Source organism: Ixodes scapularis, unplaced genomic scaffold (assembly GCF_016920785.2).
Source record: "Ixodes scapularis isolate PalLabHiFi unplaced genomic scaffold, ASM1692078v2 ptg002371l_1__unscaffolded, whole genome shotgun sequence".
NCBI classification, from domain to species: Eukaryota; Metazoa; Arthropoda; class Arachnida; order Ixodida; family Ixodidae; genus Ixodes; species Ixodes scapularis.
In genome coordinates, this window is record NW_024610243.1 from 112073 (window position 1) to 228832 (window position 116760).

The window sequence follows — 116760 nt, forward strand, 5'->3', positions numbered from 1 at the left end:
TCAAAGACCCCCATTCGCGGTTAAGATGACAGTGAAATGTATGGGCTTCGGGCCAAAGGAGAATAAAGATAAGTTTTTCATCTACACAGTGGTGTCTGGTGTAAAAGGTAATGGATTAATTGGTCTAACAAGCACGTAGCATTCACTTGCAGAGATGAAAAACCTGTCTTCATTCTCCTTTGGCCCGAAGCCCACGCATTTAACTGCCCTCTTAAGCGCGAATGGAGATCTTTGACGTCATTTTCGTTGCGTGTGCTCGCGCACACCGGCGGCTGCTGGCTCGTGGAAAGAACGTGCGCCACTTATTATGGACTCTAAATTCTTTGGTTCAGTATCCCTTTATTAAGGCCGTGAGAAAAAATGAAAGCCGTTTACAAATCCCTGTAGCGCCGAATTGGAGCGCAGCTCTTGAGGAGGAGTAGGGAAGGGTACTGAGGGGGGTCACGTCACCTGCGGGTAGTCACGTGACCCCGGGGAGGTCACGTGACCTCGGGGGGTCACGTGATCTCGGGGGGGGGGGGGGGGGTCACGTGACCTTGGGGGGGTCACGTGACCCCCCCCCCCCCCCGGTTACACCAACGGCGACGCCGACGCCGACGCCGCTCAGGCTGGAAACGGGCCCCTAAGCGCTGCGCTCTAAAAACGAAAGCCGTTTACAACTCCCTGTAACGCCGAATTAGAGCGCAGCTTTTGAGGAGGAGGAAGGAAGGGTACTGGGGGGGGGGGGTGGGTCAAGTGACCTCGGGTGCGGGGGTCACGTGACCTTGGGGGGTGTCACATGACCTTGTGGGAGTCACGTGACCTTGGGGTGTCGCGTAACGTGGGGGGGATCACGTGACATGGGGGGTCACGCGACAATGCCGATGACGTCATCAGTGATGACGTCACTGGTCACTGATGACGTCATCAGTGACGATGATGATGCGGATACCGATGACGTCATCAGTGACGTCACTGATGACGTCATCAGTGATGATGATGGGGATGCCGGTAACGTCATTGATGACGTTATCACTGATGATGACCACGACGATGCGGATGCCGGTGACGTCATTAGTAACGTCACTGATGACGTCATCAGTGGCGATGACGTCAACGGGGGTCACGTGACCTCGGGGGGGTATCCGCAGGTCACGTGACCCCGGGGGGTCACGTGACCTGGATAACCATCGTGACCCTCGGGAGGGTAACCCTAGTAACCCTTGTGAGGGTAACTCTCGTGAGGGTAACTCTCGTGACCCTCGTGAGGGTAACTCTCATAACCCTCGTGAGCGTCACCCTTTTGAGGGTAACTAACCCTCGTAGCCCTCGTGAAAGTGACCCTCGTGAGAGTAACCCTCGTAACCTTCGTAACCCTCAAGAGGGTTACGAGGGTTACTCGCGGTTACGCCGACGGCGACGGCGACGGCGACGGCGACGCCGCTCAAGCCGGGAACGGGCGCCTAAGAGCTGCGCTCTAAAATGAAAGCCGTTTACAACTCCCTGTAACGCCGAATTAGAGCGCAGCTCTTGAGGAGGAGGTTTGAAGGTTACTGAGGGTCACAAGTTCTCGGGGGGGGGGGGGGGGGGAATCACGTGACCTCGGGGGCGGTCACGTGACCTCACGGTTACGCCGACGGCCACGGCGACGCCGCTCAAGCCGGAAACGGGCGCCTAAGAGCTGCGCTCTAAAATTGTGGATGTACGGGACGATGAGTGGTCTTGTCCTGTCGTTGTGTGTTTGTTTGGCGCAGCTCCCTTGCTTCGCTTCTTTAAGGATAGTTTCAACCACTGACACCAGTAAGAAAACAGGGTACCCTGCGGACTTCAGTCTTGCAATTTGCCCGTCTAAGCTCTTTTGTAATAAATGTGAGCATTATTATTATTTTTTTTTATTGAGCTCTTAAGAAATAACCGCACTATGCCTCTCGTGACGAGTTTTGAGTGCGCGGAGTGGAAGGGGAGAAGTGGTTTCTCCCCCTTGGGTTCATAAACCAGCAGACGTGGTGGGGTGGCTCCACCAGTCGGAGATCCAAGACTCTTAACGATCCTTCAACCGGCAACTCGTGGGTGATATCTAAGGAACTCATACAATGTTTGATTATGAAAAGGACGTCGTCCACCATGTTTGCAAAATTGTTTTCATCGGTGGCTAGGAAAATTTAAAAATTGTCCACGCACCTAAACATTCGCACTACTTTTGTGGCATCTAACCTGTGTTGTAAAAGGGTCCTTCCATGTGAAACGTCCCAGATGTTGCGCTCGACCACCGCCGATTTCCAAAAAAAAAAAGAAAAACATCATGGTCTTTTGCCGCAATGTCTGTAGCCATGCCCTAAAATATTTTTGACGAAAAAAAAATTTTGACGGCGTGAGCGCGGTTTTAGTTTTTAAAAATAGCGTGAAACTAGGTATCGCTCAATAATTGATGAAAAATCAGCTTTTCTATGAAACACCCAACAATATTTTTTTCCTAAATCTGCACGGCTCTCGACTTGCAATGTGCTTGGGCTTGTGCAGTCTTGTTTAATTTGATCGCTCAATCCGGTTTACTGTTGTGGTTGATGTCACCATTTTTATGAATGCCTTGCTCTTTATTGTCCTGTAGAATATAGGCAAGATATCGCATAAACTAACAAAATATAGCGAAACGGGTAAACATAAATGTAGTTTTATTTTTTTGGCACCAAGCAATCTCTATGATAAGTGTATCAGTTCCCCTTCCGTTTCTTTGTATGGCAAAGAATTACACTACTTGGCGAAGTAGTTAATGTGATGAGCGCAGATTTCGAGGCGGTTTTCAAGCGATAGTGTTAAGCGTGTTTCACATGCAGTGATTTTGGCCCTAATGCAGCGCGATTTCTGCCGTCGCGGTGCTCGTGCCGTTCAACCGCTGGTGCTGGCCAGAGCGCCGCGACGGCAGAAATCGCACCGCTCTAGGGCCAAAATCGCTGTATGTGAAACACGCTTTAAGGAGCTCGTGTCGCAGAATATCCGGCGTCGGTGGCGTGACGGGAAAAATCCTGATTGGTCGATAGGGTCATGACGTCACAGCCGCATGACCTCGCGCGAAAATTTAGAACAACGTACAACGCTCACGTAAAACGTGTCGTCGCGCGTGGAAAGAAAGTTATTAAAAAAACGCAATGTAGTGCGACTGAAAGGTAGCCGCATGTCTCAAATGATTTCACTTTATCAAGTAGCTAATGTGCCTTACAAGAACACTTGAAGACTTTCAGGCGGGATTCGATCCCACGACCCGTCGGTTGCGAGCCAGACACGCTACTGGCTAGGCACACAAGGCACGCTTGCACAGCGATTGAGAAGGCGATGCGAGCGGGGCCCAATAACGCTGTCGTGTTCCTCTTTTTTTTTTTTTTCGTTTCCTTTGTGCCATGGTCCTGCTTCTTACAGTGAACTAGGAGAAGGAACGTGAGTTTGAAGCCAGAGCTGTGTTTGTCCTTCTATGTGTCCTCTCCTTTTGTCCATATTAACTCTGATGCTGCTAATACCGTTTATCTCCCTAACACCGTCGCCAACAGATCGAAGACAAAATGAAACCCATCTGACACTATCATTGTATCAGTGTGCTGGGATGTGACGACTGTGCCTATGAAAGTGGAGCTCATTATTGCAAGTGCGCGTTCAGTTAACTGACAAGAAACTGAATTTTAAGAAGATTCGGCGCTTCGCTCGCGCGCGAAAAAGGGTTGCAACGGGAATCAAGATTATTCTCGGTTGCATGGAGCACGACACAGAAACTCTGACCGTAAGCACTAAATTAACTAACTGCGCGTTCTTTTCTTTTTTTTTTCTTTTTTTTTTTTTACGACAAACGGTTGCACACGGCGCACGATCTCGTTACTGGTTCCATCTTTTTACTTTTACTTTTTATCATATAGGCGCCGCTCCTGCGCGGCGTGCGTTCTTTCCCCTTTCGGTTCTGCGTCTGTTTTAGAGCGCAGCTCTTAGGGGCCCGTTCCGGGCTTGAGCGGCGTCGCCGTCGCCGTCGGCGTAACCAAGGTCATCCCAAGGTCACGTGACCCCCAAGGTCACGTGACCCCTCCAGGTCACGTGACCCTCCCAAGGTCATCTCAAGGTCACGTGACCCCACGTGACTCCCAAGGTCACGTGACCCCTCGAGGTCACGTGACCCCTCTCAAGGTCATCTCAAGGTCACGTGACCCCAAGACCCCACGTGACCCTTTGAAGGTCACGTGACCCCCAAGTCACGTGACCCCTCTGAGGTCACGTGACCCCCGAGGTCACGTGGTCTCCTCCCCAAGGTCACGTGACCCCTCCCAAGGTCATCTCAAGGTCACGTGACCCCAAGGTGACCCCCACGTGACCCCCAGGTCACGTGACCCCTCTGAGGTCACGTGACCCCTCCGAGGTCACGTGACCCCCCCCTCCCCGAAGTCACGTGACCCCCCCCCCCCCGAGGTCACGTGACCGCCCCCCCGGAGCATATTAAAGAATGAGGGGAGGAGGAGGGGTCTACCCTCCCCTCAGTACCCTTCACTCCTGCTCCTCAAGAGCTGCGCTCCAATTCGGCGTTACAGGGATTTGTAAACGGCTTTCACTTTTTTATCCCTCTTTTATTATTATTTTTTTTAATTTTCTTGTAGACTCAAACGTTGGGCCGTCAGGACTTTCATTTATTATTATGTGGTTGCTTTGTCGTTTTTTTTTTTAAATTATGTTTGAAACTTGTTTTTTTGTTTTGTTGCTTCCGTGTTTTTGAACACTATTGCAATGCGCCGAGAAAGTGAGGGAGAGGAGGAGACGAGAGGGGACGACAGAACGCCGAGCTCTGATTGGAAGGATTAGGGGGTAGACCTGAAGCTAACTGCCTTTGTTGCACGTTTTTGACGAACGTGACCTTATAGACGCCTAGATTTTAACGAAGTACCGCGTAAAAATAATTGCTTATTGATCTTTAATAAAACTACCGCCGAAATAAGTTGTGTTTCGTTTGTTTTCAGTCTAAAATGTGCTTTTACGACACAACTAGGGAAGCTTCGCAATGTCTCCTCTAAATGCCGTCAGCCGCGGTGCTGTATTTTGGGTTTTTATCGGAGGACACTGATCAGTGTTGACAAAATAGTTTACCGTGTTTTTTTACAGGGATCGCAATACAAATCGTGTCTCGGTTTTGCGTAGAAGTCTCAGGATTTGGTACGGTCACGTGACTAGTGATCAATATTGTACAACATGGCGGCAGCCAAGTGGGGGTCACTTTCGCCTTGTGGTCGGGGTACCAGTTTATCGCGCTAAGCCCCTCTACCTCGTTGTCAAAGTCAGACGGTAAGAACGAAAAAGCGGTTGCCTGGCAAACCCCTGGCGGTTGTGACAAGGCCTGGTGCACGCTCGGGCCTGAGATTATATTAAAGTTTTCCCCGAGTGAAGCCGAGCGAAGCGAGGGGTCTCCGCGCCTAGCGCATACGTTTTGGCAGCCTATAGCTTGGAGCCCACATTCTAAAAAAAAAAAAAAAAGGGGGCGTACACGTTACACCCCTTGTCACATACACGACACCCCAAAACTTCAGTTGGATGCACAGCAGACTGACGTTGTACCGACGCTGCCAAATATCACGAGCGGCTTCACAGCCGAGTTGCACAACTCATTAAAATAGTTAATGTAAGTATGACTGACTGCAAAAAGTTTCGGGGTTTTCTAGGCTCAACTGCAAAACCTGTGTCTTTTTTTTTTTTGTAGACTTTGATACGTACTTTAGCTGTTTAATACGTTACATCGCCCCGTCCTCAACCCTCTCGCAAAAGTTGGGGCAGGCAGTTCGACGTCAGCGCGCTGTATGTCGAACTTAAGTTTTTGGGTGTCGTATATGTGACAAGGGCTGTAACGTCTACATCCCCCTTTTTCTAGAGTGCAAGCTAGTTTTGCTGCGTTGGTAGCTAACGTTTTTGGCAGCAGATGCCATTCAGAAGACGGCGCGGTTGCAGCTGACTTCAGATGCTGCGTTCGCGAGCAGGTCGATTGACTTACGGGGATCATAGCAGACGGACTTTATTGTGCGGAATGAGACTGTGGTCTATCGAGATCAGGTGCGTACTTAGGCTCTTTCGCTGTGTGCCTGAATGGGCGGAACGTGAACAAAGAGAGTTCGAAATAAGGATTTAGCTCAGATGGCTGATTTTCTACAGCGCCTAATATTTTGACGAGCCTTACACAAAAATCATATCGTTTTGGCCAACCGACGCTGTCCTTCCCCTCCCTCCCCCCCCCCCCCCCACACACACACACCAAAAACAAACATGGAGCTAATGTATCAAACTGCTCGTTCTTCTTGTGATATGATTGTAATACACACCACGCGCACAAAATCGTGCGAACGAAACTGTGTAATAAATATTTCTGAAAAGGAAAGTAACATTTTTTTTTTCGGAAATAACTTTTTGGGCACGTATACTCAGGACACTTTAAAGCTATTTTGGATTACCATAATCATAGGATTAGAAAAGCGAGAACATATGCTCAAGGGCATTGGCACGTGCGTGAAGCAAAGATTAGCGTTAATTCGCTTTTTGGGTGTCGCTGTCACCGATGGTAGTCCCATAAACAACGTGGAACACAGAATGCCTCAAGAAGGACCTTCTTGAGGTACTCTGCGCTGTGCAATAAACACCAGCACGACACCACGATCTCCTGGCAATGTGTTACCACAATTTTCTCTCAAGGAAATGTCACTGCATCAATCGATGCGCCGGTGAACACCGTTTTTGACAAGAGCTACGCATTAAAAAAATAGAAAAAATAAAAACGATCGATTGCAACAGGCGAGGTCCAAACCAAGTGAAATTCTCACAAAATTCGGATTATGCAAAACTTGCTGCTCGTACTTTTTTTTTTTTTTTTTTTATCAGAGGGTTACGCAAACTACAAATATGATTTCGTAAAAAAACATATTTGCGATATCTATACGATAAATTCTGTCATATGACTCCTTTTATTAAAAATCAGAAAAACAAAACGATGCGGTACTTTTCTAGTCTGTTTCAAATTCTATGCAATTTTCTGTTGCTTTTCTTTTTTTCCGCAAGCGTTTCAACCTGTATTTGTGGTAACAGCGTCCCGCTGCCAGGCTAAAGACTTGAGTGTAAATGATAAAGTTTGAGTGGGTAGCGTGATGAGTTGAACGGCGTCCGGTTTTCGGGGGCCCTGGTTTCCTTTCCCCCTGCAGAGAGATGTTCAGCTTCGTCGTACAGATGCAGATTCACGAGGCACTCTGCACGTCCGCCTCCGGGCCACTGCACCGGTGCGACATTTCGGATTCCAAAGACGCGGGGAGGCGCCTCATGTAAGCCAAAACTTCAACGAGCTCTCGAAAGAAGAAAAAAATGGCTGTCTCTTAGGCATTTTGCTTAAAGGCATTCTAAATGCGCCACCGAAGGGCACACATTGCGAAGGTTTTGTGCATAGAGGGAGCCGTTAGTGCCGCGTGACGTGAGCTTGCGTCATGGGGCCACACATCACGTCACGTAATTTCAAGTTGTCACGTGACCTGGTGGCGTCACGTGACGTGTAGAGGCCGTGTATTGGAGTCTCCTGACGTGACGTGACCACGTCACGTCGCCGCGTCACGTGTAGACACCGCGTAACCTGACGTCACCTTGCCGGATGACGTCACTGCGTCACCTGACGTTAGGATGGGTCACGTGACACGTTAGGATGTGGGTCATTCTACGCCAAACGATCCAGCCCCTACATCGAAAATCACGGATTTGGTTTTAAAAAAGTTGTAGGCACTTAGGGCCATTGTGAAAGTGCCCTTCCCAATATATTTTTGCAGTAAATTGTTTTTTTTTTTCCTTTGACGACCCTTTGATCATCGCGAACAACTGGCTTCAAGGGCTATCGGCGGCATTTTTTTCCTGGCAGTTTTCAAACCAGGCTGTAAAATAACACTTTTTTTAGTAACTAAATAGGTCCTTCTAAATGGCCAAAAAGATACTTGCATGTTATTTCAACCTCTTCTTGCAATTCTGTGGCCCTAAAAATCGCCTAAAATGCTGAAATTTACATTTTTTTTTCATCGGAAAAGGGCAAAATTATCAGCCATTAATTTTACTTGTATTAATAACACTTGGATTAAAGTTAATTATAAAAAAAAATATTTTTCGTATAATACTTGTTGCGGTGTTTCGTGGAAAAAATAAAAACTCTCGAAAATAGCGCAAAAGGAGCATCTTTCACAATAACGGTATGAGGTGGTCGGTCTAAAAATATACTGACAAAGGAAATACGTAATTTAAAACCTAGACATCAAATAGGCAGTTCGAGAAAAAAGTGTTATTTCTTAAACGCGAAAAATTAATTTTTGAAGTTGGGGCCAACCCTGCTCGTCGGCCCCAAGGCGGGCACTCAAGCTGATGATGGGTAGGGAGTCCTCGGAATACTTGCTCTATCTAATCTTCTCAGACGCAATCAATTTGAGGACATTCCGCTGTTGTGACGTTAACTGTTCTTGAAAGAGAAGTAAAGCCGACGTTCATTTCGGTCAGTGAGGTTGGCTCGAAGTCATGAAGTCCTTTTGTCCCGCAGATAGGTAGAACGACATTGAACCGGGATAATAACATCTCTCGCCGCACCTGAATATCACTTTCCGGCACCCTGGTCACTTGAATTTGTGTCAGGTTGTCGTGTGCCCAGTTGAAGAGATTTAGTGGTGTTAAAATTTTTCCACTGAATGGTCTTTGTAGGCTTGACTTCGCAGCCAGTCTCTTCACTGTTCCGCCCACTCCATCGCAGGCACTTTTTCCGTGCGATCTGGCAAAAAAGTTCCATGTTGCACTGAGGTTGTAGTCTTCGACGTAATGACAGAGGTTTACAAAGTTTTTTTTTTTTTTGTTTTAGTATTGAGACGGTTGCACCGTCTGAGAAGTAATGAATGTGTTCTACGTTAGGCAGTTCGGCTTTCAAGTCATCCAGCAACATTTTCTGGAAAGTCGACACCGTTGCAGTGGTACGGTCCAAACAGTCAGATATCATTGCGTGTGATATGATATGGAGCTCGTCAGGACGATCTGGTGGACCAAAATAGACGACGACGGGATGAACTGTAGCTTGAGTATTGTCCCAATGATATAATTGTGGAACGCCCTGAACAAGAAAGCTGTAGTTTTCAGCAAAATCGAGCAGCACTATATTGCTTCTGTTGGCGTAAGATGCATTTTTAAGTCGCGTAGATGAGGCGCCTGAACCCTGCTCACAAATTGATGCGTTTTTAGTTCTTTCAGAATCTCTAGCAACCGCTCGGAGAATTCTTTTGGCGTGAGAACCATTGTCTCGAGTTTGCACCGTGCTCCATTGACAGACGGAAACGTTGCTGACTAAGTCGGGGTCAAGGGCTGCGGAGTTCGTAAGCAAAGGTGCGACGTGCGTAATGCCTGGGCATTGCTTACACCTGCCAAGCATGCAGTCTTCATTGCTTAAGTCACACACTGTCATTCCAACAAAGGAGTCAACTGTGTGTTCCAGACCCGATGAGTGAAGAAGCAACTTCAGGCTCTGGTGACAAATGCAAATGCAAACTGAGTGCGTTCCTGAAGCTCCAGCAAGCAGACAGTGCTTGGGCCGTAAAGCAGCGAACATTGAAAATCCGCATTTCACTCCGTTGTTGCTCTTCTTTCATTCTTCAGTTGCTTCCTTCAGGTTCATTAAAAGAAATCTTTTTTGGCTTCCACGAACGACGTCTTTTTTGCCTGAAAGGCAAATGGAAACAAGCTCGTCTTCATTAAACTTTCCGACAGAGCTTTTGATTGATTCGTCTAGTTGTCTCTTCAGCCTCTGCGTTGAGCAACTCAAGATGCCCTTCTCTTGTTTCACTGACATGGCAAGACGGACTCGTCTTTCACGGAGGCTTATTGCGGAAAAGGCGCCATGTAACCGAGCTTTCGGTTGCACGTCAAAAGATCCCCAGTCCTCCGCTGGGGCGTGCCAGATTCCCGTCGTAGGTTTGGCACGTAAAACCCCCAAATTTGATTGATTTGACTCGTCTTTCAGATGCACCAAAATACTGCGCGATCCGTTTTCGCGACCAAGAGCTCGGGGCCAGGGTCAAAAACGACATCTTTTTTTATCTGTCTTTTTCTTCGTCAAAGCGCTTTTTGACGTCTTCCATGAGCTATCTGTAGTCGTCTGTCAGGAACTCACAACTAGGTGTTTGTCTATAGGTGTCGACGAGACTTTGACGTCTGCAGTGTTGGTCAGGTTACTGACATTCCGGCTTAGACTTTACAGCGTCGTTTGCATATCCGTATTTGTTTGTCCGTACTTCCGCCCCATCGAAAGGGAAATTTCTCCAACTGCTGAAAAGTTGAAACTCAACGATGCGGGGAATGCTTCTTCCTGGTCGCTAATGTTGGAGGAGGTCATCTCTTCAGTAAGCGTGTCAGTAGTCTGCTTGAACCTAGCGTCCACTTGGAAGCAGCGAACTTTGCACCCGAGGCACAACATTTCTCCAGGAACAAGCTTCAATGACGGCAGAGCTATTGCAAGCTCTAGTAATATAACTGATGTCCCACGCCGGCTTTTGGTGTGTTCAAGGAACGGGTCCATACAGAACTTGGAAGCCAGAAGTGTGGTATACTTCTTTACGTAAGTATGATAATGATGAGCGTATATTGTGTTGAGTGCGTCTTCGTCTTTGCACGCCGAGCCAAAAGGCGTTGCTCTCTTCCTGTCACATTTGAAATTGAAACGAGAAGCTTCCTGTTGACTTGCGTCGTTTTACGGCACCCTTTTGGCCCCAATGAACACGGCACAAGATGGTCTTCTGAAAAAAGATGTATTGTTTGCTCCATGCACTCAAAGAACCGAATTTCACTTGCGTTTTTGGAATTCCTGTAGCAAGTACAAGGCTAAAACCTCGGTTTTAGAAAGCAATAACTAGTAAAAAATATTGCTTTAAACCTACCTTGAGATTCCCTGGCACGATCCGTGGAAGCCAGATGACCTGCATTATTCGGTTCCACGGGAAAAAGTTTGCTCACTTTCCACCCATTACGTGTGAACTCACGCCGCTGTGCGATTAGGAGACGATGTCACAACCGTTTTTTAGATTCTGTCATTTGCTTTGCACTGCTATTTAGCGAACCCCTCTGCTTTGTTGCCCCACGGTGTCGTCGCTGCAGTACACCGATGTTCGACGTCTCTAAACATAGACGCGAAGGTGCGGCGACCGAAATTCGAAAATTAATTTTTTGCGTTTAAAAAAATAACATTTTTTTTTTTAACATTGCCTATTTGATGTCTGGGTTTTAAATTACGTATTGCCGTTGACAATATAGTTTTAGACCGACCACCTCACACCGTTATTCTGAAGTGAAAGTTGCTCTTTTTGCGCTATTTTCAATATTGGCGATTTTTCCGAAGAAATACCGCAACAAATATTATACGAAAAATATTTTTATAATGAACTTCCATCCAGGTGCTAATATTAGAAATAAACATTATGCTTGATAATTTTGCCATTTTTCCAGGAAAAAAAGGTGAAGTATCGGCGTTTTAGGCGATTTTTAGTGCCACTGAATTGCAAGAAAAGTTTGAAATTACATGAGAGTAACTATTTGCGCATTTGGAGGGACCTACTTAGTTACTGAAAACAGTGTTATTTTACAGCCCAGTTTCAAAACTGCCAGGAAAACAAAATGCCGTATATAGTCCTTCAAGCCAGTTGTTCGTGGTCGTGGTAATCAAAGAGTCACCAAAGGAGCAAAATATTTTTACCGCAAAAATATATTGGGAAGGCCCCTTCTGCGTCGATTTAAGTGCCTACAATATTTTAAAACCAAATCCGTGATGGTTGTTTTAGGGGCTGGATCGTTTGGCGTGAAATGACCCATGTGTCACGTGACACGTCAGGATGTGTCACAGTGTCACGTGACGTCACGGTTTCACGTCGTGACGTCAAAAAAATAACTCCGAGGAACAGTGGGAAACTTAATTTGAACGCGTGTAAAATAAACTATATATTTGAAAAATATTTTTCCTCTATGGTACGTGCGTTCAAGTTTAGTTTATCTTTGACGCTGGCAGCTATAGTTTTTCCCCGGAATATATGAAGTTTCCCACGATTCGGCAATGCACATTGGCAGCGAGTTTGCAGGACTACGTTCGCCTTTATTCTTTATTGTAAATTTGCATTATATAATGATAGCAAACCCAGAGTTTCGATTGTCTGCAAGATTCGTTCTCCATCTGGGAAGCAGGAATGGCAAGCTCGCCGCGCTGAGCGGAGTAGACGCAGGGCAGCAGCGGAGAGAACAGCAAAGGGCGACGGACACCACGATCACGCACATGTTACCTTTCGCACGTCTCCTATATACACCCTTTAGAACTATCCTACTAAAAGCGAAGCGTTAAAGCACATCTTTCAACAACCCAACAGCTTCCGGTTTCAATCGCGCCACCCTTTGTGGGGTCGTTTTTAGAATTTTGCCTACCTCCAGAAATGGCGGCGCTGTGAATTCTTTATGTATAGACGCATGTTTAAAGTATACACAAAGAATACAGAAATAACAGAGAATATACGGGCGAGCTGGCGCACTTTTAACATCTTGGAAACCCGAGACTAGGGTTGAAAAGAGGGGCGACGCACGCGTCGTCTCTCTTTTTGTCCCTGTTCTGGGGTTTCCAAAATGAGGACCGAGAATATATGTTCAATTTGGTAAACCGCCGCCGTCTTGATTTCTTTCTTTTTTTAATTGCGACATGAAACGTTTGGTAGGCGCATATATATATACTGATGTGGGCACGATTTCCCTTTCTGTGTCCGCGTCTCACGAAGGCTTCGAAGGGTTTTGTGGTAGCTTCCCTACCGAAAAATCCGGTATAACTCTCCCTATCCGGAATATGGAACCGGAAATTTGTTACTGGAAACCCGAAATCCAGATTAAGAACAAAGGAATAATTTCTGAAAACCTAAATTCCAGATAGAGTCCAGATAGAATCCAGATATATTTCCGGTTCCATAATCCGGATAGCAAAAAGTTATACCGGAATTTTTGGTAGGGTTTGAACAGAAATTAGCCGCTAAATTTCACAAAAAAAGAAGGCGGACCGCTCGCAAACGCACTTGATCAAAATTACAACTTGCTACACAAAGGCCCAGACCTTTCTTATTATTCATTTTACAACGGGTTAGGTATTGAATATGCTACAAATGCACAACGCCAAAAAGGCTGAGATTTGTTTTCTTTTCGGCAGGCATATGAAAGCGTCGTGACTCGTAAACGAAGAACGCTGTGTGTACAATTTATTTGGAAAACGGTAGAGTTCTTTGTTTGTTTGTTTTTTACGGGAAGAAAAATTTAAAAGATGGGAACATATGCGTAAGGGTTGTTGTATCCCTGGGATTAAACTAAACGCCATAGTGGAAGCTAGAAAAAAAGCAAAACAGGCTAATTATTTATCTAATTAACTCAATAGTTTCTATCGACTTTTTAGTTTTCATTTTTTGGAGGCAAGGCGTTTGAGACCTTGCAAGCTTTCTGCATCAGATAGCACTTCATCGGACGCTCAGCCAAAGCCCGGCAGGAGGGGACGAATGTATGCTGAAGAAGGAGTTTCTGCAGAATTTTTAGTCTTTTACCGAATATAGCCGAGACGGGAAATATCGACTAATAAATTGCAAGTGACCGCTCAAGGTGTGCCGCGATTGAGAGCGGAAGCTGTTGCGTTGTCGAAAGATGAGCTTCAGGATATTTACTTTAAAAGCCTCGCTTTTAGCAGAACAGTTGCACGGGTGCATGCTTCAGATGTGCGATGTTGTGCCATGCTTTTCCGAGATAAGGTCTTCCTCGCGAACACGAAGGTCTTGACGTCGTCGGCGCTTACGCGCTGCCTCTCACGCGTGATAATGGCCGTGGGGATCCATCCCTTTGCCCTTCTCGTGCCGGTGAGGCCCTGACGACAACAATCCTTGCGCCCACTCGCCTTCCTCGCCAGAATGTCTACAACTATAACCACCGAAATCGCGACCTCCGACAGCGTGACACACCGGCTCCTGTGTCGCCATTGGTTGTTGCCACTTGGAGACAACTTTCGATGCACGGGCGAGATGGGACGCGCTAAACACACCCGTCCAAGACGCGCTCCAGGCACTGCAGCCGCTGCAGAGGTATATACTTTCGGTGGACGGTGCACGCGTTTCACGTCTCAGGCGCTTTAATCTACGTTTCTGAATTATCTAAAAGCTCGCCTGGCTTTCGAAAACTGTTTGCTCAACAGGAAACCAACGTAAGGTATGCATCCTTGGTTATATAGAGCGAGGGAGACACTTTACGACCCGAAGGGATGTCCGCATATTTCCGGTTAGAGAAAACACGAAGCGCTGAAATTGCTGCTCTGCGAGCTCTTATTTGTGTGCTAATGCTATTCTAATCCTTATGAAACTGAACACAATACCATGTAACATCTGTGACGTTCTTGCTGAAACTTGGCGGGCAATTAGTGAAATCTTGGCGTCATCGCTGAATCTGTGTCAAAAAGCTAAGGAAACAGAGCCGGTATTTCTGCTTGTACGGTCCATTACCGAGTGTTCTAAATTCCGTGTTATCTTAAAGACCGACCAACGAAACCATTTTCCGCAAGGTAGGAAAATGGCCCTCGCGCCCTCCTCTTTTCACCCTCTCCCAAAAATCACGTGACGGCAGGGGCTCGTTTTGTGTCGGCTTTTTCTGTAGGGATAATCCTCAAAAACCGCGAAATGAGCGGCTAGCTGCGAGCGCAACAACGACCTTGAGACGTCCAGGTGTCTTCCCTCGTTGACGCGGGCACGCTCAATCCGCGAGATTTAGGAAGCCAGCGCGACCAAACGCTTTTTCCCATGAGCTGCAGGTCCGAGGCCGCTCGGTCGGTGGAGATCGAGGGGTCGTGGTATGCTGGGTTCGTTCCAGCAGCCGCTTTCTGGCATCGCGCGGCTGCCGGAACCATTCCCGTCGCTGCCCAAGGATTGGCTTGCGCAATAAAGGGTTCAGGTCGTTGATAATACTTTTATTTTCTAAACTTATAAATCAAGTGGCTTTCCCTAATTTCTTCATTACTGTTTAAAACACATCTCCTCTCATAGGTTGTTCAGCCCATTTTGGACTCTTTTGCGTATTTATTCGTCCTTACCTCTGCTTGATGACTGTGTGATAACTTGATAAAGACCTTTAAATATTAGCGCGGGATTGCGCGATCAACGCTGTCCCGGATTAACCCGAAATTGGAAAGATTGGCGTCAGGAGGAGTTGAAGAAGCAAACCGAAAATCTTGCTTCTAATGAAGATGGCACAATCGTATGATCGGTTTATGCTTCACTTGCCTCCACAGCGCCCCATCATTTGCACTATCGCAACTTCTCAGTAACATAGCTGTATACCACATTTTACTCATGGTTACTATAGATGTGGCCCCATAGGCTTTCCCGTTATGAGCGAGTCGACTTTTTAACGACCGGCGACTCTCCTGAGTGAGAATAAATATTATCGCCTTCCCACAACATCCACCCCTTTCTCCCCCCTCGCTTTCTCGAGTTGGGGAGATATCAGGCCACTTCAGGGAAGCAGCCTGCAGTCTGCGCTTTTCGGCTACTCATTTTCAGCACATTCGAACGTGGAAGTAAACACATCGCATGAACGACGCCCAGTTCATTTGCAACCTAAATAATGCGGCTCTATACTGTTGGGACCCAATCAATTTCATCATCAATCATTATTCGTGACGATTTCATGGTGAAAGTGTGTTCGTCGTGATGCCACAAAAGTGATCGGTTCAAAGTTTTGCTGAAATACATGCTCCTGTGACGCACTAGTGCGTAAGGTCAAAGCACACGAGGCAGTGCGTAATACTTTTCAACTGTCGTTGACGATAAAACACTTGTGGGAAGTGCGTAAAATTGTTTACGCACTTCCCACAAAATTGTTAAAATCAGCTTGCGAAAATCGTTGCTTCCCCCTCTCTCTCTCTTTCTTTTTTTTTTTTTTCGCGCCTTACAAAAAATGGCGGCCGAACAACGAAATTCTATCAAAACCTCGCTTCTTAGAGAAAGGACACCAGGCTATAGGGTAGTGAATCTGCCAGGGAGTTTGTAGAAATAAAGGGCGACCATTGAATCTAGCCTTCTGCACATCATGCCCGGGATATTTCCATTTTCCTTCCACGCGATTAGAAGGCAAGACGCTGGGAGAATTTATGTGCACTAACATGCTGCTTCTAAAAGAAAGTACCAGATTTTTTGTGCATGTCAATCTACATGTAAATAGTTTAATCAGTGTGCACAAACATTCGCGGCCTGGAGGATGACATGGAAGCATGGCGGAAAGCAGCTTGCTGGAAATATAAGTCTCTATTGCATTGCACTGGTGTGAAAAATTATTACGTATTTTTGTTTTATTTCTGTGCGAAAATAAAAACAGCGTTTAGAAACCGAACACTGTGTGTTTCGAGGTGCGCCGAAAGGACATAAAGAACCGGTGACAACCTGCACAATACGAGGCGCCTTGCGTCACTCAGCTTTTCCTGGTTTCTTGTTTTTCCGGAGCCTTTCAAAAGGGGATGAAAAATTATGAACCAATTGACCCGACTTGCCACATTAGAGCAGTTCATTTTCATTACGACAGGTTCTCTTAGAGCGTCCTGCATAGTTCAGCTTGTACTGGTCCGTCTTTATTTTCGGTTCTTTTCAAAAAGTGAGCTCTAAGCTACTGGACCAACCACAACATTCAAAATTTACGGAAGCGGAGAAGTTTTGGGAGGGCCAAGCGGGCAAGGGTTGCACGCCTCTCGAACCACCGTCCGTTACCTTTGCTTAGCGGCTAGGCTTTGCGAGCAGAATGCGAGCTTGCTCGAGTAACTTGGATCCGTTCAGAAGATAATCCCCTCTAAACAACCATCTCCGCCGCTTCGGAAGAACGTAAGTGGGCGAACGAGACGCCTCGGGGTTTTGCGTCACGCCTGTATTTAAAGGGTCAGACTTACTGGTTCCCGACACCAGCACGATTGACGGCACCGCCCGCGTCTTTGATTGTATATTGATACGGGGAAGGAGAAGAGCGCGACGGCCCGCGGCCGTAGTGCGTTAATTCTGGCTCGCAGTCTGGCGGGCAATCAGATTAAAAAACTACCGCTGAGAACCACCCCGTGTACATACTCGAAAACATGATAAGCATCAAATAGGAGTGAACGTAGACGTATTATGATCCGATACAAAGTTTCGCTTGATTCCTAAACGAATAATGCCATAGCCAAGTACTCCTTCACATCAAATTGTTAGACAGAATTGAAAAGAAGATTGTGTGTTTCTTGAAAGAGATTTCGGCCGCCTTCTATCCGGTCCGCTTTTCTATAGGCCCCAAATAACGTGGGCGAATCTTTCCGTTGCATTTCCACTTCTCCGCTTCCGCAGTTAATGAATGTGGTAGTTTGGTCCAGTGGCTTAGAGCCCACGTTTTGAAAAGAATCGAAAATAAAAACGGATCAGTACAAGCTGGACTATGCAAGACGCTTGAAGACAGCCTGTCGCAATGGAAATGAACTGCTCTAATGTGGTAAGTCGGGTCAGTTCATAATTTTCATCCCCTTTTGAAAGGCTCCGAACAAACAAGGAACCAGGACAAGCTCTGATTGTCCCGGTTTTTTATGTCCTTTCGGCGCTCCTCAAACGCACAGGGTTCGGTTTCTAAACGTTGTTTTTATTTTGGCACGGAACTAAGACAAACATACGTAATAATTCTTCACACCAGTGCAATGCAACAGAGACTTCTATTTTCAGCAAGCTGCTTTCCGCCATGCTTCCATGTCATTCTCCAGGCCGCGAATGTTTGTGCACAGTGATTAAACTATTTACATCTAAATTGACATGCACTATAAATCTGGTAATTTCTTTTAGAAGCAGCATGTTAGCGCACATAAATTCTCCCAGCGTCTTGGCTTCGAATCGCGTGGAAGCAAATTGGAAATATCCCGGGCATGATTTGTGCAGAAGGCTAGGTTCAATGGTCGCCTATCATTTCTACAAACACCCTGGCAGATTCACTACCATATAGCCTACTGTCCTTTCTCCAAGAAGCGAAGTATTGATAGAATTTTGTTGCTCGGCCGCTATCTTTTGTAGTGGCGCGAAAAAAAAAAGAGAGAAAGAGAGAGGAAAGCAACGGTTTTCGCAAGCTGATTTTTTTATTATTTTTTTTTAGCCATTGCGATATTTTGTTGTCTTTCGGTATGCTTTTGTGGTGTAAACAATTTTACGCACTTCCCACAAATATTTCATCGTCAACGACAGTTTTAAAGTATTACGCACTGCCGCGGGTGCGTTGACCTTGCGCACTAGAGCGTCACAGGAGCGCGTATTTCGCAAAATAAATACGAGGACCTATTTCTCCCTTTAAATCGACCACTTTTGTGGCATCACGACGAACACACTTTCACCATGAAGTCGTGACAAAAAATGATTGATGAATAAATTGATTGGACCCCAACAGTAGAGCCACATTATTTAGGTTGCAAATAAACTGGGCGTCGTTCATGCAATGTGTTTACTTCCACGTTCGAATATGTTGAGAACGAGTAGCCGAAAAGCGCAGTCTGCAGGCTGCTTCCTGGAGTGGCCTGATATTTCCCCAACTCGGGAAAGGGAGGGGAGGGGGGGGGGGGGGGAGAGAAAGGTGTGGATGTTGTGGGAAGGTGATAATATTTATTCTCACTCAGGAGAGTCGCCGGTCATTAAAAAGTCAACTCGCAGATACCGGGAAAGCCTGTGGGGCCACATCTATAGTAACCATGAGTAAAATGTGGTATACAGCTATGTCACTGAGAAGTTGCGAAAGTGCAAACGATGGGGCGCTGTGGAGGCAAGTGAAGCATAGACCGATCATACGATTGTGCCATCTACATTAGAAGCAAGAATTACGGTTTGCTTCTTCAACTCCTCCTGACGCCAATCTTTCCAATTTTGAATAAATCCGGGACAGCGTTGATCGCGCAAGCCCGCGCCAATATTTAAAAACAGTCATCAAGTAGAGGTAAGGACGAATAAATACGTAAAAGAGTCCAAAATGGGATGAACAACCTATGAGAGGAGATGTTTCAAACAGTAATGAAGAGATTAGGGAAAGCCACTTGATTTATAAGTTTCGGAAATAAATGTATTATCGACACCTGAACCCTTTATTGCGCAAGCCAATCCTTGGGCAGCGACGGGAATGGTTCCGGCAGCCGCGCGATGCCAGAAAGCGGCTGCTGGAACGAACCCAGCATACCACGACCCCTCGATCTCCACCGACCGAGCGGCCTCGGACCTGCAGCTCATGGGAAAAAGCGTTTGGTCGCGCTGGCTTCCTCAATCTCGCGGATTGAGCGTGCCCGCGTCAACGAGGGAAGACACCTGGACGTCTCAAGGTCGTTGTTGCGCTCGCAGCTAGCCGCTCATTTCGCGGTTTTTGAGGATTATCCCTACAGAAAAAGCCGACACAAAACGAGCCCCTGCCGTCACGTGATTTTTGGGAGAGGGTGAAAAGAGGAGGGCGCGAGGGCCATTTTCCTACCTTGCGGAAAATGGTTTCGTTGGTCGGTCTTTAAGTCTGAGCGGGGCCAAAACCTACACACTCAGAAAAAAAGGAGCCAAATGAGCAAAAAAGGGTTCTTTTCGCTAAAAAAGAACCGATTTCGGGGAAGATCCTTTAGAAGCGTGCTTTCTCAACCAAAAGCACCCCCCGCAAAGTAAAAAAAGAAATGCAGGGCTAGTTTCCGGCCTGGAAAGAGCGAAAAGGGTTCTTGTTGCAGCCAGGAAAGAGATAAAGCGATCTTTGGAAAAAGGAGGTCACTTAAGTCTTCTACCGGATAGAGGGACACAATGACCACGCTCGAAAGGCTTTGCACGCGAGAAATTGGGTGCGCCATTCTGTGGAAACAAAGCTGCCCGTGCGAGCTGTCAAGTCCTTGAAAGCTTAGAGAGGTGGTCTGTCGTAGTTATTTACCAAGTCGCGTTGTGTTATTTACCAAACCGAGATAATCTTCGCCTCGGACCACAGATGAAACAGGCTTCGATGCCTTTGACTCCCGGGCCACCTGGTTCAGCGGTTTGAACACTGGCGTTCGTTTGCAAGCGTAACTGCTCGCCGTGTTTTATTTAGTAAGAAATGTTAGTATAAAGCTACTCTTTGGTACTCATTTTTATAAACCAAACGGGTCATTGAATTAAAGTTTATTTGAGGAAATCTGTACCTCCGGAAATCGATTGTGTAGTTTATTTCCCCCCAACCCCCAAAAAATCCATACAAATTTTCAAAGGTGCAAAACTTCGATGAATGAGCAACACACACAAAAAAGTGCATGTTGCGATGAATGAGTGATACGGTGATTAAGCGGCGTCGTGTTTTTTTAGTAACAAAAGCTATTTTTTAACTTGCTTTCGTGTTTAAACAATATACGCATAACTGCGCGTATGAATGAAAAAAAAAATAGAACAGAGGAATGTTTTTTTTTTGTTTTTTTGTTTTAGTATAGAATACAGTTGTCCTAGCTTGTGGTCATGAGTCATGACACCACCCGTCTCCCAATACGGCGCCTTTGATTGTTTCGCGGCACGCGTCAAGCCGCAAAAATAGAGTTGGGACCCATCCGCGAGGGGCATCAAAAATCCTGCTGCGCGGAAGGTTCAAGTGATGTGTTGCAGTCATCTTTATCTTCAAAAATAAATCAGCCTGTAAATGGTGGTTTTTTCGATTTCAAGGAGCAGTTTTGTCTAGAAGGATACCCCGAAATAATCCCATAGGCATATTCTATAAGTGCGTTTTGAGTGAAGCAAAACTAAACTTCGATATGTTGTGCGTTCAAATTTATGTGTAATAACGCAGTGTAAAAAATGAGTGCTTCGTCCGCCGTTGAACCCCGCTCGCTACTTTGAGGTCGCCCACCAAGAGTTAGGAGAATGGGATGGCATGAGGAAAAAAAACAACACAGAAACGTGGTCGTTGCTGTTCTCGTAGTTTTCGCGAGCAATATGGCATGGTAGGATGCAGAACAAAATGGCCTCGGACGAAATGGCCCTGGACGAAACGGCCCCGGACAAAATGGTCCCAAGTGCAATCCCGGAGAGAATGGCCCCAAGTGATTTTTAGACACTCATCTTTTAATAAGGTGCTACTCTGAAGTTCTGTTAAGTACATTCAATGCTCTTATAATGCAACTTTTGTAGAGACTATAAAAAAAAAGAAGCTCAATATAGACGCGACAATGTTGGAAAAACACTCACACAGGGCAGGCACCTGTCTCGTGTGTGTTTTTCTTCGACTTTGTACCGTTTATTTTGCACTCTTTTTCATTATGCCAATCAACCAACTAGACCAACAATCTATTTTACTGCTTGATACAATTCTTTCCGATCTCCCGCTCGAAGCTTTAAATTGATGCGGTACAGTTACATTTTGTGAACTTGATGTTTTACTTTAAAGGAGTTCCCTCATGTAGCTCTGTTGAACACAGAGCTACAAGAAGACGTTTTGAGTTAAGCCAAACGTAGCACACATTTACAACTAGTTTCTTTGTGTAATGAAATGTTTATTTCGCAAAAAAATGTATTGCATTATACGAATATTTATCTTTTTATATGTTGGGATTGTACCAATTAAAGCTAATAAAAATAAGGAGCAAGAAAAAATACGAAAAAATTTATTTGAACCATTTTGTCCGTGTTTACTATTCGAACAATTTTGTCCGGGACCATTTTTCCGGTTTTTGGGCTGGTTCTATGTTTTCGATTCCCATTTAGTGTAAAAAGGATAAGCGCCGCCTGCACGCCCAGCATTTGCGTGACGTGGCGCTTAACTGAGCTAATATTTGTTCAGAAATGGCAATCGACGGTTCGGAGGTGGCTCCGATTAGAAGAAAAATTCTTTGTCAGCGATATCAATTCGCTCTCTCTGATTGATTTATTATCACTTCTCCTTCGAGTTCCAAAATAGGCTCGATTATCATTGAATCTTGTTTCCAGGCCCTCTATTTTGATAAATTCCTATAAAAAACACGTCACTGACCGGACACTGAATCATCGAATCTAGGTGCGTTGTCGTACTGCCGGCACAAAAGTCGCTCAGCCACCAAATAGGCCAACACGCGTTGCTCAACACAGTGTGTTGATTGTTTCCGTTGCCGGAAGGTGTCACGCCGAATCGAGAATTTCGCTCTTGTTTATTTTGTGTTTATTTTTGGCAAGAGAGTGAACTGCCAACAATTTTACCGGCGGCTGACGGACATGCTTGGTGACGTGATCGCCGTGTTTCCTGGCAGACAAGGACGGAAAAGCGATGACATCTGCATATTATCTTCGCTATACTCCGTTCCACCTTCAGTCTGAGCGCAGTGGACGCCACAGGCCATCCCAGCCGATCCAGCGCCGGGAGAAAATCGCGTGAACTGCCGGTTGGGCAGAGGGACATAGGGAACTCAAGGTCACATGACATTCTCTCCACGCTGGATTGGCTTGGATTACTCCTAGCGTCCGCTGCGCTCGGACTGAAGGTGAAACGGAGTATAGCAAACCATGGTTCAGGCAGCTCAACGGCATCCCAGAAGATAAGCCGTAATCTGTTCAAAAGCGACGTTTCCGGGGCTAATCTGCTCACCACTATTCGCGACTCCAGCGACCTATTCGCGTCTCCAGCTCGACGCTCGCCCTCCCGCGGCGGAAACGGGAAGCGCTCTAGTGAGGGTCCCCCGATTTTCCTGCTCAGCGGGCATGGCGGAACTGCTCGCGATCATGGCTCGCGAAACGTCGTTTCCGAATGCAAACAACACTCTACACTGTTCCAACGTAGTGCTGCAGCCGGTATGGGATTGTACCTTACTGGAGAGTTTTAGTATTGCGCTTAGAAGCAAACGCAAGCGGTGTGCGTTTGCGTTAGAGTTGCGTGCCCCACGTTGTGCGTGCGCCTCATCGTCATGCGCCATCCAAGACCGCGATTTCAGGCTCCGCGCACGCGCAGTGTGGAACGCGCAAAGCTAACGCAAACACACAGGGCTTGAGTTCGCTTGTATGCGCAATATTAAAACTCACTACTGTTTCACCGGCTTCCAACGTCAACGAAACGTGCTGCAGTGAGCAGACGTGCAAGCAGGTAGGCGTTCCTTCGATCTGGAAAGGCTGAGATTAGCAAAACGACGGCGAGCAAATACAAAAGTAAATAAATGTTATGAAAAAACTAGTAATTAAAAAAAGGCTTTTTTTAACTTTTGGGCATTTGGTCTGAAAGTATATTGGCGGCGTCTTTGGACGTTTCGCCGATTGTCAAAAGTCGCAACTTTGATAGCACAATTATACTTTACCCACAATTAATGTAATTTTACATGGATTTCTCACATTAGCTAGAATGTTTTCATTGATTTTAGACTATTTTTATTTTGTTTGCAATTAAAATGCAGCAAGTGGAACCAGTGATGATAATTAGCAGAGTTTTCATTGTCATATTTCTTCGCGCGTTTAAATTAGATCATAAGCAAAAAATTATAATAGAGCTTGAATAATTACTTATTCAAATAAGTGAATTTTAATATTATTATAATACAAATCGCGGCAATGTATGCCTCTAATTAACGCCAAGATCACGAGAATACTCTGTTTAACCATAATAGTCTTTCCAGAAAGGTATAATTCTGTTTTCTTTTTAGCATATGAAAAACTCTGACATAGTTATCAAGATAGACAAACAGTTAAACGCTGGATGTAATATGAAGTCCTATGCGTCACGCGGTGCTATAAAATCACACACACACTTTAGCTGTCTGACTCTTGGGCTGTTGCAGTGAGAGCAGCGTTTATTAGTTTATGCGTTTCGTGGACATATTGTAAAAATTGGAATTATTCTCTTATTCTTGTGCTGGGATAATTGTCATTATTTCCCATGACAACTATCTGAGGGAGAAAGAGGCAGCGAGAACGCACAGATATCAGCACTGATTTTTTCAACAACGACGAATATCAGCCTGGATCGAACAGTATGTCACAAAATAAAGTTTCCGCGAACAACTTTTCTAAGTACATAATTACGATGTGAGACACATCTTGAGTCATGAAAGAATCCGCAATTAAGACATCTGTCGAGAAATTAAATTCAAAATAGAGGTAAGTTTCGGTTTCACTCCAGAATTAAAACGTGCATCCTTCCGTAATTAATACGCTAAACACCGTTCTTGTTTTCAGGTTAAAGAGGTGACCTACGCTCATAAAACATTAGCTTCCTCGAATTACCAGAAATAATTTATGTCGCTCAGTGAAGCCAGCACACTAGACAGGCTCAACAGCGGCACGCATCTCCGACCCTCACTAAACCCGCCATCTTGGAAAATGAGTGGCGCCACCTATAGTTAGTTGGAGTCGCGAATAGGGGGCGCCACCACCAAACAAACATGGCGGCTGAGTCCAGGTCGCGTCGGCTCGGCCGGGCCGCCTGAACAGGTGGCGGGTTCAATTTAACAGATTTTATTTTGTTTAATGCCCAATTTTATAGGTGTCTGAACTGAGACGGTTAAGTGTAGCCGGCCCAGATAAACTTGCAAAGCATAGTTTTGTTTTGCCGGTGTTTTTTGTTCTTTTCATGTCAAACTTTCGTTTCGGAGATTTCGTTCAAAACCGAAACTATGGGCTCCGGAGAGGCGGTAATATACTAATCAGTTTTGATCATCTAAGGAAAGCGGCAATGACTACAGAATCGTTCCACAAAAGTAACTTTTCAACTAACTCGCATGCCTCTACCATGCGACTTATCTGTCCGCGAAATCGAACCTTTGTGCGTATCCGCGTTTAAGAAACAGCTCCAGTCGTCTGCTCGGTCAACAACACAGGCTGCAGGAAAATTACGAAAATTAAGCAAGCGCTTCTTGAGTCAAGGACCATGTTAACCCGCTGGCGCCCCACTAAGCAGCTGATACTCGTATTTCAATCCAGATTTTAGCGAGAAGTCATTTTGACGAGCGGGTTATGTATTACATTACGTAGTATGTCCCCCTAAGGTGATATTAGTATATCTTCGGGTTGAAATATGAGCTTAGTTGACTAGCTATTAGGTGAGCTGCTGAATAAAAGTATATTTGAGAGGCAGAGAGATACTACTTAAACTTAGCCAAATGGTTCTATAGCTGGCAGCACGGAGACAAACTGAAGAGAGTCTTCATCGAACATTCACGCAGAACCTCTCTGCATTGAACTTTGCTTCGAATCCTGAACGGAAAAAAATTAGTATTTTTTTTGGCCGGTCAACCTGACCAATGTAGACGTATAATGCTGCTGGCTTCGACATCCTCGTAATATAAATATTGGAGGCGCGATAGGTCAAAATGCCGTGACAGCATCTTACGTCGCGAGACTCGTCCCCCACCTTTTGAAAACAGATAATTTCCCTCATTCATCATTTGCAGCGAGCAGGCTTTCCTGAATCAAGTAACTGCGAAATTAGCCAAACACCTTCAGTATGGTCCAGAGGCTTTTTCGGCAAAAAGCAGCCAAGATGAATAGCCAACGCCCCGACCGGCGTGAGTGGCTCAATCTTGAAGCTAACCGAACACAACCAAACCCAAGAAAAGCAGCTATCGAACCTTCCCATTCACTTGACTGCAACATTGATGTTTCCTCCAGTGCAATGCCTCGTTTGTCATCCTCAGTTCACTGTTCTACATCCTTATAAAGAAGCCACTTATCAGCTACCAAGTAGTCGTCACTTTGAATGTGATTCGAGACAGACAAGAAATCAAAACGTTTTTCCGTGATTCCTCCCCATCCAAGAAATCGAAAGCACGCGACCGTGTGTTGTGGAGTAAACGGGCTTTCAAACACGTGATGGAAGGAAACAATTTACTGAGGCCTCACCACACTAATGATCACTCAGGCAAAGTTAAGAAATATTCGGACCTTCGTCAAATTACATTAATTGTTCGCCACCGCGCCGACTACACGTCTCCGCGAAAGCCACCAGCGACGCGGAGGGGCGCGGAGCGACCTGGACCGGCTGGTTCCCGGTTTTCCCGCTTGGTGGCGTCCGTTTTGCTGGAGTTGCGAATAGGCTGAGAGTTCGTTGGGAACGTCATGCTCGTTTGACCAGTGAACCTTCTGCCTTGCACCATGTGATCACAACCGCAGAGAAAGGTGTCAGGTGATAAAAACCAGGCGACTAATTGGTCCGGCAAGCACGTAGCTTCCACCGCGCTGTCAGCTTAGCGGTGAACAGGAATGGGTCGCTGAAGGTCACTATAGTCAGTTACAGGTTAAAGGGCCCATGAAACGATTTTTGGGTTGGGATAAATCATTTTAGATTGGGATTTTACTAATAGCACATCGTTGAGTGGACCAAAAGAAAAAAGGTAGAAAGTCAAAAGCCTGACTTTCAGTGCGAAAATTTGAAAACAGAGCGGACTATTTCGTACCTCCTCCCCTTCGCAACCTCTCTGCCTTTTCACTGTGATACATCCGCGGTCCCAAAAGCGCGTTATCGGGTCCAAACTGACGTCACACGCAACCGGACCTCACTTATTCCCTTCACCCCTAAGCTGACATTGTGGTGGAAGCTACGCGCTTGCCGGACCAATCAGCCGCCTCCCTTTCATCACCTGACTTCATTCTCTGCAGCCACATTTGCCACGCTCACGTGGCAAGTGTGGCTGGCCCAACGAGCACGTAGCTTCAACAGCACTGTCAGCTTCGGAATGAGCGGGGTGGGGAAAGCGACTTTTGTCTGAATTTTGAGCGACGGGCTAATCTTCTAGGGGGAGAATGGATGTGTCCGGGATTACACAAACGAGAGTGCGAGCAAGAGGGGACTCCCCCTTTTCGTCTTCTTTAACTGTTTGGTGGAATGCGCGATTTATGAGTTGAGGAGGAAAGCGAAACAGGAAAAAGTTGGAAAAGCGTTTCATGACCCCTTTAAGAAGGTAGCGGCAAATGCCCCTCAAAGGGAATCAGATATCCCTCCGCCACCTCCGCATCCAATAGCGTCCCACCATTTCCTTGACGTCGCGGCCAACGCCCGAGGAGGGTCTTGCCTTTCTGTACATATTTTCTTTATCTTTCGACTTTGACTTTGCATTGTGGAAGCCACGAGAGGGAGATTAGAGTTCTCCCCCACCGACGGAAACAAATACGACTTTCGGGGATTAGCTTGTGCACATTGCTGGCAGTGATACCCGTCTCGTCTTGAAACTGTTTCGAATTTTGTTAGGTTTTTTACTGCGAACAGAAGAATCAATTTTTGCTACTCCAATAAAGTATATGATTGGACATGATGTTTACTGTTCTGCCTGTCACCTAGTTAATTACGTACAGGAATGAAGTGTGTTGACTTTGGCCAGACTGATGTTTGTCAACCTGTCGAAAAGGCCCAGTGCTAGCGATTAATGAACAATCTAAAGACACTTTGGTTGGTAGAAAAAAATGCACCTTGTGGAGCAAGAAATACAAAATACGATTTACTAAAAACTAACTAGGAATGTAAAAAAAAACTCATTTGTCATAAAAGAGGGTTAGCAGTACAAAATATGGTTTACTAAAATAACGCTAACATAATATAAAAAAATCGGGATTTATTGAAAGAACCAAGGAGGGTTCCGAATAAAACATGAAATAGGGTTCATAAAGAAAAACCACAGAAGGATCCGTAAAGAACCTCGAAATAAGGTTCATTAAGAGCACGAAGAAGGGTTCTGGAAAGAACCCAAATGGGGTTCATTAAGAAGAACCAATAAAGGATACGAAAAGAACCCTGAAATAGGGTATATTAAGAGCACCAAAAAGGGTTCTGGAACGAACCCAAAATAGGGTTCATTAAGAGCACCAGAAAGGGTTCTGGAAAGAACCCGAAATGGGGTTCATCAAGAGCACCAAAAAGGGTTCGGGAAAGAACCCGAAATAGGGTTGATTAGGAAGAACCAAAAAAGGATCCTAGAAGAACCCCTAAATAGGGTTCGTTAAATAGAACCCAGAAGCGTTCTGAAAAGAACCAAAAATAGGGTTCATTAAGAAGAACCAATAAACGATCCGAAAAGAACCCCGAAATAGGGTTCATTAGAAAGAACCCTTTTTGTGGGTTCTTTTCTGCACCTTTAAGGGTGCCGCCCATTGGACAAGCGAAAGAACCCTAAAAGGTGCAAGTTGGCACGCTTTTTTTTTAGAGTGTAGTTGCAATACCAAACACGCAGACAACAAAGGCAAAGACGACGTATTATTTACGCTTGAATTGATCATTTGGCGCTAACATACGCGTACGAACAAGAACAGTTTCGTGCTATAGCTCTTTCTGAGAAGCTCGGGTTGGCTACATTGGCTCGTCGGTAGCGCTCGGGCATAAGGTTGAACGAAGTAGAATTGAAGCCCTCAATTCCGCAAATTAATGGAAAAATAGTGCCCTTAGCGGAGCAAGCCAGGTGAACGGCAAGGTGTCGCGAACGACTGTTAGCCGAAAATGTTACAGTCACGGTGCTTTCTGGACGCAAACCGTCATCGACAGTGCCTCAGAGCGGTCTAACATTTTCACGAGTACGCTGCCTCCTGGACTCTTGTGTGTTAAAAGGTCAAACTGGTTGCACGTATGTTGTTACATTCTGCCTTCAAATGAGGATACTTCGTGTACGATTCTACCAGCTCGGCGCAATATAGACTTCACGAGTGCTCGCCGCTATAACGCACCTTTAATTGGACACGAACATGTGCGGGACTTGAACTCATCAGTAGGTGACCAGTGAAGAGTGCACATGAAGCTCCACACACAAATACTCCTCACTCTTTTCACTTTAATAGAGCGAAGGCTGCAGATGAGGTGACGAGAAAGTTACCTCCTTCCCAGCGTTCGCTGTGCTAAGGGGAAAAAAGTGAAGGGCTTTGTGGGAGGAGCTTACATGTCCTGCACTCTCAAAGGGGCAGTGAAGCCGATTCTGAGAGCGTCCTTTTGTGGTGACAACGCAATCTAGACGCTCCAAGCCTCCCAACAAACCCGAAATCACAATCGTCCATAGCTTATTTCCTCGTTAAAAGCGTTTTCAAAGATCGCGACACGCCCTTTTTGGGAAGAATTTTCTTCCGCGTGAAGTGGTCGACGAAGGGCGCTTGTCGGCGACTTGCAAGCGATGGCTTCGCCCGCGGAAAAGAAGAGGAGTCCTGTCCGAATGGGTACCAATCAGACTCTCTTCGAAACGTGTTGTAATAAAATCACTCGGAATCTGCGCGTATTGTAGGGCTTTCGTTGGTCCACACAATGTAGTCCGCGAGAAAAAAAGAGTCCAGATGTTTTTTTTATTGCCCCGAGATGAATAGGAGGTTTTGTAATATACGACTTTGTGTATGTGAGAACCAACACACTAAAAAAATAATATAGGATCAAAAACGACCTTTTTAAATTACTTCAGTGGCCCTTTAACGTGCAACACACCACAGTGCGCAGCGGGGACAGCCCTCGCTTCACGCGCTGCCGACAAATTGCTGCTTCATGCATGTATCTTCTGTTTTTTTTTTCACCTGTCTACACAGAGGTTCACAGACACACACGCACACTGGCACACACGCACACAAACACACACGCACGCACGCACGTACAGGTGAAAAAGTTCTGTTCACAGAGACTCGTCGCCTCTTCTTCATGGTACAGTCTTGCGCACGTCACTGGAGAAAAGTAATAGATTACAATTACGCGTGCTTAAGAAAATATTAAATTAGATTACTCGAAAAGAAAAGTAATTGGCCGTTACTTGAAAAAGTAACCGTCACTTTTCCCATAACTTCAGATTTGATAAAACGACCAATTTTTTATGTTACGTTGAAAACGGGCATTTTGTATAGATTACTGAATTATAATCACCGAATTATGAACTACTTATGATCTTAATCCTCAAATTTTTGTAAACCATCCTCCTGTCGCAGATTTGGGTTTTATCATTCCTTGGTCTTGTACGGACAAAGGACACCATTAGAAAAGGGGGAGAGAAAAAAAAAAAGATTGGTTACGAGTAATTTTAGAACTTCCAAAAGTAGTCAGATAACTCTCGCGATTACTACATAATCAAGGTGGTTAAATGATTACAAAGATATCCCAGAAACTGAGCGATTACAATGATTTGATTATTTGTAATGCGTACCGTACAAGTCTGATCGTATCACGGGGAGTTTTAGAAAACCGTTTTTGCACATACGGTACGATCAGCCCTCCGGCAGGCACCGCGCATGCGCTGCCGCAGACCGCGCATGCGCTGCCGCAGAAGCCTCTCATATGCTCAGTTCGTACCGGAGTGTCCATCGTTCCGTATCATAGGTGCAGAACCGGTTCCTTAAGACTTCCCAATATAGCTTATCATGTGGCTGCGTGCCTCGCATGATTCGACGCCTAAAGCAGCGCCCCTAAGTCTGTATAGTATAACAAAATCACTTAACGTTCTGATGATTCGCTCGTCGACTCGGCGTAAGTGTCGTGCCAAGTTCCAATACACGCGGTCCAATATATTACGGCGTTCGTATATTGCTGCGTCGTGTTTCTTCCTCTTTCACGTGCTTGTATCGGGTCGAAGAGCGAGTATAAGGACGAGAAAATTGCGATTCGCAGTTCGGAGCATGTGGAGCGAAAGCTCGAGTTGCAAAATCCAAGGTACCAGCTGTGCTCTATCCTCAACCCCGATTGTTTAGATCTCGATGCGCATTGTAAGTGCGCGCACGTCGATACGATGCGGTCGGAATAAAAACGAACTGAATGACCCCTTCTGAGAAACATATGTCGAGCAAAGGCACGAAGCATTTCGGCTTCGTGCTACATTGCTTCTTCTACATTCTTCCGTCGCCTTTTCATCAGCGTGTACACCCGGAATAAAAGTTCGAGTTAATCGAATACGTTGTACGGACGTTAGTTTGCTCAAAGGGCGTCTAGTGAATCTGCCGTGGAAGAACATCTGCCCGGGCCAGGGTGGCACAGCTCTAACCCGTGTTATTTGTCTTGCATCGTACAGTGGTGAGCGCACCGCCGCACGCGTATTTCCGCGGCGCGAATTTGTTCCACGCACTTCAAGCTTTTATTTGTTAAGCCTACTGCATCCTTGGGAAGGAATGCGGAGAACGAGTCGTTTGCTTCTTGCACAGGAGGTTTCGATGATGCCGGAACTCCGAGCTCTTATTGGGCGATTGCGAAACATAGTGGGTAGACCTCGAGGCATCTAGCATTGAGGTCTACCCTCTATCCTTTAAATCAAAGCCAATCAGAGCTCGATGACGTTCTGACGTCAACGCAACTCCTGCGCAAGAAGCGGACGACTTGCTCTCCGCATCGCGTCTCTTTGGAGAAACAGCGTCGTATAGGGTAAGGACTCGATCTTTATATTTCAGGGAGGCGCTTCGAGTAGGAGCGTCCAAGTCTTGGACCGAGGTCATCTTCATCCTGACCAATGGTAGGACGAATGGCATCAATGCGTCGGCGCTACTGAAGTACTTCGCGCCTCTCTACGAGTGGTTGAAGGGGAAAAACGCTGGCGGCCACGTTGGCTGGTAGACCCACGTCCCGATTCTCGAAGCGGTGACGCAGCTGATATGTCATCTCCCAGTTATATCCGATTAGACCGCGCAACGGAGAACACCCCGGGGTCAATAGCTAGCAAACAGACTGCTCCAAATTTAAGATCATCGGCGTCCCAATGGAGCTACAATCTGCATTATGGGCAGGGATGGACAGTATTTCAAATACTTTGTGTATTTTGCATTTGTATTTAGTTACAAATTGGGTAATCTATTTGACGTGTGTATTTAAATTCTAAAACGTGGGTATTTCAAATGCAATTGTAATTAAATACAATGTTGTGGGCGAAAATACATCCCTCAAATTTATTGTCACGACTCATTTTGCTCATCCGAAGAGGTGTCCAAAGCTGCTCTCTCTTCATCTCAACGCCACGGGCAACAACAAACCAAGAAACTCTTCATCTCTTCATACACCAGTCCTGCGGCAGTTCGCGTCTCGCTCACCGCGGGCGCCCGGGCACGCCGGGCGCCCGCGGCACTTGCCTCTATTACGTTAAAGTAGATGTTATTGTCGAAGTTACAATTCTTATTTTTATGCATGTGGTTGTAAGATATAGTTTCCCTCTTTTATTCGGCCATGTGGCTTTTTTTTTTTCGCCTCCGGCTTTATTTTAAAGGCACTGTCCAGAGCAGGAAGAAAACTAGGTTCTGCACCCGAATGCAGTGTCTCTCAGTCTGCACCCGAATGCAGTGTCTGTATGATTACGGTGCTAGTCCAAGGCAAGAATAGTGACCAAATAGATGTTCACAGGCAGACTGGCGAAATAAGTGCCTGCGACAACTTGTGATGCTTTCCAGCCTGATTTCCATCCATATTTTTGCCTGGACATTCTAAATGTGCGGGTCGTCAGGTTTTCGTAACTGGTGCGAGTTGCAACAATAAAACATTCTCTAGCTAGTGCTGCGCGTCTTGGTCGTCTCGGTTCTTTGTTGGTCTATACCAAAATGTAATCGAAAAAAAAAAGCTGCTGGAAGCTTTCTACTTTTTTCACCTATTACGTCCAAGCTTATTACATTTTTGTGATTATATTTCTATTACGTTACTGGAGCCTCGCTCACTAACTCCCGAGTGTGCGATGCAAAATTAAAATGAGATACTCAGAAACCCGTTGCAAGTGCTTTGAAGTCGCTGCAGCAAATTTTTAGGAATGTATTTGGAAAAATATTTGGAGGAGACCAAATACATTTGGTTGCATTTGTATCTTGTACTTAAATGCTTTTTTGGAAATGTAATTAGATTTGTAATTAAATACATTTTTGACGAAGTATTTTGTATTTGTATTTCGATACATATTTGCATGTATTTTTCCCATCCCTGTTTATATGCCACAAGACCTTTAGTTTGGCTTTGCTTGGCTTGGTCATAAGACGTTGGGAACAGCAGCTAGCCCATGAGTTCTCGATTTGGGTCTTAGTAAAGAACACATGCGAACTCGGGCGGGCTCTTGTTAACATAGAAGAGGCTATAGAAAGAGACTCCAAAGGCGAGAAAGAGATGAGAACGTGCGGCGACGTCAGAGCTTGGAGCTCTGATTGGAAGGATGGCGGATAAAGACGTAAAGCCTAGCTGCCTTTCTCTCTACTCACTGCATTCCTTCAATCCGAGCAAAGAAGAGCGTCGTCTGCTCCTCACTCTGGGTTTGGCGTTCTAACGTCGAACGCCAGATTCTGCTTTAAGCTGTAATATAAGGTCACCCCGACGGGTTTCCCTGTTCCCAAATTCCCAGAGAAAAATGGTATTGCCAAACAACCCGATAAAATTCCACAATTTCTTCTGACGCCACACCGGGGAAGGAGCATTGGTGAAGCGCTTCATTCAAGATTGGAGCGACGTAACATTTGGCCTCTATAGGCGCGGTGGGCATGCATGTTCACTGTGCTTCGACAAAATAATTTATCGACCTCATGTTGCAAGAAAACTCCTGGCGCATGTAAATGCGTTCAACTCCAAATTGGCAGCAGTATTGAATGAAGGTGTTTAAACAGCGCCTTCCAGTACATCCAAGCAAGACATGATCATGCAAACTGTACGCTTGGCGCCCGTAGTGCCAGAAAGCGCATTCGGTGACACAGCGTCATGTATATGTTCAATCTGTACGATGGTGTTTCACGCCTTCCTGTACGACAGCGTTTGCGCGACCTATAACAGTGTCGTATCCTGCAACTGTGCGCCTACTTTTAAGTCTCCAGAATGTTTCATCCTTCGCTGGAACTTCGTGGCTTCTGTGCAAAATGTCTATATGTACGGACATGTGAACTGTGTGACTTCTGCTTCAGCGTTTTCCCCTTCTTCCTTGAAGGATTTTTTTCATCAACCTTCCTGCTAGCCTTTTTGCTTTTTCATACAATGAAATTTATTAGGCAGCGAAAGAAGCAGGACGTCATAAGTGCGAGTAAACGGAGTTTTGCTTTTGTTTTTTTTTGTGGGCGCAGTGTCCCCTGTAGATTTTACGGTAAAAACAAGCTATAAACCAATGCGGCCTCATAGCGTAGTGCCTATCAGTGTCCGCCAATGCTCATCATACTCACGCGTTGAGATTGGTAACGGATATGGCATGTGCTGTTCCTTCGAAACCGTACGAAGAAGCACAATCGCTATATCGGCGTGCACTCACTCGAGCTACCGCGTCTACGTTCTTACTTGTCAAGACACGCACGGATTTGCTGCCAGGCCGAGTGCTTTTTCGGGCGCTCGTTCAAATCGGGGTGCTGCGTTAATAAAGCAATGGGTATTCTTCAATAGCCGTGATCAGAACCGCCGCAGAGACCTCCATGGCTCTCTATCCGCGGCCGCTACCGCGAACCGAGGCGATGAACGGACATGTTGGTTGCTGCGTCTGCCATAGGCGTGCGCAGGATTTTTCATTAGGGAGGGCGAGGTTTCCCCAAAAATATTCAGGCGTACCCACTCGTCACACTGAGTATTGGAAGATGATCCCTCACAGAACAAATTATGGTAAGCAAATGCTCAAACACACCCGTTTTTACTCAACAGCCTCACAAGTAATGATTTGGACCTTAGCTGAATACATGTGAAATTTGTACTGTCCTTGCTAAAAATGTAATCATGAATGACTGTCAAGCCACTGTATTTCATTCTTTATTTTCCATTCCCTGTTTTATATCTTCTTCGTTGTTCTGCTGCCATCTGTCTTGCCACTGTAGGGGGCCGGAGACTCGTCAAGTTGTTCCTTTGCAGCTTTTTTCTCCGGCCTCCCCTTCGTCATTGATGAGAAATAAAACATTATTATTATTATTATTATTATTATTATTATTATTATACCGACTTGGCCCAGTTCGAAGTTGTTGACTGGTTGCTCGGCAAGCCGACGCAACACAGCACTCACGCACGTACACAATCCCCCCCCCCCCCCCTCCAAAAAAAAAAAAAAAGAAAGAAACAAAACGTTCGCAGGCAAGCCCGCCGCTACGGGCAAACATGGCACACGGGCTACACGCCGAAACGGAAAAACTTACTGGACATGACGACGACGGAGGAGACGACGAGCAGAACCCCGGGCCGTGCTCCGTCCGGGGTGTCGCTGCCCTCCCCCCGCCAAAGACTGTCGCTTATGGAAGCTACCGCCGCCCCACAGCAATGTCCTTTCTAAGGAGACGGTTTATGAGTCTAGGGCTGGGCATCGATTAAAAATTTTAACCCGATTAATCGCTACCCTTTAATCGATTAATTAATCGATTAATCGGTTGACTTTAGTAAAAAGCAAAGGTAGACATTTTGTCCTTACAATTTGTTTTATTGTATGATAAACGGCGCATATATACAAACTTAATTGAGAATAAACGTTGATGTAACGCACTCACAGATCACAACCCCAGCTGCGGAGGCAAAGAAGTTTGTTGACATTTTCCGGCAGGAGCGAGTTTCTTTGTTTGTTGACGATCATCCCTGCTGCGCTGAACAGACGCTCGCAGGGCGTTGAGGTGACTGGGACACACATCACACTCTTCACAATTGGCACAATTTGAGGAAACAGGGAGCCCTGAGCTCGCCACCACTGTAGTGGGTCCAGTTCATCGTCCGTCACCTCGGCCATCGATCGATAAAGCGACACTTGGCAGGAGATGGTGGGTTCTTCATTTTCCTCCGAGAAAACGTATTTTCTTTTTTTCTTGGGTGTTAGATCAGTAGAATCGTCCGAAGACGCATGTGTTAGCTGGGAAAGCCTTTCCCACACAAGTTCGCGGCGATCTTTTTCGATGCATGCGAGGCTCTTGAAACGTGGATCGAGACACGTTGCCAGTTCATAGTCGTTGTATATCGGCCACGCGCGAAGCGTCTCATCGATAGAGCCCACCAGCATGGCCTTGAAGCGGCAGATGAAGGCAGGGTCACAGTCATTCGTCTTCATTTTATTCTTTAGCAGTTTTAAGGCTGGAATAAGTACAGACCGAGTAACGTACTTGTTCCCTCCAAGGAGCTCAGGAATGTCGAGCAGGGGCTTCAAAACTTCCCGAAGCTGCTCCAACATGTCCCAATCGACGTCTGTGAGGTGGGGAATCGACGATTTAATGGTACTGCTGTCCTCCATGGCGCGGCGCAAAGGCTCCTTCAGTTCAAGCAGGCTGGTTATCATTATGTACGTGCTGTTCCACCGTGTTGCGATGTCCTGCTGAAGCTTCTTCGTAGGTGCTCCGAGTTCAGCGGCATGTTTTGAAAGGCCTGGTTGTTCGAACTGTGCTTAAAGTGACCCACAGTACGACGACAGGCGGCTAGCAGTCGCTCCACACCCGTCAAGCTGAGCGCCTTGTGGACGCACAGCTGAAGCGTGTGAGCTGCGCACTTCAGACGCTGAAAGTTTGCTCTCTCCACCCCAAGACAGATGTTGCGGGCGTTATCGGTACCGACAGCTTTTACCTTTTCAACGATTCCCCAATCTGTAGCAGTCTCCAATACCTCACTGGCACATTGTTCCGCTGTATGGCGCTCAGGTACGTTTCTCACCTGCAATGTTGCCGATCGAAGCATCCAATCGTCGTCGATCCAATGCGCCGTTATACCGAGGTAGGCGTCATTGGCGATGGAGGTCCAGAAGTCCGCTGTTAAGCTGATGATGCTGGCTGCCGAGAGTTCTGCTTGAAGACGCTCCCGTCTCGAGGTATACAGGGCATCCACCTTGGCACTCACTGCACGACGGGACGGCGGCTGGTAAGACGGAGAATCCAAGGCAATCTGAAGAACTTTCGCTAGTCCGTGATCTTCCACAATGTTGAGAGGCCGGCTAGAAGAAACAAGCCAAGATGTAAGGGCTTGTGCAATAGTTTCTTCTTTCTTCAGAGAAACCGGCCTTGAAGAGAAAACGTCGATAGTCGTCTGCTTTTTTGCAGATGATTCTTGTTGCAGCGAGATGCTTGGGTGCTTAGCTCTGAGATGGTATTGAAGCGAGCTTACACTTCCGCTATACGCTCCGGGCGCTGGTGTTTTGAAAAAACCCGTGGCGCCATCTGTCCGTCGAAATAAAAACTATTGGTATGTTACCGCGGTTACCGCCCTTCCCGACTGCTTTCGCGTTAGGCTTGCCAGGCGTAAAGTGCAGGCGTACCCGGCTGCTTTCGTTATGTCGTCCGCAACAACGCAGTCGAAAAAGCGCACTTCTGTTTATTGCTGTGTTTACGACTGCCACAACAGCTACGGAAACACAGCTGGGAAGCTCCCAGTGGTAGAGTTTTACCGCTTTCCAGCAAAGCCGTACGAGGCAGAGCGTCGACGAAAATGGGTTGCAGCGGTGCGGCGCGTTGCGCGCCGCACCGCTGCAATTCATCTCCCCTAACTAAGGAAACCTTCTTTTTTTTTTTTTTGTCGCTTCTCGGTTTTTTGTTTGCTCTCCATGATACAGAATTGTTTCTCGCTGGCACAGTTAGACACTGCATTTTTGTGTACAGCGGAGACGGAGACTCCTGGGAACCCGCGAATGGGCTGGCCAGGATTTGCAGCTGCCACTTCGTAGGAAACAAAAAAAGCTCCATCGCTCAGCACCCCGCTTACATCCCCACGATCTTCCCTTCGTCGTACAAGGCGAGATGCAATGTGACGACGGAGACACAACTGCAAAGATATGCAATGTGACGACAGAGACACACTGCTCCATGTTTGCACCACCCACGCACGCCAGCCTTGCAGGTGCAGCTCGCGCCCACGATGAGTCTCGGGTGCGCTAAAAGCTGCTGTAGCAAAAAAAAAAAAAAAAAAAAAGTGTGTTATGCACGGTTGAACCGAGAAATCAGAACAACAACAAATGAGGAGTGGAGGGGGGGTACGCGAAACCGAACCGGGTGGCACGCTCACCTGAAGCCGGACGTTGTAAACAGCAGACTTCATCTGCGCGAGGCATTTCCCTACAACTTCGCTGGGAGCTGTGGAATGAAGGACTTCTTCTTTCACGCCAAACACGTGACGGCCCGCATAAAGTTGCTCCCCTAACTTCAGTGACTTTTCTTTGAAATATTCTGCGATCTCGTCAATCCTTCTGAAGCCGCAAAAGAGCACCGTCGGATCGCACGTGCGAGCCGCCATTTTCAGATGGGAACATACCAGTCGTTCTTAGGTCGACCACGGGCGGCGCTGGGGAGCGCAAGCGACGGTGGCGCCGGAGTGGCCGCCCGGAGGGTATATGCGAAAGCTTTTTCGCAGATGAGGCAGTGAACTTTCTTTAAGTCAAAAACTTCGCCCGCGGAGTTTACTTTAAACCCGAATTTCCCTGAAAGGTTGCCCTTCATACGCCTGTATTCGTCCATGCCTGCGCAGGGTGTTGTGATGAGATACTTCTCAAACAAGTGACTGCGGCGCGACATGAAGGGAAGAGGAAAGACGGGGGCAAGGGAGACGGGGATAATTGGGGAGCGTCGATCCGTCGAGGACGTCCCTGAAGGTGTTATAGGAGTAGTACATGAAGGACAAAAACAGGATGAAACATCTTCGTCGTTCATGTAACTTTACCCGCACGCTCTAATTCCACGACGTCCTTGAAGTTTTCAACAAACAGAAAATCCCCGGCGAAGGAAAGGCCCCTTTTTACGGGGAAAAGGGAAACGAGCCCATCCGGCTGCGCGCGGCGCCAACTCGTCAAAGACGACGAGAGAACGGGGGAACATCTGGAAGCACTTCGCCACGGGCAGTGCAGGTCCGCCAAGGTCGTTGCGTCAAGAGGCAAAAGCGACGCCGAGAGAGAAATTCCAACCACACAAATAAAACACAGGGTCGAATACTGAAGCAAGCCACGACCACGGCCGGCTTTGCACCACGCTGAACGAGCGGAGAGACGAGCGAGGTCACGTTGTAGCGACCGCAAGGACGGAGCATAACCCACAATGGGGATCATGGCAGCCTTCGGAAGAGCTCTAGCTTTGTCGCTGCAAACCCGTAAGCCAACATGCTTGCGTGCCTTCAAAAAAAAAAAAAAAAATCTGCTGCGTGTGCTCAAAAAGAGCGCGTAGCTACAACGTCCAAATTCATGACCGAGGTCACCGGACTTCCGTAAAGCCTGCTTTCATTCTGCTTCTGTTTTCGCTTTTTTCTTCAAATCCCGCGTGACTCACGACGAATGATTTGTTTGTTGGGTGTTACCTACGAGGTGAACAAGGAGCAAGTTTGTATGTTCGTTTTAGAGGGAACGGCACCAGGAGAAAGGAAAAAAAGCGTTTATTTATTTACTTTTGTTCGCCTCATTTTAACCGATTAACTGGTTAAAAAAATTGATCGCGATTAAAGCATTAATCGATTAATCGGAAGGTTAATCGATCAATTGCCCAGCCCTATTTATGACCAAACCGTAATCCCCGCTCGCGTCAAAGTATCGACCAGAACGCGAAGCGAAAAAGCAAACACGCGCAAAGCTCAGGTGACACTCAGCGAAACGTTAGCGGCGCAAGGAGACTCAGGAACCCAAAACGAACTACTGCTACTCTGGAGGTCACCAAAAATATTAAAATATTTGTATACATAAAAGATGAAGATTCAAAGAAAATAAAACACCGTAAAACCCAAAACTTGTCTCACCTCTCACTCGTCATCAAGCGAGAAGTGTACACACATATGGGCCCTATACTCTATGAGGTGACGATTCGTCACCTGAGAAATCTGACCATGGTATGTCTAAGTTAAAAAATTATAGGTAAACGAACGGGAAACAACAAAAACACGAGGAGGCCTTTTTTTCTTTGTTTTGCTTACCGGGAAAAGGGCGTGTCGCGAATCAAACGTCGTGATACGCCCCTTTTTCTGAGATACGTCTAAAAAAGGGGGCACAACATAATGCTGGTCGCACATTTAGTAAGCAACGATTTCGCATAATTGTGATTTTGGGTGTCCTATGATGTTTGGGGCATGTGGATTGAGCTTGCGCCATAAGACGATGGCAGAATAGCACCTTAGTGCCCTTTTAATAATATTTTAAAGGCTTGCACTGTACCAGCTGTGACATACTCGAAAAGATAGCCGTCGTTTGATTCTCTCGAAAATTGGAAAAGGATAACATTCCCGCGACACAAATAAATCATATACCTTTCCCTCGTGAGGACAATGGATACTGACATTCGTTAACTCTTCTCTTTTTGAATTTCTGCAGGTGACAGCATTTTCGGTAAGTGACCCTCGAAATAAATTTTTATTACAACTACAAGCAGATTGCTCAGAAAGTACATTACGAATTGATATTTCAATAGATAAAATAATAGGCAATTCTAATTCGGATAAACTTTTAGAAAATTCCTTTCGTTTTTGTCCTCCCGATTTGGGGGGCGTGGATTTTACAGCCTTTTTAATAATTAAATGCATTTATTTATTTATCGCTTCACGGTTTATACGAGCAATTTATGCAGTGTTTGTGTGCCTTTGCTTTACCAAATTCCTTTATACGATGGTAGAGTACTGATTTCCGAGCCCTCAGAAGTGAATGATTTGTTGATTTTTTTTTTTTTTTTTGATTGAACTGAGATCCCTGCAGTGTCGTTTCCTGCGACGTGTATCAATGCAGAAGTCATATTTTCAGTATATCTTGCTGATTCAGCAAGAAGTGAGTAGAAATAGAAATTCGGCAAATTCCTGGAATGAGACGCACTCTTGCTGGCCATATAAAAGGACGTACAGGGAAGCACCGGCAGCCTTAATATGTAGTTCCAGGCAAAACACGGGAACTAATGACAATGCCATCTTTTCTATTTTTGCTCAATATATTTTCGCACTAATATATATATAGGGTGTCTTACAATATTCACTGCAGTATTATATTTTTATGAAAATTCCTAACAAATCTAGCATTCTCATTTAAACTATTGTAAGTATCCATTTTTACAACACAAAGAAAAATACACTCGAGCCTCTTTATGTGCACAGTTCACGCTCAGATCAAAAACCGGCCCCGCATGCTGACGGAAAGGTAACGATTACGACATTATGTGCTTTTTTGCGCGTCGGTGACTTCATAAAATTAGCTGAAGAATCCACCATTGTACAAGGTGTGGCCTGATAATGCTTAGCGGGAAGGAAAAAAGTTAGTAGGAACGTTAGTCGGAACACGTGCAACAGCCTGTTCGCTCCATTGATTTATATTTATCTCTCCAAACGTCTATTTTTGTCCCCATTCTGGATTATTTTGTGTCTCAAAAATCCTGCAAAAACGATTTCTTTCATCTCCTTTTTTCTGACCAGCACAAAAAAAAAAAAAAAGAATTCATACGGTCTAGTATTTTGCATCGGCAGGAGGCCGTAGTAATTTTGAGAATCAAAAATTACAAGGTCATTGCAAGACGACTTGTCACAGTTCAGAAACGTTCTGCAATTACTGAGACTTTAAATTAATTACGTGAGATTTAACTAAACATATTATTAGTGACAATTACATACAATTAATTTAAGAGTAAGATAAATGATTAACAATATATTACTAAAGTGAGCAATATAATTACAATAATTCGATTGCTCCGGGCGTGCATCTAACTCGCTGACTATGAAACCTGTCAATTCACTACAGTAGTCATCGGCCATTCTGCAGCATACGCAAGCCTTATTCATACCCATGGAGATTCACTGGTATACGCTCTGGTTATTCCCGTTTTCATTTCCAATAATCACACCGACATTAACAGCCTTAGGAACAGCACCTTGAACTTGCTGACGAAGGCACGCAAGGAAAAGTAACGATAGCATGCTGTTGAGACTCTATTATTTCATACGCTGCGCAAAACATAATCCTACGGTCAACGACAGCAAAGAGGTCGGCCTAGTTTTATTTCGTAGTTAGTAGGACTATGAGCGAGATAAGAAAATGTTTTAGTCTATTCTGGATTTCCCCTGGAGGCTACGCATCTTGGCCCTGCCTGGCGTTGGCGGGCGTCAGCCCTCCTCTTTTCCCAACGACTTTTGGTTTCTCTCTTCTTTAGCGAAAAAAAGCAGACGACATAGTTATGAACACTAAGAAGGTGAATCGGACAGCACGACACAGGCGTGCCAGGATTTCAACCATTGCTGTGTTTACGCGGGTGCGACTGTCGGGAGTCGAATCGTTATGAGACTTCACCTTTTCTTCTTCGACCCAATCACAGTCGTCTTTCCTAATTTGGTGCACTGCAGCGGCATACATGTGAGAGTAGCTTTTGTTGTTTTGCACCAAGCTCACCTACATACTTCCCTCTTCTGCAATTTGGGGAAAATGACTTCACTATCGGTATACTAACCCCGGATTCCAACTTCCCTTTTTTAGTAAACGCAGTTGTCTTGTTAGGCACCAGACGCAAAGAGCCGGAGTACGATGAACAAAGTTTTCCTGTCAGCCCAACTATTTTTCAAAAGTGTGGGGACAATTTACAGCGATGATCGCGCTACTTTCTCGTGTCTCTATTGGTCCGTGACCGAGGATCCGAGCGAAGGTCCTACGGAGCGAATCAAATGCTCGATTACCGATTCATCGTTTCTTTCGCGCGCGTCTTGAAAGGCTATTATCGCGACCGAACTGGTATGCTCCCATTGCACGTTCAATTCCGTGGGTCGGCTGTATCGTTGATCCAGACTGAGTTCGCAATCGACAGACCTGTGCTGGGATCACCTTCATTATTTTCCTTGCGAAAGCAGAGAAGAAAGTCCACATCCTGCCCGTTACACACGCGTGCGCTTGCTGTTTCTGTTCGCAGCAGCCTTCCGAAAACTAAGAATCTCCGGTTCTTCTGGCCGAACGTTTCGGCCAGTTGAATGAACAATCTTTTGTACGAAGACGCTTAACACTGCAGTAATCGAGAGGTGCGCAACATTGTGAAGAACCTACCATGTTCACATTATTCATAATTATCTCTGTATGCCCGCCCGCAGAAAAAGACTTCCAGGTTTGCGCTCTCGCGCATGAAGTCCTGAAAGAGAAGATTTGAAATAACTGCACATAAGTGATGTTAAACACTACGCCTTAGATTTCACACGGTGCGGCACGCACAAGTGTTTAATTTTACGCATATCGAAAACGTCCGAAATGTACCTTATGTCCACAGTGTACACCTTCCGTTCTGCTCTGAACGATCATTGTTCTCGAAAGGTGCCTCGTCTCTAAACTTTCCTGCAGGTCTGCAAGAAAGGACACGCACTGAGAGATGAACGTTTTACGAGCCCATTGTCCTAGCACACTCGTCGTTTTAAGTCAAAATGCTTGGCGAGCGTCGTCATTTTCTAGGTGTCCTTTGTTTACCACAGCGACAGTACAATCAAGAGCTCCGAAAGGTGACGACTTAGCTTCTTTTCTTTTCACTGCTGAAACCAAATATCAACAGGATCTCTGGATCTCGTCTGGCGACATCAAACGAGACATTTTGTACGAGACGGTGGATACGAAGTTACTCCATCGAACGAAGGTTAAACGCGGACCTCAGCCAATGGTGGTAGATATCCTCCGCCAGTTCCATCATCCCATCACTAAGCTGCCTGCTTTCGAACACCCATTGTCTTCTCTGTCGGAAGCATCAATCTTCCTTGCGACCAAACAGGCTCCAGTGCATTTCCGTCCCGATCTCATATTATACCGTGCCGTGGCGGCGGCACGGGCGATTCGTTCTCCACTTCCGATGGCTCAGCTTATAGTTGCAAGACATGTATATGACCATCATGCAAATAATCTTGCGCTAATGCGAGTTAAAAGGGGCTCCAATGGCGCGTGATGCGCGTGCGACGTGCTCCGAGTTCCAAGTCGGCGTTGCCAGGAATTCTCGGCGTCAAGGTTGGTTTTCCGGCGATGTCCCCCGATTTGCTCACAAGCTTAAGTTTGGAGTGTACGAAACCTTCGTAAGCATACAGCGAGACTCAATGTCTGTAACGACCATTTCTCCGCGGTCGCCGCGTTTGTAAACAGGTCTCGTGGAGTGTCTCCTACCTCGAATAGGTTAGGTTGCGAGGGTTGCGGAGAGTCCAACCCAAACGTTTTATCGGTTCGGTTCGGGTTTACGGCTTTCGGTTGAGTTCCGGTTCAGTTCCGAAGAGCAAAAACAGCGCTTCAAAATGGTTCGAACCGGTTTGAACTGCTAAATTGAGAATATATTTTTCGCGTTGTTTCGGCAAGCTCGTCTGCTGCTTTTGCAGGGGTTGTGCTGTCGTCAGAAAGCCCAGGTCTGATTGGCTCTGATTTGAGGACAGTGGGTCGACCTCAAAGCAAGCTGCCTTGAGGTCTACCCACGATCCTTCGATCAGAAGCCGATCAGAGCCAATCAGAGCTGGGCGTCGTTCTGACGTCACCGCAATTTCTGCGGAAGAGGCAGACGATTCACTCTTCACATAAATACCACGTCCGCCGTAAAAATAAAAAAAAAAAAAAAAATATATATATATATATATATATATATATATATATATTTAATTATTACTTGTACACTCTAGTTTTTATTTTCAGGTATCAAAAATAAGAAGATGCACATGATTGTAAATCTGAGACCGGGGTAGACTCTTGTTGTGTTCTCTTTTCTACCCCAGTCTCAGGTTTACAATCATGTTCAACTTACACCAGCTCGCCTGCACTTTAACTATTTTTTTAAAAAGATGCGTTATTTAATTTCGAAGCAACAGTAAAACAAAATCTAGATTAACATATAAAACGCCGTGTTTATACGACTTAACGTCAATTTGTTTACCTCAGTCCCATCGGGAGTTTGCGAGAAACGAGGATGGTGTTTTTCACCATGGGTAAATAAACTATGCATCACCGCCGAATACTCAAACTCTCCGAGAAAGTGACGCTAGCGGTTGGAATAGAAGGTGAAAGCATGAGAACGTGACGTTGCCTAGATAAAAATATAATTGAGAAAGATGAAATTTCTTCGTGACTCGACGATCACCTCAGCCTAATATCGTCGAAATAGAACTCGACATTGTTGACGCTTGTGGGATTTATATTAGTGGAAAACACTTGTCAGCGAGAAAGATGACACTGTTTTGTTTGTAGCTGCAAATCTTTCCTAGGGCAACGCTGAAGGCACCTTCCTCCAGTGTCTTCCTCCACACGTGTGAGGATCGGATGCCCTCTTGGTGGGTTTACCTTCTCCCGCTCTTTTTTCTTAGGCTCCCGGAAACTCTGAGTTTTTCTTTGGCTCCTTTCGACTTTCGGTCTGAGTGCCCCAACGAAGCTTTGCGCGTTCGTTATGAAGTACAATTCTGTAGTTGTCAACGGTTATGTCTGGGTGCCTGGTGCTTTTTGAAGTGGCTCGGAGCACCGTCTGAAATATGAACGAGTTGCGTGGGAATAGGCAGTACTTACTCCAGCCGCCCTTCGACAACTTTGAGCGCAAATAATGGACGATGTCGTCGCTCACTATGCCGAAGCTTAACGTTCCCTGTTCGGTCGTAGCCACGCAGGTAAAGATGGAAACCAACCTCTCTTCCATTGATGCCCTTGCACCGCGCGCCGGATCACGACAATACAGTTTTCAGCAAAATCGAAGTGCAACAGGAAGGCACGTGACTTCACATGCGCGTTCTTGAGCCACATGGAACTTCGCTGTGCGCGTCTGATGAAGAAGATGGAATTGCATTTTTATGTCCATTTCTAAAACTAGTTAAAAACAGCCTTGGAAACCAAATGTTCGTTTTATCAACTCGCCACCGCCCTCCCGCAAGGCAAGCCCCAGTACGTCTTTGAGTTCGAGTCCTAGCTTAGCCATCGATGCGTCATTTTCCTTCAAACAGACTTCACATTCTAGCAAGAAGCAATCTTGCAAAGGAGCCTTTTTCAAAAACGTAAACAAAACAAAAAAGGAATATATTCCAAATTGTAGAGGAATGCCGGCTGCTGTATTTTAGTCAAATGAGCCCACATTTCACACGATTGCGGCTAAGATAGTGGACATACAACCAAAATATTACATTTCTAGATTGTTCTTTCTTGTAGTCGACTATTATATCTAAATTAATTAAAATATATATAAATTTACAAAAATGGGTTTTTAAGAAAATCGATTTCAAACTTTCAGCATTTGTCATTTCTCATAACGTTTACGTGAAGGTGGCGGAGCGGTCAGTCAACAGATCATTATGGTATTATATCTATCATGCGCTTGCTTTGGGCTTTCCGTAGAGCTAAAGATATAAAATTTACCTTAAGTACAGAGAATGTAAGGACCTGTCAGAGTCGACCAAAAATGAACCTATACAACAAGTTTAACATTTTTTTTTTTTTAGAAAAGTATAAAATATATGAGTACATCAAGGCATCTTTGTAGTACCTGTTAAATGAGGGGAAAAGTTAATATGGTGTAGAAAAAACAGTAGCGGCAGCAGAGGGTGTCATACACGCGACCTGTTACGGCAGGCAGAAATACTAGTTTCTGCCACTGCGGCTTCTACGCTTCGTAACTCGAGAACAAAAATCTGGCCAACATTCGGTTTGCGTCCTCCTTCATTTATTAAATGTCCCCAAAACATAAATTTTTGTCGCAAAAAAAAAAAAAAAAAAAAAAAAAATCGACACCTTTAGTTTGTTCGATTTGAGATAAAACCGAAACTGAACCGAAATTTTGGGCTGAAATTCTTGGTCGCAATGGCATACATAGCATGTCCTTTACTTCTAAATGACGTTGTTTTGAGCAAGAAGGCGTATAAAATTGAATGAACACGAAAAATACAATTTTACGCAACTCCTGGCGTGCGTCGTGAAAGGCTCGCTTCGTGACGTGCACATTCTCATTCGCCTCAAAATACATACGGAGCCAAGCCAAGCCAGGCGCTAAGCCGGGTGGCGTTTGTTAAGGCCGGTTCAGACACTTGCGTTTGAGTGCGTTTGACTGCGTTGCGTCGAGTTCGGAAAGCTATACTCTGTTTCATACTTAGCGTGCAACGCTGTCAGAGCTACTGGTGCGAGCGTGGGGCTTGATCTCGTTGATCATTTGCACGCGTTCTCGCTCAAACAAAACCATAGATGAAGCCACGCGCTCGCGTCAGTAGCTTTCACAGCGTTGCACGCTAAGTATGAAACAGAGTATAGTCACCGGCACATCTGTGCTTCGTATGAAGCGGGGAATCCAATCCAAGGAATCATCTTGGCACGCGATATAAGCAGCAGGGATGTCCTGGTTTCTCGCTGCCGCAACGCAGTCAAACGCAGTCAAACGCAACTGTCTGAACCAGGCTTTACTGTTAGTACCACGCGGGCTCTGCCCGCGTGGTACTAGTACCAGCCGCTTTGAGAACAGCCGCCGAGCGAAGAATCAAGGCGAGCACCAACGAACGAGGACAATGCGCGGAGGCACCAGGGGCCCTGGGGGCGCCGAGAATGCGCACGTCAGTTTCGCTACGCCAGCTCTCAGAAGGACTCGCTCGCGCCGGCGGCTTCCGGCCGAGGATTCGCTCGCGCCGGCGGCTTCCGGTCGAGGATTCGCTCTTAATTCAAAGAAATACGATAATTCGAGCCCCATCCGTCTGATTGAATATCGTTTTTAGGTACAGTACCATCCCGTGAAGCCCGCTCGCGCAGTAATTATGAGATTTCAAATATCGGTTCAGCATCCCTCTAAGGGCTTTTCTGTCGCGGCGGAGAAACGCTATTGTAAAACGCTCGCTGACACGTGAGCTAAATTAAGATCTATAAGCGTGTGCTAAAATTGGGTACGTTATTTTAAAACACTATAATCGCAGAATGCAATGATATCAAAAGATCGCGTGCCGCACGTTAGAGTACAATAAAAAGTTTTAAACATCATGTACGCAAAAAAAAAAAAAATCTTTTTTTATATACTGGTGAAGAAGGAAAGGCAGCAGAGCTGTACTATGTGTCACCATCTATGAGCGACGGCGGCAACCTGACAACCGGCAAGCCGGTTGTCTGGTTGCCGCCGTCGCTCATAGATGGCGGTAGCTGTCCGGAGGGTCGTCTCGAGATTTATTTGTCCACGGACACGAAACTGGGGAGACTAGTCCTTAACAGCTCCGCTGTAAAAAAAACTTCGCATACGCTAATTATTAGGGTCGTCGCCATGCGCCAGCCCGCAATTAGGTTTGGGCTCGGTGGATGCGAAGTGGTGACGACGCAATATCCTCGCGTACGCTAAACCCCCTTACTCCTTAAGCGAATCCGATCGCAGCCGCCGATGATTGGCTCCGACGCAGCCAATCAAACCGCACCAAAAGTGCATCGTCATCGTTGTCTTTGTGGGTTTCGCCAGCACCGGCTGAGCCAACTTACTAAAAATTCTTTGTTAGGGCCATTCGTGATCGGAACGGCGTCCACTCGAAATAACATTAATTTTTCCCGCGCGATGGAGAGGGGCCTAAATTGCCGGCTATACAACTCGGTCCCATATAACTATATATCGCGTACTTCCGCCTGCATTCGAAAGATATATAACGTCTCGTTTACGAATAATAAACTTCCTCCTTTTTTTTCTCAAAAGTGAGCGCTTCAACGCAGCAGAGCGTGAGCAGATTATCTCCGCGGAGTTTCGCGGCTGTTCACGCGGCCCGAGACTAATTGGCAGCGGTTGCAGTTGGACCCGGTCGGCATTGTGTGGACAGCCGAGTCAGTTCTATGCAGAACCATGGATCCTACCTATCAAGACAAAATGCCCACAGAAAATGTGAAAGCGTTCCAGGAGGCCTTGAGAATCCCCCGGCCGTGGCGAACCTCGATTTTTATGCGATTCGAGTGTGTCGTCATAGGCGCGCGGGCGCGCGTGTCGGTAAACAATCTTGTCGTGACTGTTGCGACACGTACCAGGACGACTCTTAAAGGTCCTACGGAATTTCTTCAGTTGATTTCCGACGAGAGACGTCGGTAGATAGTTTTGTCCCAGGAAGCCGCGGGCGAGAGAAAAGACAGCCAACGACTGTTGCCAGAAAGGTGAGCGCCAGTGTATACCGTTGCCAGGCCACCTTCAACAAGCCACATAGGAGTATGCTTGTGTCTTCTCAGATTGATTCAAACATGGCAAATCGGGGAATTTCCTCGAGATTAAAACTAGCTTGATGCGTCGTTGATAAGTTACGTTTAGAAATATTTCTGCACCTTTTTCGGGACGGCACGAGCGCACGCTTTTTCGAAAGTGATTTTCCACCCGCGAATGCCCCTGCAGCCGATTCATTTTATATGGGCTATGCTGTCGCGCCTGTGCCTTTGTACGCAATTGAAGTATTACTATAAAGCTGCCCCAATTCGGGAAACTCCTCTCTTCTCTCCCGATACGTAGAGAGCAAACGTCATTTTGTTACGAGTGCGGGAACTTGCTTGCCCGGATAATTCGCAATTTTACGAAGAGCGTGTCACTCACGGTTTTTAAGTCTTTTCGCAAATTTTCTTTTTACATTTATACGAAACGACCTTCCCGGGATCCCCTCAGCTCGGTTCAGAAACCAGCGTTTTCTTATGATCGCAGGTTTTGTCAAGAGGTTGTATAACGCATTGGTTTCATATACCGTTCCCGCTTGTCTCCTACAATCTGAATATTTCATTGGAAACGTTTTTCTTATGCTCCACAATTTCATGCGAAAGGCTATTGTAACCATTATTGAATTAAATGCAGATAAAATGTCTAGAATACTCGCCGCCTTTTCCTGAGAAAATTAAGCTGGTGTTGTTAGATGTAACGGTAGCTGTTGCCTGTCTGATTCTAATAAAATCGAAATAGTTGTCACATCTCATAAGAAAAGCATATAACCACAACTGCACGTAGCAGCCTAAACTCACACATTGCACTTAGATTTTCGGGTTTTAACGCTATTGATAGCACGAACCGTAAGGTGCCGCTCGAAAGTTCCAACTCAATTTTGCTGTATTTTCTTTATAGATTTAAACGGCGGGATGTGACTTGAATTAAAATGTCATCGTCTTTCCGCCGTAGTTCGACAATTTTTGTAGTTTAGTACGACTGCTAGCCTGGAATCTTTAACGCGGATCACTAAGCACAAACTAAGCGGCTAGAAATCGTAGTGAAGATATTTCTTCGAGGGGATCAGAAAAGTAAATATGAGCTTAATTTCAAATGCATCAGGTTTGTGGCGTATGGTTTTCTCTTCACGTCCATAACGATACATCCAGGTTCAAAACGGCTCACTTTAAGTAGCACTATTGGACTACGTCGGCAGCGCTTTCATCCAAGCATCATTCCCTGCACACCGATAAACGCACGTGTGTATTTCAGGTTTCTTTATTCCTCTTCACACAAGAAGAGAGGGAGGAGGGTGTAAACAGAAAGTGACGACTTGAAAGGTTGCTGCAGCTGGGGGCTGAAGTCTTTCGTACTCTCTTGTCAACAACTAATCATTCCCTGCGGTGGTTGCACGTCTGACTTCAAAGGAACCAAATCTGTGTTTGTTAGCTTTTGTACACACGAATCGTTGAATTTCATGTAGAATTTCTACATTGATGCGTGTTTAACAGGTACGTTTCGGAGTAACAAATTGGTGTTTAGTTTATAGTTACAAAAAATCGATGTTTATCGCTGCATTTTCTGCATCGACGTCACTAAAACGCAAAAAAACATGAAACACAATAAAAAAAAAACTGCGCGAAACAGCCAACAGTCATTTAAAAACAACTGAATCCGCAGAGTATGAAAATAACTAAATTTAGAAGATTGAGCCCGTCTGACCGCATGCAGGTACCTAAAGGGAAGCGGGAGCGGTTCTGTATGTGAGTAAAAGCACATAAATCGTCTTCATTTGGCCTCCAGGATCACAAATATCGAGACCATTTTTCAATTTGGTGCACAGAGGCTGCAAGAAATAATTTTGAAAGTACCGCAGCGTTACGTCATAAAGGGAGATTTTCGAAATCTCCCCTCTCGCGCATCTCCAGCGCCTATCAAAGCTATGCACGCGCACTATTTCCGAAAAGGTCAGAAAAAGGCGTCATGACTGATGTCAATGCACTGACACCCGCTTGGCGGCCGAACGATTCATTTATGACCGGTGTGAGGTTTTTCGTGTTTTCTCGCGTTCAGTCGAGAAAAACGAGCGTGATAGTCAGATTCACAGATAAAAATAGTCTAAAATTCACCCCTAACTCGTCTTTTTTTTCAACAACCTCTTCAGCTTCCCTTTAAGAATGTTGCTTTACCACAACCAATGTGAACTCTCTTCTTAATAATAATAATAATAATAAACTAAAATAGCCTGGGTCTTTAACGTTCATCACGCAGTAGCGATTTACGGCCGCACGCCGGAACGATGCTCGTCCAAATCGAAACGGGCAGGAGTGGGAATACTACCTATTGCTAAATTACGCAAGCACCAAGGAGAGAGCAGGGAATGATATGTTCTACACGCCGCACGCGCACACTTTTCCCGTATGAAAGATTCGAAGTAAATAAGCAAGATAAGCGAAGTTGATGAACGCGCGTGCAAGATGCCATTTGTTTTAGGCTTCTGTTTTAGAACAGTTAAATGCTGCAGACGCCAGCATGGGCGGAGACCTGTTGCTAAGTTACCCAAGCATCAAGGAGGATGCAGGGATTGGTGTTGCGCGCACCACATGCGCACGCCTTCCCCGTATAAAAGATTTATTTATTTATTTATTTATTTCAGTACCTTCAAGGCCCAGGGGGCGTTACAGAAGGGAGTGGTGGAAAACATAACAAACAACCGGTAGTTAATTCAGAAATTTAACAGAGAATGAAAAATACAGACAACGCAGGTTATTGAGAAAGTACATAACACTCAATGGCGGAGCTGAAAGTGAAATCGTCGGTAGTCGTTGCGATGGAGGCGGGAAGGTGTTCCATTCGTTACTAGTCCTTGGGATAAATGAATCGAAAAACAAGTTAGTGGAACACTCTGGCACGCCTATTTTGTCATGGTGGTCTGAACGAGATGATACGTATGATGACTCTGAAAAAAGTTCGGTTTTGAGGTGCGGATTATAATGATATATTTTATGACATAGCGTGAGTCGCGATATTTTTCTGCGCAGAGAAAGGTTCGGAAGGTTCAAGGTTGCCTTCATAGAGGATACGCTAGATGAACGTGAGTAGTTTGACAAGACAAAACGCGCGCTGCGATTCTGTATCAATTCTAAGTTATTAATAAGAAACTCCAGGCCTGGGTCTCACACCGAAGACGCGTACTCCAGCTTAGAGCGGACGAGAGTTTTGTAGAGGAGAAGCTTTAAAGATGATGGTGCCATAGAAAAGTTACGACGCAAATATCCAAGCATACGGTTAGCGTTATTTACTATATGTTTGAAGGGCATTTTCCAAGACAGATTAGCTGTTATATGAACCCCTAGGTATTTGTATGACGTTACTTGTTCAAGTGCATTGCCTGAAAGTTGATAATCGTAAATGCTGCCACAAACGGTCTGACGCGTAATTCTCCTTACTTTACACTTGTTAGTATTCAGACGCATTTTCCAGATATCACACAATTAGAGATTTTGTTAAGGTCAGACTGAAACACATAGGAATCGGGACTAGTAGAAATGACTCGAAAAATGACACAGTCGTCAGCAAACAACTTGATGGATGAGTCGATAGAGTCAGGAAGGCCATTAATGTAGATGAGAAAGAAAAGAAAGCCAGCAGAGACCCTTGTGGCACACCTGAAGTAACGGGAAACGAGGATGATTTGAAGTCGTTAGCAACTACAAATTGGGTTCTGTTAGACAAGAAACTTTCAATCCTTTTGAGAATGTTAGGGTCAATATTTAATCTGCTTAATTTCAAACAGAGTAGCCGAAGTAAATAACCAAAATAAAGCGTTGACGAAAAGATGCAAGATACAACTTGTTTTAGGCTTTTGATTTAGAAAAGTTACTACTGCTGAGGCGCGTGGAACACATAATTGCTAATTGTTGTTATGTGTATGTTTATACAACCGGAAGTTAGTCTGCCTCAGTGGGTGTCTGGTGTCTCAGCTGTGCATGAGCAATTTAGCCACTGCAACCGCTAGCCTAGGGTCCTTAACGTGCATCACGCAGTAGTGATACACGACCGCACGCCGGTACGATGCTCATCCAGATCGAAACGGGCAGGGGTAGAGTGCCTCAATGTCCTTCTGTTTAGGGTGATGCCATCGTTTGTAGTACCCGATGCCGACAGCACGCGCTCACGGGTAAAATACAAAGAAATCGCAGGAAACAAAATGTCGCCGTAGCACAGTCAGCGCCACGAGCGCGTGCGGGGACACGCTCTTTCACGCGCTTGAGAACAAAAAATAAAAATAAGCGTTCGAAACAAAATGGCTAGATGTGATCACCCCAAGCAAAGCGCACATGAAGGCACCCTAGGCAGGGGTGGCGATTGAACCTAGGATCCCTGGGTTCTGCAGCGCGAGCTCTCGCTCCACGTGCTTCAAGCTGGTGTGTGTAGACCACTCGACCACCGATTGACAGCATTGTATTTCGCCGGAACACAACATGGGCCCTTTTTATTTTCATCTTTCGAAAAGGCATTGGTGGGCACCAAATGTTATGTTAGCGAATGCACCATTCCAGTGTTTTGAAATCGACAGCCCATCGTGCGATCGCCTCAGCGCCAGCACGCTCATGTTCCCCGACTCAAAAAAGGAGCAAAGCACGTGCCGTGCGCACGAACTTTGAAGATGCCACCGGCCAGAACCTTCTGGGATGGTCTAAAGGGGTGTCCAAACAGGACACTAAAAAAGGCACGACTCCGACAAATCGTGAAAATGGAAGCGGACGCGCCCGCTTCAATTTTCACGATTTGTCGGAGTCGTGCCTTTTTTAGTGTCCTCTTTGGACACCCCTTAAAGGGACACTGACACCCCCCAAAATTTGTTTTTCATTTTTTGCCAGGGGCTTCATTATGGTGTCGGAGGACTACCCAATTAATATTTTGCAACAGAGTAGCGTATTTTTTTAATAAAGCCAAAAGACGCAACTGCTCGAAACCGAAACCGAAACCCGACGGAGGTCGGAGAAGTGGAGAGAAGAGAGTGAGTGGCGGAAGTCACGTGGCTACACCCGACCGTGCGTTTTTTTTTTTTGTTTGTTTGTTTTTCTCCTCTCCGTAGCAGACGACACGACATGCGGCGTGCGGGAACTGCTCGCCGGGCGATTCTTTTGCAGTTATGTTTGTTACGCTCGTTGTTCTGTACTCCAAGATGAGTTGTTTTGTACATTGAGGAGTCGGAGATGAGTAGCGAGTGCCCGTGGTGAATTTCCATGATCGGCTCCGAAAAGAATACTCCCAAGATGTTGCGTGAAGAGCTGGCTCACGTGTCCTGCGTCCGAAAAAAAGTGGCATTGTGCGACAGAGTTTCCGAAAGATCAACGGGATCGGGACCATTGGCTGGCTGCAATTCCTGTAGAACATATACGGGCACCTCGGAAAGCGGACGCTACCTGATTTATATGCTCCTTGCATTTTGTGGAAAGTGATTACATTGAGTTCGCAGGTGTCAAAAAGGAAATCACACACCATTTAATTCAGCAAAGTATCGTCCGCAACATTTGTTTGTTATTTTTTGTTTGTTTCTTCAGTGATGATTGTAAAAAAAGAAAAAAGATATGTAACCATCGGGAAATGTTTGAAAAAAAAAAAAAAAAAAAAAAGTTTCACGGGGGATCGAACCCGGTCTTACCGCGTGTGAACCGGACGTCTTTCCCACTGCGCTACTGGGGGATCTCTTTCCTGGTGGATCTCCTTCCTTTTTAATAATTAAGCCGGTAAACTGTAAGTTGGAAAATTGCTGTCGATTTTTCTCTAGCAAAAGCACTCCCGAGTCGAAGTCGGGAAGCACCACGCTTTGGGGACATTCGCACCTAGTAAAGAAATCGTACGCGTGCATATTTAACTCGAAGTAGACACGTCGTGCTTGACGTTTGCGCGAGCGATGTCTTCAGCCACGAGAAGGGAGCGACGGCTCGGCGACGTCTTCGTGCAAATCGGCTTGGTGGCCGGGCGTGTCGTACGGGATGAACACCAATTCTTTTGATCAGTCCCAAATTTCTCTTTTAAAGGTAGACAGAATTCGCCGGTACCGCGAACGACAGTTCTGAAATAGAGGCCCCACGCCCGTCGTCCGCTGCCATCGCCGTCCCCGCGAGTCCCACGATACGCGAAACGACGAACGCACAGAATGCTTCCGGTTGTCTGTGGAACTTTTTTTTTCAATCAACGTATTTACAGATTTTGAGAAGCCACAAAAAATGGGTTTCATATTTTTTTCTATTTTTAATATTGAGTGTGTGCCTTCAGTGACCCACGACTTTGATTAAATTTGGTGGTCGCATCGATACCTTAGAAAACGGCCCGTGACCTCGAAAAAGAGAGTGAGCGGGACTCGAACCGGCCAGTTCTTGATCGGCGGTTTTCGGGCGGAAAGAAACCGAATTTCGAGCCGCAAATTCTGTTCTGGGTAGTTGAGCTCTCATATGACACGTACAACTAAAAACCTCGGCGAGCATAAATACCCTGTCAGTGTCCCTTTAAGACGTTTTAAACACGCGCGAGATTACAGCCATTGTTGACCTTCTCTTGTCTTATGGAGATACCGAGTCTCTGAAAGCGGCGTTGACGGGCCTCCACGAAGACCAATACTGGAGGGGAGGACCATAGCCCAGCAGTTTGACGACGGAGCCATATAGAGTGCCCGGTCGCAGATTTGGAGCGCGAGGGTCTGGTAGCACAGAGCATTTTTTGGGGAGCCTGTAGGCAACGTCTCGTGGCGTCGCGTCTACATGGTGTCACAAAAGAAAATTTACACGGTCTTTTTTACCGCAAAAATAAACTAGGCATTGCCGAACGCTCATTCTCCGCCCAAAGGTAGCGTTAGAGGTCACAACCAGATGCCAGCGTTTCAGCCCGATCCGATACCTTACTCAAAAGTTAAGGGATTTTCTAAAAAGTTCAATAGGAAAATGGCGGCCAACGGAGTTTTCGAATACATGGGGCTCTAGCACCAGAAACCGAAAACGGGCAAAAATGGGCTCCATTTTCCCATTGAAATTTTCAGAAAATCACTTATAACTTTTGATTAAGTTATCGGATCGGGCTGAAACTTTGGCATCTGGTTGTGACCTCTGGCGCTATACCTTTGGGCGGAGAATGAGCGTTCGGCAATGCCTAGTTTATTTTTGGTGATAATTACTCCGAATCTTCTATACGGGGAAGGCGTGCACGTGCGGCGGTGCGAGTGTAGAGTTTTTGGTCACGCACACGAAAAGTCCACGGAACCCTAGCCATAAACAGCTGCGATGTAAAACTGAAGGTCGGTGTTGGCGGCGCCCATGCAAGGCCGCTTAAAAGCATTTACGCTCGGTGTTGACTATTTTGTGTTACATTGTCACGGTGTAGTCGAGGCTAGCTTATACCCAGAGCCGTGTATTGAGAGAGTTTGGTCAATGGGAGGTGCGGGCAGAGTCGGGGCGTGCGGCAGAGTCGGAAAGAGGGCTTGGCCAACGCTTGGCATGCTCTCTTGACCAACCAGAAGCCGAAAAGAATCCCCTAGCGGTGGTAGCGGCAAACAGTTCTGAGCCGATCGATCATCGAAGGTCTATGTTCGTATATGGTTTTAATAAGTGCGTAAGAGTGAAGTGTAGTAACTCTTTGTGGTTGAAAATAGGGTTCACGTGTTGTTTCATCATGATCATGCAGAAAGATGTAAGAAACGAATGCGCCGCTCAACTCTGTTTTACGCGGACGGAGTGTGACCGCTCTGACGGCAGATTCCCGGCGCTCGGCGTTTGGCGTAAGGATTATGTCGATCTTTCTGCTAGTCGCACTCTTCCACCATCATTTTAGATGAGTGTGATTGAAACATCACGTGTATTATATTTTCAGCCATCAAGAGTTACTCCAATGCAGTTATCAGGTTTGTTTCTCGCGACCACCGCCAGGATATTATTTCCGGCTTCTGGTTGGTCACATTCGAATTTCTGAAGACGCCCTGGAACACGCCCAGCCCGCTTTCAGCCAATGGCGCCGCTTCATTTGTCTCCTATACTTCCCAACGAATGGCCAAACTCTCTACATATACGGCTCTGCTTATACCTTCCCCTGCAGTGGTGCAGCCCCGCCCTGGCTTCGCTTTGCATCTCATTCGCACGCGCTGTCGTGGAACGCACTATTGCACGTGGCTATGACTGCGTTGCAGCGCTGCGGAAACAAGGCTATATAGACTCTACAACGTAGCGCAGATCATTCACGCCGAGAAAAAGGGCGTCTGGCCGATGCTATTTTCCGCGTTGCACGTTCTGAGGCTTTCATCTGGCGGCCGTGATTGGCCGGCGCCGCGCTCTATCTTGGCGGCGGCGTATCACGGCGGTCGAATCCCTCGCCGACTTTCTTGCCGAGTGCCTAGGTTGGAACCCCTGGGCTGTTATTTTGTAAATATTCGAACGGTGCATACCTAACTGTGTCGCGATAGGTCCATGCACGAACGCTGAAACTGCCCCCGACCACACGCTCTTCCCTGAAACGGGCCATAGGCAGATGGCACTTGTGGAAGAAAGTGCGCGAGCCACCTCCGAGTCAGTCCCGAGGAACCCGCATTTTCACTTTCTCCCCCCCAAATCGACCCGACCGATCGCGTTCGAAAGGGTCACGTGACGGCGCGAGGACACTTTATCACTTCCAACTCGTCCGGTTTCTCCGCGCGGTCGTATAACCAGCCGCAGCATGCGCTTCCGGTCGCTATCTGCCAGTCTTCGCCCCTCGCGCAGTGCGACGTCGCCCGGTTCCCAGCGCATGGGGGTGAACCCGGGGCGAATGAACCGGCGAACCGGTTAAAGAGCAGGCGCCGCGCCGTCTATAAAAGGCGCCCGATGGTGACCCTGGCCACTCGACAGGAAGAGGACCGATAGGGCCTCTGAAGAAGGACGGCCGCTGATTCCATGGCGACGTCGTGGTTCCGGACCGCCTGCGGTTTTTTGCTGCTTGTGGGGCTCGTGGTCGCCGTCGTCGGCGACGGCGCTCCGGAGAAGCCCCTCGAAGGGCCGCTGGAGGACGAGGAACGGGCCAAGGCCTACCTCAAGGACGCCGACGTCCTGCTCACGGACATGTGCCTCAAGTCGTTCGGAGCAGAGTGGGACTACGCCAACAACCTGACCGAATACAACAAGAACAAGAGCGTGAGTGTGCCGGTTTGACGTCTGATTTAGACTTCATATGTGCGAGGTCGTCGTCTTCGGGCTTAAAATTGTGCGCGCCTGAAGCAAGATTTTTGTCTAGTGGAAGACCTTGCACAATCCTGAATAGGAGTTAGGAAGGTGCGTTTTCCAGTTTGAGAAATTTCTCGAGATGCTAGTTAGCCTGCAAATTCGAAGAAAAAATATACCTTCTGTTGATGTCGTTGCTTACATGAGTATTTGAGGGGGGGGGGGGGGGGGGGGGGGGTTGTACACGGAACTCCGGCAAACTCAATTTTGCAAAAACTACGCATCGCACGCACGCACACGCACAGAAAAAGAAAGGTCGTGACGAAAATAGTCCCTGCAGAAGGGGAACAAGAGGGACAAGAGCAAGCGAGTTGGACATTCTTGTCCAGCTCGCTTGCACCTTTGCATTTATTTAAATTATAAAGGTCGTGGTTTTATTTAAAAACTTGTGGGGACCACCGAAAAGTACTACATCGTTCCACTTTACAATGATCTGAGGCAAGCCCAGCATTTTGTGGCGTTCCGAAAAAGAATGTTAAATCTGGACGCGTTTCTAAGTTTCGGTCTCTTACCGGAGCGCATCTCCGCTCCAGCAGTCCCGCTCCCCGTGGTCAAAGCACGCAACGTGCGAGCGACACCACGCACCACGCTACGCACGTATTGAGGAGGTTCGTGTTTAAACAGGCAACGACGTCAAAAAGGCAAACCTCATGTGGCTGTCCGGAGGCTTTCTTATCTTTTCTACGTGCGACGCGTGGCGGCGCACGCACGTAGAGATGCGCCCTGATGAGAAACCGAAACCTAGAAACACGTCCATGCCGTAAAGCGCCGCGCGTGTCGTATATTACTGGAATGTGGGTGGATTTAGTAGTTTTCGATGATTCCCAGCAAGTCTCTAATTGAAACCGTGCCATTAAATATACGATAATTGAGCGAAAATAAGGAATGACTTATAGTTATTTCGATCTATATTATTTGTCCTAAATAGGACCCCGTGCAAAAGCCAAAGAGATGCATCAATCAACCTTTTCTTTTCTTTTGTGCGATGCGTATAGTTTGTGCAAAATCGAATTTGTCGGAGTTTCGTGAAACACCCTGTATGTATTCGAATAAAAAGTCCATTGTTTGAGCCAATCGCACATTCAGGAAAACTTGAAAAATGTGTATGTCGAAGGAAAGACGTTTTGAGGGAAATTTCTCGTGACACGGACGCTGAGATAACACAAACTCTGAAATTGGTGTTCCTATATTTTCGTAATGATTCCTAGCGCCCTATATCACTTTCAACAGAAAACGCACTAATCAAAGTCGATTGAAAAAATATAACAGCGACCTATCTCCAAAGTCCTCTAAAGCATGAAATGCAGTACCATTTAAGGCGGGATTGTTTAAAATAATTTATAAGCCATTAGACCGTCGTTTCAGGAAGTGAAGAAGAACGTATATTTTTTATAAAGTTCTCTACTAAATTTAGCGGGGAAACTAAATTGGTGTGTATGCATCATGTGGCGTCAACTTTCTTCGCTAGATTTAGTGGAGAAATTGTATTGATGTAAATGTAACGCGTAGTCAGGTTACGTGACGTCAATTAACACGCTAAATTTAGGGGGGGAAACGAAATCGGTGTATACGTGACGTAACATCGATTACCCCTCCAATTTTAGCGGGGAAACTGAAGTGGTGTATAGTTCGCGTGATATCAATTTTCCGCTAAATTTGACGGGGAAAGTAAATTGGTGTTAGGCTACGTGACATCAAATTTCGCGTTAAATTTAGCGGAGAAAGTAAATTGGTGGTCACGTGACGTCTGGTCACGTGACATCAATTTTACCGCTAAATTTAGCGGGGAAAGTGAATTGGTGTGTATTTCGCGCTATGTCAGATCACTTTCTGTCAATTTTCCCGCTAAATTTAGCGGAGAAACAGTATAGGTATATAAATCACGTGATGTCATGTCGCGTGACATAAAGTGACATCACAGGACCTAAACACCAGTTTAGTTTCCCTGCAAAGCGTTCCACTGTTCGCAGTGATTGGCTATTCGCCCGATCTGCAGGAAACTAATCACGCAATATATATATATACAGGGTGTGACAAAAAAAAAATTGCAGGCTTTTTTTCACCGCAAAAATAAACTAGGTATTGCCGAACGCTCATTCTCCGCTTAAAGTTAGCGCTAGAGGTCACAACCAGATGCCAAAGTTTCAGCCCGATCCGATACCTCGTTCAAAAGTTATAAGTGATTTTCTGAAAATTTCAATGCGAAAATGGAGCCCATTTTTGCCCGTTTTCGGTTTCTGGTGCCATAGAGCCGAATGTGTTCGAAACCTCCGTCGGCCGCTATTTTCCCATTGAAATTTTCAGATATCACTTATAACTTTTGATTGAGGTATCGGATCGGGCTGAAACTTTGGCATCTGGTTGTGGCCTCTAGCGCTATACCTTTGGGCGGAGAGTGAGCGTTCGTCAATGCCTAGTTTATTTTTGCGATAAAAAAAAGACTGTGAATTTTTTCGTGCACTAAAAGTGGACAAATTCGATATCGCAAAAACAACGCGTAAAAAAAAAAAGGCTTGTGTCGTTTTGGTTTTGTGCCAGGGGCCCATTTAGGAAAATTATTAAATCATTATTAGTTTATTTTTGCGATAAAAAAAACCTGTACTTTTTTTGCAGTAAAAGTGGACAAATTCGACATCGAGAAAACAGCCCGTAATAAAAAAAAAAAAGAAAAAGGCTTGTGTCGTTTTGGTCCTGTGCCAGGGGCCCATTTAGAAAAATTATTAAAGTTTGGGATAATTAAGTTGTTTATTATTTTTGCGTAATTAACTTTATTAATATTGTGTTTAAGGGCATGGTTTCAATTAGAAAATTGCTCAGCATCATCGAAAAACACTAAACCAACAAATTGTAGAGCGATAGAAGGCACGCGCAGCATTTTACGGCTTTCTCGCACAAATTCAACGAGTTTTTAAGTTTCGGTTTGCACTCGGAGCACATCTCAGCCCCGACGGCACCGCGCCCGGTGGAGAAATAGTGCAACCAGCCTCTGCTGCGCTGCCCTCGCGCACCGCAGCAGAGGCTGGTTGCACTAACTCTCCACGGGGCGCGTTGCCGTCGGGGCCGAGACGCGCTCCGATTGCAAACCAAACTTAAAAACCCGTCGAATTTGTGCGGTTTTTGAGACAGCCGTAAAATGCCTCGCTTGCCTTCTATCGTCCTGCAATTTATTGATCTAGTGTTTTTCGATGATGCTGAGCAATTTTCTGATTGAAAGCAGCCCTTAAACCCAATATTAAAAAGTTAATTAAGCAAAAGTAGTGAACAATCTAATTATTCCGGACTTTAATAATTTTTCTAATTAGGGCCCTGGCCCAGGACCAAAACGACACAAGCCTTTTTTTCGTTTGTTGCGACGCGTAGTTTGCGCAATATCGAATTTGTCTACCTCTCGTGAAACACCCTGTATATATCATGGGCACTTCCCACCATCGTACGTGGTCTCCGAAGAGGAAATAAACGAACATATGGAGATGAATGAACCGTACTTAATTCAATGAATCAAAGTTTTACGAACCCGCCGAAAGCCAAAATCCTGGCTCCGCCGTTCATTTTGGCTTTCGGCGGGTTTGTAAAACGATTCTTTGGGTTACGTACGGTTCATTCATCTGCATATGTTCGTTTATATATATATATATATATATATATATATATATATATATATATATATATATATATATAGCCCAAAAAGGCCCGTATATATATATTTTTTAAAGAATACAAAGACCACGTGACAACGCTCTCGCAGCGCTCTCGGATGCGCTCTGAATGGAACGAAGTCCCGGGCACTTGCTCTTCTCAGTGTGTTTGAGGGACGCTGAAAGTACCTCGCGCTTCCCAGCCGGACACGTAGAGAACCTGCACTCGTGGCAATCTGTTTGCTTTCGAAGGATGTGATCTTCTTTTCCGTAGCGCTGACAAACGTGAACGGAGCATCGATAGGGTCGGAAAACAGTCGCTCCGCTTATAGATGGCGGCGCTGAACGTTCCTCCGCTGACGTTGTCTGCGCTTGCATCCGCGCTCTTTAACTTGCGCTTGTTTCTGCAGTTTCCAAATGCAAAAGATTGTTGTCTATCACGAATCGCATCGGAGAAACGAAGTGCGGCTGGTTTGAGCGATAGACTCTGGAAAATTGCCGATACTCGCGTAACCTTGCGATTTTTCGAGCCGCTGCGAGTCAGTCAGACACGTTGTTTCCTAACTTCTCGATCAAATATTGTTGAGATATTTTTTTGCTCATAAAATAATGGCTAAAAATAATAAAGTGAGCTAAAAAAATAATCGTCAATTTCGAAAGTAAATATGGTTTTTCTTTTAAAGAATAATTTAAAAGTTAGCTAATTAGTCTGAGCGCAGTACAGAAAAGATATATAGTTCACTTGCGTACTTGAGTAACAATTAGCGTAATTACGTTACTCGTAACACTTTTTCCCAAGAGCTTTAAGAACAAATTATGCTTAAAGGAGCTATGCAACAGTTTCAGTGCTTTGCTTAAATAATTGGCCGAGGCTACATCCACGCGAGTGGATGATGCCAATTCTTTCAAAGTTAAAATCGTTGCGCAGCCCCTTTAAATTTCTTCCGTGCTCCTAGGCATCGAGTCATAAAGTCCTGCGTTTTCGCGTGTTTTTCTCGCTAGTGTTTACCTGCAACCGTAGAAAAGATAAGGTAATAATGCTAAGTTTCTGCTTAGGCACAATATTTCTTGAAATATAAAGCTTGAGCATACCAACAACGTCAAAACAGTGAAAATGTTTGAATTCATAAATAGAAAAAGTGATGCAAAGGTAACGTGCTTTAACTTTTTTTTTTTTTCTGTAACGGGAATTCGTTGTTTTTATTTGCATGTAACGAGTGCGTATTTCGTTGCCCCGTTTTTTTTTTTTTTTCTGGTAACGCCTACAAGATTGATGTCACCGAAGAGATTCATTTATCTGTGACGGATGCAGCGAGTTTCTTTGCTTGCTAACAACGTCCTGCTGAGCTAAACTCCTAAACAAATTGCACAGAAGCAACTGGGGCAGACAGGACTCACTTGGCTATTAGTGCAAGGTCAGAAAGCATTGCGCTTTTAATCCTTTTTTAGCCGATTAATAGGTGAAGAAATTAGTCCGCTATTAACGCATTAATAAAATAATCGGTACGTTAACCAATTAATTCGACTACCCTACATTAAAAAAAAAGAAATCGTTTATCTGCTAGAAATAATAAAAAAAAACAAAAAAAAAAAAACATACGTTCACAGCGTTATTCAAATACAATCATTTTGAATTTTGGCAGACCCGCGAAGGTGAACCGGCCTAAGGAGGTTCAGCAAAACCTAGCAGGTTTCTGGGAAAATTGTCAATGCACGAAATCTCTCTTCTTTGATGTGCTCATAACTCACGTGTATTGGGCAATACCCAGAAAACTAATCAATTTCGGAGCCGCCGTTCTGCTCCGCTTCATATGTGGACGTTACGGCCGATCGGCACTCCAACGCACAACCCAAACAAAAGACTGCGCTAACAATATCTGAAAAAAAAAAAAAAAAAAAAAAAGATTTAACATGATAGTATTTTGGTAAACTCGAAATATACTTAACGTGTATGTTTTTCTTCATAAAATCGCACCAGCTATACACTTTTAGTGTACTGCTTCTTGCCAAAAGACAGCAGTATTTCTGTATCTTTAGGAAATATGCGAAAGTACGTTTCGGCGCTCCAAACTTACTCCTTCCTTTAAAACGCATACTGAGCAGTTCTTGAGGGAATGTTTGGTACTGCTTTTATACAACTTGAAATGCTTACGGAACTCTGCGACCGTGCTTCGGCTGAGAGTCAAGGAAAGATTTGAGCCTTCAAGACGGATCAAAGAAGGATGAGGTCTTATAAACAATTTAGAATTGTGGTTACTTATATGCCGCCTAAAATAACAAGCATTCTCTCAGAGTCCCGACAAAAGAGATGCAATGCGATAGTGTTTAGGGTCTTTTGTCTACTACGGCATTTTCAAGGTCGAGTGTGGGTGGTACTTGAGCACCTACGGAGCAGAGTAGCGCAATCCTTTGAACCCCGTGTTTTGCCGACAACATGGCCGACAGAGCGGCTCGGCGCGAGTCACGTGGTACTCAGGGTTCCAGGAGGCGGCCCGCCCTACGGGAGAATACATGGAGATCGACACAACACGGCTGATTAAAAAATGAACGGCGAGTTCACACTTTTCAAAACTAGTCTGTCGTGAAGTTAGTAAAGCAATAAACACTTTATCAAAGTTTTAATAATATCGGATGCGTGTGCAAATTTTGGGAAGGCAATTTCCAAGGCAGTGGCGTTTGAAGCAGACGATTTTTGCTCGCAGCGGAGATGGGGTTTTCGGGTTGGCCGGAGCGGGTCACGTGAATGGTGTGACGTCGCCGTGTCGTCTGCTGCATGATGCCGCTCAGGCAATTTTTTTAAAAAAAAGTTACGTCCTTGTATGGCACAAAACTTATCGCATATTATTCTAAAATGTTTCATTATTATGTCAAAAATGATTTCCATTCCGCACATCCCCACAAAACTGAAGAAACAACGATTTTCTCACGTTCTCCATGCATTTCTGACCGCAGTTGAAACCTCCGGGCGTTCGCCGCTAGTCGCCGAGAGACGGCGTTCTAGATTGCGCTACTCTGCTCCTAGGTGGTACTTTCAACGATCTTCCGCTGCTCTCCCCGCCGTTGCACAAGCTGCGCAGCTCTTTACTGGCGCACTGCTTTGACAATTTTAGCGCGGTCTTCAGACGTACACATCGCGACTGTTAGCGCGAACACGACATCGGCTTATTTCGGCATTTTACTTCTAAATAGTATCAGCGAGCACGAAATTTTATCGCTTACATTATAGAACTATATCAGCTCTTTCCGTAGAAATAATAACTTGGATGACATCCCTTAATCTCAAAGAGAGAAACTGGAAAAAAACGGCGATCGCTTGTTCGCGCTAACAGTGTCGCGCTTTGTACGTCGGGCTCGGCGCCCATGGTTTTGTCTCTGCGCGGCGCCGTTTCCAGCGGTCCCTTTCCCGATGTCCTAATCTGGACACTTGGCGAAAAAACCGGCGAGCGATTCGGCCGCCGTGATTGGCCAGCGCCAAGGTCATCAAGCACGGCGCCGGGACTTTTTCGTCAAGTGTCCAGATTAGAGCCCCCGAAGGCACTGTGAAGATTGAGCCATTGCGCGCTCCTCCCGCGGAACCCCGACATCATGCCACTGCGCGTTCCTCGACGCACGGCCTTTAATCCTTAATTCTTCTCCTCCAAATCACGACCCAGCGCCTGCTCACTCAATACTGAGCCAGCGCCGCTACCATGTGTTGACGAGTGGGCTAGTTGGTCATTCATATTAGGGGAAAACACCATGGGTTACCATATCGCTACCATGGGTTACCATATCCCCATATGTTGTTGTCTTTTCATTCAGTTTTCTTTCCTTTTATTTTTAAACCAGTTCTCAAAAGCTGTTTTAACTTCGGACTCACATTAGGCTTAAAACCATAATAGAATGAAGATTCCTCATGGCAGACCGCAGCTAGGAAAGGGTGATGCCTTTTGGGTGGGGGTGACGAATAGTCCAGAGGGGGCTTTTTAGAACAGTGGAAAAGAAACACCCATAGGCGATCGGTGTAAAAAAAAAAAAGAAAGAAAAAGCTACAGGCTGAGAAGTTGCAGATCTTTTTTGGGGGGGGGCTCCTCACAAATAAATTTGAGGCCACTGTCAACAGGCCTGTGTGTACGAATTAGGTTCCACATTGTTTTAACTTAGATTACGCTTTTTCAATATAACTGACATGCATATCGACCAAAACTCTTGGTGTATATGAAATATGCGCATGCACCGGGCTGACAGCAGCACCACTGCTGGTGCACCAGCACCACCGCTGGTGCACACGTGACGTCCACAACACTCTTGTCGAACAGGGACCGAAAAAGACTGAAGTGGTTACCAGGTCGAGGTCATATTATTTAGATAGCAAATATCTCCAGGCCATCTTGTGAGCAACGCTGAGGACACGCTAAATTAAGGAATGCAGATAAGGCAAAGCAGCAGGGACCGGAAATAACGATGGGACTTGGGAAAATGTTTGTTCCTCACGCCACAGGTAGAACAGACCCTACGGGCCAACGTTCTGGAGAAAGAGGTCTGGAAGAACGCCACGCAATTCAAATGGACTGGCTTCAAGGACGAGAAGACGCGCACCATCTTCCGACGCCTGTCGGTGCTCGGCACAGCGATCCTGCCGGAGGACGAGCGAACCGAGGTACGTTTGCCAAAGCACTGACGCGTTTTATGGAACCGAGTGAGCGTACGCCGGCACTTTGTTCTTCGAAGAGTGTTTTCCTGCCCCAGCGTGTTGTAGCTCCTGTTGGCGAGAGCACTTGTTTATAAATAATGATTGTCCACCACTTGGAACAAGTATAACCACATGAAAGCCACGATGACCCACACTGCAAGTGGGATGGTACCAGCGTTGGCAGTAACGCGCAACTTTTTTTCTGTGATGTAACATACTCGTTACATTTTCAAAACAGCAACGGGTTATATACTTACGTTACTTATTTCAAATAACGGGTAACATAGTTACATTATTCGTTACATATTCTTCCCAAGACTTAAATGAATTAAGGCCCGTTCACACTCTTGAAACCGACTACGACCGAGAGAGACGAGGCCTGTTGAAACCTCTTAAAATATCTTAGGACGAGGGAACACACTGGCATTCTAGTGCCATCTATGCAGTGATCCTGGAACTACATTTCACAAGAGCGAAGGTTTTGCGGGATTTCCGAGGTCAAATGTGCTTGTTTGTAACGTGGACAAAAGTTTTTCAAGCCAGGAAAGAAAGGATAATGCACGAGAGAAATAGAAAATACGCCGGGCCGCTAAGTTTACACTGCTACCCAATAGATGGCGCCAGTGTGTCCTCTCGTTTTAAGAGGTTTCAAGGCGCCCAGTTCTAAGAGGTCGAAAGAGTGTGAACGGGCTTAGTCTTTTTATCATGTTTTAGGTGCCAAGTTATACAAGTTTGTTTCTTTTTTCTTTTTTTTTTTTTTGCATTTTATTTTGTGAGTATTTAGATGAAACCATAAAAAAGATAAAGTAATTATGTTCATTTTCTGGATGGACATATGTCCTTTGAATAATGGCGCTCATGCATACCTGTCATGTCAAAGAGTAAAACATGTTAATTCTTAATTAAAAAAAGTAACACAAAAGTAAGTTACTACACCTCAATTTCGTTCCCCTTTTCATTGGTGTGTTAATTCTCGATCATAAAGGCTTTTATAACCTATCTATCTCTCTTTTCGGTTTTATGCTTGTATCTGCTTATGTTTGCTGCATATAGTCAGGTCTATTCACCACGTCCTGGTTCCTCGTACGGTTGACAAAAGTTAAATAAATATTGTCCACCACAACTTTTTTTATTTGATATCTTTGAGATTTGAGGATGCTGTTCCAGTCGTAACACCACACAGTGGATTAAAGCCCACTGATCATGTTTTCTCAGTCGTCAGACCTTACAAGCCTAAAATTCCACAACCCAACTACTGACCTCGCATGTACGCGATTTCAGTTGGTGAAAATAATTTCCGACATGGATAGCAACCACGGAGGAGGAAAAATTTGCCCATTTGTTCGAAAGACCAACACGTCCGACGAATGCAACGTGCCGTTAGAACCAAGTAAATACCAGCTCCTCACTGTTCACTTCACCCTTTTGTTCTCTGTGAACGAGACATGCTAATCTCGCCGTACTCTGCCTGGCAGCCATCAAGAACACCCTCCAGGATTCAAGGAACTACGATGAGCTGCTGTACGTCTGGAATGAATGGCGGAAAGTTGCGGGGAAGCCGGTCAAAGCAAAATACTTTCGCTACGTGGAACTCCAGAACGAAGCTGCTAAGCTCAATGGTAAGCTCGAGCTTGTACAACAGAACAAAGCAACATGCTTGGAACCTTTGCAATTGCAGAGGCGCAGTCACCAGCGAATGAGTCGCTTTCAATTGGGGCAGTCAAAAGATTCGCGATTTCTGTCTCGCACAGGTTTCATTGTATCTGCATGCATTTATTGGTTATGTGCATGTGAAGCTCTATAATGAGCATGTTGCATATAAACTTGTTGCTTGTAAGAAAATATATCTAGGATGCTGATAAGACTGCCAGCACACTATTTAAAGTGTTTACCAGCAACCTGAAGGTGTGCTGTAATACAGTTATGGAGTGAGCATTGGGAAAAGCTGTTAACATTTTTACGAGGGCGTAAATTTGTTTTAGTACGCAACATGACTTTCAAGGGTATTTGTTTTTTCTCAACAGCATCAATTTTACGGAACACGTCTGTTTATGAGCTTTTGGATTTAATACTAAATATGAAAGTGATAAAGTTAATTACAAAATCCTTAGAACCACTTCTTTAAAATAGTGTTCTCTGGAAAAAAAAAAAAATAGAACACCAGGAAAACTTTTTTGTTTCTTCGACTATATCGTCCCTCCTGGTTCGGAAACAATATGTCCCTTCAAACTGCCTCCGCATCTGAAATATTTTAAATATTAGTACAAAAATATTTCTCAATATAAATATTTTAGCATCGATTATAACATCATTTGAGCCAAACAGTTCTCTGTTAAGGTCCTTCAGTCTAACGTTCCGCACTTCTCAACCTGCTGCAGGTTTCAAGGACGCCAGCGGCATGTGGCAACACGTATACGAGTACGACGGTTTCGAAGAAACGCTGCACAAGTTGTGGCTGCAGTTGGAACCTCTTTACAAGGAACTGCATGCCTACGTGAGAAGCAGACTTCGCGAGCAATATGGCGATAAGATCAAAGCAGATGGTCCTATCCCAGCCCACCTCTTGGGTAAGCGCACAATCGGTGTGGTAAGCGTGGTGCATTGATACCTAAAGCAAACACCACCCAGTGGCGGCTGCCCATACTGACGGCAACTTCATCCAAGAGATCATTGGTCATCATCTGGTTTCTGCTGCCCGCTCTGTGTAATGATCTCAAGACACAGAGAGCCTGTCTATGCAGCCGGGTATTGATATGTGCAAACCAGCGCACACTTTGGTCAACAAAGAAGGCCAGGAGTGCAGTTTGATTCGCTTAATTTCATTTGATAAACATTTGAGCTCCAGTTACCGTACGCAATCAACAAAATATAATTTAAAAAAAATTTTGTCTAAAAGAAGCCAGGAACAGAGCATGACACGTGATGCGAGCAACATACAAGATTTCTTCCAACCTTTTTTGTAATGTGTTACCTGTAGTCCCCACCTCTTTTGTGTCATGATGTAAGCCTGTTTTATATGTATCCCAGCTCGTTTTGCTTTTCTTTTTCCTCTTTTATGGCAAGCTTCGGCCGTTCCGGGCCTTCCAATGCGTGGAAGTGCAGCTTCTCGACACACTAAATGCATGCATTTGGAATACTTTTTATGGCACTGAAATACAAACGTAAAAAAACAACAAAAAAGGAACAAAATCTTCGCAAACTCTTGCGATTAAATTTGAATGCAAATGTGCAGGACACATCCACGCTCAAGACTGGAGCTCTTTGAACAAGTTCACTGAACCATATGTTGGAAAACCAACCATTGATGTTACTGATGCCATGAGGAAGAAGGTGAGCATGGAAGATACTCTGATACATATTACCGAAGACATAGATTACTTTATGTTTAAAGTAATCACTCACGTTGGCCAACAGAACATGACGGCAAAGGACATGTTCCTGCTCTCTGAGGAGTTTTTTACGTCACTCGGGCTTCCGCCGATGCCCAAATCTTTCTGGGAAAAGTCTGTGCTGGAAAAGCCCACGAACAGAGAAATCATTTGCCACGCATCTGCTTGGGACTTCTGTGGAACATCGGATGTTAGGTAAGTTAGCGAAGGAGTGCTGCAAAAAATATATTGCAAAATATTCATGTAGAGTTAACTGTGTCCCACTCCCAATGTGGCCTATTCTGGAGCTTAGCCCGTCTACGGCTAGTGCAATGTCCCTTCGTGCAATATATATGCAACGCTCATCCTGGTGAAATTGTTGTTCAGGTAGTGGTGAGTACTAAATTTATGTATACAACTTTCGAAACTAGAACAGGTCACTTTTGAAATGAATCAATATTAACGTTTTGCACGGACGTACCATGTCTACTTTTGTTAGGCATGACACTCCACGGCGACAGATGAACAAATGCATACCACTAAAGCTTTTGCGGTTTGTGCCGCACAGCTTGTTTCTCGTTTCAAAGATAACATCTATCTAATGTACACAATGTTAAAGTCAACCTTTTTTAATCATTTTTAAATATTATAATCCTTGCAATGGAAGCACCTCTTTGCGACTGTGTGCATCCCGCTCCACAGTCTGCCAGGAGAATAAGAAAAATATTAATCCTTCTATCTGCCACCAATCAGATAACTCCTGCTTGGTTACTTTTTTGTCCCTAACTCCCATTGCCACTGAAGATATCAGTCATACCTTCGGCAACCGCACGAAGAACCTTTATAATGTGCTACAAATGTTCCCACATATACCATGTGTTTGATCCTGATCGGGAACAGCACTTTCCGCCGCACCTTGGTTCAATAAAACTTTGGTTGGGGCTAGTTGGTACATATTGATTAAAAGGTTACAAGGCACAAACAAAACAGGACGAAAAAAAACGCACATTTGACACGGAGAGGCGCTATCGATTTGAAGCATTCAATTTGAAGTATTTGGGGGAATGCCTACAATGCGGCAGAGCTGCAAAAACCTGCCTAGGGAGCCTTCATACAGCACTTACTTATGCTGCTAAAAGTTTTTCACACATACACATTTACACAGTGATACAATTGTCTCAAGGTGGAGACTCAAGGTGATTAGAGACAAAGTGTGTGAGGCGCTGAATTTGAAATGCCAGTAAAACTTGAAAACAAAAATGAAAATAACTGTGTTGCGAAATGGTCAAATTATTCTCACCCTAAAAGGCACATGCATATGACAGCTCCCTGGAGTGGCCATTATTCGCATGTAACGGCTAACCGAGTCCGGTATAACATGCATTAGAAACATCTAATCCCGTTATAACTCGCAGGATAGATTCCATTATGCTCAGTAAGACATTATTGGATCTAAATACTGAATGATGTTAATGCTGCACAGAGGTGTAAAGCAGGCCACCTGTCGAGTAGTCTAGCATGAATTGTACTCGTGTCAGATCTATGCTTTCTGGAAGTGTACTTGGTTGAAGGTTAAACTAGCCCAGAGCTAGCTGTACACGGGAATAAACTAGAACACACATAGTTGACATGCACATTCTTCTACTCACAGAATCAAGCAGTGTACACAAGTCAAGATGGATGATTTGATTGTGGTTCACCATGAGATGGGACATGTGGAGTACTTTCTGAAGTATGCAAAACAGCCCTACTTCTTTAGGAATGGGGCAAATCCTGGTAAGCACACAATTGGAAATTTTAGAAATGCAACAGACTCACATTTTTAAATTTTATCACACGGAAGGGACTGCCACAAAAAAATTTGAAGAACTTTTGACTGGTCAAGTTTACGCATCAATTGTACCGGTTAATCTAAAAACGTAAAAATTTTATAGTGTTTTTGCAAAAACACACATCATCAATGACGAAGATAATCCCTGGAGAAGGGAAACAAGAGGGACAAAGGACAAACATAAATCTCCAAACACAGCTAGGTGACTGGTGAGCGTCTGAAAAAATCCGCCTGGTCCGGGTATCGAACCCGGGACCTCTCCATTACAGGTGGAGCGCTCTACCAACTGAGCTAACCAGGGGTTAGACGTCAGTAGAGCAAACGGGTTTTATCAGCTGCGACCAGTCTAACACCAACAAGGGTGAAGCTTGCAAATTTAAAGTTATAATTATAATGCAATTAAATGCAAAGGTGCAAGCGAGCTGGACAAGAATGACGTCATTCTTGTCCAGCTCGCTTGCACCTTTGCATTTAATTGCATTATAATTATAACACATCATCAATTTTACAGGTTTCCATGAAGCCATAGGGGACACTATGGCCTTGTCTGTTGCCACACCAAAGCATCTGAAAGCCATTGGACTTCTAGAAGAAGGTGCCGAAGATGAAGGTACTCGGTTTCACATTTGAAGTCCAAAAGAAATTTCGAGACACTGAGAGTTATTACATGTTCTCTCTTCACTTGCAGAGACAGATATAAACTACTTGTACAGCATTGCTCTGGACAAAGTGGCGGTGATTCCATCTGTGTATATTTACGACCTCTGGCGCTGGAATGTGTTCAAGGGCAAGTACAAGCCCGAGAACTACAACAAGGGCTGGTGGGACCTGCTGTAAGTAAAAAGCTGTTACGCAACCATTATGCTTTTTATGTACCGCAATATTGCCAAAGATAGCCAACATAATATTGATAGAAAATCGGATGAAAATGAAGGGTGGGCTAACTTTTGGTGTGCCATAAAAAAAGTTGAAAAATATGCTAGTTTTAAATTTTGTGACCCTCGCAGGAAGGGGCAATGAACCAAAAAACATTGTTGACTGCCAAGGGCAACTGTCCTTCGCAGTCAGTGATGCTCGCTTATCTCCCGCCGTGGTTAAGTAACACCGGTTTTGCCCAGGTCACCATTGGCCAGTACCCTAAAATTACTGGAAGTGGGTTATCTTTCAATGTTTCTGAAAAAATAGCAAATCATGCCAAAATTGGGGGTGGGCTATCTTTTGGGAGTGGGGCATCTTGGGATATTACGGTAGTTCTCTAGTCCGTAGGACTTGTAGGGACGATTCACATGACGTCACAATTCAATGCGGTCCCTTACTATACACCAGGGGTGGCCAAGCTACGGCTCTTCGCGTGTTAAAGTGTGGCTCCCCCCCCCCCTTCTCTCTGGGGCACACGAGCACTTCCCCAAAAAGAAAAATGGAATATGTTTTAAATTGAAAGACAGGTTGCGGTTTGGTAGTTGTGTGCTACAGCTACCTTACGTACAGTTGGACTACTTTTGACTCGGATAGATTAAAAGTAGTTTGAGTTTCGTTTATTGCTCTGGACAAAAATTTGCCCCCCTCCCCCTTCCCCAGCGGCTCTTCGAAGTTTCGTGGTTTTGTTTGCGGCTCTTAGGCCGGGTCAACCTGGCCACCCCTGCTATACACCATAGTTGTCTGCTATGGGCGCATGGGAACAACTGGAAACGAGTTTCTGCCTTCCGCTCTTCCCTGAGGTATTGTCTCGGATTGTTTTGTTTTATTTGAGTTTTAGTTTCATATCAAATGTTGCCTCCAAGTCATTGTGCTTGTTTTAAGATCTATGTGCTCAATTGAATGAGCGTGTATGTGGGCAGGTCCTGAAGAGCGCTACCTTGAGAAACTTTGCAGTGCTTGAAGGACATGAGCGCTTACAAAGTGTCAATGTTTCGAGTTTAGCGCTGCCACATTAAAAAGTACCAACGAACGTCTCTACAATATTTGTTTCCAAAAAAGTTAGGCATCCTTGAAGAAGTCTTTAGACACGATCACAAATCGACACCGAAACGTTCGAGCGGCGGGCAATATTGGCTCCGAAGCACACGGCACACCATGTGCAACAGCGTCTGAACCACTGCCGCCCGTGCATGTCGTTCAAGAGCACAGCCGATGTTTGCGAGACAAAAAGTTATTGCAACAGAGGGGACGTACACTGTATAAATTAACCACTAGCATACGGTTTCTGTGGCATGTTCGCAACACTGCGTCCAGGGTACGGAATCACACGTGCCCGTGAGGCACCGCAGGTTGACCCCTTAGCTGACAGTGTGGTGGGAGCTACGTGCTCGCCAGCCGGTCAACCGCCTCTCTTTTATCACCTGACCCCTCTTGAGCGGGAGAGTATGAGCGGGAGTATGAGCGGAGAGTATGAGCGGAGAGTATGAGCGGGAGAGTGATCATGTAAAGAAAGGTGGGCGTACAACTGGTTCCAAGAGAGCGTAGCTTCCCCAGCACTGTTAGCTTAGAGGAGGACAGAGTATAGGAAGGGATGTCGCGAACCTGGTTCAAGTTTCACCAGGTTCTACTTTTTTGGACTTTTAATGGAAATTTCGACATAAGCTCGACCATTATGCTCATGCGCAGAAATTGAGAGCAAGCTGCCACCAGTGACCACCTAATGTTCTAGTGTAACGAACCAACACCACTAAAAAATAAACCGGTCGTTTCAGTGAAGACTTTCAAAATCCCTAGAAATAGGGAGGTTCAAAAAAAAAAAAGAAACTTGTTCTGGGATCAAATTGCCAGCCACAATAGACATAGGTGATTGCAAAAATAAAATGAAAATAATTAATGAAGATTTACTAAACAGCTTTTAATTAGTGAGGATAAACATATGCTTGCAACTAGAAACCTGCTGCACACCGAAACCCACTAAATCAACTCATGATAGAAAGATATAAGGTAGATACAGCATTTTACGGCGTTTATAGTTTTCGGTTTTCTGTTGGAACGCATCTTTGCGCCAGCAATCCTGGCCCCCGGTAACAGAGGCGTGCAGTGCACGTGTGCCACTTCCTTCCACACTACTATGGTGAATCCTACAAAGGAGGTGAGGCAGTAGCTTCGCCCCCTTTGTAGGATTCACCATAGTAGGGCCACGAGGGGGAAGGACCGTTGGTGCAAAGATGCGCTTCGATAAGAAACTGAAAACTATGAACCTGTCCAAATGTAATATTTTTTAAATGCAATAAAATGCTGAACGTGCCTTATATCTCTCTAAAATGAGTTCATTTAATTGTGTTCAATGATGCTCAGCAGGTTTCTAATAAAAAGCGAGTTTACTTCCACTAAAAAGCTGATTAGCAAATCTTAGGTAATTATTTAGCTAATTAGTATGTTTTTTGCAATCTTCGACGTTTGCCAAGGCTGGCAGATTATTCTTGAAAGAGTCCCTCTTTATTTTGTTAACAAAAAACTAAAGCCTGGATTGCCAAACTGTGCACATTGTGAAATTAAAGGGCCATCCACTAGCATTCATAGAAAACCCCTAAGTAGTTAACCTAAGACGTGTTAGCCATCAGGATAATGCAAGGGCTATCTGTAAGAAGCTGGTCACCACGGGATCCTGAATGCTCTGCATCTGTTAATGCCACCCTGCTGGCTGGAGCTACTCAGCATGACTACTGGTTGCTGGCCAATATTTTGACGGCCATACTTTGTGAACCACGTACAACATTTGCAAACACATAAATGCTTATAGCTGCGAGTGTGGCAGATTTGCTTCTCGAACTATACACAACTGACCAGGTCACAGTTTACTACATGAAACACGGTTTTGAGCAGAACAATGGTGGCCGAACGCGGTTTCTCTTGTCGTGATGCAACGCTTCCAGATCGTCGGCCCAAATCCCGTTTGCCTAATGAATCATGCGGCTCTCTTGTCGAACGTATGTGCTCACGTAGATCGAAATCACGAGACGCCAGGCACCTCCTAGGATTGCTGCGGAGAGCTCGTAATCTCAGCTTCCGGTTGAGAAAGGGTGAATGGAGGATAGTGGCACACCCCTCCTATCCACATGCCATCACAGTTCTTCACTCGAAATCTGATCATGTTTTCAGGCTGCAATACCAAGGCATCTGTCCAGGAGTCTCTCGTACCTCCGAAGACTTCGATCCTCCGGCCAAGTACCACATTTCTGCAAATGTCCCATACATTAGGTAAAACTTTCAAAAAGAATGGTCATCCAGTTACGATATTATATGGTGTTACGATGCCATTCCAGGTACTTCGTGAGCATAGTACTACAGTTCCAGTTCTACAAGGCGCTCTGCGAAGAAGCTGGGCACGTCGGACCACTCCATAAGTGTGACTTTTACCAGTCCAAGGAAGCTGGGAAGCTCTTCGGGTCTGTTCACTTAGATGCTCTTTAGTGTGCATGGCATGGATGTAATTTTTGTTTTCAATGTTGATTCTGGCAGATCTGGGTAGGTTTCAATACACGTTGCAAGATAGATTGATAGCAATATGTCACATACAGACAAAAAAAGATGCTGGAAGTCTGCAGCATAGAGGCGGGTTCACGGAGCGTACCCGAGACCCATTTTCTTACTTTTTGTTACGAAGCTTACGCCTGCTTATGGCACAACTCACCGCAATACAGGCGCTTCATATTAAGTGCGGCTACCAGTTTAAGGAAACCACCTGGCACATGACATTAGACACAAATGTTTCGGTGATCTGTACATAGCATAAGAAAATGCAAGAGAACAGTGCTGCATGAACTAAGGTATGAACCAGCCTTTAGAGTTACTAAGTGGGTTCATCAAAGCTGTAGTTTTAAAGGGTAACTACGGTCACAAGTCGAACCAAACTAAATGACTGCCAAAATGACCAAATTAAATACGAGCACTGCCGAAATATCCCATAATGGCAAACCACAATCCACTCTAAAACCAATATTAAAAATGCTACCACCAGTTTCTCAGCGGGCATTCAGTGGGCTGGCTGTTTCTGAAGCAACCTTGTGCCCCAATGTTATGTTCATAATCATGGAGGTTACTTGTTAGTAGTGCCACTACTTTCGCCAGGTTTTCAGCCGTCCCAGAGGACGATTTCTGCTTATGTTGTTTTAGCGGTCATAGCTTGTAAGCGGTCCTCAGCAATCGTGCACGAAGATTGTTGACTCCCTACTCGCTCAAGCGTGTCGTGGCACCAAAGGTGGCATTCACTGGCGACAATAGTTTAGTGCCGTTCCTGCTCATTGCAAGCTTATGATTAGATTCCATAACGCTTCAGCAACATCCATTTCACATTTCTTAGCCAGCAATCATTGTGGCAAACTCGCTTTTTGTTAAAGCAAGTTAATTCTCTTTGGCCGACAACTTTATGAACGAGTCAGTGATGTGATTGGCCTACGCCATTTTGGAGCACCTTTTGGAGCAGCCAAAACAGTGTTTTGGAGCAGCAAATTTGGCTTTTAGAGCAACCAAAGCAGTGCTTTTGGAGCACCAAAAGTGGCTTTGGGAGCAGCCAAGGCAGTGTTTTGGAACAGCAAAAGTGACTTTTGGAGTAGATATTCTTAAAAAAAAAAATGTTTGTTTTAAGTGCTGCACAAACAAAGGGTACTTTGTCTTGTGTGGTGTTCTGATGTGACGTGTTGCAACGGAACTCGCTGCTTGTGTGTTTACTGCTGATACATCCCACAAGTGTACAGTGCTGTAGGCGTTGCCGAGCAATTCTGAAAATCTGCTTGCCACCATTTTACTGGTTCCCGACGTGCCAGATTTTCGTCAAAAGTAAGGAAACGTAAAATGGATTGCAAGCGTCCCGGCAGGTGCCTCTGTCGTGCAATCATGTTCGCATGCATGTGAGGGCAACTTCGGCAGGCTTGCAGTTGCGCGTGCCTTGTCGCGCAAGCGGAGACAACGGCTGTTCGTTTGAAACCGAAACCATGCCACTCTGCTCCGTCACCAACTGATTCTCAAAACTGTATGGGAAATGTAACTGTCGAGCATACGACAAAGTAAGTCCAACGGTGCATGCTTGCCACGCTGGCAAACAAGGTACAAGCGAGACACACAAAGAAAAAAGAACTTGAGCGCAAAGACATTGCGAGCCGCGGTCAAAAAGTTCTTGGGGCGCTTTGTGCAACGACTGAACTCGAGACAAACAAGCGCGCTGTGTGGGTTCAGCGTTCAGACATTGACTTCTTTGCTTTAGCTCACTGCCCTTCACCAACTTTCTTTTGCGGCAGATTTTTCATGTACCGGGTCTCTCTCAAAACAAAGTGCACCGAGAGAAACCTAGGTAATCAATACTTCGACACAGCAGTCTTTGAGTTAAAGATGGATTTTTGTAGTAACGTATGATTTAAACAAGAACAGGAATGCTGATGAACATGCGGCAGTATTTAGTTTAATTTTAGAAAGTGCCTGACGTGGGGACGGCAACACTTGATGTCGCGCGACCACGGTGACTGGAAGGCAGGTACCAAAAATAGTTTTCCCACGGCCGCTGTCTCAGGAGCGAGTGCTTCAGCACACAAAGTACCCCCGCCACGCAAAAACGTGGTTTTGTTTCACAGCATGGCTGGTACCCGGCACGCTAGCGTCGGAACATCTGCACAAACCCGTGTCTATCGTTGAAAAAAAAAAAAAAAAGACGCGAGACGAGATTTACGAGAGCGCCGAACGCGAGACGGCGGGAAAACCATGCAAGATCGGATGGGCAATTGATGCAGGGTACTTTGTGTCGGGCGGCCACTTGTGCCACATAACACAGGCATGCTCAATTACGGTACTCAGTTTAGTTTCGGTTTTGTAAGGCGAACAAAATTGGCTTTTTGGCGCAGGCTTGGCGCAGATTACCCATATTTTGGCAAAATGTAGCAGGGTGTAGCAGGGCTAGTCCCTTGGCGCAATTGGTGCAGCAATCACATCACTGACATGTATTAATATTTACTAAAGATGTTTCATATCTATGAAGCAATGCAGTAAAACGGCTGTAGCATCTTACCCAACTGATCTGAACTGTTCTAGTGACTAGGCCAGTCGTAGGTTTTGCAGTACCGTGGCACACGGTGGCCATGCCGCTGATCACAAGGGTTGCCATCATGCTTGAGCGGGTAGTTTTGGTTCTGCTGTTGACCCCCAAAACAAAACTTTGAGATATCTACAAAACTACACAAAGCATATAAAAAGATGAGAGCTTGTAATTTAGGGACATTTCCTTCACTAAACAGTTGTCATTCTAAATTTAAGTAAATGTACCAGAGTTACCCTTTAAATGAAGTAAAAGTCACAACCTAATGCTAATCCAGTTTTAATTAGGGATGTGCTATTCGAGTTTCAAGCTTGAATTGAATAATGATTGTCCGAATAATTGGATTTGTGATCAAATTCCTAGCATTTGAGTTTCAAATAATTCAATGCATCGAATAACAGTACTGCTGGCGAAAATTCTGCTTTTTTCAGGAATGCCGTTCCTACAGTGAAAAAGCCCTCGCACACCTGTGTTGTATCTAAATCAAGCCTGCATGCAGAAGTCTCGACACTTAAACCATTTTGACAGAAAGCAGTTAATTTTTGCGCTCCTCAAACAAAGCAGTCATGCTCTCAGCTTCCTGGATGCTTTTGAAGAAAACCCGTAAACCACATGTCGCCATTTTGAATTCGACAATCTTGCGCCACCTCTAGGCAGCTCTGTGCACTATAAACCTTCTTCTCAATGGTTACGTCCATAATGTGACAACATACCAAAATACAAAAAGCAGCGAGAATTAAACCATCATCTGCTAACCCGTTGCTCCCCAAGGCACCGAGCGAGGTGCCAGGGCTATAGGTGGCGCGAGACTAGTAAGCAGCTTTGTGCATGTTACTCAGAAAAAAATGATTGGTTACAATTACTCTGGGTATAAAAGTATCGAATTAGATCACTGGATCACTTGAGACAAAAGTAATATTAGATTACTTGAAAAACTAAGTGTTACTTTTCAGATTACTTCTGAAGCTTCAGGTTGTTATCATTTGCAACACTGAATAACTCAATATCAGAATAGATCGCAATGCCACATCTCCAGACCAAAAAAAAAAAAAAAGACCTTCTAAAGCCTATTAACTTCCCAGCACTATGTCAGGAGACATACCCCAAAAGTATGCAAGCATGGAAAGTGCTCAAAGAGCTTCTGGCTATTCATTCTTCCTCTAAAAAGTTGTGTACATAAAGAAAAGCAAAATATATACTTACCAATAAAATTAGAGTATGTGACAAGTTCATGGCACTATTTTCTGCCCCCTTTAAGGTTACATTTTAATTGAACTTGTGAATAAAAATGAAAGCCGTTTACAACTCCCTGTAACGCCGAATTAGAGCGCAGCTCTTGAGGAGGAGGAGGGAAGGGTACTGGGGTTCACGTGTTATCGGGGGGGAGGGGTGGTCACGTGACCTGGGGGTGTCACGTGACCACGGGGGTCACGTGACCTTGGGGGGGTCACCTGACCTCGGGGGGTCACCTGACCTGAAGAGAAACTTTTCCGCTAGATTTAGCGGGAAATTTTTTCGCTAGATTTAGCGGGGAAATGTTTCTGCTAGATTTAGCGGGGAAATTTTTCTGCTGGATTTAGCGGGGAAATTTTTCCACTAGATTTAGCAGGGAAATTATTCCGCTAGATTTAGCGGGGAAATTTTTCCGCTAGATTTAGCGGGGAAATTTTCCCGCTAGATTTAGCGGCGAAATTATTCCGCTAGATTTAGCGGGGAAATTTTTCCGCTAGATTTAGCGGGAAAATTATTCCGCTAGATTTAGCGGGAAATTTTTCCGCTAGATTTAGCGGGGAAATTTTTTCGCTAGATTTAGCGGGGAAATTTTTCCGCTAGATTTAGCAAGGAAATTTTTCCGCTAGATTTAGCGGGGAAATTTTTCTAGTAGATTTAGCGGGGAAAATATTCCGCTAGACTTAGCGGGGAAATTTTTCTGCTAGATTTAGCGGGGAAATTTGTGCGCTAAATGTAGCGGGGAAATTTTCCGCTAGATTTAGTGGGGAAATTTTTCCGCTAGATTTAGCCGGGAAATTTTTCCGCTAAATTTAGCGGGGAAATTTTTCCGCTAGATTTAGCGGGGAAATTTACCCATAATGCACTGCGCGGTTACGCCGACGGCGACGCCGCTCAAGCCGGAAACGGGCGCCTAAGAGCTGCGCTGTAAAAGTGAAAGCCGTTTACAACTCCCTGTAACGCCGAACTGGAGCGCAGCTCTTGAGGAAGAGGAGGGAAGGGTACTGAGGGGAAATAGACCCCTCCTCCTCCTTCTCCTCCGCTCATGCTTTAATATGCTCCGGGGGGGGGTCACCTGACCTCGGGTCGAGGGAGTCACGTGACCTCAGGGGGGGGTATCGCGTGACTTTGGAAGGGGAGGGAAGTCACATGAGCTTAGGGCGGTCACGTGACCTTGGGGGTCACATGGGGGCCACCTTGGGGATCACATGACCTTGAGGTGACCTGGGGAGGGGGGGTCACGTGACCTTGGGAGGGATCACGTGACCTTGGGAGGGGTCACATGACCTTGGGAGTGCTCGCATGACCTTGGGGTGACCTGGGGGCACGTGACCTTGGGAGGGGTCATGTGACCTTGGGGTGACCTTGGTTACGCTGTCGGCGACGCTGCTCAAGCCGGAAACGGGCGCCTAAGAGCTGCGCTCTAAAAACAAGCATTCAGATTTTGCACTTGCAGGAGGGTTCCCTACAGCCCTTCAATAAATAAAAGTGCTTCGAGAGGTATCCAAAATTAAGAAAAACACAGATTACCATGCCGTGAGCACACGGCACACGCAACATTTACTGCCCTTTGCAACAGTGACGTGTTGGAGCTCGGGCAGTCCAAGCCATGGCCAGAAGTCTTGGGCATGCTGACCAAGGGCAAGACCAAGAACATGGATGCAGGACCCCTGATGGACTACTTCCAGCCTCTGCTGGAATGGCTACGCAACTATAACAAGGGAAGGCCTGTCGGATGGAAAAGTGACGACTCCACCTCTTGCCCTCTGCCATTGCCCCCTTGCAGAAAGAAACACAAAAATTAAACGGAATGGAACCCGACCACAGACCAGACGGCTGCTGACACGGCCACTTACGGCACGAGAATAAAATTCCACTTGGTTTTAAACCGAAGGCTACTGTAGACTCTTGCTGCACATGTGCAAGTGCAGATTCCTATGGACTGGACGTTCCACCGATCTCTATGCTGGCAACATTTTAATGCGGAACGTTTTATGTGGCTGGCTCTTAGCCACTTCCCGCAATGCACTTCTGTAACGGGAGAGTCGCACGAGTGCCGAGTACGAGTTCAGCTGGAACTTGTGTCCTCCTTTCACTGATAGAACACAAATCACAGCTGAACACTAATGCAGCACTTGCTCCCGATCTGCGTCCCACGCTGGCCTCTGCCAGCTGACATAAAAACAAATCCAGCATTATGGCCTTGTTGTCTAGGTGTTGAATGTGCACATTCACACGTATGGTGGAAGAGTGTGTAGGAGGCGTGAGTGAAGAGAACAAGCACATGTTTTGAAGAAAATGGGGAGATATGAAATAGAAGGGTCAAAGATGGGGTGTGCGATTGCAAGGAACGGAAACCTTGTGTTCCATTCATCCCGGGGCACTAGCTTTGGGCAGGGTTTTCTTTCAGAGGCATTGGCCATGACAGTGTGTGTGTCGCTGAGGCAGAAAATGTGTACCAAGTTCGTCTGCAAACATAACTGCAGAACAACACACAATATTTTTGTCACCACTGCCTATGCCATGCTAGTGCAGGAAAGGAGCAAAATTTGTGTAATCAATTTCATTGCTGTTTCACAAAGCGACTAGAGAATGTAAAAAAAAAGACATGAGAAACGAAATAGATTGAAGGGTGGAACAAAGTTAGCCAGGTTTAGAGATTACTTATCCCAATAAAAACACGGTGCTCACGCAATTCGGCAGAAGACATTTTCAATTACCAGCAATAGTTAAAGGGCCACTCCAGTCAAAAACGAAACCAAAATAAATGACTGGCATCGTTTTAATGGCACAAAGTATGATCATGGCCGAAATATTATGTCGAAGTAAAGCCGCATATTCCACTAAAATGAATTTTAAAGATACAACCAGCTGCTCTTTAGAGAGCAGCAAGTGGGTCAGCTTTTAGTCACAGCTCCCACTGGCGCAGCGCCCTTGCAACGTCGCACCAAGTGGGAGCTGTGGTTGTTTGATTCTACTGCAGTTACGTTCCGAACCCCGGTGAGACCGCGCTCCATCTAGGGCACACTTACAGGGACGGTCCGCAACACCATCGCTTGGCAGAGACCCTCTCAAAGGCCCGGAACCAAGGCTTTTGAACATCAGTTGAGGTAACCATCATCAACGAGTCTTCGTCTTCCTCTTTCTCCAACATCGAGAAGCTGCTGCTGCGGCGACATAAACCTCCGAGCCAATAAGAGTGGCTGTTGGACTTCATCTTGATCAAAGCCAGCAGCCACCACCAATCACACAGAAGTCCCGCTGGTGATGCAACACTGTCACATCACCACGGCTATAGAAGGGGGCCCGCGGACACGCGCGGCGGAGATGGAATGGGACCAACCATCGAAAGCAAAAGAGGAGGCAATGTCATTGAGACGTTGCCTCCTCTTTTACTACCTTCTGTTATGCTCTCTTTTCTGCCCCAGTCTCAGGTTTACAATCATGTTCAACTTACACCAGCTCGCCTGCACTCTATTTTTTCGATTTTATCATCTCACGTCCCATCAAACCACCGTCACCATATAGCCCTAACTCAGTTTCCAACCTGTCCGTCCCCCAGCCCTTAGATGCTCTTTAGAGAGCAGCAAAAGGGTCAGCCTTTAGTCAAGGAACACTGGCGCAGCACCTTTGCAACGTCACGCCAAGGTGGAGCTGCGGTTAATTGGTTCTACCGCGTACCACAGCACCTCTGCGACGTCACGTCACGGCCGTACGGCTGATGATCAGTGTTGCCATCCCTCTAGCAGATAGTTTCGGTTTCGCCGTAGACGCCCAAAACAAAACTATGCCCAATATCGAGAAAAATATTATACTTCGTGATTCAGGGACATTGCTTTATCTTAGAACAGTAGTAATCCCAAGTTAAAAAAATATTGACCAGAATTGCCCTTGAAAGGATGGCCCAATGAATAAAGTAGCATGCCATCCATTCCCACCCACCTACCTTCCTTAACGAGTGCACTGTCATAAAATGCTTCCTTCAAGGACCAACATCAGACTGCACTAACCCGTGCGAGTTGCAAGCTTCATACATTTTTTTAATGACAGCGTACGGGCCAGCTACAGAGACTGAATCATCTAATGCTGTGAAGCCTGCAAAGCCTTATTGAATGCTAGATATGGTTTGTATGGCTATCTATCTATCCTAGAGCACTGCACGGGCCTACTTTTTGAGGCCTGGCCCGGGCTAGCTGACTCTTAGTCTTACCCGACCCGAACCCGACCCGACGGGATGACTACCTGATCAGGCCCAACCCGGGCCTGATCAGGTAGTCCAAGAGACCAAGGTGTGCCTCATCTCTTAAATTCAAAGATGCCATTGGGGGGTGTTGGTGCATTTGATTCGTTTGGCCTAATTGGCATGAAAGACGCTGTCAAGACGTTTTGTGTCGGCAAAAAAATGTTAATGTCAACATGGAGATCATAATGGCGCTCATTCAAAAGATGAAAAGTTTCGAGACATTACAGAACATATGCAGGTCACAGATTCTATGCCGTACACTATGAACTGAAGTCACGATAAATTAAAAATTTTAAACATCTGTGTGTTTCCGGGCTCAAACCAGGCCCGGGCTTGGAAACTATCTGTGCTACGTGGCCCAGGCCCAGCCTGGGTCCGGAAACGACCTGTGCTACTCAATCCGGGCCCGGACTGCGGGCCGGGCTTGGCTTGGCTTGGGCTTTCGGGTTGGCTCGGCCCTGTGCAGAACTCTAATCTATCTACCAAAATAGGTTCCTTACCCCATCTGACCGGTCGTCATTTCGAGCCTACAGTGTGCCTGTCGTGGCTCAGTTTGTCTGCAAGGGAAGCTTCTACATGGCGTGTCAGAAAAGTTTCAAGATAAAAGATGTCCAGGGACCATGCTATCAAAAATGAGAATGGAACAGGTCTCAAGAACAGGAGGGAGAACATTACAACGAATAGGTCTACAACATTGTAATAGCGTGTCATGATCATTAGCGAGCGAGTAGTGTATGGGAGCTTGGAGAAGAAGGTCAACGAGCGAGGGGAGTGCCGGAAATTAGGAACTCGGCCGAAAACCCAGAAAGCTCAACCACACCTTATGCACAAGTTGTTGGAAATTCGCAGGAAATGACATTTACAAAACCATCCAATCAAATATTTTGCATGCAACTTTCGCTCGTTCTATCGTAAACTTAGACAATTCGGGTGCCCCACAGCCTATTTTTCTATTTTCGGGTGCACTGTTTCAATTAATTGCTGAAACCCTGAAATTAAGCTCAAATTTGGATCATTTTTTGTTGAACCTCATTATGCAGTGGCTCCAGTTTAGCATAACAGACGCAATAATCTGGCTTATAGCGCCGCTATACGGTAAAGGTGGCTAAGGAGACGCACCCGGGTGGCGCCAAGAGCTCATAAACAAGGCCATGACAGACAGACAGACGTGGTTGAAGCGGGCCCACGGCATTCTGAATAGCAAAGTAATACCAGGTCATTCTTTGAAACATATTAATCTGTTTGTCACTGTGGGTGCCAACATTTCCACATACTGCCACAACAAAACACATTTTAAAAAGGAATATGCAGCATTCCAAAAACTCCAGAGCCCTATGTTCTATGCACATCCGTCGAGACAGGAGCTGTGGTCCATAATAAAAATAGCTACGTAGGAATACTCGTCATTTCCGCGCTTAGGATTCTTTGGATGGAAGTAACTTGATTGGGTGTGAATGATGGTTTCTTGACAAAGACGTTACCAAGGAACAATTGCGGGTTTAATTTACTTATAGTCTGTCAGTTGGTAAGCTCTATGAGGGCATCGACAACATTGCCTTGGTGCTCACGCAGCTTGAGTTCTGCAAGGTGGCGAGGGATTTCCATCTCTTGAACCTGAAATGCAATACAGTTATTAATTCAACAAGTAAATTTCAGTCTGTATTAATTACAAAAGTGGCGAACCATGCCTTTGCACTGGAACAGCATCACGTCATTCTTGTAATTATTGTGACTAGCAACATATCAAGGTGCCTCGGACAGTTAGAAAATCCTATAAAATGGTAAAAGAGCACTAAAAAGACGAAGGACACAAGGAAGACATGTAGATACACAGTGCTATGTGTCTGTACATCTCTTTCTTCTGTGCTTTAACCTTTTAACTCTGTTTTACCATTTCATTTACCAACTAGCCCAACTTATTCCTCTTTTTGAACCCTGACTTTCTGCTTTTTCCTTTTTTGTTTTAAAAGCCACATAAAAACACACAACTTATATTGTAAAACCTAACTTAAATTTGAATCACCTACACTTCACCGGGGCATAAAACACCGCAGATACTGTTTTTCTTTGGTATTGAGCTTGATTGAAGGCTCGCTGATGCACACTGCTTCGTTTTCTTCTATGATTATGGTTTCGAGAATCTCTCGTGCATACTGGTTCTTGTGTTTTGCGATGATGGTGACGCTGCTGAACTCTGCACTGCATTCACAGTTGTGGCAATGGGCTGGTAGATGACCTGCTGTTGTGCCTTTTAGAGATGCTGCGTGTTCCCTTGTCCTGTCATTAATACATCTGCCGGTTCGGCCAATGTAACACTTGCCACATTATAAGGGAATATGATATACAACCCCCTTTTCACATGGGGCATATCGTGCCTTCTGAGAGAGTTGCAGGTTTTCATGTGGTTGGTGTACTGTCACTTGTGCAGTGGACTGCGTAAATTACTGGTCGATCTTGCACTTGAGGCAGAAAATATTGAAGAGAACCACACTTGCAAAGGCTCACAAATGCACAGTTGCCGTGTTGCCTACTCCACACCTCGCCATAACTGCTGGTTGTACTACACTGTACGATGGTAACCGCACGGCCGCACAGCGTCCATTTGCAATCCACGGCCCCGTCACGTTCTCGCGCATGCGCAGGCATTTGCCGAATCTTTGCCAAACTTTCTTTCCAAAGTTTGGCATGTGCCGAACTTTGCCGAATCTCAACTTCGGCAGATTCGGTCCATCACTAAAGGAAAGTTGCACTCGACATTGAAGTTTCACTAACACAACAAATTAGACGAAATCAAGTCCCCAGGACAAAACAAAACTGAAAACAGCAAGTCTGCTTGCGACGACATTGGTGCTACGCAACATACGCTCGGTTCAGTTAGCAGCCCGGCGAATGCAGTCAATTGGCCCAACCAGACGACTCCAGATTCTACGATATGCTCGGATGAAGACGGACGGCGCTGTGGTCATTAAAACGGCTCCGCAAAGGAGGCGCAACTTAGGCTAAAGTTGTTCGACGCATTGCTGTCTATCTACGAGGATCACGGTGGAAACAATTTCTTAAATTCGTTGCTATGGTAGGAACGTTCGCACCTGTATCTGGAACTGAACATTTGACCCACATTGCTACTACACCGAGGGACCGAATTAGTGGAAATAAAACACAAACATTTATTGCTGTTAGGCCGACGTGCAAACAGCTTATTCTGTCAAGCAGAAATCTATTCTGTGAACTTCTTTCCATTCCATCTTGGGCTCCTCTCTCCCAGATATTGGGGCTGTGGCGCTGCATTTACTACGTTGCCTAACACAGTCCGGCGAGGTGCACTGGACAAACACGAATGCTTTAACTCGACTTCTCACCGAGTCCTAGGATGCCCTGCGAGCTAACCAAATCGGAAACACTCCTGCAGCTTATCCTAGTCCAACTAGTCCACGCGTTAACACGGTTGCGGATCACAATTTGCCAACCGTGCTTGATGTTCTGCTCACTGTTCGTGCAAATTCAGCCGGACTTCAGTTGTCGGTTCGTTGAGTTTCCAGCCGGCGAGCCTGTCCGATCAGTTGGAAAAATGAGCGGTGAAAATGAGATGACAGTAGGGAACTGGAGAATTCCTAAGATAAAGTTGCAAACGACGAGAATAAATGGATGGAAGTGGCTGTACAGTCAATATGAAAAGGGAACAGTACAACCGGTCAACGGCTTAAAATGTGCTCCAGTGTTGCAAAAACTCTGGTATCGAGAGTGACTAGCTCAATCCTACTTCCTCAGCTGGGGAGTGCTCCTGCAGAAAGTTATTGCTCGGCAATCATGATTTTTTTTTTCAAGGCATGGGTAACAAAGCATTTTCTTTTTGTATTTCACAGAAAATATACTACTTTCAGTTGTATACATTGTAGTTACCCTTACTGGATGTTGCACAAAAATTTTATGCCTTACGGCTGTTTCTGGCTGGATAGAGAAGACCTCTAGCCAGTTTTCATGAAAATAGAGATTTATTCCTAGAAAACTATGTTTTACCCTAAAAAAAAAAGGTGTATGTAAGGATCGACGAGGGCTCCGCGGGTGGGCCGCAAGCACCAGGGAGATTAGGCTGGGAGTAAAGCGTTGGTGTAAACACTTCCCCTGTTCGGCGACCTCGACAGACAAGTGTACTTTGCGACGCGAGGTTTGGAACGCGCGTTTTCTGCCGAGAGAGTCTGAGCGTACATTCCGGGCCCGGAAAATAAAGTTATACCACCACCACCACCAGAACGCAGTAGCTCTGGCCGGCGCTGTTTACACGGTGCATTTACATCAGTTTAGTTTTTCTCGCCCAAGTGTGGGGGGGGGGGGGGGGTTGCGGCATAACGGCAACGTCAGACCGCATATGGCGGAATGAATTACGGGATGGCTCACTTAGTCTGAGCTAGCCACACTGGGGTCGGTTGTTCACTCTGCGAGAAATGGTTTTGCTTGCATCCGAACCAGCCCGACCTTTGACCGTGAGATGTACGCAGACCGTGGGTTCCCACCCGGGAGTATAAGCAATTGCCATGTGGCGAGAAAGTGAGCCGATTGGTTGGCAGCGGGAAACGCCTGTCTCACGACGCATCGAGGATTCGCCGGTCCACCAAAAAGGGGACGGACCAACGAATGACTTTGATAGGAAACTCAGCGAGTGAGTTTAGTTCGTGCTGAGGCTCGAGAGCTGTTGCTCCGTAATCGAGTCAGGTCGTGGGATTCCAAGGGACCTTTGTCCCCGTAATCGGGACGTAATCCCAGGAGCCAGCCAACTCCCGAGCTTGGATAGACTAACACCCGACCACCTCTTTCCCAACCCCGTGCAGGAGAAGTTACCATTCTGCAGTATTATTTCCCTTTGTATTTCCATTCGCTACAAAGTATTAAATTGTTTCTTAAAAGTAATTCCCAAGTTCAACCGAATTAGTCGTCGACGGCCAAGGGAAGCAACTTCGTCTAAACGCAAGACCTGCCCAGCTTCCCACAACGAAGTCTTTCACCCCATCCGGACCTGGCAACCCGGACGGCGCAAGGAGACCGAGCGAAAGAACCCTTACTGTGTATTAAAAGGTAACTGCAAAGAAAAAATGTTTTTTTTGTACAGCCTAATTGGAACAAGCGTGTCACAAAACAAATTTTCCGCGCAGCGGCCAAGAAGCTGACGCTTCAATTCAGGGTCCATATTGTGTGCAGTTCACACAGAACACAGAAGCTACAAAAGGTTGAGCTATGCACACAAGATTAGGGATGCCGCAAACTTTTTTCGAATCGAAGTTTCGATGATCCAATCAAGCGGTTCGAAAGGTTCGAAAGATTTCGATTTTTCGAATTGTCTACATCGTAACATTCGACGGAAGTCGAATTTTCAAACTTTTTAAGCTAAGAAGTTTGACGTTTTTCGAACCGTCGAACTTATTACGCTAAAAAATTCGATCTTTTTCGAGCTTTCGAACTCATTGCGCTGCAAAGTTCGATGCTTGTCGAACTTCCGAACTTGACTGACCAAAAAATTAGATGAATTTCGAACTTATTTATCGAGAGAATTCGAAACGTTTCGAACTTTCAATTCCTGAAAAGTCAGAAGTTCGACGAACTTCAAACTTTTAGGGTCAAAGTTCGACATTCGTCGAACTTCGAAAGACCAGCGGAAGGTTTCATTTGAATTCAAGTAGTGAGTTACATTCGTAATTTTTTTTTCTTCTTGAACATTTACATGCGGTGCTGCGTTCCTTACGAAAGGCAATGCCGTTCGTTTCAATGTTCTGACATGCTTATTCAGTTTTAAAGAAATAAATTCCCGAAAGGGCGAGGAAGGACGACGGGTTTTTGACGATTATCGTTTGTGCCAGATTTGAAGCGCGCTCTAGCCGAAGCGATTTGTGGTAAAGATGTTATACCTTCTTAAGAATGATCTATGTATAGCCTAGGTAAGTGCCGTCTTGAGATGTGATTATTGTTATTCAACGTAAGTTTCGAACAAATGTCCAAACATGTATCTACATGCAATTATGCCCTAAACTTGATATTTATTTTCGTCTAAGTTGTTTGAGGTATAAATTTAAATTAACACCACAGACAGTACATATCATTGCCATCTGCAGAATACAAAATAATGTATTTATTGTTTTTTCACGCTAAGGAATAAATTAACTCATGGCAGAAGATTTCTAATAGTGTTCAAGTTCAGCACGTCATTAAAAGAAAACTTTTTTTTTTTTTCGCTTCACATTCCTGGGACGTGTTTCTTTTAGCCTGTACACATTTTGGTAAAAGAAACTTGTTTCGAAGTTCTGAACCTCTGAATATGCAAGAATAGAACGCTTCCGGCGAATTCTTGAGTTTTTTTTTTCTCCAGCTTTTTATCCCCAAATTTATTTATTTATTTATTTATCTTTTTTTTTTACTATTGGCACTGGTATTTAGGTCGAAAAGACATAGCTTTGAACTTCCGAACCACTAAGCACATGACAAATAGTGCCTTCTGACAATGAGTTTCTAACAATGACCATCTACGCAATCTTTTATGCGGTGAAGAGCGACAGTAGCTATACATATGCATAAATAATTTCAGATTAAAATAAGCTCGACCGCGCCCTTTTTCCCCGTATTGTTTTCTTTAACAGTCCGAAATATCTGGAAAAGGAAAAAGAGAACTGAAGCCCCCCCCCCCCCCCCCCCCCCCCCCCCTATCCTCTTACCCCCCGTTTTTCCTCTTCCGACGCCACTTGTATGGTAGAACGCTCCTCAACCTCAAGTTGTGTCGGCTTTTTGCGAGGCGATTCCTCCGTCCCAGAAAATAAACCTCCAGGACTATTACAAACTTAACTTACTATATGCCAGCGTCACTCAGGCGGCGTTCGATCGGATTACTACCAGGTAGTTTACCAGGTCGCTTCAAGGTTTTTCTGAGCATCAACCTCCTGCTCGTCCCTGGCCGTTTCGAACTGGATGTGTCTTATAAAACAGTTTTGTTCGTGATCACTACTGCGTGATGCAGGTTAAAGACCATCCCCCCCCCCCCCCCCCCCCTTCCCCCCCGGACTGGCGGTCAGAATTTCTGATCCATGGTCACACGTCACTCTGCATTGGCAAATATTCCAGCACATCCGGGTCACTCGTCGTCTCATTTAATTGCCTGACCAACTTCGCAAAACCAAATATCACACCCTAACTTTTCTAAACTTGATTTTGTGAAAGCCAGTGAGTTGTGAAAACGTTATTTGAAACAAACTGTGGAGGAACTTGAAAACCGGACTTCGAACTTTGAAAACTTGGACTAGAAGGGAATTCAAAATCTTCGAAGTTTTTTTTTTTCAAATTTAGCGTTAAGAGAAAATCGAAAGCTTCAAGCTTTTCGAACTTTATGCAGAAAGAAATTCGAAATCTTCGAATTGTTCGAACTTCATGTCTATAAAAATTCGAAGCGTTCGAAGTTTTCGAATTTTATATCCAAATAATTTCAAAATCTTCAAATTTATCAAACCCAAAGTAAAAAAATATTCGAATCCGAAATTTTAGAAACCGTGAAAGCTTCGAACTTTTCAAATTCGAAACTCCACTGTGATCGAAAGTTCCGAATTTTTCGAATTCGAACCTGGGTCGGTACGAAAATATCGAATTTTTCGAAATCGAACCTCAGTTCGCTTCGCAAATATCGAAACCTTTCGAAATCGAACTTGGGGTGGTTCGCGACATCCCTACACAAGATGCACCGTGGGTCGAGACGCTCCTTTTTGTGATTGAATCTCTTACTCTCTCTTCATTCCTCACTCATCTCCAATAAGTACCCACCCTTGTTAGATAATAAACTGATATGACAGAGTGCTGCAAGGTCTCAAAAAGACATACCGTAAAATCCTGAAATAGCGCCCACACTCGATAGATCGCCCACTCCGCTTTTATGTTCGAACACGTGTTTCCCTCGAATACTGATAGGTCGCCCACCTTCCAAAAATAGCGATGCCCGAAGGTTGAGAAAGGTGCCGGAGGGTAGGGGAGAAGGTTTGGAAAGCCTAGGATTCCCTTCACAAAAAGAAGAGGCCACACACAATAAGGGAGATAAGATAACGGAACGAACCCGGAAAGCGGTCAAGGTCACTTATTGAATGACTTCAGGAAAGCGTTGAAGGTCACTTAGTGGTTGTCGTCAGATCGCCCGAGAACCCCAGAAAATCTTTCGACCAGCAAACTGTGAAGACGCTTCTTGTGTATACTCGGGATGAGGTCCAGCTATACTATCCAGAAGAAAGTGGAAGTCGTGGAATGGCACCGCAAGAACGGAGCTAACGTGAGCAAGACTACGCGCCATTTCGAAGTTGACCGGAAGCGTGTACGGGAATGGAATACGAGCTACCAAGTACTTCTACAACAATGCCATGGAACGAAAAAGTTGAAGAGAGCAATAGGTAGGGGACGACCCGTTTTTAGTGAAGAAATCGACGACGCACTGATGGACTTCCTGGAGACTGAGAGATCCGCCGGTCGAGCAGTCAGAAATCGCCTGCTTCAAGAGCATGCGCGGAAACTGGCAGAACAGATGGGCCTAGGAAACTTCCAAGCGTCATGCCAGTACATAGCTAACTGGAAGAAGCGATTTAATGTGTCTATGCGGGTGGGGACCAACGAAAGTCAGAAGCTGCCTGCCGACTACGTTGAAGCAATTACGGTGTTCCGAAAGGCTGTGTCAACTCTGCGCCTGGAGCACAACTACTCGGACTACAACATAGCCAACATGGATCAGACTATGGTCCGGATGGATTGCCCTGCTGCGAGAACCAACAATGCTGTCGGCGAGTCGAGTATTCGCATCGCCAACACCGGCTGTGCTCGGCGAGGGATGACGGTGGCCTTGCGCGCGACGGCAGCGGGCATCAAGCTACCTGCTTTGATCGCACTGAAGGAGCCAACCGGCCGGATTCCCCCCAGAGTACTCTTTTCTCTAAGGATTCCAGGTATGTTGTAATTAATCACCATTCAGGGTATAAATGTCGAAACAAAGCCTTAGAAATACGTAAAAATAAGGCTGACAGCATTTTTTTTTTTTAAATAGAGCGACTGTTGCGTCAAGAGGTTGTGGACTTCGTGGCTCAGGCGTGGGCCTGCGTCTCCGAGGATACCGTGCGGAGTTCGTTCAAACGGTGCGGAATATCCACAAGGCTTGATGGTTCCGAGGACGGCGAGCTCAACGACCGTTTGGCTTCGGTAACCAATGGACCCGAGGATCCCGAGAGCCTCATTGACGAGGCGTTAGATTTAATCTTCGATAGCGAAAGCGATGTGTCGTTTGACGGTTTCAGCGATGAGAGCTAGGGAAATAAAAACCCACGCTGCTTTGGCGCACGCGTTACTCGATTTTTGTTTGTGATTTTGGTTATTAAATACTGAAAGATCGCCCACCCCACTTTTTTTGCCAATTATCTACGGCGAGAAGGGGGGCGTTAATTCAGGATTTTACGGTAGTACCATTTATGACCAAACACAAAAACCTGGAGATATGCATTGAGTTCTTCATTATTAAAATGCGCAATAATGTTGTCCCCCCCCCCCCAAAAAAAAAGATTGTTTACGTCAAACAGTATGTATCGAAAGCATGATACAAATGCTATGTTAATCCTGGTGGCATGAGCTACTGCGCAATAACAAAGCATGCGGCGAATATGTGACCAGTTGTTTGTTGGAGTGATTAGGTACTTTTAGCCCTCATACTCCGTTTCAACTTGAGATGAACTGCAATAAGTACTAAGAGCCACCGCAGGCAATCCATAGGGAAGGTGCCACCTGACCTTGTGGTTTGAAAGAGCAACGTGCAGAGCGTATGAGAACAGAGTTTAAAAAAAATGGGTTCGGGTGACCGAGCAGCTAGCTAGACCAACTCAGGCACGGGAGGCAGCTATCAATCCTGGAATAAACCCGAGAATCGTGCCGAAGTGTTCCTGCCTAGAAGGCTTTCACTTTTTATAAAACTCGGCTTAAATACAGTAGGCATCTGTAGGAGATGACATGATCACTGTGAGAGGAGTGTGCTGCGTTCAGAAGTATTCTCCCCCCCCCCCCCCCCCCCCCCCCGCACAGGAGACAAGTCCCTTCCTTAACTCCCAGGGATGCGCATCACATGGTAACAAAGTCGCGCCTTTGCGCGGAGCCGTGCCGATGTAGGCATCCCAGGGGAATGGGACAGCTCTTGCCCAGGCTGCAAAAACAGTCCCCGCCTTGGCGTGGGACCTCTTTGCAATTGGTGGTATTTTCTTTGTGTGTCTGGCAACTTTACTTATTTTTTTGCTTAGCGGGATACCAGCGGTGACATTGCGATCGCCCAACTTGTTGTGGCTTGCGCTGTTGCGCACATCATCCGAGGCACTCGATGGAGTCTTCGATATTCATCGATGCCGTCCTCAAGCTGCTCTTCACATAGCCGGTTTTGGATTGCACCTTCTTTGTGTTGCATCCACCCATACAAGAAGCATCTTTTTAGGAGGAAGCAGTTCGTCATGTTCTTTCATCTAACAGTGCTACCGCTATAATCGCGTATTGCCACTTCACGTGCGCCTTCATTTTTCTATTTTTGCCACCACGCACCGAGCCCCGCTAGTGAGAATGCGATCGCGAAATGCATCTGATAACACTGACAGTTCTCTCGGCTTCCCGCCATTCGTGTGAAGGCTTGAGTCGGGGAAAGAGTCCCGCTGGTTCCGCCTACAGCCTCATCATCTTGGGAAAAGTGGCACAATTCTTTGAACAAGCCACCGTGCATACTATTGGTCAGCCAAGTCACATGACCTCCTGCTTTCGGTTCTGAACTTTCGACCACCATTACTTTGCCAAGCTGTTGCTACGCTGCAGCTAACAGGCTACCTTGCCTGTGGAAAAGTCGGCCGGAGAGCCTTTCAGTGTTTGTTCCCTCTTGAACGGAAAATGAACTTCGGAGGCATATTTTGCTTCACCAAATCGGTCGTAAACATTTCCACCCGACAGGAGCCGCAAAGTAATGTGATGTAGGTGCTCTGTACAGAGCTCTCCAGTATGCAAAAAGACAGCTGTTTAGAGCGAGTTATGCACTCTATTCCACCGTAAGCACGAGCGATGTAATAGCGAGCACAGCACTGCTGACTTCGTATGTACACATGCCTGTGCCATGGAAGTAACCTTCCTTCAAAATGGCCTGCCTGCTCGTGTTTGGAGCATCGGCGTCGCTCCCAGTTGTGGGTGCGTCCGGAGGTGCAGAGTACGCTCGCTTGTCAAGTGTGGCGTACATGCTCGGGTACCATGCTTCGTTTCGCAGAAAATTCATAGCTTGCAACACTCGTGGCTGCGAGCGTGTGGATGTAGCTATACCTCGTTTCAACATAAGTGCGAGAGAAACCAGTGCGACAAGCACGAGTATGCTTTTTTCTCACCATACATTAAGATTAAGTAGCGAGTGATCTGAAATCATGGAGAATATAATTTTAATTTGGCAGTTTGATATGATGATTAAAAACAATTTCTGATTCCTGTGAAGCCGAAGGAGCGGACAGGTACCCACGAGACACTGACCGATAATGCAACTCGGTAGGGACGATTATCGAAATCGCTTTTGGGATCCACGGCTGGACGAACAGATCTAGAGCAGCGTCAGAGCAGTCGGATGCAAATGTGGGCTCTAATTTAGGTCATTGCCACACTTATATGACGAGTAAAGGTCCACACAATCGGCATCGCGCCGCTTGAGCTGACTGAGACATCGAGACGCTAGGGAACATTCAGAGGGTGCCTCCATCGCATACCGGAAGTTAGAAATGGGGTAACGAGGGTTTTTTAAAGTAGGAGCGAACAGAATGCGCCACTTTTGCCAGATACAGAGGCTTTAGTTCAGCCGATATCTGACGTCACACACATCCCAACGGGAAAAGCATCCTCCATGTAAATACCCCTCTAGTTGCTGGTGGTTATGTGCACAGAGGCTTCGCTTGCTTTTTGAGTGACCTTGGCCGCTTTGGTAACCCTTAGGCAGAAGCATGCATCAGTAAGAGGAACCAAATACTGAAGCGCAAACACAGAGGAGGGGTAACTGTTGCCTCCTTCCCATATAGGGGCCTTAGGGCTAAGTCGACTATGGTGCTACCTGTCACAGGGCACACAAGACGAGTACTACAACAAAAACACGAGTGAGACTTGTCCTCTAGGATTGACACAACGAGTGACGCTCGATCAGTACGCAAGAGGTCACTGAATCTTCTGCCCAAAAAGTTTCGTAGGCAGCATCCCTCGTTTTAGACCTGAAGAACCTAGCCTCAGCCAAGCTAGTTTTCAGTCATTTAACGTGTCTAGTCTTTTGAGTTGTGGACCAGGGTAACAAAGTCCGGTGCAAAAAGTACTTCTTTCCTGAGCAACAAGCGCTACCTGACAACATGTCAAGGAACGATTGAGTTCTGTGGGCAATACAACAAACTAAAAGCACTGGCAGATTTTAGGAAATTCTGAGTTAACTCTACAAGGAGATTTCACACCTACTGTCCTGGCAGAGCAAGCCTAATTTGGAAGTAGCGATCCCACAATTTATTCTGACCTTGCAGTTGTGTGGCCTGTTACAACATGACTGAGCACATCATCGCAAAGAAAAAGATGGCCACAGCTTGCAAGTAACTTCCTGAAAATAGGGCAGGGTATGTCTGATACTTGAAGAAATTTAGTTTTTCACCGTTCCAAACTGCCTAAAACAAATGATCTTGCTGATTTTGAGAATTGCTGCGAACGACAGTGCAAACGCCCAACTACCTGTGGTCGGAGCGAATGCTGGAGAGGAGGTGACATCGTCCAGCATTCACTCTGCTATAGTGGAAAGAGGTGGAAGGAGCTTCCCCTGAACTCTGAGCCTGCCAATGAATATAGTTTGGATATTATGCAAGAAGACAGCTCTACAGCATTGTCGAGCATTAAAGGGCTGTGGCTTCATAATCCCAAAAAGTCTTAAATTGCGAAACATCCTAGTAACTGCAAAAGTTGTGCACTATTTTCGAAAGAGACATGCAATGAATAAAAGAATCCTGATCGAAAGTATTAATATAAACAGTAAACCAAACTGTATCAGTAACCTGCCAACATTGCTGAACGAGACAACCAAGAGCTTTATAGGTTTGTGATTGTCCCAAGTGCTGCACTGTTTTCTCCTCCAGTTGCTCGTGGAGAGTTCTGTCGCGACTTCATTTTTTGGGTTGAGTTACAGTGGTTCGAGAAGCTTGTTAAACTTCCAAAATTTTTCCCAGACGATTCATGCCACGGTACCAAGTTTATTTTATCTTTGCTCTCCCCAATGCATAAAAAGTTGGCCTCAAATGTCGTTGAAAAAATATAAGTATACATATGCAGGATGCCTTCAACGAGCAATAAGGGATGAAAGTTTTTCGAACGTCGGTTGTCCCGCTTTGTGGGTTTCATGTGAGGAGGGATGATCGAGATGTGGGGATTAGGTAGAGTCGGGGCGGCCGGCTGGTTCTGTGGATTTTCCTGTAATTAGCTGAATGGTGGAGGGTTGTTGTTGCCTTCAGCGCTTTGGTGTCATGATGACCGACTTGGCACACCTGAAGGTGAATTGTGGGCCTTCCTTAGAAATAAGGAAGGCAAAATAGATGTTGCCACTGAAATTGACATTATACAGTGCAATCCACTTATAACAATAATGAGAAAACTAGAAATTTCAAACGTTATAAATGATTATTATTGTATCTGGACAAGAAACTGATTGTTTCTAGTCTAGAAACTGATTGCTACAAGTGATAGATTGTTGCATCTGGTATTGTTATAAGTGGATTACACTGTATGCATGGGTAGTCTCTTTTTATGTTTCTGGTGAAGCACCGTACAAGGATGGTAGGAACTCGAAGGCTTTAATCTACATAAGCCGCCTGGCTTGCCATGGCCAGTTCGGTCACCGAACTCGTGGCACGGGCATCAGGCTAGAGCTCCTTGTCATTGTCTGGCTCACCCGTGGAGCCTGTGGTGTAATCCGGCTGCACAACATCTCCTTCCCCCTACAAAATTCAAGCTACCTGGAGTCTTTCTCTTGTGCATTGACCGTCAGGGCCCCACTGAGTAGTCAGCCAGCTCCGCTTCCGACCGGTCACGAGAGCTGCCGTCTTCCGTTGTTGGCTGCCTCGTGCGCTCGTCAACCTCCGTTCGACCCTCGGGCTGTTGCGTCTGGCTGTCCCGTTCTTGCAATTGTGGCACTTCTGTAGTGTATCGCTTTTGCAGCCTACCCCAGTGCCACCGTTGTTGCCCATCTGGCGTATTCAGTGTGGTCATTCGCCTCCCTTGCGTAGGTACCACCGTCCGTTCCCAGCAGCCCTCTGGGACCGAGCTGATAATGATGTGACAAGACATACGTTCCCGAAGCAAGTAGCAAGGATTTGTTGGATGGGGACAATAAAAGGGTCACGCCATCCTCTGGCTATTTGTCACCTGGAATGTAGCCTCTTTGTTTTGTCCTCGGTTGAAATCCCAGCAGCATCTCTGCCGGCGACTTGCTGGTCTTGATTGAAGTAGATCAGCAACAAAATAAGAAAACTTTGAAATGCGATTTGGCAGTGTGTCTCGCTTGTTTTACTTCAGACCTTCTTTAAGGGCATGAACTGCCCGCTCCGCTAGCCCATTCGATTGTGGGCGATACGGTGCTGTTGTCATATGACACACATGGCTTTGTTCTAGAAATCAAGCTATCGCCGTACTTGAAAACTGGGGGTGACTGTCTGATAAGGGGGTTTCAGGCAGGCCGAGACGAGCGAAGATTCTCCTGAGGGCATCAATGGTAGTACACGCTGTTGCCGTCTACATTGGTACAGCCCAAATCCACTCTCTCCAAATCAACCAGGACAAAAACCATGTCTCCGTCGATAGGGCAGGCGACACCAGCGTTTCTTAGACTCCGGCCACCTTGACGGGATCTGCGCCGCGGCAATTGGCCAACACTGCACATACTTTGGGCAGTCCTTTACAAGTATCTCAATGTCTTGATCTAAACTGGGTACCACAAAACTGTCTGGGACAGACTCTTCATTGCTGTGATCCCAAGATGGGTATCGATAGTGTTACTCCTTCAGTATGAATGCTTTTGCAGCCTCTGGTAAAACCACGCGATGACCCCAGTAGATGAGATCGTGGCTCACCGTAAGCTCGTTTCCACAGGCGAAGTACGGCAAAAAAGGCTGCTGATCCGTGGCCAAATGCAGTGGCCAACCACATTGGATCTGTTCTTTCACCTGCCAAGGGATCTTGTCTTGGGTGGTCAGGGCTGCCAACTGCTTGGCCAATAGGATCCCGTTGTCTAAGTCCCGAGTGTACAGCACGTATGCTATGAGCTCTGCACTGCTGTAATCCTCTTGTCTTGGCGATGGCAAACAACTAAGTGCATTGGCATTAGCATTCTGCTGTACATTCCGATAGTGGATGTCACACTGGTACGCTGAGAGAAGTAGCGCCCACCTTTAGATTCTGGCTGCCGCCATTTGGTGAATTGGCCGCTTCAGATGAAACAACGCCGTTAGTGGTTCGTGGTCCGTTACCAGAGTGAAACAGTTGCCAAAGAGATATACTCGAAATTTCTAAACTCCAAAGACCAAGGCCAGGGCCTCCTTTTCCAGTTCCGCAGATGTCAGGATCCTTGAATGCAACGATATCGGGAGATTTCTTCCATTGATGCGATGCGAGAGCACCGCCCCGAGGTCATGGGGTGAAGCGTCGCATTCCAGCCGCGGCTGCTTCGGAGAGTCGTAGTGGAGAAGAAAATCCGCCTCGTTCATGGCGTGACTGGTCTCTTGGACGAACCTTTCCTGGCCTTCACCCCACTGCTAATGCGCTCCTTTTGTCAACAACCGGTATAACGGAGCCAAGGTCATTTTCAGGTTGGGTAAAAACTTGGCATAATACAAGACCAACCCCAGGAAGGATTTCAGCTCGTTCACCGATGTCGGTCTCGGCGCTGCCGTCACTGTTTCAATGTTGTTTCGCTGAGAGCGCAGACCCATGGCATCTATCTTGTGTACCAAAAACAACACTTGTTTCCCTCTGAACCTGCATTTTGCTTGGTTTGACTTGAGGCCATTGTCTCGTAGCCACTAAAACACCCGCCAGAGCGTCGACGTATCGTTTTTTGATGCACGGCTACGCAAAGACATTATCAATTTTCGGCAGTGGATAGTGCTCCAGGTGTGCAGCAGACTGTACAGGTAGCTTGAAATCGCCTTACAGTCTTATCTCACTGTTCTTCTTTGCCGCTGGCCCCACTAGTGTGGCCCACACCAAAATGTGATTCGAAGAGAATGGTTGGGTTCTGCAGAACTCAACCGTTCTGTACCTCCCCGTACAGAACGGTTGAGTTCTGCAGATACCTTTTCACATAACGCTTATGGCACTGGGCGCGCCTCACAGATGCCGAGGAGGAGAGCTTCTTTCTTGTATATCTTCACGGGTGGGCCGTCACAGCAGCCCCTCTTTTAAGATGCCCAAAAACTCTTCTAGCAAATCGTGCACATAGGCATCTTTGCATAGCACGTTAATGTGGGGTACATTCCCACTTCCAGCAGAGACACACCCGTGTAGTTCAATGCTTGGATCATGTCACAGCCACAAGGTGAGGGTCCTCTGCAATCTACGACAACCAACACGCTCCTCACTACCGTTTGGTTGTGTTCAACGCTCGTGGGAATTCTACCGAGCACCGGCAGAGGCCCCAGGAAGCAAGACAAGCGAAGGGGAGTCTTCTTCAATGCAGGCCACCACTTCTAGAGTCTCTTGAAAATGTTCTCGAGAATCATGCTCACCGGCGATCCAATGTCCACAAACATGCGCAGCTTCCGACCTTCTCGCGGCAGGTCCTGGCATACTTGTGAAATGCGGAGTTGTGGTGCTGGCACTCGTCTGCCGCATGGTGGGTGTCGCATCTCCAGGACAACTTGCGAGGATAGACTACGCCAGTACCTTGTCTAGCAAATCAACAATTTTTGTGCCGACTTTAGATGGAATGAACACCACCACCTCCGTGTATGGAACCTCTTTTCCTCGTTGCTCGGGCGTTCTTGCCGGCTGTCTCTGATGAAACTGCAAGTTCTTCAGTTTCTTTTAGGCTCATTTCGTAAGTGCGAGTAAGAAACGACATGCCTGGTCATCCCGGATGCTACGGACGATTCAGTCCCGCATTGTGCAATTTAAGGTCTCGCCAAAATTGCAATTTTTGGCAAGACTCCGCAGATCAACTACGAATTCTGGAACCTCTTCTCCTTCCTCTTGTTTCAGCATAAAAAACACGTAGCTGGCAGCCATTTCTTTAACTTGGGGATTATAGCATTCTTCAAAGTAACTCACAACTTTTTCGTAGCTCAGGCTGTTGACAGACGTCAACTCGCAGCGCCCTTGCAGCATGCGAACGATGTTGTTGCTGAGCGACGATATCGGAAGGGCGCGGCACTTCCCCGGATTCGTAACACCATGGCCTTCAAATAAGCCTTCGGGCGTATCTGGTACATACTCCAGGTGCTCGTTGTTTCATCAAACTCAGGTGGGCGTGACGCCATCTCTGCTTGCTTCTCAATTTAATGTGGTTCCGTCGTGAAAAAATCTACATTAGTCATTGCCACTGAACCACCTTACAAGAGTGGTAAGGACCCGAAAGTCTTATTCTACGTAAGCCGCCCGGTTTGCCATGGCTGGTTTGGTCACCCGAGAGCTCGCAGCCCGCGCATGGGGCCAGAGCTCCACGTCGTCGTCCAGCTCAATCGTGGAGCTGTGGCATAGTCCTTCTTAACCCCCCCCCCCCCCCCCCCCCCCCCCAAGATCCTGATTATTAGCAGTTATGTACAGTCGGGGACGAAAATCCCCAGGACGCGCGAGCTGCGACTGAAACGCATTGCTGTGCTATCTGCCGGTGGGTTGTCTGGTTTCGAGATCACACAAAAGTGCATGCGCATCCTACTTTGCCTGCAAACATGTGTGTTTTCCCGTTCTTCTGCGGCGCGGCGCCTAACTCGGAATCGGGCGCATGGTACCGCCCGGAGATAGGGTTTACCGACATGGCACCTATAAAGCAAGGAGTCACGGCAGCTCAACTGAGCAATAAGCTCAACTGGTTAGAAAGCAAGCTGCGCTGACACGGCAAAATTTGGCGCAATGCCGCAGGCGGTACCTCCAGTTTCGGAATGTGTAGCAGACACTCGTCAGCCGCAAGCGCTATCTCCGAGGCGGTACCACGCGCCCGATTCTGAGTTAGGCGACGCGCCGCAGAAGAGCGGGAAAACACACATGTTTGCAGGCAGAGTAGGACGCGCATGCACTTTTGTGTGATCTTGAAACCAGGCGACCCACCGGCAGATGGCAGAGCAATGCGTTTCAGTCGCAGCACGAGCGTCCTGGAGACTTTTGTCCCCGACTGTACCTCTGTGCCAGAATATACCACACCTCTTTGCATGAGATCAAAGAAAAAGGATCCTTGTCTGAGTCTACGGGGAGCACTAGAGGAGAGCCATGTTTAGCACGTGCAAAGGTCAGTTGATTTTTTCTGGCCTAAAAGAGGTCTGACCCAGCTGTCCAAGTACCCCATGCATATGAGATAACATTGCTCTAAGATTAGTCAGGGTGGCTGCAGATCTGAAATTGTCTCCTCTCCATCGGAGCCTGACGATAGTCTTTAAACGGTCCCTAACGTAGCAGCTCAAAATAGCAAGCTTTGGAGAGCGCTCTACTTTGCAGTGTTCTTCACGTAAGTGGACGCCCACAGATTATGTAAATATGACATATGCAAGTGGTAAACAGGAGTGAAAGAGGTGGCTGGAATTTACTAAAAAAGAGCAGAAATTAGATGAATGCAACTGGTCAAAGCCAGGCTCTATTCAATTGTGTTGCAATATGTAAATTAAAATAATAAAATAATAAAATGTCTTTCAACCACCACTGAGTCTGACATACCCCAATTTTCAAAAAAATTTCAATGCACTGTAGATGTCACAAGAAATTAGTCCCAGCATGCACTGTGTGAGTAAAAAGAATGACAAGCAGTCAAAAAAGCTTTTTTGAAAGAGCAACACGTGCTTCATCCAAAGGTATAGATGAAAACTGCCTGTCGCAGTTATCCCAAGTAATAGTCATTGTCACATATTCGCAATTTTCTTCAACTTGTTAGAAATTAAGCACCATAGATGATGTCAGAGGCAAGTACATTTCATTAGACTGATGGTTCTAATGACAATGTTTGAGTGCTGCCAGAGATTGGAACAAACTCGATACATTAGGTGCTCAAACTAACTGTGCCACTATAAAACATACATTGTTGAAGGTATGTGATAAAATATACAAGCAATGGGCGAGCTGGTGACAATTCATTTTTGAAAAACTTCGAGACTGAGCAAAAAAGAAAAAGGGGATTCTGCGGGTGGTGTCCCCTTTTTTCTGTTTTCCTCACTCTCGAACTCTTTTAAGATACTTTCTTAAAGCATTCTAATTAATTCAAAGGGCTGATTCATAGCCTCTTCCCCATATCTTGTTCCAAGACACATCACCACCTTTCCTTGATGTGTTTCAATGCACACTCCATAGTTCTAAACCAAGAACAGTGACACCACTTGCATGAGGAAGGTGCAGTCACAACTTACTGTTGAAATCGCCCTTGAATTTTTTGTGTGGACGGCGACAAGTCATGAACACTGATTGGGTTGACGTGTGGTTCTAACCCTTTGGGCACGTTCAACCTGCATGACCTGGTAACAGAAGTAGCATTTCTCTCGGCCCCCGGTTCAAATGGAAACTGACATTACTGGCTGAGTAACATCTGAGGTGGTTGCATATACACAATCCTGCATGGATGTGACATGTGTCATGTTTATGCCTTCTGCGAGTAAGACAATCTCTCACTTGACGCCTTCGTTCTCAGAAGACCAACATCCATGTCTAAGGCTTAGACGAGGGTTACAATATGAAAACACACTTTAGAAGGGTGAGACTTACCAACCAATGGCACAACGGCCCCAGAATTCTGACTTTGGTAGTATGAAGACCTGTCCGGCTGTCCTTTGTTTGCACTCTGTTTTTTCGGTTATTGCTACTACCTATACCCATGTAAATAAACTAGACTTTCAGTCTGCTTCTTTGTGTCCCACTTTCGCTTCGGGCAACGAAGTCAGCCTGAGCCCCGGGCCTTCGGACGGGCGACAGCAAACCCCACCTCGAACAACACTTACGATCAATTCGACGTCTTCCTTCTTTATGACTACCTTCGCCAGTTCCTTTTGCCGGGCTGCCTTTTCTGCTGTTTCTTTTGAATGCCTGTCTCCGATAAGGGACATCGCCTGAAAAAAACACACAAAGTTCATTAGTGATTGCTAGGTTACGTATAGATTGCACCCTTCTAGGCTGAGAAACAGTATCAACTAATGCTTAAAGCATTACACTGTCTAACCTTCAAGCGTTGAACGTTTACTTAAATGAGCCCAATATTTTCGTTAGTGGTCCAATCTTTTTTTTTTTCTCAGTCATATTTGTTGGAAGGTGCGGAAAGCTTGGCTTCCAAAACTTAACAGGGATTTTACTAAGAGCAATGACAATAATGCTAACTTCCATGTGCTTAAAAACAACCGGCAGGCCATAACTTTGGTGCACAAATAAAAGCCGAATGATCACTGTAAGGGAGCCCCAAGTCTTGCCCCAGAGTATGTGAGTTTCACTCAACTCCCCAGGTGGTGTGAATGAGAGTTTCTAAATTTCATCTCTCTCCACACGAGCTCGTGAAAAAAGAACAAGAAACACCAATGGCTAGTCGGTCATTTCCTGCTGTCGCAACATTCAGTTGAGTGCCGTGTTTCACAGCTAAGCTCTGGCCCTGGGGGAACCTAGAGCTCCAAAGCACACTGTTTAGCACTTGAAACATCTACAAACATTCATGTCAAACCACAAATCGTCACATCGTGGTTCCGGCTAAAGGCCGACGAGTAGTCAGAAAGGAGGAAATTCTCCTTCTATTCCTCCTTTCCATTTGTGAAAGAGGCAGACCCTTGCCCTTTCTGCAGAGAGCAGCTCAGAGACCCACTCCTGTGAAAAGAGGGGGAGGGAAGTGTGCGAGAGGGAACGGAGAGAAGGAAACTGGGAACCTGTTTGTTCCAGGCAGAAGACAATTCTGTAAGTCGGCCTTAACTGAAAATACTTGTGGTGGTAACATAAAAATCTCTTCCTCGACGATGCTGAAAAGGGTTAATGTTCCGCTGCAGAAATTTGTTGCGGCTTCAACCGAGGATGCACCCACTATGGTCGTCAAGGATGCAGGCCTTTTCCCGAGAGGTCTGCAAAGAAGGCTTAGGAGAGTGCCGTCTACGACATCTGCCTCAAGATAAATGTTGCTTTTCTGCGTGGTTTCGTTCGCTCCAGGAAGTCGGAGCGATTCGGACACAGATGAAGATGCATCTATTGCCGTTTCGTATACAGCTGCGCAGTCACACACGCTTCTTGAACTCCGGCAAGTGCACTTCCCAAGTTGGAATGACTGGCTGTTGTATGCATGCAGCAGCTATTTGAAATTATGTGTGTGGTCAACAACGAGAACTGCACAGCCAGACCACAGCAATGAGGCAAGCCGTTAAAAAATGGAAGTAGGACGTGAACATGGCTACCACTAGCTTGTTAATTCACCACATTCGGTGGGAGTTGATACCACGAGGGCGCCACCAGTATTTGATGCCCCAGTAGACTTCCGGTAGTGTATTTATTTATTCTTCAGCATTGCACAGCGGTCGGGTAAGAAGTGTTTCCTTCAGAAAAGTTTCTGTAGTATGTTTGTAAGAACATTAGTGCATTGTACAAAATAGTGCAAATAACAAAAGGAGAGACAAATGGAAAAGAAGAGGAAAACCGGAAGCGCGCAGGGGTCCGCCGATAGGGGGTGGTAGTGAGCTTGTTTGCAAACAAACATCGGTGAATAGGTAATCTGAACGGGTTGAATGACAAAGTTTACCTAAGTCAAAAACAAAGTGAATGGGTTGAATGACAAAATCAACAAAAAGAATTGGTTGAATGACGAAGTCAATGACAAAGTGACAAAGTACACACTATGACACTGTAAGGTGTTGGATCCAAAAAGGATAATCTGAGCCTAATTGCAGCTAAATATAAATAACTTTTTGTGTGTGAAAATCCTTTTCTGTCCTTTTTTCTTGTTAGGCAGTTATACCTGATATATTTCAAACCCATGCACACGAAAAGGGTTTCATGTTACTTCTCTTGCACTGCTAGAAATGTAATGAACTGTGATTTTTATTTAAAATTTTTATTTATTTAACTTTCAGATTCAGGTACATTCTAATGTCTAAATAGTTGTCATTTTCTAGAGCTCCTTGGAAAGTAACTATGCTTGATGTATGGCAAGTTTTACATCTTTTTAGCAAAATATATAAAAAAACCTAGCATATAGCCACTAGTGGCAATTTCTTTTAAACAATGCATAGAAGTCAGTGCGCAATGTCAACTACAATTCTCTGCCTCATTTTATCTCTGGCGTCTTTTTACACTTTTACACGTTTTCTAATGTAAGCATCAGAAAACAATGCTGGTGGGTGGGCTAGGTTCTCATTGTTTTATTTGGGTCACCTCATATTCTGGTTTATTTCGTCAACAGCCAGGGGGAAACTCGAGATGTATTAAGGTGGCAATTAAGCATATTAGCACTACTAATTCATACGAATTGACGAAAAAATGGTCATTTACCCTGCCCTTGGAGCAGTCAGTTCATGCTTCTTGGCTATTCATCTAAAACCGTCTCTCAAAAAATTAGTAAAACTTCATAGCAGACACCTTCCTTCGTGTCCAAGAGGCTGTTTCGGCAGTAAATCGCACAGAAATACCAGGTTCCCTGTCCCTCACCCTTCGGCATCCCGTTTCCTTCGCATCCCGTTTTCTAAAGCCAGTGGCTGACGTGACAAGCCATGTCAAACTTTTGCATCATCTGCTCCAAACTAGTATGGGCACGCCTTGCCAGGGGGAGGGGTGGCACTGCGTAAGCGTGGCAAAACTTCAGCCGAACAGCCCCATACTCCATTCACCCCTACCACAACAGGGTGGCAGAAGCTATGTACTGGTTGGACTAGTTGCACGTCTATCGTTCACCGCAACGGTAACCGTTTCCCATATCCATGGCAAGGAGGGGTTAGGTGATAAAGGGTAGGTGACAGGTCCGGCAAACATGTGGCTCCCACAGTCCTGTCAGCTCTGGAGTAAACATAGTATAGTACATAAATACATCCCAGTGTGGCCGTCATCTCATCGGTTATCTGAGCCATCCAGTGGGCTCGGGACTTGTGATGTTTGCCTCTATTGGATGCCCACAACATGACATTAGGGGAGCGGAAACAAATCACAGCTCTTCGCTCATTTTATGTTCGTATGACGTTTCCACGAAGCGACCAAATTGAACAAAGAGCATCTGTCTCTGGGCTAAAACTCTCACTGAAGCTGTGTTAACAAGTTTTGCATTGTTGGAACTTAAAATCATTAGAGCAGCAGCCAACGTTTCATTAAGCAAGGTCTGTGCAGAAGTTATTTGTACAGCTTGGCATCGGCAAGAGGAGTCGTCATGAAGCTGGCATGAAAGGGCCATATCGAAAGTTGCGAAGAGGGGGGGAGAGGGGGGGAGGAAAAGCAAAAAGGAAGTGAAGACATTCTCTGCCTGCCGTAAAGTTCTGAGAGAATGCCCGCCCCCGAGACATCACCCATCCTGTTTTTCTGGCTAAACATTTCTAACATAAAAATTCTGAAACATTGCCCACCCCCCAATTCTCGGACGTCAAGCGATGTACGACGGGAATCGCATTTGCTGCGCGACCTGCTGTACCGGTATGTCTGGTAAGCCAGTTCATAGCGGGTTCCCACGTTTTTGTCCGCTATCTGCATGCACGATATTGGCTCCCGTAACACACGAGCTGTTCCCGTGTGTATATTGCATCATGAAATGTGAATCTCCTGTGTCCGCGATATCCGTTCCCGTGACATGAGAGTTTCAGCGGGGTTCCGCGTTTTTGTCCACGACCTGTGCGCGTGATATTGATTCCCGTAACGTGCGAGTTGGTCCTGAGTATATATTGTGCCGTAAAATATGATTCTGCTGCATTCGCAATCTGCGGTATTTGTTCCCGTAACATACGAGTTTGTAGCAGATTCCCGCGTTTTCGCCTGCAAACTGTGCATGCAATATCGGTACCCGTGACAGGCAAGTTTGTAGCAAATTCCCGCATGTTTATTGCACCATAAAACTTGAATCTGCAGCGTCCGCAACTTGCGGTATCCTTTACCTAGACACGGGAGTTTGTAGTGAATTCCTGCGTGTTTATCGCACCGTGAACTGCGGTATCAGTTCCTGCATCACTGGTTTGTAGCCGGTGTCAGGCTGTTTATCCCTAAGTTTTTATAAAGTTTTGCAGTGGCATCCCCAAAGATAGCCCACCCCATAATTTTGACCATTTATCTCTTCATTATGGGTTGGCATTCTTTTGGAACTTTACAATAAGTATGGGGATGCTCGACATTGCCAATTGGAAGTGCTCCTTATTCCCGTCTAACCCTATTTGACATCAAAACGGACTTGTGCCAGGGGCCACATAAAATAGCCTCGCGGGCCACAAGCGGCCCCCGAGCCTAGAGCTGCCAACCCCTGGTGTAGAGGAAAAGGTTGTTATCAAAGGAAAGGCATATTCATCTTCCTATGTCTTGGGAGTGTCGGAGTGGGTGTGACAAAGGAGGGAGAAAAAGTGTAAACCTAAAACACCTCCACATTAGCAGTAGTTCAATGTTCTTGTGTTTTTCCGGCCCGCTAAGTGGACGCCACAGCTCACACAGGAAGGAAAATGACTACATTCCTTCTTGTCACTTTCTCAGTAACCTGCATAAACATTCTTAACACAAACTCTCTAGACAAAGGTTAAATAGTGGTTAGATTATTCATTGCACTTTCGAACGGGATGTGTGCTTTTTAGAAGTTATTAGAAGTGCACAAGACACAATAGAGAAAAAAAAGAAGACGACGCACACCGTATGATGTCGCTAGAAATTAAATAGTGCGAAGGTTAGACAAAGGACAGAACATGTAGACAGGACAAGCGCTAACTCACAACTGTCTACCTACATGTTCTGTCCTTTGTCTAACGTTTGCGCTATTTAATTTTTATATCATGTATATCCAACTAGCCCACCTCAGTATTCTAGTATGATGTCGTCTTTTCTCCCAATTTCAAGTATTGTGCGGGTTTCCACCCGTAATCACTGTAAGTCCCATTCAGCCCCTTTTCTCGGATACGCTATTGTCTCATTTTTCTGCAACAGGATCCATCAATTTCGGGTTACACAGATTACGGTTTTCAGCAGCCCACCCGCCAGATCTGCATACAGCGTCGGCAAACGCCGATGCTGTGTAGACGCAAACGTCTACACAGCGGCACGCTCACAGTCACTAGACTACGAAGGACGATTCAAGCAATTAGAAAGCAAGTTTCTACGTACACACATGATGTCTTGGGAGCGAATTTCTTTGTCCTCGGCATAATCCGTGACTTTCTCCAGGTCAGCGGCGCCGCTATCATGCTTGGCGACCTTTTTCAGCGGCTTCTGCTCTTCGTCTCCCGCGGCGTCCTCGATGTCGTCCGACATTCTTCTATTTGGACAGGTCCTATATTTACGCACAAGAGTGGCACGATAAGTACACTTCGTCAAGTTAGACCCACTAAACTCGCAAAACTTCGAGAAGAAATCCCTGACAAGCGCGTGCTTCTTCGCCGTACTCCACACGCTGGCTGCGCTTCAGAAGGCCGCCATGTTGTATTTTCTTTTGAAACAACCTTTGTGGACCCTAGCGGCATAAAAGTGAACAACGTAAATAAAATAATGTCTTGTTATAATACTCTGTCTTTAAAACCAAACAAACTGCAGGGCGAAACAAGGAGACGCCAGGCTCTTTAAATCGACCGGAAAATTTCCTTTCACGTTACGACTTTGTGCAACGTTGCCCACAGATGGTGCTTTTCTTTTTTTTTTTTTTTTTAAATTTGCGAAGAGCGAACTTACCTGAGGAAAAAGTAAAGAAAGAAAAAGGCTTAGCTCGTATTGGGGAGCCTAGTGCCACTAAATAAGCTACGCGGCTTATTTAGTGGCTCTAGGGGAGCCTACATACCACTGATCTCTATGACAATTGCTGGATCGCGCTTCCCCGCTTGTTCGCTGCAGCGCAAGTGAAGCCACCGGGCTGCACTCGCTTGGGATACGATTTGCCGTTTTTGCTAGCCTTTGCTGCGGTTTTCCAGCGTGCTGACGACACGTTTTCTACTCGTTCGTCGTCATTGGCCGAAGAAGTTTTTTGAAGACTCTGTGTATTGTTGAGACTCGCCGTTGTGAACACGTGGAAAAGTTTACGAAAGTGCAGTGTCGCCGGAAAAAGGCACAACGCGTCGAAAGGAAGGGCTGGCGGCGTGTTCAAAGCATCCTTGGCACGCCGAAGTGCCGTGTCTCTGTGCCTTCGCGCGCTTGGATACCGGCCAAGAACCGACGCCGTGTGAATGTGTTTAGCGAGTGCAATGTGCGTGAAGCTGTTCGTGCCTCTGGATCAGCGTCTTTTCCTCTCGCGGTTTAGGAACGAGCTTAATCCAGCGTCCACTAGCGACGGAAGATGGGGGGGAAGGTACGTCTTTTTTTCGTCCTTAGACGATTTACACAATACCGTGCACAACAGCTCCTCATCACTGATCAGTGCTGGCTTATTATTGCACTTGACGTTTGAGCGCGGCTCGCCTAATTGTAATTGGTCAACAGATTGCACACGACCATATCGGCCGCGCTTCAAAGATTTTCATTCTCGCCGTCTTGTACTTTTGCTTTCGAAAACCCCCCTGGCTCCACAACGTTGCCCTATTCGTGCTCCCACGGAATCTATTAGAGTAGATTTGGGACATAGCCATGGTTAATATAGTACATAAGAACAGGTACAGATCTCCCCCTTTTATTGATAGCAACTCACCGGAACAGCTGGACGATCCAGAACTCCGTGGCCGATATATATAAATGATCTAAAGGCATCTACGCGCGACACACGTTCAGAACTTTGGCGCGGCGTCAATTCTTGACCGGTATCCAAGCGTGCGAAGGCACAAAGATGCATCACTCGGCGTGCCAAGGAAGCTTTGATCACGCCGCGACACCGGCGACACGTTTTCGACGAGTTGTACCTTTTGATACGGCTTCACGCACATTGCACTCGCTAAACACATTCACACGGCGTCGGTTCTTGGTCGGTATCCAAGCGCGCGAAGGCACAGAGACACGGCACTTCGGCGTGCCAAGGATGCTTTGAACACGCCGCCAGCCCTTCCTTTCGACGCGTTGTGCCTTTTTCCTGCGACACTGCACTTTCGTAAACTTTTCCACGTGTTCACAACGGCGAGTCTCAACAATACACAGAGTCTTCAAAAAACTTCTTCGGCGAATGACGACGAACGAGTAGAAAACGTGTCGTCAGCACGCTGGAAAACCGCAGCAAAGGCTAGCAAAAACGGCAAATCGTATCCCAAGCGAGTGAGGCCCGGTGGCTTCACTTGCGGGAGCGGCAAGCGCGATCCAGCAATTGTCATTGAGATCAGTGCTACATACAGTCGGCGAGTATGTAGGCTCCCTAGCTCGTATCAGAGCCGTCCAATACGGCTCTGGCTTGTATGGAAACGCAGCGACGCCACCGGTCTGCAAACAACACGGCGCCGTTTCGCACGGGAGACAAGAGATGGCGCAAGCGGTCACGACGCCTAAAGTCCCTCTATACTGGGACCTTACGACGCCAACTGCCGCCAACGAACGAGCAGACGACGCCGAGAGCCGGCCCTTTTGCAGACAAGGAACTGCAGTTCCTTGCTGTTACCTCGCCTGTCTTTTTTGTTTCTGCGACTGTCGCCGCCTGCGGAACGCGCGCCGCTTTAGGGTCGAAAAGATCGTCTGCTAAAAAGGCCTGCTCTCGGCGCCGTCTGCTCGTTCGTTGGCGGCGTTTGTTGCGCCATCTCTTGTCTCCCGCGCGAAACGGCGCCGTGTTGTTTGCAGACCGGTGGCGTCGCTGCGTTTCCATAGGAGCTAAGCCTTTTTCTTTCTTTACTTTTTCCTCAGGTAAGCTCGCTCTTCTCAAATCTTTAAAAAAAAAAAAAAAGCACCATCTGTGGGCAACGTTGACACATGCAAAGGAAAAAAACATTTTTTTAAACAGCTTATAAGAAAAAGGATATCATAAAACAATTTTACAACCAAGAAAAAAAAAATGTAGAGCTATATTTACGGCGCTATTCGAATTTGTAGTTGGCGCCGGCGGGCGCCGCGGAAAAGTGGCCCTTGACGGGCCGATATTTGTTACGTGGTGCTTGCGCTCTTTCGGAAGCTTCCTATGGCCTCTAAAAATAACTTATAGTCATCTTTGTTTGAAGTATAACAAAAAACCAAGACGAATATGTAACTTTTAGAGCCCAAAGGAAACTCCTGAAAAAGCGCAAGCAGACGTGATTAGGGGTGTCGCGAACCGGCCGCGGTTCGAGTTCGACCAGGTTCGACTTTTTCCAACTTTTAGTGGAAAGCTCGACGAACCTTGTATTGAGGTTCGACTCGTGTGCGCATGCGCGACAGGCTGGCCAGTTGGCGTCGGATTGGATGGTAGTGGCCAAGAGATGAATAGACTTCTTCCAAAACCGACGCGCCCCATCGCGGTAAATACCACGCAGTGCACCCTGGGAACTAGTTGGCCACTCAGTTTCGGTTTCGAGTGAGCAGGTTCATCTGATGCTATCACGCCGCGACCGAACGCGCCCATTGCGTTTTCGATTATCTGACTTTTTACGAATGTACAATACACTCATTCTCGAGCGATACAAAACGAAGACCGGGGCACTTTCCTTGGTTCCCAAAACACCAGATATTGTGTGTGCGTATGCAAACGTAATAAGACGTGGCTTAGTCACCGCACCCCACGAGTGCATATTTCAGCTCAAATCTCGTCTAGTATTAGTGAACTATAACTGAAATTTGGTCACCCTGAGCCCTACACGTATTTTTTTTTTTGCTAAACGTCCGCTTCTTGTTACTTCATTGGGTGAAAAGCAAGCCGCATCTTCATAAGATTATCAAGGTTGAGCGCAGCGTTGGTGCATGAACTTTTAAGGAAACGCAATAAAATCGACCTCACTACTGCACAAAAGTTACTATGATGTCTTCCTCGTGTCATCACATATCTCACACTCAAATTTTATGCCGATAAAAGATTAAGTTTTCGCAAACGCTGAGATCGGCTAGCTACGACGGAGGCCCTAACAAGCGTCCCCTACTCCTCGGTAAGCCTTTTTAAAGCTTTTCCTGACGCCCAAGATTTGTGCCTGAACGGTGTGTCTGAAATTATCTCGGCATACTCAGTCAGGAAGAAAGCAAACACATAACAAATATTATAGCCATTAGCAATTGACAAACGCGCTTTGAATGATTTCGTTCGCTTGGCGCACCGCACAGGGGTTCATGGCCGTCCGGAGCCCTTCCGGCGAACGGTGCGACATTCTTCACACAATTGCTCGACTTTTGCTTTCTTAAAACGGTTTGTACGAGCAAATGTGCCTATATGGTTGCAGGATAACTTTATGCGCATACGCGATGTTGAATATTAGTGGAATGCAAGCGGGTGGAAGCTTCACCTCGTGCAGTGCTGTGGGGCAGTACAGGTAAGAGATGAGAAGTGTGTTCAAATGGAGACTTTCAATGGTGCCTCCGAGTTTTATCTCGCTTGCTCAGGCGTATTAAAAAAAACAGTGATCGCAAAAAGTTATATTTCTTCTATGGACGCACGAAACAAACTGATCGATAATGTAAAGGCTCGAGCTCGATGTATGCATACTTTTGGTTGTGCTAAAGCTTCGAGGTCTGGCCATTTAGGTTAGTTTGGAGACCACAAATGACGCTCTCGGCACCAGGAAGCATGAGATAACGGCCGTTAATTGTCCACGTTCTGTGTGTCACCTCTTGTCGACGTGTCGATCGAAACCGAAACCATGCCACTCTCCTCCCTGGCCAACTAGTTCCCAGAGTGCAACGCGCGCCGCGTTGCATGCAGGGCTTTATGGAAGTAGTCCATTAAGTGCAGCGCTGATTGGCTATTTCAGTCAATACAGTACTAAAAATTAAGTTATTAACTTCTTCAGTGATTAGAATTAGTTTCTTTTAATTGCAACTGTTCACAAAATAAAGTAAACCTTTGCATAAAAAAACAATTCTCCAAACCTAGACATGCTTGTATCAAGGTCTGGCCACACTGTCCACAAAGTCGAACCCACTGATCTCAATGACAATTGCTGGATCGCGCTTGCCGCTCCCGCAAGTGAAGCCACCGGGCTTCACTCGCTTGGGATACGATTTGCCGTTTTTGCTAGCCTTTGCTGCGGTTTTCCAGCGTGCTGACGACACGTTTTCTACTCGTTCGTCGTCATTTGCCGAAGAAGTTTTTTGAAGACTCTGTGTATTGTTGAGACTTGCCGTTGTGAACACGTGGAAAATTCTACGAAAGTGCAGTGTCGCAGGAAAAAGGCACAACGCGTCGAAAGGAAGGGCTGGCGGCGTGTTCAAAGCTTCCTTGGCACGCCGAAGTGCCGTGTCTCTGTGCCTTCGCACGCTTGGATACCGACCAAGAACCGACGCCGTGTGAATGTGTTTAGCGAGTGCAATGTGCGTGAAGCCGTATCAAAAGGTACAACTCGTCGAAAACGTGTCGCCGGTGTCGCGGCGTGATCAAAGCTTCCTTGGCACGCCGAGTGATGCATCTTTGTGCCTTCGCACGCTTGGATACCGGTCAAGAATTGACGCCGCGCCAAAGTTTTGAACGTGTGTCGCGCGTAGATGCCTTTAGATCATTTATATATATCGGCCACGGAGTTCTGGATCGTCCAGCCGTTCCGGTGAGTTGCTATCAATAAAAGGGGGAGATCTGTACGTGTTCTTATGTACTATATTAACCATGGCTATGTCCCAAATCTACTCTAATAGATTCCGTGGGAGCACGAATAGGGCAACGTTGTGGAGCCAGGGGGGTTTTCGAAAGCAAAAGTACAAGACGGCGAGAATGAAAATCTTTGAAGCGCGGCCGATATGGTCGTGTGCAATCTGGTGACCAATTACAATTAGGCGAGCCGCGCTCAAACGTCAAGTGCAATTAAGTAGGTTGATAATCAGCCAGCACTGATCAGTGATGAGGAGCTGTTGTGCACGGTATTGTGTAAATCGTCTAAGGACGAAAAAAAGACGCACCTTCTCCCCATCTTCCGTCGCTAGTGGACGCTGGATTAAGCTCGTTCCTAAACCGCGAGGGGAAAAGACGCTGATCCAGAGGCACGAATAGCTTCACGCACATTGCACTCGCTGAACACATACACACGGCGTCGGTTCTTGGTCGGTATCCAAGCGTGCGAAGGCACAGAGACACGGCACTTCGGCGTGCCAAGGAATCTTTGAACACGCCGCCAGCCCTTCCTTTCGACGCGTTGTGCCTTTTTCCTGCGACACTGCACTTTCGTAAAATTTTCCACGTGTTCACAACGGCAAGTCTCAACAATACACAAAGTGTTCAAAAAACTTCTTCGGCGAATGACGACGAACGAGTAGAAAACATGTCGTCAGCACGCTGGAAAACCGCAGCAAAAGCTAGCAAAAACGGCAAATCGTATCCCAAGCGAGTGAAGCCCGGTGGCTTCACTTGCGCTGCAGCGAACAAGCGGGGAAGCGCGATCCATAGAGATCAGTGGTCGAACCGGTCGAATCCGGTGAAAAGGTCGAAGGTTCGTCGAACCGGTTCGACCCGGTCGAACCTCGAAAGTTCGACCAAAACATCTGGTTCGACAAAAGTTCGCGACACCCCTAGACGTGATAGACCTGTGCTGCGCCGGTCAGACGACGGCGGCGGCGCCCCGAAGCAGACGAACCTGTGCGGCGGCGGCGACGGCGGCGTGGAGAAACGCGTTGAAGCGGCGTTCGCACAACGCTCAGCGTGCGGCGGCGACGCAGCGCGGGGGCGCGGTCCTACCACGTGACCAGCGGCGGCTCCCGCGAGCGCCAACTACAAATTCGTATAGCGCCGTAAATATAGCTCTAAAAATTCTGTTTCTTCGTTGTAAAATCGTTTTATGACATCCTTTTTCCATCTAAGCTGTCTAAAAAAAAGTTTTTTTCCTTTGCATGTGTCCTTTAAAGGGGCCCTGCAATCGTATTTAAGCGTCTACCTTTTTTGCGGTTACCACGTCTCTTGGGATTCGGGCAAGCCAGCGGGCAGGGAGAGAGTAACTAAATATCAGTGCATCATATTTTCACCGGGCGACGCGGAAACCTGCTTTACCGACGGGGGCCACCCGCGGTACCGAAAGCGCGCGAAATGTGACGTCTTTGGTCCTGAGCTTACTACTGGTCAGAGCCGCTAGAAGCTTCTTTTTAGTCGAAATACAAAACATAAGTGGCGCGAACCGTTTCAATTATGTATAAAAGTAGTTTTTGTTCAGTATTTTAGATCAGAAAAGAAACAAATGCAGTTTATAAAGTACGGAAACAAGAAATGACCCGTCGACATACCCGCCACCAAGCGATGGAAAAGGCGGCGCATACTAGAAAAGAGTAGTGGGATCAGGCGCCGACACGGAAAGGTCCCGGATGTAC

At 46.0% G+C, this 116760-nt stretch overlaps 5 protein-coding genes across 5 annotated transcripts; 2 read left to right on the forward strand and 3 right to left on the reverse strand.

Annotated features, from left to right (window-relative positions):
• Positions 1-35247: 35247 nt before the first annotated feature.
• On the reverse strand, positions 35248-36061 carry LOC115330760 (zinc finger BED domain-containing protein 4-like). Its single transcript, XM_029992780.4, has one exon. The coding sequence runs from the start codon at positions 36059-36061 to the stop codon at positions 35330-35332; it is 732 nt and encodes a 243-aa protein (XP_029848640.2). The 3' UTR covers positions 35248-35329.
• A 1369-nt stretch (positions 36062-37430) lies between these two features.
• LOC120842919 lies at positions 37431-38053 on the reverse strand. The gene is made up of 2 exons (XM_040214130.3): positions 37816-38053; positions 37431-37691 (listed from the first exon to the last, which is right to left on the reverse strand). Exons 1-2 carry the CDS (start codon positions 38041-38043, stop codon positions 37512-37514), a joined length of 408 nt encoding a protein of 135 aa, XP_040070064.1. The 5' UTR covers positions 38044-38053; the 3' UTR covers positions 37431-37511.
• Positions 38054-57598: 19545 nt separating this feature from the next.
• LOC8032855 (angiotensin-converting enzyme) lies at positions 57599-81725 on the forward strand. Its single transcript, XM_029976553.3, has 13 exons — positions 57599-58006; positions 66209-66367; positions 67682-67790; positions 67876-68019; positions 68779-68967; positions 69633-69730; positions 69815-69984; positions 71420-71544; positions 72111-72209; positions 72288-72432; positions 75680-75778; positions 75844-75966; positions 81412-81725. Exons 1-13 carry the CDS (start codon positions 57770-57772, stop codon positions 81635-81637), a joined length of 1923 nt encoding a protein of 640 aa, XP_029832413.2. The 5' UTR covers positions 57599-57769; the 3' UTR covers positions 81638-81725.
• Positions 81726-85560: 3835 nt separating this feature from the next.
• On the reverse strand, positions 85561-109876 carry LOC115316987 (huntingtin-interacting protein K). Its single transcript, XM_042288371.1, has 4 exons — positions 109822-109876; positions 109567-109732; positions 104271-104378; positions 85561-85689 (listed from the first exon to the last, which is right to left on the reverse strand). Exons 2-4 carry the CDS (start codon positions 109711-109713, stop codon positions 85594-85596), a joined length of 351 nt encoding a protein of 116 aa, XP_042144305.1. The 5' UTR covers positions 109714-109732; positions 109822-109876; the 3' UTR covers positions 85561-85593.
• Positions 91939-93219, forward strand: LOC115327077. Its single transcript, XM_029988011.4, has one exon. It carries the CDS (start codon positions 92294-92296, stop codon positions 93035-93037), a length of 744 nt encoding a protein of 247 aa, XP_029843871.2. The 5' UTR covers positions 91939-92293; the 3' UTR covers positions 93038-93219.
• Positions 109877-116760: the final 6884 nt, after the last annotated feature.

Coding starts and splice junctions, on each gene's coding strand:
- LOC115327077 (XM_029988011.4), top strand. CDS start 92,294: ATGAGGTCCAGCTATACTATCCAGAAGAAAGTGGAAGTCGTGGAATGG.
- LOC115330760 (XM_029992780.4), bottom strand. CDS start 36,061: ATGGAGGACAGCAGTACCATTAAATCGTCGATTCCCCACCTCACAGAC.
- LOC115316987 (XM_042288371.1), bottom strand. CDS start 109,713: ATGTCGGACGACATCGAGGACGCCGCGGGAGACGAAGAGCAGAAGCCG. Junction 104,379..109,566: donor GCTCCCAAGACATCATGTGT/GTACGTAGAAAC, acceptor TGTTTTTTTCAG/GCGATGTCCCTTATCGGAGA. Junction 85,690..104,270: donor AGGAAGACGTCGAATTGATC/GTAAGTGTTGTT, acceptor ATTGCATTTCAG/GTTCAAGAGATGGAAATCCC.
- LOC8032855 (XM_029976553.3), top strand. CDS start 57,770: ATGGCGACGTCGTGGTTCCGGACCGCCTGCGGTTTTTTGCTGCTTGTG. Junction 69,731..69,814: donor CTGATGCCATGAGGAAGAAG/GTGAGCATGGAA, acceptor GTTGGCCAACAG/AACATGACGGCAAAGGACAT. Junction 72,433..75,679: donor AAGGGCTGGTGGGACCTGCT/GTAAGTAAAAAG, acceptor TCATGTTTTCAG/GCTGCAATACCAAGGCATCT.
- LOC120842919 (XM_040214130.3), bottom strand. CDS start 38,043: ATGGCGGCTCGCACGTGCGATCCGACGGTGCTCTTTTGCGGCTTCAGA. Junction 37,692..37,815: donor TTTACAACGTCCGGCTTCAG/GTGAGCGTGCCA, acceptor TTGCTACAGCAG/CTTTTAGCGCACCCGAGACT.